This window comes from Pseudoliparis swirei, chromosome 10, assembly GCF_029220125.1.
Source record: "Pseudoliparis swirei isolate HS2019 ecotype Mariana Trench chromosome 10, NWPU_hadal_v1, whole genome shotgun sequence".
Lineage (NCBI taxonomy): Eukaryota > Metazoa > Chordata > Actinopteri > Perciformes > Liparidae > Pseudoliparis > Pseudoliparis swirei.
Genome location: NC_079397.1, coordinates 16675686 through 16816734, shown reverse-complemented (window position 1 = coordinate 16816734; position 141049 = coordinate 16675686). Strand labels below are relative to the sequence as shown.

Below are 141049 nucleotides of genomic sequence, written 5' to 3'. Positions count from 1 at the left end.
TGCTGTACCTGAGAGTGAGGAAGATGGAGTACCGGATGGCCGTTTCCGCTGTGGTGTGGGCCTTCACCTGCTGCTTCTGTCTCGCGACAGGTACGTGTCGGGTGTGGAGTCTCTGTCCTCACATCACGTTTGAGGATAACATTGATTTAGAAAAGAAATCCACTGATTAATTACAGATTAATTCCATCCAAAGTGGAATTTAATGTTTTAAATTGACATTTTAATGCCACTTCAATTTGTTCTTCGTTTAGACATATAAACATAAAATAACTACAAAAATGTCGGACAAACATAAAATTTGATATACACACATATACACACACACATACATATATATATATACAAACATATACATATATATATATACACACACATATACATATATATATACATATACATATATACATACACGCATACATTCACACACGCATACATACACATATATACACATACACATACCCCAAAAAAACAAAAAGAACAAAAGAACAACAAAAAGAAAAGCAACCCTGGCACCCCCTTAACTACATATATATATATATATATACATATATATACATATATATATATATACATATATTTATATATGTATGTATATATATATATATATATACATACATATATTTACATATATATATATACATATATACAGGACTGTCTCAGAAAATTAGAATATTGTGATAAAGTTCTTTATTTTCTGTAATGCAATAACAAAAAAAAATGTCATGCATTCTGGATTCATTACAAATCAACTGAAATATTGCAAGCCTTTTATTCTTTTAATATTGCTGATTATGGCTTACAGCTTAAGAAAACTCTAAAATCCTATCTCATAAAATTTTAATATTTCCTCAGACCAAGTAAAAAAAAGATTTATAACAGCTGAGTGTTTGTCAAGGCTCAGGAAACCCTTGCAGGTGTTTCGAGTTAATTAGACAATTCAAGTGATTTGTTTAATACCCTACTAGTATACTTTTTCATGATATTCTAATATTTAGAGATAGGATATTTGAGTTTTCTTAAGCTGTAAGCCATAATCAGCAATAAATCAGAATAAAAGGCTTGCAATATTTCAGTTGATTTGTAATGAATCCAGAATGCATGACATTTTTGTTTTTTTAATTGCATTACAGAAAATAAAGAACTTCATCACAATATTCTAATTTTCTGAGACAGTCCTGTACATATATTTATATAATACCCTTATTTTTATTTTTTTTACAGGTTTAGTGAAGGATTTTGTTGTTATTATGCAGGTTGTTTCCATCATCATCGTCTTCCTCTTCTGCCTCATGCTCGTCTGCCTCGGGGGAGTGATCTGGTCCCTGCAGAAGCAAAGTCCGGCCCTCCAGGTCCGCTCCGAGTCGCCCCTCAAGAGGCGGGCGCTGGACAACGTGCTGGTCGTGGTGGTGCTCGCCGTGGTGGCATACCTCCCTGTCACGGTGTTTGTTCCGATGGTCTTCTACTTTCAGAATACTACTTTTGATGAGGTCTTTTGTCTTATTTTCGAGTTATCGCTCCTGACCCCCGTGGCCGGCGTCTTCATCGGGCCCCTGTTCTATCTCTCGAAAGCAAGACAAATGTGCTGCCTGAGTAAGACGGCTAATTAATAGACAATTATTTACCCCGTTTACGTTTCCTTGTTTGCTTTCATGTTCTAACTTTGTTTGAAAGTTGCATGTAAAGCCATCGTTATATTTAGAGGGCGATAAACGCAAAAAGGATTTCAAAGACAAACCCAGAGTTTTATGGTTCAAGGTTATATTTTCCATATATTGTGTGTTGTAAACTTTATACCTTGAGCTGAAATATAATATACATACATTACACACATATATATACATAACATATATATTTACACTTAGATATACATGCATACATACATACACACATATATACATATATTTATATATGCATGTCTATATATATACACACACATATTTTTATATATGCATGTCTATATTTATGTGTGTATATATACACACACATACAGGACTGTCTCAGAAAATTAGAATATTGTGATAAAGTTCTTTATTTTCTGTAATGCAATTAAAAAAACAAAAATGTCATGCATTCTGGATTCATTACAAATCAACTGAAATATTGCAAGCCTTTTATTCTTTTAATATTGCTGATTATGGCTTACAGCTTAAGAAAACTCAAATATCCTATCTCTAAATATTAGAATATCATGAAAAAGTATACTAGTAGGGTATTAAACAAATCACTTGAATTGTCTAATTCACTCGAAACACCTGCAAGGGTTTCCTGAGCCTTGACAAACACTCAGTTGTTATAAATCTTTTTTTTTTTACTTGGTCTGAGGAAATATTCAAATTTTATGAGATAGGATTTTAGAGTTTTCTTAAGCTGTAAGTCATAATCAGCAATATTAAAAGAATAAAAGGCTTGCAATATTTCAGTTGATTTGTAATGAATCCAGAATGCATGACATTTTTGTTTTTTTAATTGCATTACAGAAAATAAAGAACTTTATCACAATATTCTAATTTTCTGAGACAGTCCTGTATATATATATATCCACACATATACACACATATGTATATGTGTGTGTATATATATGTGTATGTATATACACACACACATATATATATTTCTACACATACAGTACATATATGCAGGTGAAGTTATTTGATGTCTTTAGATGACTGAATAAATGGATTCCAAACCCGATAAAAAAAGTACAACATCGGCATAAAGTCAGATGTTAGTCTAAAAACCAAAACGACATTAAGATAATCTTGATTGCTAAGGCCAACCTTTCTATCATTTTTCGTGCACATTCATTTCCTTCAAAATCAGAATAATCAGATATGTAAATAAAGATACATTTTAACATGTGATACCAATATGAATGAACAGCCATGTTTCTTAAAAATAAGACAGTTGATGGTATTTAACTTTTCATATACAAGTCGTGACTGAGTCTTACTTTCTGCACGTTTGATTTGAATGCATTGTGTAACATCCGTTGAATACATTGTTCTTTAAATAAATGATTCGTGCTCCTCGTTTGTTCCGCTTCACCTGAGCATCGTTGACCCAGGAAATACTTTATATGCCGAGCAATGCAGGAGTTATGCACAGGACTCGCGTCCAAAGAAATTCAACCGTGTTCAATAGAACTTGGATTATTTATTTTTGAAAGACCTCCATACAGCAGATACATAGACGACAAGTTCCACATACAAATATGAGAGTTAGTCTTTTCATAGCAGGACGTGTTCAATGTGCTGAAGTGTCCGTGACAGACGGCTTTGATGGCGGCAAAAATAGTGTCCAACAGATTTGCTTTTTAGCCAAAGAGAGCGCACACAGCGTCAGAAACAACAACAACATCACGCCTTCAAGATTAGAGGAGCCAGTGATAGACCCAGAGTTTACGGTGCCGTGAAGAGGCCCGTCACCGGAGTTTAAAAGTAAAACGCCCCCGATGACTGGCGTTTACCGAACTGAAGGTATATATATATAAAATATAGTTAGATCATGTGATCATTCTCCATCGAGGCCACGACCATCAACACGCCGGTCGGCTGTCTTGCATTGGCCTTTTCTTTATTTTTTAAGGCTGGTGATGGGGTTCACACGTCTCTTTTCTGCCTCTCCGCTGACGAGTTCCTCATTTTCACCTTTGATTTTGACAACGGATGTAAAAAAAAAAAAAAAAAAAAAAAAAAAAAAAAAAAGTGAACTGATTTGATCCAGAACATCTGCTAGTAAATATATGTTCATGATAAGAAGCCGTTGCGGTAACGAGACATTCAGACGCAGATAGAATACTGTGTCTTCTGTGCCGTGTGAACACACTCTCTCTCTCTCACACTCAGAGCACAGAAGACACGACAACCGGAAAACAACAAACGCGTTGGTTATCCCTCGTCACCACGGGGAAACATTCACCCCTCCACAACCGGACCATCCACATATTCTGAGGAGTTCAGTGCACAATGGATGAAGTACAGTAAATATGTAATATGCGACGTTACTAGAGGTCACTGAAGTGAAAACAATATGAAATCAGACACTTTACCCCAGAAGGACGTGTTTTACCACTATAGTAATATTGTATTAATGGTTGAGTTTCACTGTGCAAGGCTGTTGTAGCCAATCAGTGCGTATTAAAAAAACACTTTTCAGTGAAGGTTCCAGCCGAGTGGTTCAACTTACACACGAAAGTTGTAATGTTCAGTTTCATCATTTTCAGAGGAACCTCCCAGGCTGAGTTGACCTTCGTTAAGCCCCTCCCCCCACACGTGCTACTGAATGTACACACATGCTGCTTTTGCTTTTTTTATTGATCGCACAGTGCAAAGTGAATCGAGACCTACCCGGCTTTACGGGAACAGTGTTGTTCCTTTATTTTATCTTTGACCCGTTCTCACTGCTTTGACTTCCCGGATCCGTCCTTCAAACGCACATTGAAACGGCGTGTTGTAATGCAGAGCTTATTTCCACGACAACTTATCCTGGGACCAAAAACTGTAAACAGGAGTCAATATTCAAGTATTAATTTCATTAAAAAAAACACATAAAAGATAAAGATGTTTCCTTAAAAACACATTTCCATAGGCAATTGTGATAGTGTTAGCACTTATTACAGCCGTTAGCAATTTTAAGCCAGCTGGTAAAATTGTGTGCCGACAAAAATCAGACATGCTTTTTTATGAATTTTCCCAAACGCAGACATTTGAATTATCGAGTTATTTAAAAAAGAAACGGTTAATGTTGTTTGTTTTGGTTGTGCGAGCTTTAATCTTCAGAGCGGAGGCTAACTGGACCCCTAGTCAATGCCTCACGAATATTTGCATATTTCATGAGTTTTTAATTCTCCAGACGGAAGAAAAAAGAAGGTAGACGGTGTTTTTTTGGCCTTTTTCAGGTCTTACTGGAAACAATAGAGAAAAGATAAACGTGTGTCCGAAAGGGGACCTTTAAAAAAAATATTAATAACATCAGCATAAAAAAAAAAAACTGGGTTTGGCAGATGTCAAAAGGTTTTGAGGAGTTTCTCTAGCAGCACTGCACATGGCAGGAGTCTGATCCTCCTCACAGGGGGGGGGGGGGAGCAATTGGCTATACATGGTGGAGAATCTGAAGTGTCACTGAGGAAGACACTGACTCACCACAGGCTCCATTCCTTGATGTAAGAGCCAGGGGGGGGGGGGGGGGCGAGGTAATCACAGTAACAATAATTCCTCTCGACTCTCGTCGGGTTCTCTCGACGCGCCTCGACCTTTGGTATACGAGTCCGGTGGATATCATTTGCGCAAAGCCCGGCTCAGTCGGCCACCGAAGGGAGAGGCGTCTCGCGGCCGAGAGAACGCCACAGGCGTGAGAGATCAAAGTCTGTGTGCCCCCCCCCCTAGAAAGGCCAGTGCAAGCCCTCAAAGTCCCCGGTTTGACCCATGTTCACATCCGTCTCCAGCAAGCTCATGATGACCGCCATGGCCGCCTCGTCGCTGCTGAAGCTGCTCAGGCCCGGCACCACCATGCTGTCCAAGTCCAGCTGGGTCTGCTTGCCTGGGGCAAAGGAAAGGAAACTTTAAGGGGGGGGAGGGGGGACTGCACGGCACGTTGTTGGATAACATTTTACATAAACCCCATTGTAGGATCGTAACAAATTATGAAGGATTAAAGTGTTTACATTTCATGGAACATCTTGGACCCCCCCCCCCCCCCCAGGAGTTTAATTGTCAATATAAAATGTCTAAAGATACTTTTGAAGCCTTCAAAGCAGCACATTTCTTCTTCTAGTCGGCATTGAAAAGTTTGGGGTCACTTTAAAATGTCCTAATATTTCAATGAAGATAACATTAAATGAGTCATAAATACCCTCTCTACATAGTTAATGTGTACATGACTATTCTTTTTTTAGTCTGCTACTGCTGTCGGGTGTTTTGCACATAAGAATTTCACGAACCGATTATACTTGTATAAAAGGGGATGTGACAATAAAAACTTGAAACTTGAAACTTGATTCTCTGGTGTTTAATGAAGTCTCTCCAGAGGTGTGTAGAGGCCCATCTCCAGTGTTCTAGTGGTACATTGTGGTATCGCCTTAGAAGACTAACGGAGGGGTAGAAAACACTTGAAAACCCTTTTTATGTGAGCGCAGCTGAAAACAGTTATGCTACTGAGAGAAGCTATAAAACTGAGTTGCATGTGAAGAGGAACTGGTACGGTTTGGATTCCTGATTATTTACGACAGTACCTGAACTTTCAGAAGTTGCACTGCCGGCGCCCGCTGCTCTCCTCGAGTCCGACTGGGAGGAGCTTCCCGCCGCCTCCTCCCTGCTGGACACCTGCAACAGACCGCGGGACGTCAACACACCGCACAGGGCCTCGTGTTGCACCTTTCTCCCCCGCAGTGGGTAATTAAATGCGGAATATCAAGACGTGGAAGTAACCGCTGCCTCTTATGCAAATCGGAGCATGTCAAACATTTGAAATGTCGACATTCATTTGCATGTAGCTCGGATTTGCATACAACTAACACGCAACATTAGCGCAAAGAGACGTGTCAAAAATATATATCCATACTAATTCCATTGGCGTGCATTTGAGTCAAACTGCCACTTAAATTGACATTAAAACAAGAACATGCTAGACATGCTTCTGAGGTGTAAAGAGGTCGAGGTTAAAAGTCTCAATATTTCAATGAAGGTTTATGTTGGAGCCAACATTTTGTTTTTATGCTTTCTTATATCTTGAATTGGGACATGCACTTCCCACATTTGACCACAGGGTGGCACAGTACCATTAAAGGTCAAATAATATTCTGTATTAAAGCCATTAGGGCTTTAATACAGAGTGGAACAACATTAGGGTATGGAGGACAGAACATTTCTGAAGTATAAATAAATGCATGAATAAATACAGGAATAATAAATAAAATAAATAAAGAAAGAAAGAAATGCTTAAATAAATAAATGAATAAATAAATAAAGCTTATTTGCATAAAAGGACACATAAATGTCATGCATAAATAAAAGAAGAAATACGTGTGGACACATAAATGGACATAAAATGAAATACAGATCTCCCAGATTAATGTTGTGGTAAAGGAGACACTCACACTGTTGCTGGTTTGCGGGGAAATCTGTGGGCATTTCTCCTGGGTCGGGCCAAAGGGACTGGAAGCTCCGCTGGATGAAGAGGAGTTCATCCTGTTAGGAGATTAGAGGGGGGGGGGGGGGGGGAGGAATCAAAATCACCTTATTTACACGACCGTTCAAAAGTTTGGGGTCACACAGACAAGTGTGTTTTCCATGAATACTCACTTTTTTTTATCAAATGAATATAAAATATATTCAAGACATTGACATGGTTATAAATTATGATTTATATTGTAAATATTAATGTAGTTCTTGTGGCTCAAAGGAAGGCCAGTTTTATAGCTTCTCTCACCAGCATAACTGTTTTCAGCTGCGCTCACATAAAAAGGGTTTTCTACCCACCCGTTCGTCTTCTAAGGCGATAACACAATGTACCACTAGAACACTGGAGATGGGCCTCGACACACTATGTTGAGACTTCATTAACCACCAGAGAATAGACATGTACCAGATTAACTATGTAGAGTATTTATGATTAATTTAATGTTATCTTCATTGAAAGAAACAGTGCTTTACTTTAAGATAAGGACAGATAAGATAAGTGACCCCAAAAAAATATAAACCGTTGTGTATATCCTATTCTTATTTGATGTCCCGCATCACCACTGCATTTACTCATGTCAATGTTGTTGTTGTTGTTGTTGCCCCCCCCCCCCTTCTCATACATATATTCCCACAATGCACCTGTAGGAATCGATGAGCTCATTCGCGATCTGGGTCCCTATGCTGCCCGCGTAGATCATCGTGCCCACACCTCTGGAAAGTCCGGGAATTATGGGTAACTGCTTTGTGTCCTCTGGGGAAATGAGACAGATGATCAACCGTTAAGTTAAAAAAAAAAAAAAGGAAAGAAAAGATCTCACCAATACAAGATAAAGGCTGATGTGAATACGCAGAATGCATTTCTTACCCTGGAGAGCTTCTGAGCCGTCTGCTTCCTCCTCTTTTGTGTGACCAGGCCCCCTGCTGGTGCAAAGGAGTGTTTATGCTGCATTCAAGACCATTAATAAACTGTATTTTAAAAGCTGTGCTCCAGGGACATGATGAGCAGTCAGCATATGATGTCATCGGCACAGAAACAAAGCTGAGGAACAGTTAGCGACACACGCTCTCTCCGATTGCGACGTTGCAGCCGGGAGACGGTCGGCATCTTCCCGGATGAGCCGGGACTTACGAGACAACCCTGTTGGAAGAGACGATAAACTCCACTTCTTTGGTCCATGGGTTGGTGAAGCTGCACCACTGACTTTGGAGGGAAACGTAGGAGCCGTGTTTCGTTTTGAACTTGTAGCACTGCGTCTCGATCTTCTCTTTGCTTCGAAGAACTGCGAAGAGATTTGACACGAGTGTTACAACAGAAAATAGTAGAGGGTCAATTTATTAAGCTACAATAAAACACACAAGTGGCGGATTTTTTTCTTCTCCAAATATCTGTTTTTTGGCGTACACACAACCGTTCAAAAGTTTGGGGTCACCCACTCAGTAAATGTTGTTTCCATTAAAACACACTTAGATATCAAAGGAATAGAAAATAGTCAAGACATTGACAAGGTTAGAAATTATGAATTATAAATATTAATGTTGTTCTTCAAACTTCTCACTCAAAGAAAGGCCAGTGTTATAGCTTCTCTCACCAGCCTAACTGTTTTCAGCTGCGCTCACATAAAAAGGGTTTTCAAGGGTTTTCTACCACTTCTTTTTTTAACTCTCATGAAAGTCTGATAATATAATGTAATAATCGAGGCTAAATCTTGTTTTTTGGCGGGGGCCAAACATTTCTGCGCTTTATACACTACACTTCAAAAGTTTGGGGTCAACCAGACAATTTTATGTTTTCCATGAAAACTCAAAATTAATATAAAATATAATCAAGACATTGACAATAAGAAATAATGATTTTTTTATTTTAAATATTAATTTAGTTCTTCAAACTTGTGGCTCAAAGGAAGGCCAGTTGGAAAGCTTCTCTCAGCAGCATAACTGTTTTCAGCTGCGCTCACATAAAAAGGGTTTAAAGGGTTTTCTACCCCTCCGTTAGTCTTCTAAGGCGATAACACAATGTACCATCAGAACACTGGAGATGGGCCTCTACACACATCTGTAGAGACTTCATTAAAAACAGAGAATAGTCATTTACCACATTAACTATGTATAGAGTATATTTGTGATTCATTTAATGTTATCTTCATTTTAAAAATAAGGACGTTTCTAAGTGACTTTTGAACGGTAGTGTACACTCGTCTCATTAAGTTCTCAATTGAAATCGGATCTGCTTTCATCACCTAGCCTGTGTTTCTCCGCGAGGTGCCGCAGGTCGTCCTGGTGGAAGTACTCGTAACACGACGTGCCGAGAACTTCCTGCGGCAAATAACCGATGACCGCCGTGGCTCTGGGGGAGAAAGGAGTTCAGTTACTCTGACGGAGCATAACAAACATAAAACATAACAATAACTGTTATGTTTTATGTTTGTTATGCTAGAGTACAGAATACATTTACACAACGCAAAGCTACAGTACATTAGAATTAAGTAGTTCATACTATTAAAAGTAATAAAAAACATTAAAAGTAATACACACTATTAAAATTAATTAAAACTATTAAAAGTCATAAAAACCATTAAAAAGTCATACATACTATTAAAAGTAATTAATAAACACCATTAAAAGTAATAACAAACATTAATAATTATTATTAAAAAACATTCAAATTAATAGGATGATCCCAGAAGAATAGATGTCATGTGACCAAAAGTAAACATTACAGACTTACATGAACACCTTCAATGAGCATGACGGAGCGCGTGAGTCGTTCCGACTCGAGCGACGGGGTGATAAATGGATACGTGTGCCGATGGGAGGCGGTCTCGAATCGGAGAGAAGACAAGAAACTCACTGTTGTTCTATGAAGGTGAACTTTCCGTCGATGGCAAAGCGGGTGACGAACTCGGGGGCCTTTACGTTGAGGTCTTTGGAAGGCAGGTGGGGCACGTGGACGAGGAGGCGGCACATCGTCACCAGGCAGGTCAGACTCGAGGTTTCCTTCTCCGCGTCCGCCTCTGCCTCCGCGTCCACCTCCGCCTCCGCGTCCAGCTGGCTGCTCGGCCAGCTCCGCATGTACCCGGTGCAGTGGAGGGTACAGTATCTGTAGGTGTCTGTGGGGCACAAACAACCCAGTTTGTGATACTTGTAGATATAAACACAAGATATTATTTTATTTTTAATTGCAATCAAGCAAAAAAAAAGAAGAAAAAAATCTCTTTTGTAAGTAAGTGTGTATCAGTTATCTTGGGGCCATTTAGGGTCCATTATAGTGTTATTCTAACAAAATAAGACTGCAGTTACTTTTTTCCCCCTCATGGTAAACAAATCCTGTCAATAATGCGTTAATACTTTTCATTTTCCCACCTCCATCAGCCCAAGCCCATTCATTCTAAACCAAAAGATGGACATCTTTAACAATGAGTCACACATATTTAATAATTTGTTCTTTTTTTAACACTATAGAATGTTTCTTGATAATTGGGCAATGTGGTTTCAAATAAACGACGGAGGAGTAAATAGTTGCATTTGTCGGGGACTATTTCCAGCTGCGGATTTATCCAGTGCAGTTGCTGATGTGAGCCACTGGGTGGCGCCGCACGTCCCGTTTCGGTCACCACGATTGGTGGAGTTTGGACCGTGTCCTTACTCTGTGTTGCAACACTGACCTACTTCCTGTGAAGGACGATGAGTTTGGTTTTCTATTTGGGGCAACAAAAAAAGTCTCATTCACATTCTTTAGGAAAAGTTACTGAATACGTGGTTATTTTAACAAGAAACTGTCAATAATGACTGAAGTAGGAAACAAATATCAGTATTTAATGATGACCTTAAATAAGCAGTTGCAGAGAAGAGAGCAGTTTGTTTATTCTTTCTATAGAAAGTCACAGACACACACACACTTTAACCCTTGTGTTGCCTTAGGGTCATTTTGACCCGAATCAATATTACACCCTCCCCCCGCTTTAGGATTAATTTGACCCCATTCAATGTTTAATATCGGTGTTCTTTCGGTAGTCAACAAACAAACATAAAGTGCCTCACACTTAAACTTGGAAAACAATATTAATTCTGATAATTTTCTGGAGGTATTAATTGCTGGCGTCAAATTGAACCCAAAGGGTAAAATATGTTAGTAAATATAAAGGTAACAGGAGGGTGAAACATTGAATCGGGTCAAAATGACCCTAAGGCAACACAAGGGTTAAGTGATGTCTTTTTACGCAGTTCTTTGGTTCCCCTAATATAATTTGTCTGTTGTTTTTTTATTTTATATTTGTATCTTACCGTCCTTGATTCTCTGTAGAGCACTTTGTAAACTCAGTTTTTAAAGAAGCTATATAAATATATATTAAATATAAATATTATTAAGTGTCTCCGATTTAATCCCGATGATGTCACGACGACGTCATGGAACCCACCTTTCTTTTTGAGGCTGCAGGGCAGCAGGTGTTTGTCCTCTTGCTTCCCCGCCAGCCGGCTGTGCTTCATCCGACAGAAGAAGGACCGGCGGGCCCCGGTGGACAGGTGGGGCGGCCTGCCGGGGGCCTCCACCTGGACCTGAACCCCAGCTGCACGCAGGAAGACAACGACCGGCCGTTAAAGTCGTCGGCTTTCTCGAGTCGACCTCCGACCCTTTCGCAGGCGGACTTACTGGCGGCGTCGATGAGGCGTTGGCGAGGGGACTCGGAAGACGACAGCTGCTCCTTCACCTTACTGATGTCTTTGGGGTGGAGGAAATCAAACAAGCTCTGCCCAGTCAGCTCAATCTGTGAACGCACAATGACACAACTACTTTATTTATCTTTCTCAATAGTCCAGGGGAGACAGCTACATATTTCTCATGGCCAGGGACATTTAAAAATAAATTGTGGGCACTTTTTGAAACTTTTGATTTGTGAACTAACATTTAACCTTTGTTCAAAAATAATAAATATACTTATTCAGGCTTACAGGATACGAGCAACGGTCATCACAATGGCAGTAATAAGACTATTAGGCAATAATAAGACTATTAGGCAGTAATAAGACTATTAGGCAATAATAAGACTATTAGGCAATAATAAGACTATTAGGCAGTAGTCTACTAATTCAATGCGTTTTAGATTTTTTTTTACAAAAATCATATTACATTTTATTCTTATTTATTTGTAGTTATTTCTTACCTTTTTTAAACAACTATTAACAATAACTTATTTCTTAGTTTTTTTTATAATTCAAAATTATACTTATTGATTTATGTTGCGTACCTAACTAGTTCAGGCAATACAGATAGGACACACACAACAAAGAACAAAAACAAATTGCTATTAAATTATCGTAATTACAGGGGCATTTGTAGCCCCTCTCCAAGTGATACCAGGGGCAACATTACATTCCTTGAGGGGCAGGTTTCCCCTTTGCCCTGGTGTGTTTCCGACGCTGCAATAGTCCAACAACCAGTTGCCTAATCTCATTGCATCTGCATTGAGCTTAGAGAGTTGCTGCAGCAAGTATCCAGTCGAGGTCGACTGGGAAGCCCAAAGACAACAACGAGCTGCCCCGCCGACACGGTGTCGGGTTACTCTGGACGCCTTTCTTTGCATTTTAACCTCCTGCTGGCCTGTAGGCAAAGCTGGAAAATGTGGTCAGGAATGTAGAGCAGGTGTGGTTGTCGTATCTGGCTACCCCACGCCGGGATGTACACTACCATTTCCATATTTTTCAAAGAAAAGCACAGTTATTAGTCAATGAAGATAACATTAAATGAAACATAAATACTCTCTCTACATAGTTAATGTGTACATGTCTATTCTCTGGTGTGTAATGAAGTCTCTACAGAGGTGTGTAGAGGCCCATCTCCAGTGTTCTAATGGTACATTGTGTTATCGCCTTAGAAGACTAGCAGAGAGGTAGAAAACCCTTGAAAGCCCTTTTTATGTGAGCGCAGCTGAAAACAGTTATGCTGCTGAGAGAAGCTATAACACTGCCCTTCCTTTGCGCGACAAGTTTGAAGAACTAAATTAATTAAAAAATCATTTTTTCTCAGCGTGTCAATGTCTTGATTATATTTTATATTAATTTTGAGTTTTCATGGAAAACACAAAATTGTCTGGTTGACCCCAAACTTTTGAAGTGTAGTGTATTAAGCGCAGAAATTGTTGGCCCCCACCAAAAAACAAGATTTGGCCTTGATTAGTACGTTATATTATCATATAGTGGTTATTATCCGGGGACCATTTGATTCGATTTTGGGGTCGATCGGGTCAAGGTCATGGAAAGGTCAAAATCTTCTTTTTACCATAGCGCGGTCAATTTCTATCCAATTGGCATGCAACTAATGCCAAAATGTTCATAATTCAGTGCCCAATCTTGTGATATGCGAAGGTATGCGCTCTACCGAGTGCCCATTCTAGTTAAAATATGTTTTGGTCTCCAACTCCCGAGGGAACTATGGGGCCCTTTAGCCGTCACATTAAAATTCCCACGGTGTTCACCGGCTTTAACGTTAAACGTCATGCCGTTTGCTTTGCCTCATTGTGCACATTTACATTCAAATACAAAAAAAGGTCCAATTTGGGAACACATCTCAGCCAGCTGAACCAGCAGGATGCCTTCTTTTTTTAATAAGTACAGGAACACCAGTGATGTAGAAGTGCAACAGACCCGGTTAAAGTTGAGGATCTTGGAGACCGACTCGGAGATGAACAGGACCTTAGCCCGGTCGCAGCTTACGATCAGCAGGAAACCATCCGCAGCCTGGGGGAAAGAAGTAGAAACGGACACGTCAACGCACCGACAGACGGACGTGACGAGCGCATGGAGCCGGACCGAGGGTCGTACACGACTAGCTGCCCTGAGCAGGAGGTGCCTGAGGTCATCGTGATGCAGGAATGAAGGTTTGTGGGCGGCGTTGGTGAAGGCGCTGCTCGTCCCGGCTGAGAACCAAAAGGGGGAGGAAAGAAAATTTTTTTAGATTGATCGAAATAGACGTTACGGAATTTTTGTTTTTATATTCGGGGTGAGTAGTTGTAGTGGCACTCCGTATAGTTCTGGGTCTTCTGTACCACAATTTTGAGATCAGTCTTAAAAGCTATTAATTGGCACGCGAGTGAGACGAGTAGTTCTTCCATACAAAATGATGTTTACTAAAAAACGTAGTTACATGTTCACACGGTCAAAAAACGATGTCGCTTCCAACATCTGAGCTCAAACACGACTGACGGTCCAACACGCAGGTTTTACTGACGTGACGTCATCGGATTGGAAGCTTACATTCTGACTAATTATTCAGCTTTTAAATACAATACTAAATTATATATGTTGACCTAAACATTCTTTCAAATCATAATGAAAAAGATTTATCTTCAGTTACCTTTTTAAATATTTTTAAACTAAATTATTATAACATAAGAAATCATGCATTTGGCTCTTACAGGAGTAGTATTTTGACACGTTTGTATGTGCACATGTATGCACGAATGTGTCATATATATATATTACATATAAATATATATACAGGACTGTCTCAGAAAATTAGAATATTGTGATAAAGTTCTTTATTTTCTGTAATGCAATTAAAAAAACAAAAATGTCATGCATTCTGGATTCATTACAAATCAACTGAAATATTGCAAGCCTTTTATTCTTTTAATATTGCTGATTATGGCTTACAGCTTAAGAAAACTCTAAAATCCTATCTCATAAAATTTTAATATTTCCTCAGACCAAGTTAAAAAAAAGATTTATAACAGCTGAGTGTTTGTCAAGGCTCAGGAAACCCTTGCAGGTGTTTCGAGTTAATTAGACAATTCAAGTGATTTGTTTAATACCCTACTAGTATACTTTTTCATGATATTCTAATATTTAGAGATAGGATATTTGAGTTTTCTTAAGCTGTAAGCCATAATCAGCAATATTAAAAGAATAAAAGGCTTGCAATATTTCAGTTGATTTGTAATGAATCCAGAATGCATGACATTTTTGTTTTTTTAATTGCATTACAGAAAATAAAGAACTTCATCACAATATTCTAATTTTCTGAGACAGTCCTGTATATACATTACATATAAATATATACATATAAATATATATATATTACATATATATATATTACTACTGGGGTGGGTTCAGAGTTACCTCTCATGGCTTTTAGGTGTTGCACGGCCTTCCGCAGGACAGTGAGTTTGTCGAGTTTGCGAGCCATGGGCAGACAGGCGGGGATCATGGCGGCCAGCTCGTCGATGAGGTTGTTCATCTTATCCCGCCGCCGCTTCTCGATATGTCGGTGAGGCTCCCTGCAGACGCAGACAGACAACTATACCCACTGTACCTACTCTGGGGGGGGGGGTACTGGGGTGACTGTGGCTCAGTGGTCAGGGGGTTGGCGGTTCAATCCCCGTCCTCGTCGATATGTCATTGAGCAAGGCAGTTAACCCTGAATGGCTCCCCGTAGCCGTGTCTACGGTGCATCAATTTAACATGTCAAATGTCTTTGAGTACTTTAAAAAGCGCTATATAAATGAAATCTATTATAAAAATGTAAATAATAATTTAAAATTGTTTTATTATTAGGAAAGTCATGATAGTTTTTTTTTTTTTTTAAACCTCATCACATGACAAAGTAAATGAGACCAATCAAACGCAGCAAGAGGCTTTTCAAGACAGACGGCACAATAAGTGGATGTAAAAAATATATATAATTACCTGAAGCATTTTATTTTGACATGCTGATCGTCTTCATCAGATCTACACGTGAATGGGATAAAAAGATATATATTATTTTCCAGTATTCTCTCATAAGACAACTGTGTGAACAAAAAGCAGGAAGTAAAGCGTGTACCCGCTGAAGTCGTCATCCAATTGGAGGTCGACGCTGTGCCTGGTAGATGGGACATCATATTTATTCATATTATTGAACGTATGCATGCGGTACGGTGTGTCGTTTTCATATATTACATCGCTCCTCTTACTGTACATGGGGGCCTGACCTCTCCTCCACGTCGCCCTTCCGTTTCCGTGGCAACTCGCCAGCCGGCAGCGAGGAGCCCGCTTGGTTGGGGCCCTCCTCCTCTGCTGCGAGATCTGATGCATGAAAACAAGCGACGCCGAGACGTGAGGGGACTGCGTGTCGGGGACGCCATTAATAAATCACCACGAATGAATACGACTCCCTCCACCACTGGGGTGCGTTGGGTTTGTTGCTCAGAGAAAATACGAATAATTAACCAAAACACAAGAGTGAGGCCGATTCCGTTTTTCTTATCGAACGCAAATGCCTTGAGCAACATTATTCAGAACATTAATTGTTACTTCTACTTTTGAAATAAAGAAAGAATGTGTATATTAATACAATTTACTGAGCCCACACCTGAAGAACAGATGACCAACATGGAAACCACACACACCTCGAAAACTGCTACTACACGGTAGCTTTTAATGTTTTTCCCTTTTTTCCAATGGCAATGATAAGACTATTAGGCAGTAGTCATAGACTATGACTCCCAACATGTACATTTGTAAGGAACATCCAGTCACCAAGCTAAACATTATGATCACAGCAGGTGGAAGCTCAAAATTATTATCATTAGAATTCACTGCAATAAAACATAAAATTACTACAAAAAGACACTACATAACTACAAGAGACACAAATAACAAATACATGGAAAATGACCACAAAGACGATGAACTGTACTCAAAATCACTTAAAACTACAAAAGACACTGAGGAACTACAAAAACATGCAAAACGATCCATAAAGATCCCAAAATTACAACAAAGATACTCAAAATAACTACAATGAGACACTAGACTACACATATTTTAAAAACAACCACATAGACAAACAAAATAACTGAAGATACTCAAAATAACTACAAAACTACTGCACTATGTAGAATATATTTCCAATTAAGGCCAGTGTGATCGTTTTGATTTGATTTTTGAAATGTCCCCACTGTGGGGAATAACGGAATATCATATCATCATATCATCTGCCTCAGATGTTTATATAGTTGCACTCTGCCAGCGCTCAGTCTTCAGTCTTCCAGACCCGGAAGTATTATTTTATTTGAAATGGATGCAGTAAAAGGCCAACAAGCCTTGAATCCTAAAGTTACAGTATGTTCTTGCCCATTTATGGTTGCCTGACCTATATTTCTCCATCTTTCAAACTTACAGAGCACATACAATGCAAAAGGCTTTTTGGGGCAGTTCATGTCTCGGTACATGACACCAATAGATATGCAGATTGTGACTGTCGGATTATATAAACACGGACTGGGACAGTTATAAACAAGATGAGCAGAGATTATGCACCCTGACGTACAGTTAGTACCATATGAAGGTAGATTTGTGTCTTTATTACACCAACAAACAAAAAAGGTTTTGAGAGCAAACTTCTCTTCTGGAAATAAATAAATTGATAATTTATTTTTTGCTGCAAATCAAAAATCTTTACTCTCATAATAAAAACGGTTTAAATGTAAGGGTAAAGATGTTTTATTTGCAGCATGAAATGCTAACTTCATCAGCAAAACTAACAACTAGTTTACTTACAATCGAGATATTTGCCATCAAAACATATTTTTATGCGTAATAAAGACACAAAAATATCTTCATAGTAACATGTATTTCTTTTAGGAATTGTATTAAATCCGTATTTATACATATGAAGAAGATATTGTGCCTCTCGGTGTGGAGCGACCGCCCCGCTGCTCCACTGATCTACTGACCTACTTCTGAGAACAGGGAGGAAAACACGGAACCTCTCGGAACCACGTGACTCGCCAAGCTCCCCAAGGACATTTTAGGGAAGGTGAGGCTAATACAACTAGTTTGGCCAGCAAAGAAGATAAAAAGGTGGCAAAAGCACATTGAGATGGATATGCTTGATGACAATAAATATAAATATATAACTTGATATCAGGGTGGAATCGTCGCCATGATTTTACCGCCCGAGAGGTTTCCCGTGCCGCGACGCGCGTCCAATCGGAGACGAGCACGTTGTCCGGAATAATGAATTGACAAAAGGCTTCGGCCGTTGCCGCACGGCCGTTCCCCCGGTTGCCAAGCGGTATTTTCGGCCCAGCGGGTTGCAAAAGGGCGGCTCCGTTCACCCCGGTGTCGCAGGCGAGACACCGTAACTTTGCGCTAAGCTGCGCGCTTCCTCCACGCGGCAACGCGGCGGCAGACGAACCGTGACGTTAACGTGCGGCTTCAGTGTCAAGAAATAAAGCGAAATTAAAAGTTAAAGGTTTTAAGAAAGTAACTCGCCATTAGTTGCATGAATGGCCGCGTGTAAACCCGAAGGTGCTTTTTGGACGTGCTCTCCGCCGCTTTAGTTCGCCCAGTCAAAAGACACAAAAACACGGATAATTCAAGCAACGCGAGCGCGCGCTGGAATGCACGCGATAATCCTTGTTGTTGTCCACCAGCGGCCCGCGGTCCCCTCGGTTCGTACCTGCCTGCCGGTCCGCCGTCCCGTCAGAGCCACCGGCCGACATGCCTACAGACTGGAGCCGGTGTCCCGGGTGTCGACTGCGGACAGCCGCCAGCTGGAGGAGAGGGAGCTGCGGAGAGCCGGCGGGGTTTTGTGTAATTGACTTAAATTTCTCCTCACCCTCCTCCTCCCGTATGTTTTTTGAGTTTATAAAGGGTGGGGATGCAGAAAACGTGAGGGACGGGTGAGAACGGACCACCCATGTCTAGGAAGCAAGGGAAACTCGTCTCCTCCTTCGTGGCCTTTCTGGTTCATTCATGCCCGAGTTTACTTCACGGGATTCACGAGGTGTCGCGAAGACAGCTGCTCTGATCTCAGCTGCTCTCACTCGTGAATCAGCAGCCATTTAATTAGAAAATAAAAGCGGAAATAAATGACGTAAACTGTGTCTCCCTCCCCCCCTCCTCTTCCTCATGAACCTGGTTGACCTCGATGCTGGATGATATTTGCACAATTATGCATGCCATTTTTTATGTATGGTTTCAGAATAATCTGCAGTATATTTGTATTCTTCGTGCATATTTTTTTAGCCTTTTATAAAACATAAACATACACATGTGACTGCTTTGTATTTTTGACGAAATGGTCTCCCATCACGAAAGATCGTAAATCCTAATGTGTCATTAAATTAATAATTTAATGACACATTTAAGAAGGGCTAGTCTAACTGGAATCACTGGAATGATACCGTGAGAGATTGATTCTGCCGCTGTGTTGCGCGCGCATCACCGATCCGACTTTGCTAGTTCTCCCCCACACCAAACACAGCTGCGAAAGGGAGGAGGTCTCACTCCGTCATTATTTCCTAGTATATGATCGTCACAATCACACACATTTTCTATGAGGAAATGTATTATAATAAATATATGAGATTATATAGAATAATATAATTAATCAATACATGCTCTTAAACATGAACATACTCTGGATAATATGGTCGTTCCACAGTACAAAACTATTCAAACCAGTCAAGATTGTTCCTTCATTCAGGATGTCAAGTCTACAATAGTACTTTTAAGTCTGATAATGGGGCCATTAAGGGTAGCCAGTAACAATCTTTCTGCGTTTTATACACATATATTTAACATAGTGTCATGCTATAATGTTGACATTACAATAATCCCAATATAGAACAAACATGTTAACTTTCAAACTTTATTATGTGCCCTGGCAATGTAAAAAATAGCCTACTTTGAACATTTTAGTCAAAAAGGTTTCCATCCTCATGCATTTATCAAACACAACATCAATCACAACGACTAAAGTAAAAAGTAGGCTACTCAATGTAGTTGAAGAGTATTTCAATGGCGTCCTCATTTCCCCCAGTAAAAACAAATCTAAGTGATACGTCTACTATTGACGATCTTTGTCTCTCACACGCATAGTGTAATTTGAGAACTTTGCACGAGACCGGTCGTAAAGCAGAAGCCCGTTGACCCAGATAACTTGACGGTCACCCGGCGACAGTTGGTTCGGTAACCCATTTAAAAACCCGGATGTAGCGAAAGCTCTGCGTTTCACCCAACCGGAAACGTCGTCAGTGCACCGGAAATACATCGGTAGTAACGCTCTGAGAAATGTACAAAATAATTTGGCATTAATGGGTTTTTATTTTATATTTTTACGTCATTAAATGTAACTATTGTTTCTCAAATAGACACGTTATTTATAACTTTAACATGCCACATATGTGCGTTCTGGTTTGTATGTTTTCTCCCCCTTCAAATTACATTTAGTTTTACTTGAGGCAAATTAAAAGAAACTTAGAAACGTTTTCCTGTGAGCGAGAGTGTGAAGGAGCGAATTCGAAATACATGAAATAACTACTGACATCTCTCTATTCTTAGGCTTAATATATATTATTATTGTATTTTTTTTCCATTGAATGGTATATTTGACACTAAAATAGTTCATCTGTATCTCAGTGATAGAATCCAAATGAGCATAAAATATCACTATGACCATGGAATAAATGCAAAATCAAACTCTTTCTGATTGAACCAATCTATGAACAATTGGAAACCCCCAAAACTGCCGAGACGCAGAGTAAAGGGTTTACCTTTCTACCACTAGATGGCAGTATAGCATACCTCGTTGATTGATTTCTCACACTTAAATCCTGCATTGAATGGCACAGAAGAGGTCAATGGGCCAAGAGGAGAAGATATAATGTTGGTCAAATAGTGTCATTCAGTGCAGTGATAACCTCTGAGTGGCATAGGTTGTTTTTTTAAAGATTTTTTTTTAAAGGAACCCAGCTGCGCGTGGAGGAGAGAGGAAACAAGGAAATATGTTTAAGAGAAATGAGACGTCCTTTCCTAGAAAGCGTCACATGAAGCAACATCGGTTTCTGATGACTGTGGCCGATAATTACTATCTTTAATAGTACAGTGATGATAATTGTATTAATACTAATAAAGACACAGCTATCATCACGGTATAAATACTAATAAAGACACAGTTATCATCACTGTATTAATACTAAGAAAGATAGTTATCATCACTATATTAATACTAATAAAGACACAGTTATCATCACTGTATTAATACTGAAAGAGACAATGTTACCATCACTGTACTAATACTAATAAAGATAGTTATCATCACTGTATAAATACTAATAAAGACACAGTTATCATCACTATATTAATACTAATAAAGACAATGTTACCATCACTGTACTAATACTAATAAAGATAGTTATCATCACTGTACTAATACTAATAAAGACACAGTTATCATCACTATATTAATACTAATAAAGACACAGTTATCATCACTGTAGTAATACTAATAAATACACAGTTATCATCACTGTATTAATACTGAAAGAGACCATGTTACCATCACTGTACTAATACTAATAAAGATAGTTATCATCACTGTATAAATACTAATAAAGACACAGTTATCATCACTATATTAATACTAATAAAGACAATGTTACCATCACTGTACTAATACTAATAAAGATAGTTATCATCACTGTACTAATACTAATAAAGACACAGTTATCATCACTATATTAATACTAATAAAGACACAGTTATCATCACTGTAGTAATACTAATAAATACACAGTTATCACCCCTATTCTTCGATGTGAAACGTAATTCCAGAATGTGTTATAGCCAGCCCTGGATGTTATCATCGCACTGATTTCCTTGTCCAAAAAACAATCTCCAGGATGGCTGACTGTGTGTGTTGGTGCGCGTTGGTTTTGTGTTGTTTTTGTTGGAAATTCAGTTTCCTGCTGTGATACCTGGAGCTCTTTCACCAGAGATGAGCTCATAAACATCAGGATAACGACTCCAGTGGATTTACTTGAAGTATAAAAGTAGTCTTGATGTTTATTGTTGCTGTGATGTTATTTTTTTATTCTATATAGTTATTGTTATGTATCTTTCACCTCGTCAAACTCTTTGTATGAGCAACGCATTCCGATTCACTACGATTTTTCTATTGTTTTATTGCATGAAATAATTTCTTGGAAACACACGTTTCAGATACCAACATGTTTGCTTCAGCAAGATAGTTTTATTAAGCGTCTTTATGGACCTAGAAAAGCGCTATAGAAGTCTAAATTATTATTATTATTGTTATTAATAAATGTTTTTATTATTATTATTGCAGTATGAATGTAATCAGACATTATTAAATAATAAATGATTGCGTATATATGTATTGAAGCATATTTATTCACTGTGACATACTGGTGGTATATTGGCATGAAGAAAGCAAACACCAAGGATGCTTTGCTAATCACGAGTTTCTGTACTTCTCTCTCCTAATCAGAAACAAAGGCACAGAACAATGCCTCAAACTGTTATTTTCTGGCTCACTGAATATGACATATTACAGTTTGCATTTTCTGAATTACTCTCTTTGTAGAGTTTTACAATTGTAGAAATTATATCTCCACTGGGTGGAAACATTCTCTATCAAGACCAATATGTCCAGCGAGAATCTAATGGCAAAAACCGTGCACAGTTTGATGACATTTATAGTTTAACCAAATTATGTTGAGAAAATCTTTGAAATTGTGTTTAAATGTTCCAAATCCGGGAAGAATATATTGCAGTAATAAGTCAACAACAGTATACTGATGTTGTCGCACACTGCTGCCCCCTAGTGGACAATACCTGGATCTAGGTGTTCGGTGAATTCCGACTCGAACCGTACATATACGAAAGAAGCCGAGCGGGAGCGGAGCTTACCGGAACATCCGGCTGTAGTTTCTCAACATAAACAGCAATGGCGGAGGCAGCAGCAGCGTCTACGGCGGCTTCACCAGTAACAGTAGGTTGGACCAAACACGTAACCTGCAGGTGAGACAAGAAAAAGGACTATTCCGATATCGAAGATAATCACAGCGTCTGTCGTTCGATCCGAAAATAGCTGTTAAGCGGCGACTGACAACGGCGTCATCCGAGGCTGCTGCTCGCTAGCCGCGGCGCGCCTGTGTGGTGCTCTCCGTCTTATGGTCCCCGGGCAGACCCGCGGCTGTGGGGCTCAACGGCCAGCGCGCGAGACACAACGGTTAACTCGGCGAGCGTTCAATGCCAGGCTATACTATTGGACATGTCAAAACAACTGTCCTACAAGAGAGTTATACACCACCTAATATTAATGTTGAGCAGTTATGTCAGTCTTTGACTTTTAAAACAAGTCGACGTAGCTGGTTGGTGAGTTTAAATGCACTTATACCTTCATATTAATAACACCTGCCACATATAAGCATAAGCGAACGTTATGAGTCCGATTGTTTGGTGGAGCTTGAATGCGTTGCCGATATGAAAGGGATGGACGACACGGTGGTCTCGTGTTTAAGTTTTATTTACTTGACTTACTGTTTTGTATTTCCAGGTATTTCATGCACGGTCTATGCAAAGAAGGAGATCACTGTCGATATTCCCACGATCTGACCAACAGCCAACCCGCAGCTATGACTTGCAAGTTCTTTCAGAAGGGAAACTGTGTGTTTGGAGATCGTTGCAGGTAAAGTCACAATCTAAAATTACATTATTCCTTTGTGGGTGCAATTTAATAAGGTTTGGCTCATGTGTGTACATGTCCAAAGTCAGCTGCCACAGCTTAAAACTAGAACGGGCACTCGGTAGAGCGCATACCTTCGCATATCACAAGATTGGGCATTGAATTATGAACATTTTGGCATTAGTTGCATGCCAATTGAATAGAAATTGACCGCGCTATGGTAAAAAGAAGATTTTGACCTTTTCATGACCTTGACCTTTGACCCGATCGATCCCCGGATAATACCCAATCATCCCACCAAATTTCATGCGATTCGGTTTAATACTTTTTGAGTTATGAGAGTAACACGCATACAAATAAATAAATAAATACACGGCGATCAAAGCATAACCTTCCGCATTTTCAATGCGAAGGTAACGAGTACTTCTGGTTGTCTGTTAATCTCCATCATAACTTCCTTTCTATAAGTGGCCTTTGCTTTGCTGTCAGTGTGTTGTAGGATGCTCCTCTAGTGGAGCAGACACCTGTGTCGGAGTCACTCGGCTGTGACATTTCAGAATTGCTCTGCAGGAAAGAAATGTCTTGTATATAAAAATTGTGTGGGAGAGTGTGGTGGTCGTGTATGTTGGACACTCCTGCTCCCGGTCTTTATTGAGATGAAAAGGACAACACAGGGCATTAGGGACTCAGCCGATTGTATTTGGGAAGATTATTTTGAAAATTATTCTGTTGTGTTTTCTCAAAATCCTGCGTGTACAGGTGTTTTAATCATTACTTGTTTTGTTTATAAAACTAATTCATAATAAACCACGCACAATTTTCAAGATCCTGATTTTAAAATATTTATAATTTCCTGATTAAGTCCAAAAACCCAATCGTGGTCAGTTTACTATGCGAGAGAACTTGGAGAACCAGCACATATTCCCATTTGAGCCGGTGACATTTTGGCGTTGACTTGTCCATCTTATAACCAATAACTGCTTTGTTACACATTTATCAAAATTAGTATTTATTAATTATTATTGATTGGCTAATTGATGAAAATGAGTTGTAAAGACTTGGACATAGTCTATCCCATTGGGATGAATACAAATCATTAAGCATGAGGTTGGCTACAGGATACTGTTTGAAAATTAGCCTCCTGATTTATCACAATCATTTCTGCATAAAAAAAAAAAAAAAAATTACTGTTTTAAATACACGCATTCAACTTTTTATCGAAGAGCATAACGGGTTTTTTTAAAGGGCGGTACGTTGAATCCATTAATCTTTTTACGGTTACGTGATCCAGAGTTTCATTTTGTTTCCAACGCATCTTAACTTTGAATAAACCCAGGCGGCAGCAGGCGGTGTCTGTTCCATGTCTGTCTGATAACCAGCAGCAGCGGGGGGGCATTAGTTATTCAGCTATTCACACACTTGATCATTTTCTTTTAATACTCTGCTTGTTGTCGGAAGCACCGAGCTGTTGTTGTGTTGATTAGGCACATTCCTCCACTCTTGTGATGGAGATGCAGTGAGGTGTCCTCTAAATGTCTGTGGCCCCGTTGGGGGGGGGGGGGCTCTCTAAGAGTCCAGAGAAAAGCTCTCACTGTGGGGGGTTTGTTATGGCTGAACTCCCAGGGCGCTGCTGTCTATTGTGATGGGCTCTGTCTAGCCCTCTCGCTCTCTTCTGTCTCCTCACTCTCTCTCTCTCTTCTGCAACACCCAGGGCCAGACAGACTGCATTGCAATTGCATAATGCCCCCCCCCCCCACCCACCCACCCATCCCCCGTGCTGTCGCTGGGGCTCTCGGGTCCATTCTGCTGCAGCACCCTCCTCTGTCAGTGACGTATGCGTAGCTCCAGCAGCCCCCCCACCCCAATTATCCAGCGCTCCCAGTGGCTGTCTGGGAACAGACTGGTTAACAATGTTATGATAGAGCTCACCATCATGGGTGAGCAGGTGTTCCTTCTGTATGGATGTGCATGTGCACCGGCTGTCCTGGCCCACGATGAGCTACGTTGCCGTTGGCGAGTCATTCAAATTATTAGGAGATTAATGATCTAAATTATATCTAAAATACTTGCTTTAATTTGGAAATATTGGTAGTTTTAATTGCGTATTATAAAATATATATTTTATACGATTTTGAAAACATCTGTACAAGTTTCTTGCCCGACACGAATGTTTTTTATACAGTTGATTTATAAATAATTCCGATGCATCTGGGGCGACAGATATCTGTCTGCGCAGGCACGTGTGTCAATGTGGCTGTAAAAAACTCTGACTGCCCTGTTGCTGGGCAGATTAACCCCTTGTAGACATGAGGATCGGCTGGAGAAGACTTTTTCCCAGAACCCCACTGGACCCCTAATGCCTCTCATCAGCCCTCCTGATCTTCCCGTTTATGCCGTTGCTCCACTCCAAACAGAATCACGTCCGCTGTGCACAAAGGCAGCTATTCATTTCAGGTGGTTGTTGTGGTTTATAATGGCTTATTAGTTCCCACTCTCACATTCACTGCTAGTGTCCACACACAGCTGGCTAAATCTGAGGCGGCAGCAAGTTAAACAAACCGGTCCAGAGGCAATCCCACGAACGCTGACTTGAGGCAATAGTCAAACGTGTCATTTTGGCCTGTTGCCAGGCAGCTTGATGTTCCCCTGTCGACGGCTCCAGATATGTTTCAGACGGTTAACCTCCCGGGACGCAAGAGGAACATTGATGACAAATTCAAGAGATGGACAATACGAATGGTAGCCAAAGGGATTAGAGGTGAACGCCAAGGTCAAGGTACATCAGTGTCAGATCTCACCAGCCGTCGCCGTTTGAGCCAAAGTGGACTTCATTAAAGACGAGCGAGGAGGAAACCGCTGTCCAAAGCCACATTGGAATTTGCCAAAATGCATATTGAGAAGCCACAAAGCTTCTGGGAGAGAGACGCAACTGGAGCTTTTTGGCCATCAGCTCTATGTTTACAGAGCAGAACTGGAGGAGGGGCCTTTGCTGCATCTGGCACAGGGGGCCTTGCATCTGTGCAGAATTTCATTCAGATTTTTATGATTGTTTTGAACTACAATTCAAAAACAAAGTCTGATTTCCATTAGTTAATTTTCAGTTCTATATATATATTTTAAAATTATATATATTTTTAACCCTTGTGTTGCCTGAGGGTCATTTTGACCCGACTCAATATTACACCCTCCCCCCGCCTTAGGATTAATTTGACCCCATTCAATGTTTAATGTCGGTGTTCTTTCGGTAGTCAACAAACAAACATAAAGTGCCTCACACTTAAACTTGGAAAACAATATTAATTCTAATAATTTTCTGGAGGTTTTAATTGCTGGCGTCAAATTGAACCCAAAGGGTAAAATATGTTAGTAAATATAAAGGTAACAGGAGGGTGAAACATTGAATCGGGTCAAAATGACCCAAAGGCGGGGGGAGGGTGTAATATTGATTCGGGTCAAAATGACCCTAAGGCAACACAAGGGTTAATTATATTTGTTTTATATATAGATAAACAAATATATATATTTTTAAAATGATATTTATTTTATATAGATACAAAAATATATATATTTGTTTAATATATATAGATAAATATATATTTATTTTATGTGTATGAATGTGTGTATATATACAGGACTGTCTCAGAAAATTAGAATATTGTGATAAAGTTCTTTATTTTCTGTAATGCAATTAAAAAAACAAAAATGTCATGCATTCTGGATTCATTACAAATCAACTGAAATATTGCAAGCCTTTTATTCTTTTAATATTGCTGATTATGGCTTACAGCTTAAGAAAACTCAAATATCCTATCTCTAAATATTAGAATATCATGAAAAAGTATACTAGTAGGGTATTAAACAAATCACTTGAATCGTCTAATTAACTCGAAACACCTGGAAACACATTTTCAAATGTTTGATTTTGTTTTGCTGTTATAAATCTTTTTTTTTACTTGGTCTGAGGAAATATTCAAATTTTATGAGATAGGATTTTAGAGTTTTCTTAAGCTGTAAGCCATAATCAGCCATATTAAAAGAATAAAAGGCTTGCAATATTTCAGTTGATTTGTAATGAATCCAGAATGCATGACATTTTTGTTTTTTTAATTGCATTACAGAAAATAAATAACTTTATCACAATATTCTAATTTTCTGAGACAGTCCTGTATATATAAATATTTTTTAAATATGTATATTTTTTATTATATATAATTTATATATATAAATGTATATGATTTTTTTTAAATTTCTTAATATATATATATTGTGTTTAATTCTATATATATACATATATCTATTTGTTATATATATATAGATGAAAATATATATATTTCTTGTATTATGATTTTGTTCTATATATTACATTTTAATTTAATATATATATCTAGATAACTATATATGCATTTCATTTTTTATTATTATTTATTAATTAATATATGCATGCTGTTGGGCAGTAAAATCCTTTGAACTGTGACTCTCTTGGTCCTTTGTACCTCCTCAGGTTTGAACACTGTAAACCAGAGAAGACTGAGGAGGAGTTGCCAACATCACAGGCGCTGCCGCTGCCCTCTGTCTCGAAGGCCGGCTCGTCAGACCCAGAACCCAGTGGGCCAACACCTGGTTCAGGGGCACAAGACTGGGTCAACGCTGCCGAGTTTGTTCCAGGACAACCGTACTGCGGGCGGGGTGAGTTGATGGCATTAAACCGTGTGATGGTTATCACACCTGAACACTAGATGGAAAGGTCTCCATCGTAATAAATGTGATAAATCAACACTGGCTCATGTGTGACATTGAGACTCAACCGCCCACATTCTTTATTAGCAGCCAATTGGGTTTCACGAGAGTTGTACACTTAATAAGTATCTATGATAATAGTTTCACTGGACCTTCTGGGCTCACTGGACATTTAAAAGCCTTTTGTCCTTCACATGTCTGATGCTCCTCAACCTGGGAGACACAGTTGGTCCTTTTGGGGTTAATGTACTCTTTTATTATTCGTTGCAATTCCAACACCCTCTGGGGCTCGTCTCCATTTGGCGTAGTTCATTCACGCTCGTCTGAACACCTTCATTCAGACTTTGATGTGGACCGGAACGAGACCACCTGAAAAGGATTTGATTTTAACTCCCAGCTGAACACCGGCTGTGAATGACCCTCATGGTGCTCTGAGGAATGTGGGTTCAGGGGTCATCTACTGCCACGTGTTCTCAAAATACAGAGAGAGTTCTGACTTTGTCAGGGTAAGTTAGATGAGACTGCTGGTGTTCCTGTTGGTGCTGTGACCCGACCACCACAGAAGTGCGTCTATACGTTTGCTGACGCATATTTAGATTTCACACGACTTTTTCCTCGAGATTTTGACACGATGACAAACTGACGATACAGATGTAAGAAACATTATATTTCTCCACAGGGCTCTTTGCGTGAAGCTGTCGGAAACGTATGATAACGATCGGAGCCGATCGATGGCAAACACGAGGCATTTTAGTGGATGTAGCGTTACATTTGTGCTCTGGCAGCTTGTTTCTCCATCAATAAAAGGTTATTTTATATAAAGGTTATTTTATTTATTTTATTTTAATTTTTTAAATTTAAAACACAAAACTACAATTGCCGACATTGAATGTCTTTTATTTTTTTGCCAAGGCAAGTTTTTTTGTCTTCAACCTGAACAATATATTAACTGCTTAAAGGTACAGTATATATATATATAATATGTGTCTTCAGACTACAGCTTAAAACGTTTTAACTTCAAACTATGACCAATAACAACAGTGTACAGTATACTTAAAGAAACGCACACAAACAAACACACACTCTCTGTCTACAGCTTCAAACTTCAGCAATTATTTTGCAGAAATATGAGCATATTTTTGTCTGGCAGAATACGAGCTCAAAAGGTACCCTTTAATTTGAAAGGTTGGTTAAATTGAGGGCTCATTTGCATAAAAAGGCATTGCCTGGTAAGCAGCCCGGGGAGTTTTTTTAATTTATTTATTTTTATGACACAAAGTAAATGTAAACTTGTATTCCTGCGTGCAGCCGAGACGCCCGAGGGCTTGGGCCCGCTCATCGAGGAGTCGGACGGCGAGGCGTCGCCGGACAAGAAGGAGCTGAGGAAGCAGCTCTGTCCCTACGCGGCCGTCGGCGAGTGCCGCTACGGAATCAACTGCGCCTATCTCCATGGCAACGTGTGCGACTTGTGCGGCCTCCAGGTGCTCCACCCCACCGACAACGCCCAGCACTCGGCCCACACCAAGGTACGGGCTACAGAAACAACCAGAGGGGGGTAATGATGCTCATTGACATTCACACGGTCCTGGAAAAGTCATGTGGTAATAAAATGTTTATTTCCAGGCCTGGAAAAGTCCTTGAAAAAAATTAATGGAAATGTGTTATAATCACGTTCATTTACGCTGAGTTTTAAATAATGAATATGTTTTTTTTTAAATGACGGCATACGCTCTCATACTCACTTTTTGTTTTTAACGCACCTCCAGAGTCTTATATTATTTTTCTTACATTTTAATCATCATTTGTTTCATTTAAGATTATAATGTATGCTTTGGAATTCTCATTGTTAGTTTTAAATACTACATTTTCTCACTTTTTCGTGTATACACCGAGATTTTACAAAATGTTCCTTATGGTAATTTGTTTAAACCCTTGTGTTGCCTGAGGGTCATTTTGACCCGAATCAATATTACACCCTCCCCCCGCCTTTGGGTCATTTTGACCCGATTCAATGTTTCACCCTCCTGTTACCTTTATATTTACTAACATATTTTACCCTTTGGGTTCAATTTGACGCCAGCAATTAAAACCTCCAGAAAATTATTAGAATTAATATTGTTTTCCAAGTTTAAGTGTGAGGCACTTTATGTTTGTTTGTTGACTACCGAAAGAACACCGACATTAAACATTGAATGGGGTCAAATTAATCCTAAGGCGGGGGGAGGGTGTAATATTGAGTCGGGTCAAAATGACCCTAAGGCAACACAAGGGTTAAAGTCCTGGACACCCATCGGTCACCATCAGTAGGACCCCTGTGATTGGGGACAGCTGACGTGCCAGTCTTGTGTCACTTTTGGTTAATTAGTCTATTTAACAGTCGGCACTGGCTTGAACTGAGAAGCTGTTCCCTAAATGTTCTGAGCACTTGATAATGAGTTGAGTGATGTCAGAGTGAAGGGACTGTGTGTATTTTGCTGAGTCAACCGTAGAATACAACAACAGGTCAGCATTTGATCCACTTTTATTCCTGGTACTGATCCCCGAGGCTAATCCCCCTCTCAAAGCCTCTCCGGTGTTTATGGAACAGATTCGCTTCCATGATATTGATTGTCAGTCCTCACTGACACTGACCCCCTGGAGGGGGGGTGTTTAACTCACACACACATCCTCCTGTGTGTTTTAAACGTAATATCCGTCTCTATTGTTTGATCAAGACCAGCCTTGGCTAATAAATGTAATGCAACAAAACGTGGACAACGAGATCCCCTGAAATAACTTCCAACCCGTTCCCAGGTTTTAAAAAATGCCCCATAATTTCCTCTAATAATTCTGATAATTTTATAGAATTGTTGTTCTTTGTTTTGTCGTTCTATGTTGCCTGTACTAGGTAGGTACACACGCAAAATCTACATATTATTTTGAATTATATTTTAAAAAACAAAGAAATAAGTTATAATTGTTAATAGTTGTTTAAAAAATGTATAACAATAAATAAGAATAACATTTAATATGATTTTCTGATTTTTCTTCACAAAATCTAAGAAAACACTTTGAATCTGTAGACTACTAATAGTCATATTATTGCCTAATAGTCTTATTACTGTCTCATAGTTTTATTACTGCCTAATAGTTTTATTACTGTCTAATAGTCTTATTACTGTCTAATAGTCTTATTACTGTCTAATAGTCTTATTACTGCCTAATAGTCTTATTACTGTCTAATAGTTTTATTACTGCCTAATAGTCTTATTATTGCCTAATAGTCTTATTACTGCCATTTGTATGACAGTTGCTCATATCCTGAAAGCCTTAATAAGTATATTTATTTTTTAACAAAGGTTAAATGTTATTTCACAAGTTTCAAAAAGTGCCCCAATTTATTTTTAAATGCTCCTGGAGTTCAGTCAGTTGGGGGGGGGGGGGGAGGCAGTTAGCCCCTAAAAAATATGTAAATGTCCTCCCCTGCTATACGGAGTGTCATACGTCCTTGTACGTTTTTTCCATGTGAAAAGCTGCTTGTGCTACTTTATAATTAGAAATGGTTCTTTAACGAAGGTAAATGACGTTGCCAGCCCAATCCTCCGATGTTAGTCCCGTCCTAAAACAAAAAGTGTAACTGTCCTCCCGCCCCTCTCCCTAGGTGTGCATCGAGGCCCACGAGAAGGACATGGAGATCTCCTTCGCCATCCAGCGCAGCAAGGACATGATGTGCGGCGTGTGCATGGAGGTCGTGTTCGAGAAGGCCAACCCGAGCGAGCGGCGCTTCGGCATCCTCTCCAACTGCAGCCACTGCTACTGTCTGAAGTGCATCCGCAAGTGGAGGTGTGCCAAGCAGTTCGAGAGCAAAATCATCAAGTGAGTCACGAGGAAAAGGAAACGCGGCGCCGTGAATGAATGTTAAATTATTACAGATCTGTATTTCCGTGAGATTTTTTTCTTCCGTGTCTGATAAATGTGACCACAAGGTATTTCTGAAATACAGGAGTGGAACATTCACACACCTGAAGCGACTTCACTCGCTTGACCTTTTGTGGCTTTTTCGCGTCACTCGTGCGAGGGGCGGGGCTTATCGCTGTGGCTTTACGCCGTTATATTTTGCTTCATCCACCATGGAAGAACGAACGCCCTCGTGTTTGGGTTCATAACATATATATATATAAATAAATGTATGTGTGTGTGTGTGTATATATATGTGTGTGTATATACAGGACTGTCTCAGAAAATTAGAATATTGTGATAAAGTTCTTTATTTTCTGTAATGCAATTAAAAAAACAAAAATGTCATGCATTCTGGATTCATTACAAATCAACTGAAATATTGCAAGCCTTTTATTCTTTTAATATTGCTGATTATGGCTTACAGCTTAAGAAAACTCTAAAATCCTATCTCATAAAATTTTAATATTTCCTCAGACCAAGTTAAAAAAAAAGATTTATAACAGCTGAGTGTTTGTCAAGGCTCAGGAAACCCTTGCAGGTGTTTCGAGTTAATTAGACAATTCAAGTGATTTGTTTAATACCCTACTAGTATACTTTTTCATGATATTCTAATATTTAGAGATAGGATATTTGAGTTTTCTTAAGCTGTAAGCCATAATCAGCAATAAATCAGAATAAAAGGCTTGCAATATTTCAGTTGATTTGTAATGAATCCAGAATGCATGACATTTTTGTTTTTTGAATTGCATTACAGAAAATAAAGAACTTCATCACAATATTCTAATTTTCTGAGACAGTCCTGTATATATATATATATACACATATATATGTATGTATGTGTGTATATATATATAAAATAAGCTTGGACATAGTTTAATACAAACATGAAATATCTTTTACATTTTGTTATGGAAAAATTGCAAAAAAAGATGTAAATTAAGAAATCGTGTACATTTGTTTTTAGATTGTTTTTGTGTTGCAGTCATTGTTTTAAATGGTTGTAAAATATTCAATTCAATTATTACACTAATGGACAAAGTTCATACCGAGGATATATAGCTAGAGGCGGCGTAGCTCTAGCGGACGCTATTCCAGACATCCTTCTCTAAGCTCAGAAAGAAAAGGTTCTGAGCAAGTTGCTCTACAACTCAGACCCTTTATCCTCTGAGCTCTTCTCTTGTTCTTAATAACAACACGGTGGCGTTGGTAGGTTGTGTTCTTCATGAAACTCCGATCCCAGTGACCACAAGGACCGTTTGACTCTTCTTGTTCGCAGGTCTTGCCCGGAGTGTCGGATCACATCCAACTTCGTCATCCCAAGCGAGTACTGGGTGGAGGAAAAGGAGGACAAGCAGAAACTCATCCAGAAATACAAGGACGGCATGGGGTACACGCTCACAACGGGCTGAGAAGCCTTCAAACGACTAACGCAGTGAAAGGAACAGACGCAGTCGCTTGTTCTGCCTCTTTAGCACTAATTCTAACGCGGAGGTATTTTTAAAGAGCGCATCAATGAGTTCATCTCTTCAGTCCGGTGTGGGTGGCGATGATGGAAAGCTCTGCGGTTGCAGAGTAGACTTTAACTCGTTTGAAAAGCTCCATCTTCCAGAAGTGCATGGGGGTTCCTCCTCTGGCGGGCTGTTGGTCTCTGAATCCTCCAGACAGACTTTGAGCATGTTTTGTATTGTTCCCCTCTCTTTCTCTCCTGCAGGACTAAAGCGTGTCGGTACTTTGACGAGGGTCGTGGAACGTGTCCGTTTGGCTCAAACTGCTTCTATAAGCACGTGTTTCCTGACGGGCGGCTGGAGGACACTCAACCCCAGAGAAGACAGACCGGATCCAACAGCAGGAACCGGGTAAAAGTTCTTATATTTATATATATATATATATGGAAATAAATATATTTATGTATATATGGAAATAAATATATTTATATATATATATATATAAATATATTTATGTATGTATATATATTTATAGATGTATGGAAATAAATATATTTATATATACAAATATCTTTTTATATATATATATATAAAGATATTTATATAAATATATCTATTTTTATGTATGTAAATATATTTATTTTATGTGTATATATATGTATGTTTTTATATATATATATATATGATTCTATCTTAAATGCTCTTGTCCTCAGCAGCAGCGTGGGTCCTAACAGATTATATTTATTTAATTCATTATCTTTTTTGAGAATGACGCTCTTTTGCCCTCGTCCTCCCAGAGCTCGAGGCGAACGCCGCTGTGGGACATCTTCGACGAGCGGGAAAGCACGGACTCCTTCGACAACGAGGACGAGGAGCTGGTGACCTTCGAGCTGAGCGAGATGCTCCTCATGCTGCTGGCGGCGGGAACCGACGACGAGGTCACGGACTCGGAGGACGAGTGGGACTTGTTTCACGAGGAGCTGGACGATTTCTACGAGATCTACCTATAGCCCCCCCCCCCCCCCCCCTCATGTATACTAGACACTAGAATGGACTGTCTCGTGCGAGTGATGGACAGTAGCTTTCCCCCCCCCCCCTCCCTGTATTGCGGCAGTGCTTTGAAGCAGGCCATTAATAAATGAACTTTTAACAGAAGAAAAAGAAAGAAAGAAAAAAGTCTAACAAAGTGCGCTCGTGCTAAACCTTTTCTAGACTTCTCTCCTCGTGCGTCCATCTTGTGCAATTTGTGTTTCAAAGGATAAAATGACAAATAACTCGATATAAGATTCTAACTTTCTCTCTCTTCAGATATTGCTAATAAACATTGTCCGGTTTGTTTTGCGGGTGTGGGTTTAACTGATCCTCTCCCCGGGTGTTCACGCGTGCTTCTGAGGATGCACTCTTCACTTACTCGCCACCATTTGCTGTAATCGTGATGGGCGTGTTGTAAGATTTTACATTATTTTGTTGTTCCTTTATTAAAGCTGCTGATATATTGTGCTGCTGTTTTAGATGCATACTCATGTTACTGTACTGAAAATGTACCGTGTCCCTCTTTTTCAGGGGCAGGAAGTCCGTCATGATTCATTAGACGCTCGTGAATCTGTCCTTCAAAGCAAGCGACCAATGAGAGCCCCCGATCCCAAAATGTTGTTTTTTTGTAACTGACATTTCAGTGTCTGAGCAGCTGATGATGTAAGTTATGGAAAGATGCTGCGTGGCTGGATGCTTCACGACGGATTACTACTGAACTACATGTTACTCTCCTTTAAGAGGCTGACTGAAGGGAGTCTGGTACCAGGATCAGGTCCAGGATCTGGTCCAGGATCTGGTCTAAGAGTAGACCTGCTGAGTCTCTCTCTCTCTCTCCACACACGGACAAGTCTACGAAATGTTCAGTCCTTAGAATGATGTTATGCAATTTAAGTGAAATTTATATATATCGGGTTTTCAAAAGTATAGTTTTGTGTTTCTTTGAGGCCTATTAAATTCAAATTGATCTTATTTTGTGTCTGGTATTATTAGAAAAAATAAAGCACTTTTATTTAAAAATGAGCTGAGCATCCAGGAACACCTGTGGTACCAAGACCTTCCTCCAACCAGACCATAATTCATCTCTAAGTGGTGCAGTCACGGAGCTGAGACGTTTCATTCCCCAGGTAGACCACATAGACCACGTAGACCACATAGACCACATAGACCAGGTTGACCACATAGACCAGGTAGACCACATAGACCACGTAGACCCTCGGCACTCGGACTCATCCAGACTCCTGATGGTCTCCACCTGTTAAAGATATTTGAATGCATATGTTTGTACGGAAATATGTGTTTTCTATGTTCCACAGCCATCCATCTTAACTTGAAATTAAAGTTTATTATAAATCTCTGAACTGGGTGGAGTCTAAATATGTGCGTCTATTGTCTTGTTTAAGTCGTGGTGGATGGACTATAGGTTCTGATTATGATAATCAGAGACGGCCATCGGTGTGGACGCCCGTTCTCATCACTGCGATGAACATATAAATATATCTGTCATTTTAATGAGACACTTTCTCTAAATGATGACAGTATCTCATCAGTTAGTTTGCAGGGTTCCACAGGGTCACCAACAATAAATAAAAGCAACATCATAACATTTTGTTTAGCCTAAAATCACAAATTACAAACTCACCTCAGAAAGCTAAACAATGTGTACACATACGACATCCCTGACCTTTGACCTCACATCTGATCAGGGAAAAAACTCCGAAGAAAACAGAACAAACCCTCTCAGGGGAAGCTCTAAATTCTGGAATGTCCGGTTTCCGGAATGTTAGATTCTGTTTCCAGAATGTCAGTTAGTCCGAAATAACCAGATTACATTCCGGAATTCCCTCAGAGGGCTTTACAATCTGAACACATATGACATCTCTGACCTTTGACCTCACATCGGATCAGGAACAACTCCCCCCCAAAAAAACAGAAAAAGAACTTTAAGGGGAAAAAAGATGTAAGACCTCTTCAGGAGAGCAACAGAGGAGGATCCCTCTCCAGACGAACACATGTCATGTGACCAGACGAACAGAGTTGTGCATATTCACTCACGTGCACTAACATGGACTCACGTGCACTCACATGCACTAAAAGAATGCATGTCGGTCCAGCTATAAGTCAAGGTGAAGCTCACACAGGAGAAACTCTTCATTCTCAGGTAGACAGACATTACTTCTCTATATCTTGAAATGAATAATATTGGCTGCAATACTAATATTCCACCTGTTAAATACAGCCTGTGTCATTATTATTATTTGTATAATTATTAGTATGATTAATACATGTATTTATTGACAACATAAAGTATTACAAACTAAATCATAAATAAATGAAAACGTGTGCAGTCCAGTCCAGCATACTCCGTGCCTGCCTTTGCGCATTTCTCTTTCTCGCCCCCTTTAAAAGTATCAGGAAGGGAGAAGAAGAAGTGAAAAAAAAAGGAGAGAAGGGGAGGGGGCCGCCCAAATACAATGATCACAAACACCGGGACCGACAATCTGAAGGCAGACCACCACCGAGCCACCGCGAGCTGTTCCCCAGACTCCCCCGTCCCCTCTCCTCTGGAAGCCGGCCAGCAGAGCAGGAGACCGGGCAGCCGTCAGTCCACGAGCCGCAGAGGAGAAGCGGAGGAGAGACGCGCAGCATCATCACCCCGGAGGAGAGCCGCAGCATCATCGCCCCGGAGGAGAGCCGCAGCATCATCACCCCGGAGGAGAGCCGCAGCATCATCACCCCGGAGGAGAGCCGCAGCATCATCACCCCGGAGGAGAGCCGCAGCATCATCACCCCGGAGGAGAGCCGCAGCATCATCACCCCGGAGGAGAGCCGCAGCATCATCATCACCCCGGAGGAGAGCCGCAGCATCATCACCCCGGAGGAGAGCCGCAGCATCATCATCACCCCGGAGGAGAGCCGCAGCATCATCGCCCCGGAGGAGAGCCGCAGCATCATCACCCCGGAGGAGAGCCGCAGCATCATCCGAGAGAGCCGCAGCATCATCGCCCCGGAGGAGAGCCGCAGCATCATCACCCCGGAGGAGAGCCGCAGCATCATCGCCCCGGAGGAGAGCCGCAGCATCCACCCCCTGTACCCTCCGCCGCAGCCGCCGCCTGCGTCATGACATCGGGGGAGTTCATGCAGAGCGCCCCGCTGCTGGCGCCCCGGTCCCCGCGCAGCCTCCTGTACAAGGCGCTGTGCTTCCTCCTGCTCGTCTTCCAGGGCGGCGTGCTGGACTTCTACCTCATCATCTTCACCGACCTGTACTGGTGCTCGTGGATCGCCACGGACCTGGTGGTGATCTCGGGCTGGGGGATTTTCTTCATGAAGAACGCGCGCAGCAAGCGGGAGCGGGCCTGCGGCTTCCACCAGAAGAGCTCCGTCTTCGGCTGCAACCTCGGGGAGTTCACGTACGCCTACCTGGCCTGGCTCATATACGTCATCGCGTGCACCCCGAAGGTGGTGCTGATCCTGGAGACGTCCATCCTGGACCTGATCGAGCTCAAGGTCCCGTGCGGGGTGACCGGCTTCAAGATCGTCGTGCTGCTGTCCGCGCCGCTCCTCTTCTGCCTCATCAGCGCCATCATCGAGGACCTGAACGGGGCCACGCGGCACCGCTCCCACGGCTGCTTCATGAGCACCTGCGTGGACCTGCTGGACAGCTTCACGCTGGTGGAGATGCTGCTGAGGAGCGAGATCCCCACCGCGTACCTGAAGTACACCGTGGTGTCGGTGTACTTCGTGGTGCTGGCCGCGCCGGTGATCTGGCTGTACGAGCTGACCGCGTCGGAGCTGCGCTGCCGGTGGCTGTGGGCCCGCTTCTGCGCGGGCCTGCTGGTCAACGCGCCGCTGCTCGTGGTCAGGTGTTTCCAGGTGTACGTGTACGGGATGCCGGTGTCGGTGTTCATGTTCAAGAACATCTTCTTCCTGGCGTGTCGGCTCCTGGAGCTGGTGGAGCAGTGCGCGGCGGTGCGCGGCGCGCGGCGGCGGCTGGCCGGCGACGGCAACCCGGCCGAGTTCTCCCACTGCGTGTCGGAGAACGACATGTGTCCACACGGGTACGTCAACACCCTGGCGGTCACCCAGTCCTAGAGCCCCGCCGGGGGGGGGGGGGGGGGGTGATGGCGGAAAGTGTTTCGTTCAAAGACTCGCTCAGAGAATGGGAAAATCCGAATTATAAGAACCCAAATCCTGCTTCCAGACAGTGGCTTTGGATAAGACTTCCACAAGACACCTTCATGAAGGGATATTTAGGAAATAATATATTATATTTGCGATTTTATTTAGAATTAAATTAATATGGGAAAGAAAAAAGCTAATTATCCAGATCCAGACTTAAAGTGTCAATTATACACAAATGGCAACAATTAGTAGAGGTGTAGAGAGCTGCTAGCTATGGGCCATGGGCCATTGGTCATATATTGGGTCATTGTGGCCATGGGGCCATTGGGGCCATTGGATCATTGGGGCCATTGGGTCATTGGGGTCATTGGTGCCATTGGGTCATTGGGGCCATTGGATCATTGGGGCCATTGGGTCATTGTGGCCATGGGGCCATTGGATCATTGGGGCCATTAGGTCATTGTGGCCATGGGGCCATTGGGGCCATTGGATCATTGGGGCCATTGGGTCATTGTGGCCATGGGGCCATTGGGGCCATTGGATCATTGGGGCCATTGGGTCATTGTGGCCATTGGGTCATTGTGGCCATGGGGCCACGCCCTGGATGGTAACCCAACCTTGTACAATGGTGCTGAATAGAAATAGCTTGTTTGACTGCTGGACGTCTGTCTTCCCACAAACAGTGTCCTCGTGACGTCGTCAATCCACGGCAGTTTTCATCGGAACGGCTTTATAACTAACATAAATAGTTCCGAACAGACTGTCTGATGTCCTTTTGATGTTTCACAGTAACAGGTGCATCATCTGTGGAAAGAGATGTTAACTTTTGAACTTTTAGAATCGTGTTAGCGCCCACTTCTGTTGTATGGGGGGTGAATCATTAAATCTCAGCGATAAATACAACAACAAAAAGTAAAGTATGAAAACAATTCCAATATCTGCAGGGTTTGATTCCTAAATCACGGGGTATTACAGTCTGGGATTGTGAGCATCCACAGAGCTTAAAGATACGGCCCATCTGTAGAAATAACTGACTGGATGAAGAGGAGCGACTATAAAACTTGAGGCCTTCCAGGCACCCGACACCTGCTGCAACACATGGAGCGCACACTGCAGTGCGTTGGACCTCGTGTTGCACTGTGTGTGTTCAGTCTGCACGTTCCACCGACGCACTAAAGGAAGTACAGAGGGACAGCCGGACGACAGCTGGGACTTAAAGTGCAATTTAAAGAATCTTATGATTCACCTCTGCTACACCCCCCATATATATATATAAATATATATATAAATATATATATATATAAATATTTATATATTTATGAATAAATATATTTATGAATAAATATATTTATGAATAAATATATAAATATGTATATATAAATATATATATATCAATATTTATATATATTTATATATATATACAAATATTCATATAAATATTTATATATTTTTATAAATATGTATATTCATCTATAAATATTCATATATATAATAATATATATTTATAAATATATATTTATATATATAAATATTCATATATATAAATATATATATATTTATAAATATATATTTATATATATAAATATTCATATATATAAATATATATATATAGGGTTTTCTTTTTACAAGTGTTGGTCTCTGATATCCATAATTTAAAGAGTTTCTAAGGGTCATAAGGGACAAGACCTCAATATAAAAAAAATGTATTGCTCGTTTTTTATGTCCCATACCTCCAAGATTACAGAAAGAAAACACTGTTGTCCTCATATACGTTGTAGGAGAATGTCTTCTACACACATGTTGACGATGAGCTCGCCTGAGAGAGACTTTATGAACAAAGTGAAGCGTTGGAGAGACAGATTATTTATATTATTTCTTCAGCAGTCGGTATAGAGACCAAAGACAGATTTAAAAAGAGAGTGATGTTGTAACTACGTCTTTGTCTGCTGGGTGGATAACAATCTATGATATAGTATTTAGAATGTCAAGTTGGAAAAACTAATATAGAACAGCTGTTTGTGGCTTCCTCGTCATTTCCCTGTAGATTTCCGCAATGGAGGGAAACTATAGAGCAGAAAGTTATATTTACAAAAGAAGTGTGTGTGGTTATGGATCGCTCTGCTCCGATTCAGTACTACACACCTAAAAAATACAAACACAGCGCTGTCCGTGGTCCTGTTACATGTGTACTCATGACATCGTTGTTTTTACTATTTATATATTATATTATATAACAACGAGAAGAGCTAATTCCTCCTCCATCCCCACACGAGGCCCACAGTCATCAGTCTGTAGGTTTAATGTAACTTTGGCAAATATTAGATTTTTAGAAACGGCTGGCAAAACAAATGTTTATTTTTCATCATGGAGGTGGCAGGTCAGAGGATCTGATGGCATTTCTGTAACGGTGACCTTTGGGGTCATTTAAAAGACAACAAGCGTAATTACTGTCATCATATTACATACGTGTCATTTGATCACTGCATCCTTATCAATGTAGGGCAGCGGGCTGCTGGTTCAGGTTCAGTGTCTTGCTCAAGGGCACTTCTCTACCCGTGAGCCACAGCCGTCCTCATACCTTCTGGAAGTCGGATGGGAACTTCCTCCCAGATATTTCTCCGGCCGTCCTCTGATTTCTGCTCGGTGACCTTTGACCTCCTCCTCGTGGACCCCGTGAGTTCTGTTGGTGTGGCGTTCACAGACGGCGTGTTCCCCACAGCTGACACGTGACAGAGGGATCTCCACGACATGCGCTCGTAGACCACGAGGTGTGGGTGAAAGTGACGTTGAAATTATTTGTGTCAAAATACCTTTTTTCAGTTTCCAGAACAAATTGTCACGGTATTAAAAAAAAAGCAATAGAATAAAGTTGAATGATTATATATTTTAGGTATATTCCTGCTGTTATGAAGTTGACCCTGATGACCTCTGCGTGTCATTGAGCTGCTGGTCGCTTGTCATATATTGCCAAAGTATTTCAAATGTTATATTTTAAACTCTTTTGTATTATTTCCTGGTGCTAGTGAACTCGGTTTACAGGGACAGAGCGTCGTGGTTGTTTCCAGAGCGGTGCTGTAGTCGTGGTGTCATATCGGTATAATCCAATGTGTGTACTGTAGATGTACAACACATATCGTATTACATATCCTATTATGAGGTTTAAACATGAAATAAATCGGAGGAAACTAAATGTACAGTTTGATTTGTATGTCATATTTTTGGTGAAAATGACTGACGGAGACACAGAGATGAGTTATAAAAGACATTAAAGAGCTTTATCATCAAAGAAAGTTTGAAACCATCACAAACAAACAGATCACAATTATATTTACAACGTATTCCTGGATTGATTTGACCTTTTGCCCACAAGATAGAATGACAATTGTTGAAAGTCACATCGATATCTCCTCCGATGCAGTTTAACTGTGCAATGGGTGTGAGGTTTAACACCGATGAGGACCGTGAGCCTCGGTTCCCTTCAGGACCCGTCAGGACCCGTCAGGACCCCTCAGGACCCGTCAGGACCCTTCAGGACCCATCAGGACCCATCAGGACCCCTCAGGACCCTCAGGACCCCTCAGGACCCGTCAGGACCCTTCAGGACCCATCAGGACCCATCAGGACCCCTCAGGACCCCTCAGGACCCCTCAGGACCCCTCAGGACCCCTCAGGACCCATCAGGACCCCTCAGGACCCCTCAGGACCCTTCAGGACCCGGGTCGGAGGACCCCGGGTTCTTCTGAAACAGCTCGTCTTGCAGCCTCCTCAGAGCCTCCAGCGGATCCTCCCGGCCGGGGGCTCCGTGCTGCGAGGACGTTCTGGAGCTGTAGCCCTGATCGGATCCACTTCCCGGACCCGTCCCCCGGGGCCCGGGGCCCTCGAGCTCCTCCCCCTCCGCACGGCGTTCCCGAGGCCTCGAGTTCCCGGACTCCCGCGGCGGGACCGAGCTCCTCTTCTCCGAACCAGCGGAGCGGGAACCCTCCCCTTCCTCCTCCTCTTCCTCTTCCTCATCCTCCGTGGGAATCGGACCGAGGCGGTTCCGTCTCGGCGGGTCCGGGTTGTTCACAACGGGCTCCAGTACGTAGACGGACTCCGGCCTGCGAGTCCGATCGTCCGGGTCGAGCTCCGGCGTCAGCACCAGGAGACGGTCGTCACGGCGATTGATTTCTACCTCGCGGGCGAGGACGGGAGGTCCGACTCGGACGAGAGGAACACGCTCCAGCACCGGGGCGACCCGCGGCCGGTCCAGGAGCCGGTGGCGCTCCGTCAGCACCTCCTCCTCGTCGGTCACGCACTCCTTCTCGAACCAGTCGGGGTTCTCCACCTGGTGGACCCGGAAGGCCTCGATGGCGTCCCTCAGGGCCCGGCCCGACGGACACCGGAAGTACTCGTCCGGCCCGACGCCCTCCACGTGGGTGACGTGGCCCGGCTGGTACTTCTCGATGTCCAAGATGCGGAGGTACAGCTCCTCGAAATGCTTCATCAGCTTGTATTTGACCCCGATGTCGAAGACCGACGGCACGTCGCACTCGCCGCCGACGTCGTCGAAGTACGCCACCAGGTACCGGCCCAGCGTGCCGGCCCGGTGCATGTCGGGGAGGAAGAGGTTGAGGAAGGGCGTGAGCATGTCGTCGGTGGGCGAGAGGACGTCCTCCCTCAGGGTCACGCGGCCCTGACCGCACAGGGCCCGCCACTTGGCCTGGACGCCGCGCGAGCACAGCACCAGGATTTTGTCCGAGGGGTTCTGGAGCCGCTGCCGCTGCCGCTCCAGCCAGCGGAGGCGCCCGACCACGCCGACCGACGCCGAGTCCAGCAGGTCCACCAGAACCTCGGTGCGGCACTTGGCCTGCAGGAAGGCGCAGAGCTTGAGCACCACGTCGCGGTAGAGCCGGTGGTCGTGGGAGTAGATGACCAGCAGTTTGGGAGGCGGTTGGAGCGGCCGCCGCCACGACGTCCCCGCCGCCGCCGCCGCCGCGGGCGCCGAGGCCACGCGGGTTTACCTGGAAGGGGACACGAGTCATTAAAACATTTTTTTAATACGCAAAACATGTGATCTGAAACGACCACAAAGTTCATACTCACGTTGACCGATAGATTTACACGACTTTAAACCAAATATTCATGACCAAGCGTTTTGTGAAATATACACAAGTGTTCACCTTAAATGAGAGCCAATAGTTTGATTAAAAAGAATATATAAATGTTTATTCTTTTAATCAAACTGTGTAAATGAACAGAACACATTTTCCAGGACTTTTCCAAAAACATTTGGGATTTTAAAAAATGTCAAGCTTTTTTTTCCAGGCCTGGAAATAACAATTTAAAGATTGCATGACTTTCCAGGTTTTCCAAGAACCCTTCAACCATTTGCTTTGTGATTATATCGTAGATCTAGCAGCAGTTCATATGATCTCCTTTCTTACCTTCACGCCCGTTACATGCGTAAAATAAATCTCTTCCCAGAACTCGTGATATTTTCTCACAAATCCACAACATAATAAACGCCTCTCATTGAAATCTGATTAACTCTGAAGTTAGAACGGCATAGATAGAAAACATTTTTTTAAATGCACTGCGACCCACCTCGTTTTCGGCAGAGGGCGCAGGCAACGCCGGCCGTCGCGGCGCACGCGGCCGCCACGCCCAGGACCACGAACGTGTACGCGGGGACGTCGGGGACGTCGGGGGCGCCGGTCGGCCTCGCTGTGGGAACCAGAGGTCAGTCGATACACGTCTTTACCAACTTATGGATTCACATCATCATCATCATCATCATCAGGTACAATATTTACATTTTAACACTTTTATTTATGTTCTGTGTCTCTGGTGTTTTTATTCAGTCCATTTTAAAATAATAATAATACATTTCATTTGGAGGCGCCTTTCAACTCACCCAAGGTGACAATAAAATAATACAGAATAAAAGATAAAAGCATGAAAGATAGAAGCAACATTAAAACAGAACATCAACATGAAAACAGATTAATCAATACGAAACTTAAAAAAGAAAAACGAAAACAGCAGAGGAAGCGCGGCGGCAACTTGCCAGAAAAAAAAAAAACAGAGGAGCGAAGGGCAACTTGCCAGTGGACTTTCCTCCTCAGGTAAAAAAATAAAAATAGTCCTCCCTTATTATATTAGCTGTGTTTATTTGAGAGTCTTCTTCCTGCATGTCTTGTTAGAACTTGATAATGTCTCAGATTATATTCACTATTCTCACTATTAACTGTTTGTGCATCCTTTGGAAAGCGTAAATCTGGTGTAAACATTGTATGTGTAATCTTGTGTTTTTAGGTTTGTTTTATGACGTCTGCCTCTCGGAACTACAGATGAAAAACATCCTCTTGGCTAATAACTCATTTACAGAAATGTTGTTATAAATGTTCACTGTCCCTTATCAAATAATCCAAAGAAAAAACTAAGAAAGAAGAAAAAAAAACTCTCGATAGAAGTGGAAAAATAATAATACTTTCCCATGAGCCTCAGCTGTGTGTTGATCCAATGGGGCTTCTTCACAGCAGTCACATGACATTGAAGGGTAAACGCAGGTGTGTTTAATTACCATGGATTCCAGAACGTCTGTCTGGGCCCACAATCACACCTGCTCTTCCCTGATTGGTTCCTCGTTCCTCTCACTTACGGCTCAGCGCACTCGCATTCAAGGTAACAAGGAAGTGATCGAGTAAACACGTACTTTTAGAAATGGAGACGCTGTACGAGCTTAATATATAAAAACACGGAGCTGTCACTCAAGGCTTTATTACCAACTTCACTTCCTCTTCGTTTCGGATCCATGTGGTTCAGGATGTGGAGGAAGTAGAAATGCGGAGAGCAGTTTGTGGTACGACCATTTTCAGTCAAAGCTGTACTCAAAGACTTGCATTAGCTTCACTCCACGTGGAATTACAACCCGATAATAAAATGGATTTATATTTCGATTGCATATAATTGACCTCCACAACAAAAAAATTGTCAGAATTGTTGATGTGAAATCAAACGAAAAATAAATAAATGTAACTATGTTTTCATCCCCTTTGCTATGAAGCACTTCAATAGGTTCTGGTGTCACTAATCACCTTCAGAAGTCACCCTGGTTCTATTAAGAAGTCACATGACCCGTCACATGAGCCTGCAGAGCACTAATAAAGACATCATTAGGAACGACCTCCCGGAGGGGATGAGGCTTGGAGAATCAGTAACTTCTTTTAAATCACTTCTTAAAACCCATAGAACAGCTTTTAAGTGATCTAGTCTTTTTATGCAGAACTTTGGTTCCCCTAATTTAGTTTGTCTGTTTTTGATTTATTTTTAATTAATTGTTTATTTTTTATTTGAATATATATTTTTTAATGTAATATTGGTTTTTAATTAATTGTTTATTTTTTATTTTAATTTGAATATTTATAAATGTAATATTGGTTTCTTGCTATTCCATTTGTTTTCCTTTGACTCTCTGTGGAGCACTTTGTAAACATTGTTTTTAAAGGTGCTATATAAATAAAGTTATTATTATTATTATTATTATCATCATTACAAAGTGGAAACGGCGCCTGCTAAGAGAGGACCAAGACAGAGAGGCAGCAAAGAGACCAGAGATCTCCACACGTCACAGAGCGTGGCTTCATGGGAGAGTGGCCGGTGCCTAAATATATAAATAAATATAAATATCGCTGCTCGGGGTCAACATACCGAGACAGAGATCCAGAGTTCGGTGTCGACGGGCACAGTCCTGGCCACAGGGTGGGAAGAAGGGTTTGATCTGCAGCAGAGGATAAAGTAATGTGAGTAAATGTGATCACAGAGAACACAAAGTTATTGTTGCCATCGCAAAAGAAAAATACACGATTACTCAGCATCGAAAATGCAGCAGGGCAGAACTGCCCCGAAGAAATATAATGTTGCCTCTGATGTCACGAGGAGAGGGGCAAACAATGTCCCCATAATGTCCTCTAATAATACTGATAATTTAATTGCATTTTGTTTTTGTTCTTTGTCCTATCTGTATTGCCTGTGCTGTACACAAAAACAATCAATAAATATGTTGAATTATAATTTTTTTATATTTTCTGTTTATTTTTTCTTCAAAAAATCCCCAAAACACACTTTGAATCTGTAGACTACTGCCCAATAAACTTATTATTGCCCAATAATCTTATTATTGCCATTTGTATGACATATACTGTAGGCCTAAATAAATATAATTTTTGAACAAAGGTTAAATGTTATTTCACAAGTTTCAAAAAGTGCCCTTAATTAATTTTTTAATCAGTGTGTGTGTGTGGAGGGGGGGAAATTGCCCCCTAAAAAATATGTAAATTAGCTACCCTGCTATCACTAATAATAAAAATAATATTGCATACAATTCATATATAATGCTTTTCAAAGTACTCAAAGACACTTTACATCACATAATTAAAACATTATAGAAATAACTAAAAGTATAATAAAAACAGATAAAGACAACAACAACAACGTAGAGCAGACAATCACACAGCACAGATGTTACCTGCACGTCAAACTGGCAGCAGAAGCGTGGCCATCGATCGAGGTCGAACGTGACATTCAGGGTCTTCTGATTGGCCTAGAGACGCACAGAACAACGTCAAGAGGGAGGAGCCACTCGGAGAACACAGCTGGTCATTCTGGAGCGTCGGAACAGGAACAGGTTTCTGCTCTGAAGGAGTTATGTGACTTTAGTTTGGCGAGGTTTTGGGCGGCATAAAGCATAATGCATCACGCAATATGCATAATGCATTATACATAATATGCACACCACATCTGGCCTTATAGGTATGAGAAGATCACGGAGCAGAGCGTTTTATTCCAAGAGAAAATACCCGCCAAATTCTCAACAAAAATCACCTTTTACCCCAAATGTATGGATTTAAAAATCTCCAAAAATATGCAAGTGTCTTCTCGTACATTTCAGATTTCTTTCCTTGTGAATTCTGGATTTTTGTTTTCATCGTATGCGTGTGATTTTGTTCTCGTAGATGTGTCACTTTGAATCTGAGTTTCTTCCTTTGACTTTGATGGCCGACGGTTGTGACCAATTATAAACTGTGTTGCTGGGCTTCAAACGAAGCTAAGCAACATGCTACATGTGATATTTATGTGTTATGGTATGATAGACCTGGACATATCATCTTCATTCAAATGTTTATTGATGTAGATGCAAATATAGGGATGTATTTTATTATTTTGAAACTTTATTTTAATTATTTTCCCTATAAAGTGTTTTATGTTCCATCTAATATTCCACAAGTACCCCATAATTATGACTTCTATTCTTGATTTAAATGTTCATTATATATATATAAAATGAACATTTAATATATATATATATATATATATATATATAAAATGAACATTTAATATATATATATATTATTTGTATTTATTTATTGTAAAACCTTTTGTGCTGAATTTATTGTATGAAAAGTGTGATTTAAATTAAGTTCATCATTTATGTCATAAAACTAAATAAGCATTGTCATTTCGGGAAATATGCATAAGAGTTTAAGATTATAAGATAACATAACATAATAACCCAAACCTCCGGTTGTATTAACTGTTTTTAATGTGTTGTACGGCGACCTTGAGTGCCTTGAAAGTCGCCTTATAAAATAAATGTATTATTATTATTATTATTAAACCTCTCAATACATCAATGCAATCTGCTCTGAATAAGTGTGGCAGGTTCCCCCAGTGGGTCCAGAACCTCATTCGGTCTTATATCATTTTGCATAAATAAAGAGCCGCCTCTCTGCTCACCACTTCCTGTCCGGACCACAAAGAACTGGGCTGGAAAACTAGGCCGAGGTACAACACACAGGACGTTGTGATGAGCACATGCGATAATGTTCGGAGTCAAATCACTGAAAAATGAAAAGGCATTGATCTATGTGAGAGTCATAACCAGGGGTCAGACACATGCTGACCAATGGAGTTCCAGGACGTTAAAACCAAATTTCCATGACCAAACATTTTGTGAAATCTCAAGTATTTACCTTAAATAACACAAATGAATGGGATAATAGTTTGATTAAAAGAATAAATATGTATATAAATGTTTATTCTTTTTCCATGACTTTTCCAAAACCTTTTGGAATTTAATTTTCTTCCCGTGACCTCACCTTGTATGTGCGCTCCACATGCTGGGTGGTGGAGCAGCTCACGATGACCATGTATTCCTCACACAGCGCGTTGGGGGTGAAGCTGACGGCCAGAGCCGATCTCCCTCCGACCGCGCTGGTCTGAGTCAGACTGATGTCGGGCCGCCACAGACTCCCTGCAGCACAGCGACACGGCGGCGTGTGAGACGTGGTCGCGTGACTCACTCGGTGGGCTTCGGGATGTCAGGCACACTCACCTCTCTCCACGCAAAACTCAGTCGTCTGCATGTTGGGATGGGGACAATCTGTGTAAACCAGAGGATTGCATCAGTCAAGTCAAGAGGCCTCACAGCTCTGCAAAGTGGCACCGGATGCACCGCGTTGGCTTTACTTCGCCTAGAACTGTGGTTTTGAGTTTAGGAAATTGTGAAAGAGTTGTACAAGTCATCTCGCACAGTATATCAGATCCGTATGCAGATCTGTGTGCACGCCTACGACTCCGATAGCTGCTATGGTGACCTTTTCAGCTACTTCATATCTCTGTGTGTGTGTTTATAATTATGTTTATATATATATATATAATATATTTTATATATATATAAAATATATATAACATATATATGGATATATATATAATACATATGTTATATATATATAATACATATATTATATATATAATACATATATATATATTTATGAACGGTGTGTGTGTATATATATATATATATGAAATATATATATATATACAGAAGATTATGTATAGTGCGTTTGTGTGTGTATATATATATATATAATCTTGTATATTCCAGTTAACAATTTTACTTTGACTCCAAATTGACAGACAGCTTTATAAGCTAGTTAAAAACAAACAGTTAAGAAAACTGGAGTGAGATAGATTGGACTAAACACAGGTGTGTAAATCCATTTAATAAAAATAAAGCACAAGAATAAAAAGACCAGAGATATATAAAAACTCTTTGTTTAATATACAAACAACCACTTGGTCTGGACTCCCACTCACCGGGAACGGTGACGTCGGTGCAGACGTCGTAGCTGCTGTGGTCCAGCTCCGGTTTGGGGATGTTGACGACACAGACATGGTACATCTGACCCGGGTCCAGCACCAGCATGTTGGCCGAGAACGACCACTGGAACAGCGGAGCAATATTATGTCACATCGATTTGACCAATGACAACAAGCGCAACATGAAGCTAAGAGGAAGTGTTTTTCCACCTTCTCCATTTGACATTAAAGCAAACTGCAAAATATTCTGGGCGCCCGGATATGGCTGCATGCTGAAGGCCAAAAGACTTCTAACTATTCTCTACCGGCTACCGATCACCCGGCGGCAACTTCTAGTCCCAACGAGTGAATACGAAAGTAAATATTGTACACATGAGTTCATGGTGTCCATCTCTCATTGAACGTCTTCTTCAATACAGCATGATGTTCATTTAGTAAATTGTGGTCCATATAGAGTGAAACAGACCATAAAGCGAGGTGTGCTTTAGGGGGCGGGGCTACAAGGTGAGAAATGGTTTTGTTCACCGGTTGTTGGCAAAGACCAAAATCCAAGATAGCCGAACTTGAGGCTTCAATAATTGAAGTTTGTTATCAATATTACTTTGTTATTGTTTAACGTGTTTGAACCTTCATGTTATCACATGTGTGTTGTCGCTGTGAGCAGACCCACCTTTTCCCCCGTCGGACTTCTCATTGAGAGTTTCTCTTTGAAGGAATATCGGACACACAGGTTCTGGTTGGGGGCCATCACCAGAACGTGAAGCTCGGTGGCTGTGAGGTAACGTATGCTGCCTGAGGAGAGGTCACAGGGGAGGTCACGGGGGAGGTCACAGGGAGGTCACAGGGAGGTCACAGGAGAGGTGACGGAGAGGTCACAGGGAGGTGACGGAGAGGTCACGGAGAGGTCACAGGAGAGGTCACAGGGAGGTGACGGAGAGGTCACAGGGAGGTGACGGGGAGGTCACAGGGAGGTGACGGAGAGGTCACGGGGAGGTCACAGGGAGGTGACGGAGAGGTCACAGGGAGGTGACGGAGAGGTCACAGGGAGGTCACAGGGAGGTCACATAGGAGGTCACATAGGAGGTCACAGAGGAGGTCACATTGGAGGTCACGGGGTAGGTCACAGGGGAGGTCACAGGAGAGGTCACATGAGAGGTCACAGTGGATGTCACGGGGTAGGTCACAGGGGAGGTCACAGGGGAGGTCACAGGAGAGGTCACATGGGAGGTCACAGGGGAGGTCACAGGAGAGGTCACATGGGAGGTCACAGGAGAGGTCACATGGGAGGTCACAGGAGAGGTCACATGGGAGGTCACAGGAGAGGTCACAGGGGAGGTCACAGGAGAGGTCACATGGGAGGTCACATGGGAGGTCACAGGAGAGGTCACATGGGAGGTCACAGGAGAGGTTATGGGAGGTCACATGGGAGGTCACATGGGAGGTCACAGGGGAGGTCACATGGGAGGTCACATGGGAGGTCACAGGAGAGGTCACAGGGGAGGTCACATGAGAGGTCACAGTGGAGGTCACGGGGTAGGTCACAGGGGAGGTCACAGGGGAGGTCACATGAGAGGTCACAGTGGAGGTCACGGGGTAGGTCACAGGGGAGGTCACATGGGAGGTCACATGGGAGGTCACAGGAGAGGTCACAGGAGAGGTCACAGGGGAGGTCACATGAGAGGTCACAGTGGAGGTCACGGGGTAGGTCACAGGGGAGGTCACATGGGAGGTCACAGGGGAGGTCACATGAGAGGTCACAGTGGAGGTCACGGGGTAGGTCACAGGGGAGGTCACATGGGAGGTCACGGGAGAGGTCACAGGAGAGGTCACAGGGGAGACACCAGCACATGAAGCTAAACTAATGTCCTTCCTTCTCTTCTCCATCCTTTGAAGCAGCAGCTCACCGTCGTCCTTGATGCTCCAGTTCGCAGACAGCACCGGCTGCAGGCGTCCCGCCTCGTCGCGCCTGGTGTCCACGCTCACCTGCAGCCCCTCTGGGCTGCTGGGAGTGTAGCGGTTCTTCTCCAGCCACCCACTGTCCATGCAGTAACCTGCACACACACACACACCACGCCGCACGTCAGGGAGCTGGGGAACCTGACGTCAGGTCCCTCACATCTGTCTCTCCTCATTTAACTTGAAGATAAAGCACGGTATGCTCAACACATGAGGGGAATGAGGGCATGACAATAGTAGGAATAAAGAAGAATTCACTCACTTGTAGTGACTTTACATCTCAAACCCTGTTGCAGGAACAAACCAGATACAAGAGATTATACATTTAAATTATAGTACTGCCAATCCTACAAATATAAACGTTACTTATTTGCCAAGTTCTCCCTAAAACACGAAAAAAACATTGAAAAAATAACATAATTAAACATAAAACAAAACAACTGGATGGTCGGTCTTTGGAATCTTCAATAAGAGAAGCTATTTATTTGATGTTCGTATTTATTCATTGCATTGTTTCATTATCCTTTTGTTTATTTAGGTTAGAATTGTTGATGTATTAATATACTTTTGATGGTCATTTGTTTCGTATAATAATTTGTTGTTGTTTGTGTGAGTATACTTTGTTTTTGTTTTGTGAATTCGCTGTGGGCAGCTGCAGTTATATACAGGTGTAGACAGGTAAAGGACCAGCATGCACCTGGGTAGACCCGTTTTTTGTTTCCTTAAACAAATCCTGAGAATATTTTGCCGCGTGAATCATAAACCCACGGTGCGTCAGCGGCCCTTTGATTTATGTTTGTTTTGGACTTATCGGATTAATTAATGTCCACGGCGGTGTGTGTCGTATACGAGTGTAACAAAAAAACAAAATGACTTTGACAAACAGGCATTTTGGGAGTCATGAAATGCAAAATTGTTTCAACAAGAAGCTTTCATATGCGGTGAGGACACAAAAAGATCAAAGTCTAGACAAATGCTTAATAATTAAATGAATGGAATACCATTGGTTCAAAAGGTTTTCTGTACAAGTTGATGAAAAAACACTTTGAGCTGCACTCGATGTGTGAAATACTATCAAGTATTTATCAGATACCATATATATTAAGAAATAATTAATAGCTACTTTATTATTAATACCATCGTTTCAGATATATGAAATATAAACATTAATATGTGTTGAGCAAAGAACATTTTTTATATCTGAATGGCAAAAATAAGTAAGTGAGAAAGAAATATTATGATCCATTTCCCATTTGTATCTAAATAGTTTACTCTCCTGTGTTTATGGATTTAGAACAAATGACAAAAAAATGCTTTACAAGGATAATCATTATAATTATAATGTTTTTCATCTGGTGGGGAAAAGCTTACTAGGTGAAACACCAGAACTGTGGTTGTGCCTTCGGACGTTTCTAACACGGTCTCCCGTTAAACCGTAACACCGGTTCGGACATAACGAAGTGAATATTGGCCCAATAAATTAACTTTACATCACATCACAGCGTTAACCTGAAAGGTCAAACAAGTTATTTGTTGTGTTGGAACGTTTCCCGTGACTGAAAAGTAGACATATTGACACCGAGGCCAATGCCGGTGTTACGGTTTAACAGGCGACCGTGTTAACTGGCGACTTCACGTAATTTATAGCTGTTCTCGCGAATTGCGCTTGGTTTAATTGTTTTAAACCCCTCTTATATACTTAATAATATATACTATACACATTGTACAGCTACGTGTTATCTTCCTATCTTCAAAAGGTTGTCTGTAACTACGACAAAAACGGACCGTTGGTTCAAAGTCGCCAGTTAACACGGTTGCATCTTTAACCGTAACACCGGGAGCACCAGCGCGAGCTTCCCGCTCTGCGGGGTGTCGCGCGGCGCGTGCGTTCACTTTACCTGTCGGGAGCAGTTCAGAGGAGGCCACGACAGAACCGTCACCGCGGACGCCAGCGACACACACACCGCCACCAGAACAGGGTGAAGAAGAATCATAGCGGAGGAAGAACCGTGTCAGCCATTGAAGAATATGCCAGGGAGAGTTTCAACCCGCGAGAGGAGAGCGCGCGACCGACGCTCGCGCTGGACCGAAAACTTCCTGCTTCCGCGTAAAGTACCTCTGTTTACAGTAAATTATCACATGCTGCCTTCACGTTACTTAGGAATATAGAGCACTGCTCTGTCGAGTTTGAGGGCCTCGGGTGATGATGGTTAGATAGAGAATATTTAAAATATATTATATAATTTAATTTAGCTAATTTAAAAACTATAGTCATATGAGAAATAATTACACAATATAAATGTATTGGAATTATATATTCGACATGTAATGTGATGATTCAATGAGTTATAGATTTCTTAGGTTGGTATATAATCTCTGAACCAGCCTATTATAAATTAATATATATATATTATTCGTTGAACTATGAAGCATTTCAAAATAATGAATCTGAAACAGAATTCCCTCGACCCTCCGTTTCAGGAATCACGAGTTTATGGCCAAATGAACGGCAAGGAAATCACAGACAGGCAGGCCTCAAAATCTGCAAATCAAAGCAGTTTTGATGTGAACAACATGATGTGATGTCAGGTTCTCCAGCATGTTCTGTGTTGGCTACTTTCATTTATTGTCATTTATTGTCTCTTTGTACAACACGGTTGCAAACAACAGAAAACCAGCGAGATAAAGTTGGTCATTTTAATATGTAATGTTTACTGAAATAATAGTGAGGAAACAAGAGAGTCTTTCTGTGTATTTCAGACACAGTGTCTGTCCACACCAGGTAAATCAGCACCGACTGGTACCTTATATTTAATGGATGCTCTTTTCCTCCATCAGGTTATTAAATAAGGGCAATATTTACAACCTTAAATGTGTGAATAAATAAAGAGAGACGTAGAGTCCTTTTCTCATAGACGTACAGGACAGAATCCTCAACCCAGTGCAACAAGAGGAGTCGTGCCCCGGTGGTCAGCGGAGAGAATGCAGCTTGAAGCCCGAGTGTGATCACAGATGGAAGACAAGCCGCGGTCTGCTCGGCAGAAACCATCTGCCCTTTATTAAACAATCCGTTTAACAGAAAAATTGTCAGTTCTATATTTTTTTGTGTGTCATACTTTCGGGCAACTGAGTTGAAACTTAGTGCAACACAATAATAAGTTCAAACAACGACGTAGAGCTGAGTGAAGAGCTGATGCGTTCTGACTTATTGTATTTACAAAACGAGATGACAGACAGCGGGGGGGCGTTACTGTCCGGGCCGGGGGGCTCGGAGGTTCAGGAGGATCAGCACGTCGCAGGTGGCCAGGCAGTAGACCCCCAGCTCGTTCAGCGCCGACTCCGGGGTCGGAGCCTCGGCGCCGGCCCAATCGGGCCCGTCCTCGTTGGACTCCCTGAGGAGATCCCTCAGCAGGATAGCAGAGCCCACGTTCAGACACAGGATGATGCACGCCTCCTTCACGCTGGGGGGGGGGGGGGGGACTGATTAGAATGCTGGTAGGACAAAAGTTCTTCCTTTCACAAGCATTGTGTCAACAAACATTTGAAGAAACACTCAAAATAAATACATTTTAATACTTTTTTTTCTTTTTCAAAAGGAAGTTCAGGAAGGGTACACACACTTACAACATATACACACACACACATACACACAGTCAGAAACACGTACACACAGACACACCCCCACGGACAGACGTACAAGAACTTACTGCTTCAAGAAGTTCTCCGGCCGTTGGCAGTAGTGACCGAACAGAGGAAACAGATTTCTGGTCATGTCAAACTGAAGCTGAGCCGCTCCTCCTTCACTGAAGTGATTGGACAGGATCACCTGACGGAGACACGAGGAAGAGTCACCCGACGGAGACACGAGGAAGAGTCACCCGACGGAGACACGAGGAAGAGTCACCCGACGGAGACGCGAGCAAGAGAAACGCCCTAAACCCAGACTAGGTGTTCTATAAATGACACCGTAGAAGTCGTGGCGGTCATCCCTGCAAACCCCACCCTCAAAGATCCTCCCCCCCCCCCGACCAGGGCCTCTTGGGCCCCGGGTTGTTCCCCTTCTCCTCTGTGGGGTTCGTGTTCTCCGGTGAGGTTGTGGTGCGTCTCTCACGTCCTGGTAGAGGAGGCTGTTGAGTCTCTCCGCCAGGCCCTGCCAGGCCAGCTGGAACAGGTCAAAGGTCAGGACCTGCTGGAGGGTCAGCAGTCTGTCTCTCACACACAGCATCATGGGACACGCCGAGCTGGACAGGGTCATGGTGGACTGGTCCTGCTGGGGCGGCAGAGACAACCACCTGAAGAGAACGGAGGCAGAAACAATCAGTCCCCAACTGAGGAAACCTTTGTGTACTAGTCCACTAGTGTACTAGTCCGCTAGTCTGCTAGTGTACAAGTATGCTAGTGTACAAGTCCACTAGTGTACACGTCTGCTAGACAAAACAGATTCCTATTTCCACATATGAGTCATCTATTGACAGTTTTAAATTCTTGGAACAAAAGGATGATTCACAAGAGAAGAAGGAAACTAGGAAGGACTCTAAGGAAGGAACTACCACAACTTTCAGAAACATCTGTTTACATCCTGGTGGTAAACATGACGAGAGCTGAGGAGGAAGCAGGAGAGGAGCAGAGACGTCAACACAGCCGCCGAGGAAACACAAACTAACGGAATACAAGTGTAGTAACATCATGTGTCCACCAGGCGGCAGCATCATGTCATAACATAATTTCTTTATTCTATTCACAACATTGTGCAAAATATGAAAGGACCAAGTATTCTTAAAAGTTGGCGTAGCAGTAGCAGGACTCGCGGGTGTCTTGGTGTTTCACGGCTGAATTATAAATACAACGGAGGTAGAGAAGAACTACTGCTTTGGGAAAGGTTTGAATATCAAAATGAATAAATGTACTGATAATATAATAGTATTAGGATTGAAAACAGATGACGGGATGTGGTTCTACAGCAGCGTTCGATTCTAAGAACCTAAAACTCGAAGTTTAAATCAATAGCATGGAAATATTTTCTAAACCTAATTACCTTCGCATTGAAAATGCGGAAGGTTATGTTTTGATCGCCGTGTATTTATTTATTTGTATGCGTGTTACTCGCATAACTCAAAAAGTATTAAACCGAATCGCATGACATTTGGTGGGATGATTGGTTGTTATCCGGGGAACATTTGATTAGATTTTGGGATCGATCGCGTCAAAGGTCAAGGTCATGAAAAGGTCAAAATCTTTTTACCATAGCGCGGTCAATTCGTATCCAATTGGCATGCAACTAATGCCAAAATGTTCATAATTCAATGCCCAATCTTGTGATATGCCCGTTCTAGTTTCTCCTGCAGCCCAAACGAGGGGGCGGAGTCCCTCGAGCGGCCATAACGACAAGGGATGTTAATAATGAAACGTGTTATTGTATGAAACAGTTTATGTCGAGCCGTACCGATGAGGGCGGGGCCTCACCTGTCCTGGCCGTAGGGTTTGACCGTTTCCGTGACGTCTCTCATGGTCCACTCCAGCAGCCGGCCCATCATGTCGCCCTTCAGCCGGTCCAGCAGCGCCAGCAGGCCCACGAACAGCGAGTCCTCCAGAGAGGCCAGGCGGCCCACCTCCGTCACCCCGAGGCCCCCCAGCACGGCCTCGTCGCCCAGGGACACCGCCGCCTGCTGCAGCTGCAGGAAGAACTGAGGACGGAGCGGCGAGGGGTGAGCGAACACGGCGAGGCGGCGGCGCGCTCATCTTTGTTTTTCCTCGAGCCGCCCGCCCGCCGCCTGGTTCTGGTTCTGTGACGCTCACCACATTTTCTCCCCAGTCTGCCAGGATGGTGGAAATGTAGTTTACGGAGTTGAGGATGGCGCAATAACGGTCCCCGAGCGGGCAGCGAGACTCCTCCTTCATCACCTGGACGAAAAGAAAAGAAAAACAACATCAACTTCTGTCATTTCTATCGCTTTCTATCCACTAGAGAGCTGCCTCACTAAGCTGGGCTACTTGTGGTCCATCGAGTCTTAAAAAGTAGGATGGAGCCAGAGCCTTCAGGTATCAAGCTCCTCCTCTTTTATGGAACCAGCTTCACCTTCAGTCCTGGAGGCAGACTCAGTCACCTCATGGAGACTGAAGACTTTCCTCTTTGACAGAGCTTAGAGCCTAGAGATGCTGCTATAGGCTGAGAGGCTGCTGGGGGACGTTTAGGATACACTGAGCACCTCTCTCCTCTTCTCTCTCTCCTTATAGATGACTTTTCATCTCTCCATCACACATTATTAACTCTACTTCCTCCCCGGATTCCTTGTGACTCCACGTCTCATAGGGTCCATCCGACCCGGCTGGGTTCTGATGCCTCCTGCCGTGAAACAGAAACAGGCTGGAAACAGATTTCCATCCCGCTGCCGATTTAAATAACACGCATCTCATCGCTCTGACGTTACTGCCCAGCAACAAGCGGCGTTCCCCTGTGAGGAACATTCACCGTGAGGTGGAACAGGAGTTTAAAGTAGTGAAAGGAAAGAGTCAAGGAGGAGAAGGAGAGTCTCTGGGCCGTCGTTACCTGGGTGAGTCGGATGCGGAAGTCGTCCACCAGTTCTCTCTGGAGCGCCAGGAACTTGAGCTGTGCAGAAGGACAGGGCAGGGCCCGGTACCGCTCTGCAGGGAGCGGGACGGCAACAAGTAGACAGACGTTACATCAGAACCATCCCGTGTGCTTTGAGAGCCGCTCGGTGCGGAGACCACAATGGACCCGTTCACTGGCCCTGCAGCTGGAAATACTGAGGCCGTATAATCCAGAGGTCTGCTCGGTGCTTTGTGGTCACATACAAGTACAATTAGTTGTTTTATTATTATGTATCATACATATTTTTATTTGAAAACAAAAATGTTGAAATGGTCATTTTTCATTTGCACACATGAAGCTTCATCTGCAGAGTGAAGTCATGACTTTTATACTCATAAAACAACAACAAATGTGGTTTTAGACATTTATTTACATGCATCTACCATTTTATTCATATATTTCATTGCTTCTGTGAACCCAAGACCTTTTGGTAAACCAATTTCAAACTCCAAAACAGTTCATCCACACGAGTAAAGGAATGTTTTCACAAGAGATATGAAGATTTTTATAAATCGAACTTCAATTTTCAGCTTTAGGGCCAAATTATCTCTTTACAATAACTGTAATAACAACGTAATATTTACACTATGTTGATCTGCACTTCACACATTTCATTTATTTACACTACACACTTTGCATTTTGCACACTGTCTTTAATATTTTTATATTTAATTAAATTTTACACTGCAGTCATTAGTATTGTATTGTGTATGCATATATGTTGTATATATACATATATATATTTTACTTTGTATACTTCTTGTATACATCTATATCTTTCATCCCTGTTTTTTATATTTTATATTTTATTTTTTATTCTCGTGTGTTTAGTTATTGGTGCTGCTACTGTGACGACAAATTTCCCCTTGGGGATTAATAAAGTATCTATCTATCTATCTATCTATCTATCTTACACTTGTGCCTTCGGACAATCGTGCTTCATTTTATATAGAGAGATGAGATTGTTCAGCTTTAAAAAAAATAAAAAAAGTCAAACACATGTGTATGTATCATATGCAAAAGAGTGAATTTAACAAATTGTGTAAAATCGAGGGACTGACCCCAGACGCCACGGGGTTCAAGCTCTGGAGCGGCTACAGAATGAAGACGTGTGCTTATCGCAGGATATGATGTGCAAACTGTCCGCTTATTCTACACTGAAAAGACGGGAGGATTCAAAACGAGCCCCTCACCGGTGATGACCTGGAGGAGAGTCATGAAGGTCTCGGCGCAGTCCGGAGCCTTCAGCTCGTCCATGTCGCTGATGTCTTTGTACTGAGAGCTCCACGCTCCCTCGGCCGACAGCATGGCGTCCATCTTCTCCACCGCCACTGTGACACACACACACACACACACGGTCATGATTACACACAGCATGTAGTAGAAGGTTTCTATGGGACTGTATATAGTATGATGTCATTAAAACACACCGCTATGCCTCTGCTGACCTGCTGATCTTTATTTATATCAGCTTGTCTTATGAGCCAACGGTCAGCCACTATGTATAACACTTACTCTTCTTTTCCATAGTGAGCCACTTCTGAAGGGTTGCGTCTTCGAGCAGGAGGTGGAGCAGACCGGGCAGCGCCGCCGGGTACGACTGCTTGCTCCGCAGCTCCTTCTCAAACTGCAGCACCTCCTCCACCAGGTGGCAGAAGAGCACGTCGTCGTAGAGCAGCCTGGAGGCGTCGCTGGCCACCTTCTCCTTGACCACAGACAGCAGGCCTCGACACAGCTCCACCTGCACGCACAAGCACATGAACACCTGTGTGGGCGACACTGACCCAGATGCATGAAAGGCCGTTTCACCTCTCTGACCCCTCAGGGCTTCCGTAGAGAAGAGCTCAGAGCAGTCACGCTGAGCCTGCCGCCAGCACAGCTTACCATGGCACCGATAGGGGCCCCGGCCCGGTCTAGGATCGGCTGGATCTTCTCCTCCATGAAGGTGGAGCTGTTGCCCATCCACATGAGGACCTGTGTGAGGTACCACTCGGGCTGAAAGATGCACAGACACATGAGGAGTGTGAGACTCCAGACAAGTCTCTACTTGTATTTTCTGTGGGGACAACAGGTCTCTCTGATCCAGCTGCCTCTCCTCAAATAAAAATGGGAAAAATACAAGAACCTTCTGGTAACAAAGGGAAGATGTATGACAGTGAGCTATAGCCTCAGGTGTCTGATTCATTTATTTACTAGACTAGGTTTAATACTTTATAGTATAAAATGTGTCATTTTCTTTTGCCAGTTTTGCTATGACTCATTTTATTGTTTCTTCATGCAACGCAAGAGAGACGATTTTTAAAAACCAAAATTTGTCGATATCAGGTGGTTATTTTCACCAAGACTGAAACGCTCGCCAAATTTTGTGAGTTTTGGAGATTGGCAATTACCCCAAATATGCACCCAATGTTCCCCTAAGAATAACAATAGGGTCCTCTCCGACTGACGACGCCCTAACTACAAGTCATGTGTAGATGTTATACAGTACGTTTATATGTGTGTGTGTGTGTGTGTCCCGTTTGGGACAGACCTTGCCGAGGGAGTTGGTCTGCCGGTTCCCGTAGAAGTGGTATCTGAACCTCTTGACGAGCGGCTGCAGCATGATCTGGATGGGCAGGCAGAGGGGCGTGGCTGAAGAAGCGGGCTGGGTGGGGGGGGCGACTTGACCGGAGGCCAGAGCCCTCTGGGAGACCAGGTCGTCGCTGCCGGGGGGGGGGGTTAAAGGAAACGGACACCGGACCTCTAGTCACATGATCAATGGACGACATCGGTATCTGCGCTTCACGATTTGGTGACGTCGGAGCCTTCTTGGTGCGAGTAACAGGATTTTAGCATCTGGCTGCTTTTTGCACATCCGTTTCTATACGATTATTTTGCATGGTCCGTTTCCATTTATTCCGGATTTGAAATGGCTTGTGATTTTATATTTCTTCTATGAAGTATTATCGACATTTACCACTATTTGAGCTCAATAAACGTTTTCCAAACTGAATATTTGCTTCTCATTCACCCACACATCTGTCTGTGTCTGTGTGTATAAAGTTTGACGGCATTCCAGCCAGTCTTCTTTCAGACTGGTGGCAAGAAATCATCCACAAAAAAAATACACAACTAGGTGTTTATTTTACTACTTTCTCCATTTGCATTTGTAGATTTCTCCTAAAATCCCCAAAGGTACCGTTAGAAAATGCCTCATTTGCATTTTCTTTTTAACATTGTACGTTTCATAGTCGTATTCATTTTTTTCCTCTTCGTCAGCTCTTACATCCACCAGACTTTACACTTTCATTCATAAATATATTATTATTCCACAGAGGGGTTAGTTCATCTATCATTCACAGCCTCATGTATACTACATTATATGAATAAAAACATGGAGAAATAAATATTTAATATGATACAAAGAGATAACCAACATTCACGAAGAATGTTGACCCTGGCTTTACCTAATGTTCAGATTATGTTCGAAATTTTTTTGAAAATTAGTGCATAAGACAACCTTAAAGTTTCAGAAAACATCTCAATGACAGTAATCTACCCTGTATTCACCGGCCGCGTGGTCCCAAAAGAGGGAGGACCAATCAACTGACGGCTCTGGAGCGCAAAGGCCGAGCGGAAGGATACGACGTCTGCAGGGCGAGAAGCTGCGTGACCAGCAGCTCCAGCTGGCTGCCCACCTCCTGCCCGTTGGCCGTGGGCGTCAGCGACTGCGTGGGAGGCGAGATGACCGGCCAGTGGAGTTGAGTCAACACCTTCTCAAAGTCGCTGAGGAGGAACGGGACGAACGCATCGTCAGAAGACGCCTAAGAAACACGGGGGGGGGGGGCAATACAGCGACATCTGTGCTCCTCCTACCCGGCCAGTCGGTCTTTGATGATCTTGTGCCAGAAGTGAAGCGTCTCTCGGAGGAAGTCCTGCAGGTGAGAACACCTGGACTGGCTCAGTCCGGCGTCCAGCGCGGCCATCTTGTCCACGGCCCTGATGGCCTCCCACACGCTGCTGGTCATCAGACACTGCTGGACCACAGCACTGCAGGCACAGGAAGTCCATCACAGCATGACGTCAACATTTAGTCCCTTGTAGAGTGTGTGTGTGTATATATATACACACACACACACATATATACAGGACTGTCTCAGAAAATTAGAATATTGTGATGAAGTTCTTTATTTTCTGTAATGCAATTAAAAAAACAAAAATGTCATGCATTCTGGATTCATTACAAATCAACTGAAATATTGCAAGCCTTTTATTCTTTTAATATTGCTGATTATGGCTTACAGCTTAAGAAAACTCAAATATCCTATCTCTAAATATTAGAATATCATGAAAAAGTATACTAGTAGGGTATTAAACAAATCACTTGAATTGTCTAATTAACTCGAAACACCTGCAAGGGTTTCCTGAGCCTTGACAAACACTCAGCTGTTATAAATCTTTTTTTTACTTGGTCTGAGGAAATATTAAAATTTTATGAGATAGGATTTTAGAGTTTTCTTAAGCTGTAAGCCATAATCAGCAATATTAAAAGAATAAAAGGCTTGCAATATTTCAGTTGATTTGTAATGAATCCAGAATGCATGACATTTGTTTTTTTAATTGCATTACAGAAAATAAAGAACTTCATCACAATATTCTAATTTTCTGAGACAGTCCTGTATATATATATCAAAGAAAATATATTAATATATTTTATTTATACGTGTACATATATATATATTATAAATAAGTTTTTTTTAAATATATATTTGTCTAAATATATCAAATACATTATTTTTTATTAGAATATATATATAAACCTTATTTATAATATATCAAAGAAAATATATTAATATATGTACATATATATATATATATATTATAAATTTAAAAAAATTAAATATATATTTGTATAAATATATCAAATAAATTTTTTAGTTTTAAATTACTTTTGTTTTACATTATGCGTGTGTAGGTATTGGCATGTTTACCCTTATTTATATCAATACATTTTATTTTTACTTTATTTTTATATAATTATATGCCTGTGCATCTATGTGTCATATGCACATCCTTTGTTTTTCATATGCATATCAAGAAAATTAAATAATTTGCAAAAGAATTATCTCACAAAAACACCATTGAGTCCCTGTACGTTTCACATTTGGATATTTAATGCCTCGGACCTCTAGTCCTCGACCATTCAGCCACGTTCTCCACTCGTCTTCATCGCTCTTCATCGACAGTACCTGAGCTCCTCGATGTGCTGGAGGCAGCACAGGTATTTCACGTGTTGCTCTATCGTGTCCACTTGGCTGAGCGTCTGGCCGAGGTTGTCCATCCACGGCCGGGCGTCCTCCAGGTGCTGCGAGGCGGAACAACGGAGGGGACGACGGCGTTACAGCCGGCTGTATAAAATAAACTGAATTGAATTAAAAGTTAAAATGAAACTACCTGCTCCAGCTTGTTGGAGACGAGCTGCTCCCTCTGCAGAAGGTCCTCCACGGAGCTCACGGCGGCCTCGGCAGCCGACAGAGCCGCAGACACTTTGGGAGGCAGAGAACTGGACACGGTCAGAACCTGAAGACGCAAAGAGCATCGGAGTCACGCGGGATGCAGGCCGAGGCTCGGGAGCCGCGGCGTGCTCGCGTCGACCCGGGTTCAGGTGACGATGAGGTCGTGTTGCCACGGTGACGCTGGAGGTCATGAATGAGACGTAAACATAAACACATCAGAAGTATTTTGTGCATCAAAAGCATCAGTGAGGACGAGCGGGGCGGTGAGGGAGGGGCGGTGACCAGAAGACAGACAGACAAGCAGACAGACAGGCAGCCTCTGTTCGCTCACCTGTTCCTCCAGGTAGCTGTTTTCCTCCTTCAGCTTTTCCAGCAGGTCGCCGACATTCTTCAGGGACTTGAGGTCGCTGCCGACCTCTTTCTTCAGGAAGTCCAGCACGTCGTCCCGCTGCGTCTCCGGATCCTCCGGAAACCCTCCGCCGCCTCGGCCGGGCGGCTCGGCGGGGTTTAACAAACCAACTGACGGGTTCTTCATCGCTCGCTCTTCTGCTGCGGCAGCAGGCGCCGCCATCTTTTATTTACTCGTGTCGTCAACAGAACAGACCGCGGATGACACGGGAGGGAGCGCTCGTTTAACAGTACGCGACCACGCCGTTGTGGGCGGGGGTTACGTACCGCCACGTAGGCTTGTTCCACCATCACGTGATATACGGACCTTACTGAGATTAAAAACAAGCTCACATCGCGACCGTTGACACCAGAGAGCCTGTTGACACGTCACAGACTACGCGACAACATATTGTTCATTTATTTTTTATTTAAACAATTTATTTGAAATCTAACTTCGGGACTTTTTGGTTGTACGGACTTTTGCGCAGAATTTCATTTAAAATAATGTGTGATTCCAAAATTGAACCATGACATATATTAATTAAGTAATAAAAACAATAATTATTATTATTAGTAGTAATAACAACAATTTATTATTGTAATTATTATTATGATTGATACAATAATAACCCAAACATATAGGAAAAAGTTATTGTGTATCATTGAGGATAGAATTACAGTAAAACAAATTGCTCTTGCAATGATGTATTTTGGTTTTAAGTGCATTAAATTAAGTTGTATTCATAGGGCCTGAGTACAACACTTTATTATATATATAATCCAATCCAATCCAATCCAATTTATTTATATAGCACATATTAAAAACAGAGGGTTTAACGAAGTGCTTCACAGTAAGCATAGCATAATAATAAAATATAATATTACAGTAGTAGATAAAAGGCATACAAACAAAATAGAGAGAAATCAATACAAAACATAGCTCAAACTAACTCAAAAGCGAGGGAAAAGAGGTGGGTCTTCAGGCGGGACTTAAAGGTTTGGAGGGTGGGCGACAATTTGACCTGGGGGGGCAGGTCGTTCCAGAGCCTGGGGGCTACTGCTGAGAAGGCCCGGTCTCCTCTGGTAATTTTCTTAGTTTTAGGGACTACTAGGAGGAGCTGGTCAGCCGATCTCAGACCCCTTGAGGGGGTGTACACCTGTATGAGGTCAGAGATGTACTGAGGGGCCAGCCCATTAAGCGCTTTAAAAACAAACAATAAAATCTTAAAATGAACTCTAAAGTGGACAGGAAGCCAATGGAGGGAAGACAGGACTGGGGTGATGTGATCGTATTTGCGGGTTCCTGTAAGCAACCGAGCCGCAGCGTTTTGCACACGCTGCAGGCGGCCAGCAAGTCTTGTTTAAGCCGGCATAAAGTGCATTACAGTAATCTAAGCGTAGAAACAAATGCATGAATTACACGCTCAAAATCAGAAGCGGATAAAACCGGTTTAATTTTGGACAGCAGCCTCAGGTGATAAAACTGGACTTATCCACAGAGTTTATCTGTTTATCTAATTTAAAAGCACTGTCGATTTTAACGCCCAGATTAGAGACCATGGGTTTTGCATACTGTTGCAGGAACCCAGGTCAATGGAGGGACATCGCCATTTGGTCCAAACACAATTACCTCCGTTTACTCTCATTTATGTTTAAAAGTTTCGCGCCATCCAGGCCTTTATGTCATTGAGACAGTCAACCAGGGCGTCAGAGAGCAGGTGCGTTTCTTTAGGGTATGTATATTTGGGAGTCGTCCGCATAAAGGTGGTAGGAGACGCCATGTTTTCTAAAAATGAGCCCAAGGGGGAGAAGGTATAAGGAAAATAAAATGGGCCCTAAAATGGAACCTTGGGGAACTCCACAGGATAGGGGGGCAGAAGACGATGTGAAGTCACCAAGCCTAACAGAGAAAGATCGCTGGGACAGGTAGGACCTGAACCACTCTAAGGCAGTGCCCCTGATACCCACACAGTGCTCTAGGCGAGAGATAAGGATGGAATGGTCAATCGTATCAAAAGCAGCTGTGAGGTCTAAGAGCATTAAGATAGCAGAGTCACCAGAGTCTGTAGTGACCAGGAGGTCATTGAACACTCTTAGAAGGGCAGACTCAGTACTGTGAAGCGCTTTAAAACCGGATTGAAACATATCGAAAATATTGTGTGCATGTATGAAAGACTGCAGCTGTAAGAGTACGACTTTCTCCAATATTATTGAAATAAAAGGAAGTTTCGAGATGGGTCTGTAGTTAGAGAAGACAGAAGTGTCCAGATTTGTTTTTTTTAACAGAGGTACCACAACCGCTTGTTTGAAATAAACTGGCACAGAACCGGACTCTAGGCTGCTATTTATAATAGTATGGACATTAGAACCAATAGTGTCCCATATCTCTTTGAAAAGTCGAGGAGGGACTGGGTCTGTGGGACAAGACGATGGCCTCAATTTAGCCACAATGTCACAGAGAGATGAGAGCGACACTGGTCCAAACTGTTGGAAGACAGCGGCGCATATGATATCAATGGAGGGGTCGAAAGAAGGTGGTGAGATACTGGCTCTAATAGTGGAGATCTTGTCAATGAAATAGCAGAGGAATTTTTCACATACCTCAGTTGAAGCTTCAATACAAGTGAGTAAAGGAGAGTTTAGCATCGCATCAATGGTTTTAAAAAGAACACGAGGTTTGTTTAAATTACTAGAGATAATCTTAGAAAAGTAACTCATCTTTTCCAACTTTACAATGCTCTGATACTTTCTCCAGCTTTCTTTCAAAATGTCACGAGTTACATGAAGCTTGTCTTTCTTCCACCTACGCTCAGCCTGCCGGCATTCACGCCTAGCAGCGAGTGACGTCATTAAGCCAGGGTTCGGATTTAGGTCTGGGGCACATGAGTTTCAGGGGAGCAACAATGTCAAGAGCTCCAGTGCAGGAAGAGAGAAAGGCTGAGGTTAATTGCTCAGTGTCCAAGGAGTCAGAGGACATAGTATCAGACTGGGCTAGGTTTAGAAATGCAGGAGAGAAACTAGCAGCAGTGGAAGGTTTCATCATACGGCCGTAACGGACAGGAGCGCACGGTTTAACCGTTTCACAAGCAAGACTCACATCAAATAATACAGGCATATGATCAGAGAAAAAGGCGCCACAAATCTCCAGGTTGAGAACAGGCAAACCATAAGATAAAACAAGATCAAGTGTATGTCCGTGTTCCTGCGTGGGGCCAGACACAGACTGCACAAGATTGAAAGAATCAACAAGGTCTAAAAAGTCCTTTGCCATAGGTTTGTCGGGGCAACACACATGAATATTAAAATCCCCAACAATAAGAACACGATCATATTTTGGCATAATTTCAGCCAAGAAATCGGAGAAATCGTTTAAAAATCCCTTATTGTATTTGGGAGGTCGATAGACCACAGTACACAGCACTGTATGAGCGCGACCAAGCTCGAACATGCTCAGTTCAAAGCTGCCAGGTGAGAATGTCAGTGAAATCTGCTGGCATTTATAGTCACTCTTAAAAACAGTTGCCATACCTCCACCTCGGCCTGACGTCCGCGGAGAGTTAAAATAATAATATTATCACATGTTTGTTCTACACCATTTAATCCTCCAATTCGAGGCTCCGGAATCTGAGATGGAGAATTACTATTCAAATAGCCTTTAATCAAATGAATTAGTGCTTCAGGGGTGTTTTAAAAAATAAATAAAAACGCAAATGTATTAATTTTTTTAAAGCCAAATTTCAATAACCAGTTGGGTTTTAAATATGCCAATTACAACCACGTCATCATCATGGAGAGATCCAAATGTTCTGGAAACAAAAAACTGCAAACCCCCCCCCCCCCAAATACATTCAATTTCAATCATAATCAAAAGTTGGCCCCGCAGATGTGGAAGCCTGTAAAACGCTGACCAGAGGAGATTTACAGAGACAGACGGAGCACACATCTGTCCTCAGAACATGAGAACAAGTAGAACCTCCTTTGAACCTGGAAATGAGGACGTGTTCCCTTTAAGTAGTGAGCAGAAGTGGAATATAATATTCACGACTGTTTCCATTGCTGTGTAATCAGCTGAATCTAAGACTCTTCGTTCGCCCTCCATTTGAAGTACGCAGCTTTCTGCAGCATTCCACGACAGAGGACGTCGTGATATCTCGTATGGTTTGAGTTCACTTATGTTTATTGAGTGGGTAGAAAGCTCAACATTTGCAGAGGCGGCGTGCGGTTTGTGCTGCAGACGGACCGGCGGCGGCCTCACGACGCGGCTGCTATGGCGACGACCTCTGGCCTCCCGCTGCTCTGGTCGACGCACGACACGTGAACCGAGCCGTCCCTGAAACACAAGAAACCATGACGTACGGGCAGAGAGGGGTCCGTGCCCACGACTCACTATTCATAGTCTGCCACATTCACTGAATGTGTTGCAACTCTGTTCAAATGGTCACATGACATCTATTGCTTCTGTCCATGGGATCCGATGTGAGGTCAAAGGTCAGGGATGTCATGCGTGTACAGACTGTAAAGCCCTCGGAGGATAATTTGTCATTTCTGATTTGAAAGGGCCCCAAGTGCTGACCCCTAGAAGAGAGGAGGAGGAGGAGGGGGTGGGGTGTACCTTTTCATGGTCACCACAGTGTCGATGTTGCGGTTCTCCTCTCTGGGCTGCAGGTCCCTCAGGACGATCTGTGCATCGGACACACGAAGGACATGAATATGGTTTCATCTCAATATTCTACTTCTACAGCACACGTCACCATGACAACGGAAGCAGTGCAACGTGTTCAAGGAGCCCCTTAAAACACGGCGGTCTCCCCTCCGGCTCTTAATTGGATTTCTAAACAACACGACAAAGTTGTCGTGGACCGGAAGGCGACGGGAGAACTCGCGCTCCGACTCCATCACGACGTGCAGCGTTTCCCCGGCAACAGGGTTCACGCTCGACTTCACACTTCATGTTTGACTCGCAAAAAAAGTACATGCACGTGGCAAAAAAAAGGTACGCAATAAGCGTTCACACAGCCAAAGATTGAAGTATTAAGAAGATGAACCGGTCCCTCGTGGCGGCGTGCGGGCGGAGATCGGGTCGTACCGTGGCGAGCTTCTCCGGCTGCTCCGTGGCGCCCCTCTGGTAGATCTCCAGGCAGAGGGAGGACAGCTTCCCCCCCCCGCTCAGGACGTGGTGCCTGCGGGCGGGGAGCGGCGTGCCCGACGGAAGCAGCACCGTGAACACCTCGGCTCCGGAGTCGTCCGCCTCCTGCAGGGAACAGTGCGGATCAGAACCGGCCGGCTCCGACGAGTCGCAGAACCTGCCGGAAGGGGCCGGCGTACCTTCACCAGTATGTCCGCGGCGGAGACGTCCACGGTGACGGACTCCTCCTCGGGGGCGAGGTTGTCCCTGCCCACCAGTAGGCCCGCCTCCAGGGCCGCTCCCATGGCGATGACCTCATCGGGAGGCGCCGAGCTCAGGAGCTCCACGTCCGGAACCGCCTCGCGGATCATCTGCTGGAGGCGAGGGATCCTGCCTGAGCCGCCGCAGAGAACCACCTGCAGAACACAGAGAGCCGAGGCTTTTATTCTCTCGAAACCAGTAACGATCAAAATAAAAGCTCGCTCTCGTCCACATCTATAATTAAACTATGGAGGCTGTTGGAGCCATCTGCTCATGCGTTTTGTGACTTCCCACCACTAGGTGGCGCAAGAGTGCTTTAGTGTGTTGTCCCTATTTAATGAGGCCAGGTGTTGCAAATTGGCGATAGCAAACAGTTTTTTGACCGTCTACAGGTGAGCCGCCAGGTTTTGATGTAGTTTTATCTGAACGAGATGCAGAAGAACGCAAATAAAACTGGACAAATAAGCGGGACTCTATTTTAACCGTCGGCTCTCAGCAGCCTGCAGCGCCTCTCGTAACGGCGGAGGGCGTTTAAATTAAAGCAGAAGCTCCCGTCACAAAGCAAACCTGGTTAATGTCTTTGGTGGAAAGTCCCGCCTCCTCCAGCAGGGGTCCGATTGGCTGGATGCTCTTGTTGAAGAGGGCGCAGCAGAGCAGCTCAAACCGAGCTCTGAGGGGACAAACCGACAGCGTGACGTCAACACTGGGAAACTTTATGCACATTTCATATCGTAGAGGTTTAACATCAGTTATGCCACTCTGGTATTTACAGATGTGTTTCTAAGATAATTTTACCGTAAACATTCAAGTTTGGAGCAGATTGCTATGTTTGTGATTCTCTCTCTCTCTAGTTCTCTCTCTCTCTAGCTCTCTCTAGTTCTCTCTCTAGCTCTAGTTCTCTCTCTAGTTCTCTCTCTCTAGCTCTCTCTAGTTATCTCTCTCTAGTTCTCTCTCTCTAGCTCTCTCTAGCTCTCTCTAGTTCTCTCTCTCTAGTTCTCTCTCTAGTTCTCTCTCTCTAGCTCTATCTAGTTATCTCTCCAGTTCTCTATCTCTAGCTCTCTCTCTAGCTCTCTCTCTCTAGCACTCTCTATCTCTAGCTCTATCTCTATCTAGTTATCTCTCCAGTTCTCTATCTCTAGCTCTCTCTCTAGCTCTCTCTAGCTCTCTCTCTCTCTTTCTCTAGCTCCCTCTCTCTGGAAGTCGTAGCAGTAGGATATCTTCCTTTCCGAAGCTGAGGCGTTATCAGGTGCCGAGACCCACCTGGACACTGTGCACTCAAAGTCGATGCCGTCGTGCAGCGAGTCCACGAAGCAGTTGGCCGACTCCAGCGTGGACAGAGTGTGTTTGGCCATGTCCGCTCCGGTCATCAGCTTCATCATCGCCCTGGCGTTGGTTCTCACGTCGTGCTTGAAGGTGCTGGACAGCAGAACGCAGACACGCAACATGGTTTCTGGGGTCTGCTCTCTTCAACGGGCACCAGACTCCATTGTTTTAACACGCACAGAGAAAATCTTCTAAATGTGGCATGCACTTAAAAATGAGTGAAATACATTTCGCTGCTGCTGTAAAAAACTAAACAAAACAAACCGGCTACCGTTTGAATTCGGTGGCGAGGTGCTGGGCCAAGGCCTCGGTGAAGCTCTCCCCTCCGACGCTGTTGTCGGTGTGCGTGCTGAGGACCCGGAACACGCCGCCGTTGACCTGCAGCGCCGTCACGCTGAGGGACGTCCCGCCCAGCTTGTACACGAGGACGTGGCTGTCGACGCGGGCGCAGAGCCGTGAGCGCGTGGAGACGTTCGGATATCACAATGAAGGCAGCGGGTGAACAATAGGGTACCTCTTTCCAGAAGAACAGTCCTGCCCGATGTTGTAGGCCAACATGGCCGCGGCGGGCTCGTGGATCAGCCTCAGCACGTGGAAGCCTGCAGCTTCGGCCGCCGCCCTGCACAAAGCAAATGCGCCGGATGGACTTTGTTAAAAAAAGAAAGATGGAACTCTCTGGCAGAAAAGGCGCCGCCGCGCTGCGACGTGGCCTACCTCAACGCGCGCTTCTGAGCGTTTGCAAACTCGAAGGGGACGGTGATGACGGCCTCCGTGACATCGGAGCCGAGAGCCGACTGAGCCGTTTCTGTGAGGGCAGCAAACGATCAGCGGGCTGTTTTTTCTGCAAAGTGTGTGTGTGTGTGTGTGTAGGGTTGGGTACCAAAAACCGGTGCCAATATGGCCCTGAAAACGTGGAGACCGATGACGACAAGAACAGCCGTAACTCAGAGTAGTACCGTGACGTTGAACGCAAGTCTTGCATTCATAAAAGTAGCCCAACAGATACAGGGTTCTTACACATGTTGACCAGTGGATTTCTATGACTTTAATCCACATTTCCATGACCAAACTGAAATCTCGGTATTAACATGAACAATGTAGAACATGTTGCGTATCGAGAGCGTACGCCGGCTTATATTTTGAGCGTCTTTCTTTAAAAAACATATTAATTATTTCAAACTCGGCGTAAGTGAACATGTGATCATAACACATTTCCATGACTTTTCCCAAACTTTTATGATTTAAGTTTTTTCCATGACTTTTCCAGGCCTGAAAATAACCATTTTAAAATTCCATGACTTTTCCAGGTTTTCCATGACCGTGCGAACCCTGAGATAATAAATTAGCCATTATAAACATCTTTAAGCGAGCTCATAGCTAGCGCGAGCTACGAGCGTGACAGTCTGATATCCGTTGTTTGTCAGTGCTCCATGAGAACGGCTTTTACAGGGAATATGGCCGAAGAGGTTTTTAATGTCGTCATTGTCAATCGTCGTTTTGTGCTTCTTTTTTTAAAGTATCGGTTTAGGCACCGGTATCAAAAAAAGAAAAACAAACGATACCCATCCCTATGTGCGTGTGTCACAAACTACCTTTCATTTTGTGGAAGATGAGTTTCGCGACATCCTCTGGAGAGACGTACGCTGGGTGTTCCCCCGCTGTGATCTCGTAGTACGGCTTCTCCCGTCGGTTGACCACCTGATCACAGAAACCAACGCGTTTACCAGCAAGCGGCTTCAGATCTACACAGAACCAACGAGCCACTTCTGACGGGAGAGGAAAAGCTCGGCGACGCGGACGGCGTCGGAGAAGCGAGCGCTCGGCGCGGGGAACGACATCCGTGGGATGAAAGCAAATCGGACTCACCTGACACTTGGTCTCTGTTTTGTGGGCTTGGGTCTCCGGATCGTCAAAGCTGCCCATCGAGAGGACGAGGAAGAAAGAAAAGAAAAAACTCCACGTCAGTGTGAACACCTCAGGATTCAACCAGCATGCAGGCGAGCAACTATAACCGTGATGTGGAAGAGCTCTCAGAAATGACCGGTTACATTCATGAGGCCACGGAGCGGAGACTGAACACGTCGAACTTGCTACTGTTAGGTTGTAATAGTTTATTTTGATTCTGTAGTCTTGAGCTTTAAATTAATACATATAGAAAGAGATTATAATAGGAAATATTAGGGAGAATATTGATATATTTATGAATGTGTTATGAAGCATAGGGGGACTGTTTACTCTATGCAAATGTAAATAGCAAGAAGTAATGCATGTGCATGAGAGTGAAGTTAGTTTGTATTTCAGATTGTCGAAGCCGGGAAGTGACTTTAATGCGGACAGTAACAGACGGGACTTTTATTGTGAAAATACTTGTCTAGCGACTTGACCAGAAGGGACATTTTGACCCGGGGGTCGTGACCTTTGACCTCTCCATTTTGATAGCGGGGCTTTTATCCAACAGGAAGGTGTTAGAGGCTGAACTACCTTTGAGAGGAGCTGATTGGCTGATTCTGGGACTAAGACTCTGGACTGGGGGAATATCGCTCTCTTTCGTCTTGACCCGGGTCCTTCAGGCTCGTACCTGTTGACCCCGGATCACCACGGAAACCACGATCCTGAGCCTTGGTTGTTTGTTTACACTTCTTGCCATTAAATATTGTTAAACTTAATTCACGCGCATCCGGAGCCTGATGTCCATCATCTGCCAAGAGCCCAGTTTCAGTTCCTCTTAAACTACAGAAAGGAACTCCAGAGAGAAGCTGCGTAAAGGAAAGCTCCAGCTCCAATAACGCGCACTGACAGAAACTTAAAACTGATAAAACCGTCTAAAAGACATCGACGGCGCTGAAGAAGAACCTCGTACAAAACACACGTCTAAACCTCGGAGCCTTTCCTTTCCGCCTATAACTTAGATTTGAGTACGGAGCTCGAGCCGCTCCCCGTGTCCCCCGTCGCTTAGAGATGTGCAAAACTAGACGGTATGAAGCAAGTCACCTCCTCCCCAGCACTTGTTTCACTTTGACGACCGTGTTGGCGGCGTTGCGGACCTGTCCCTGCTTTGCTGCGATGCCGACGACCTGCGGAGCAGCAGAAATAAAGTCAGAAGCGGACTGGTACAGAAACAGCGGTGCATTTGATTGCGGAGCTCTGTGCCTACGACTCATTATTTATACGTTGTCATATTCATTTAATGTGTTTATGCAACTCTGTAATGCTGTTCATCTGGTCACATGACATCTATTGCTTCTGTCCATCCTCTGTTGTTCTCCTGAAGGGCTCTTCACTTGTTTCTATTTCTTGGGGGGCGCTTTCCCTGATCCGATGCAAGGTCAAAGGTCAGGGATGTCGTACGTGAACAGATTATGAAGCCCTATGCGGGGAGTTTGAAATGTGTGATATTGGGCTATATAAAATAAACTGAATTGAATTAAATTAAGTAGTACTAGCCACTCAATGTGAGAGCTACAGCTGATAAGTGAGGGATGATGTCATCCACTGCGGCAGAACACAACAATAAAGACGAAGGAGGGATAAGATGACCGACACGGAGAGAAGGGATGCAGGTACCTGCTCGGTCGCTCTGTAGCTCACCACAACCGGAGTCACTCGGTCCCCGGCGTCGTTGGCCACCACATCAGCCCGCCCGTCCTAAAAAGACAAACAGTGAGGGGGCGGAGCCTCGGTGAGGAGGTAGAAAACACCAAGGTGGGAGGAGGCATTCAAAGGAAAGCTTTACTGTCGGGTCTAATTTTTTAGAACTATTTTAGAAAATGTTTGGCCCATTTCAGTTATAATATTAGCTCATATGTATGTATTTGCATATTAGCCTGCACATGCATTTAATACTTGAGGGTTACATTTCTACAATTATTTTATTATTTTAGTTTTTTGTATTTATTAGCCCTATATAATAATAGAATACAAAATTGGAACACAAACTCTTTTATATAGCATGATAATAATAACAACAAAAATAATAATCACGTATTATTTATGTTGTTGTGGTTAACTTGTCATCATTATTATAAAGAAGGAGAATAATGTTAAACATTGTACACATTTGTTGAAAATATCTATAAATCATAGCTTGTCATTTCAGCAGATGTTTTCCTTAATCACTGTTTAAAACCTAATTCTTATTATATTTTATACTGTCGGAAATCCAATGGTGGAATTTATTTTGGGACATTTGAGGAAAAAAAGAAAGACTCCAAACTACCAAACAAATTGTAAATGGCACCTGGGAGTGTTGCAATTGTAAATTTTTTCTCTTTATTTTCTTCTATTATTTCATAATTGAAGTTTAATTCGTAAAGAACGTCCCGACAGATATCTATAAACATGTATTTAGGCTGACTTTAAAGATGACTTCATTCATCGCCCTCGCCGCTAACGTCACAGTGTTAGCATCTTCACAACTAGCGCTATTTCCAGAGGGTTTATGAGCGCGAGGCCGAACACGTGACTACCACGCGGAGCAGAAGAAGAAGGACCGCGCGGGGAAGAAAGGTGGAATCCAACTGAGCCCAACTCACCTTAAATATAGCAGCACACGCGCAGGTATACCCGAAATGAACTCCTATGGCAGCCATGCTGGAAAGAACTCACAAGGCTGCGCAGCGCGCGCATGCGGCCCGTGTCCGGCTTTAAGGAACAACTTCCGGTAGAACTCCTTCAGAGTAAAAGCTTATAACTTTTATGAGCCGACGGAACTCTGAACATTTTATATGGGTGTCGTAAAACGGCCAATGTAATAAATATGTTTCGATTTCTTTGTATATTTATTTATATATTTGCATTTTAGCCTGCATATGTATTTAATACTTGAGGGTTTTATTTCTACATGTATTTCTTTATTATTTTACTACTTATTGAGTCGATAATGTATTTAGCCCTCCATAATAGAATTACATTTTTTAATACAAACGTTTATATAGCGTGGTAATAATAATAATAATAATAATAATAATAGTCAAGTATTATTATTGTTGTTGTTATTGTTGTATATCATTATTATTAAGAAGGAGGATAAGGTTAAACACAGTAAACATGTGTTACTTTCTAGAAAATATTTATATATCATAGCGTGTCAATTCAGCTTATGTTTTCCTGAATCAATACCTAAATCCTAATTTTTATCATAATATTTTTTACTGGCCGAAATCTACCAATGGAAAAAATATTTAGACTTTTAAGTACAAAAAAGAAAAAGAAGAAATACTCCAAACTATCAGACATATTGTAAATTAATCCTGTGAGTGTTGCAATTTAAATGTACTAATATCAGTGAGTGTTGAAGTTAGAGTTTAAAATCAGTCGGACCCATAACCACGTGGTGACGTCAGTCCCCGAGTGCTGCCCCGGACACCGTGGAGCTAAAAATAACCACCGACGCTGCCATGTTGGTGTTGTCCCTCACCCTGCTGCTGCTTTTCAGAGGGTTTACTCTTTCTGCTGCAGCCAACTGTGAAGGTCAGACCGCATGGCGTGAAGGTCAGACCGCATGGCGTGAAGGTCAGACCGCATGAAATTGGGGGTGTAACCCAACACATGGATTTTAGCTTCATACGTTTACAACAATCCAAGTCAGAATATTCATTCTGGTCACATGACATCTTTTGCCCATCCTGGAGAGGGATCCTCCTCTGTTGCTCTCCTGAAGGGTTCTTACCTTTTTTCCCTGTTAAAGTTTTTTTTCTATTTCTTGGGAGTTTTTCCTGGTCCGATGTGAGAGGTCAAAGGTCAGGGATGTCGTATGTGTACAGATTGTAAAGCACTCCGAGGCTAATTTGTGATATTGGGCTATATAAAATAAACTGAATTTAATTGAATATAGCCACACATATATTCATATATTGTGGAAATAATCTAAAAATTCCAGACAGACCATGTTGGAGGACAAAAGGTTCAGACATTGTCAAAACAAAATTAAATGTACATAAATGGATATGTTTAGTTCTTCATTTTTTTTTTTACTCGTATTTTATGTCCTGCACATATACTTCTCATTAAGGCCTATGTAAGCGCTATATTAAAAACAAGAAATGTAGTACTTATAATAAAATAGAGGTCAGGTTTCCAGTTTCCTATAACAGATATGTTATTTGTAAGATTGTATAACTCACAAGCAAAACAATATCTCCTCCATTAAAATATCGCCTGTCGAACACACTGTTAAATATATTTGTGTCCACAAAGAATCCGACCTGATGAGCAGCTTGCTTACTGACAGAGCGCCGGTCTGCAGTGTGTGTGGACTTTCTCCACAGACTGTATGGCGGTCTGACCTCCGCCCACACAGAACTCACTCCGTCCCTGGTGGAGGAGGAGCTGATCCAGGCCTGCACCGCCGCCCAGGGGAAGGAGGCGCGGCTGGTGAGAACACGCCGGAGATCATTCCTACCACGTAACCACGTTAGCAGAGGCATGCATGACGACAATATGGACACCGACTTGTCCATCGTAATTTCACTCTAGGGGATGAATGAAGTAAAATCGAATCTAATTATCGTCAATCTTTGACCACCCAAGAGAGCTGATCGAATATATATATATACATATATATATTTATATATGTATATACATGTATATATATATTTATATATATATACATGTATATATATATATAAATATACATCTATCTATATTTTTATAAATATATATTTATACATCTATAAATATATAATTGTATATATATATATATATATTTTTGCGTGGACCCCTGGGTGTACGTGAAGGCCCTCTAGGGGGTAGGTGAGATTAGTTTTTAAATATATGTAAATGAGCATCCATTAAAAAAATCCTTTAAAAGTAGTTATTTAATAAATACTCAATAATATATGTGTAAATTCATGAATTGAATTGTATATATTCCATATCAAATTACACACTTGATGACACAATGCTGTGTATTACATATTCTTTTCAACCCAAAATGCTTTGTACTGGTTAGGTAGTACTAAGTATTTCACAGTATATATACAGAGAAGTATATAAGAATTTCATAGAATATAAAATGACTTCAAGGTTACATGTATGTGCCGTCCTAGTGTTACTACCTGGGAGCCAGTAGTGATGCAGCCACCCGGGTCACGGCGTCAGTGTCTCGGCCTCTGGCCTCCCACGTCCCCGTCGAGAAGATCTGCCAACGCCTCAGTAGCAGAGACACTCAGATCTGTCAGCTCACACATGGTAACGTGGAGTCCATGACCAAGAGTCACCGTTCATGTACGGGGTCAGATCAGTCTCAATAAATGCAAATGCAGACAGAGAGATTCACAAATGTAAACGCAAGACTCACGAATGCAAATATTCACAAATCCAAACACAAGACTCACAAATGCAAATGCAAAGATTCACAAATGCAAACCTAAGATTCACAAATGCAAACGCAAAGATTCACAAATGCAAAGATTCACAAACACAAAGATTCACAAATGCAAATATTCACAAATGCAAACACAAATATTCACAAACGCAAACACAAGATTCACAAATGCAAAAACAAAGATTCATAAATGCAAACACAAGATTCACAAATGCAGACTCACAAATGCAAACGCAAAGATTCACAAATGCAAATGCAAAGATTCATAAATGCAAAAACAAGATTCACAAATGCAAACACAAAGATTCACAAACGCACGCAGAACGATTCACAAATAACCCTAAATCTTCGTGTTTGCATTTGTGAATCTTTGCGTTTGCATTTGTGAGTCTCTCTGTGTGCGTTTGCATTTATTGAGACTGATCTGACCCCACATTCATTTGTGCGTGGACACAATATAAAAAGTTTGTCGGTCGTCCGCAGAGCCGAAGCTGAAGGACCTGAGCAGCGACGGGCTGAGGAAGACGAGGGTCTCGGAGCTGAGGAACATTTTAGCCTCGTGGGGAGAAGAGTGTCGAGGCTGTGTGGAGAAACACGAGTTTGTGAGCCTCATCCAGGAGAAAGCGCCGCTCCACGAACTGTGAATGGTGACCGGTGCACGACTGTAGAGCACGTGGAATAACACAACGAAGAATACTTTCAGAATATGCCTTTTAAATACAAATAAATTGGATATTTCATGTTTTTGGTGCGTTTTTTTGTAACAAATGGACATCAACTGTCACCTTGTATATACAATAGGCTATGTAGAAATAAATGACACATCAAGCTAGTTGAAAAATGACTCCACTCTTAAGTTTTTAATTACAAATTACGTTCCATATATTATCGGCCCTATAAAATACAAATTACAAAAATACTCAAAAGTAATTGAAAGACGTATTTCAAATAGAAGTCATATAAATACTGCCCTCCTGTGACCTCTTCTTCTCATTTCATGTCATCTAAACACAAACAAACCAAAGCTAATGGCATGTCAATAAGAGAACAGTTTATAAATGAGATAAATTAGAACGAGTCGCACAACCGGAATATTTCATAGTGAAGTGGATTGAGAGTCGGATGTTGCGCAACATGGAGGCTACATCAGAGATAGATTTAGATTAATTTGTGCTTCAGATTCATAATCTCAGGTCATCGCATCTAGTTTTTTAAAATAGATGCCTGAAATAAGGCCTGTGGTTAACACCAGCTGAAGAGATTTCTACGATATGTAATAATTAATTAAATACCGCTCTCATAGTCGCTGACAAGCGGCTAAATGAGAGCATGAGGTCATCAAACCTTTATAGGCCCCGTTGTGTTCACCCGCCCTCAATCAGAGGATCGGGGTACGATTCCCGGGGCCAGTCCATGTCGATGTGTCCTTGGGCAAGTGGAACCCCCATCCGTAATCCCCCCCGCAGGCTGTGCCTACGGTTTGTGAATGATAGACCGTCCCGATGTGCAGGTGGTACATTCCATGCAGGCTCCTCCCATCAGTGTATGAATGAGTGTGAATGATGTCATGTAGTCTATTTACCAGTTTGTTTACGGCGTAAAGTTAGCTTGTCAAGGTGTCTAAGGTTACGTCATAAACGTGGTTATTGGGTGCTAACCGTCAAACCCGTGACCTCATTTTACGACAGGCCCCTGAGCCTTCTGAGCCCAAACCAACCGGCGGATATCTTCCACGGAGATGAACTCAAAAACATTTTTTAAAAAAATTTGTTTCGCAATTATGATCTTTTTTTCTTTTCTTTCAGGAAGAAAAAGCGATATTCTGCATCTTTCGATAAAAAAAGTTCTGTTTCTCTTTTATTCTGAAATATTGGTCTCCGCGTAGCTTTATGAAACAATATAATCCTGGACGCTCTCTACTGCAGGCTGATCTCAGAGAGGAGCTCCTGCGTGTGAATCAGCCCTCTGTCGTAAAGACTCAGTCTGGTCCTCAGTCTCTGCTTGGCTGCATTTTCCACCACCAGGGATTCAGCTGAAACACACACACACACACACACACACACACTGTATATTTAGCCTGTGATCGGTTGAACCAGGCGATTGCCCTGAACACCCGGAGCGCTCACCCTGAGGGTCGTCTGTGGCGTCGCTGGTGAAGCCGTTGGCCCGGCAGTCCTCGCAGGCCACGCCGCCGCCGGCCTCCGCCGGGCAGCTGCACTGCACGGGCCAGCTGCAGTACAGGTCCACCGCCCCCCCCACGTCACTCAGGTAGGTCACCTCCGATTGGCTGCATTCACGGGGGCCCCCGGCGGCCGTCGGGGGAGCGGTGGGCGGGCCGTGCTGCTCGTCGTGCTCCACGGGGACGGAGGACGGCGGGCGGCGGCTCGGCTCGGCGGCGGGAGGGTCTCTGTCGTCCAGGCTGCGGGGTTGGTCGGCGGGGGGGCAGCTGGGCGGAGGAAGCAGCCGGCTCAGTGCTGGAAGAACCTGAAGACAGTCGAGATTTGAAATATTAATCTCATCCTTAATTAGGGTCTTTGTGGGGTAGGAGGGTGACACCCTAACCATTGGGAGTTTTTCCTGATCCGATGTGAGGTCAAAGGTCAGGGGTGTCGTGTGGGTACAGATTGTAAAGCCCTCTGAGGCTAATTCGTAATTTGTGAGCATAGACTTCTTTCCAACCAGAGGAGGAGTCGCCCCCTGCTGGTCAGGAGAGAAAATGTCGCTTTAACACGTGAAGCATAGACGATACAACCAGAAGAATCGCCCCCCGGTGGTCAGTAGAGAGAATGCAGCTTTAATACATGAAGCATAGACTTCTAAACAACCAGAAGAATCGCCCCCTAGTGGTCAGTCGAGAGAATGGAGCTTTAACACATGAAGGATAGACTTCTATACAACCAGAGGAGTCGCCCCCTAAAGGTCAGTAGAAAGAAGCTATTGGGCGATATAAAATAAACTGAATTTAATTGAATTTGAGATTAGGAGAACAAAAGAGATGCATGTGGTAACATTGATGAGAAAAGAAAAGGAAGTGAGTGGAAGGCGTAAGTTTACTCGCTTCACTATTTGTGGTTGATTCGCGTCATTCGCTCCTTAGAGGGGGCGGGGCTTATCTCCATGGCTTTACTCCGTGGAAACAGTTATCATTTCCTCCATCTACCACGGAAGAAATAACCACTAGTTCTGCTTTATACTTGGTGAGGACGTCCCACAAACGTCTGAACGTCTAACGCCCTCGTGTTTGGATTCATAACATTAATATCATATATATATATATATATATTTATACATCACCCGGAGGCTCATACAGCTCGGTGACTTTCACCGACTACATCTGAATGACTGCGGCTACTAGAGTAGAGGAGCATCTCAACTCTGATTGGCTTTCGCAACTCAGCGTCGGGCTAATTTTTCGCCAAAGTTTAAATATTTGAACTTGAGGCGAATGATGCACATTTTTCGCTTCGCTCAATTTGCGTCGCCCGGCGAAACTTTGCGTCAATCGCAGCCATTCGTGTCTGTACATTGACTTAGCATGGGATCTACTTCCTTCTGGTGTGAACGCAGCGTTAAAGTAAATAGGAATGAAATGGTATCGCTCACATTCTCCATGCTCGGTCTGTTGCGGCGGCGGCGAGCAGCACAGTCCAAAGCCAGGCGCAGAAGGTCGAGGGCCACGGCCGGCGACCACCGGCCGGCCGACTCGTCCAAGAACTGCATGCAGGAGTCCACGCCGCCGCTGTCCTCCACCTCGGCCTCGAGCAGGTCTCTCTGACGGAGCAGACAGACGATGCCGTCACTTAGATGTGATCACGCGTGACCTCACAGTGGACGATGTAGCCTCGAGATAAAAGGCTTCATAAGAACCAGAACCTGTGGCGGTCCGGCTCCGGCTTCATTGCAGACTCACCAGGGCCGTTTGTTTCGGTACGTCCTCGGTGACCTTCCGTCCCGTTACCGTTTCCATTATAACCTGGGAGCAAGCAAACTGTCATCAATGGCAATCAATCATGTTTCCATTAGAAACTAGAACGGGCACTCGGTAGAGCGCATACCTTCGCATATCACAAGATGGGGCATTGAATTATGAACATGTTGGCATTAGTTGCATGCCAATTGGATAGAAATTGACCGCACTATGGTAAAAAGAAGATGTTGATCTTTTCATGACCTTGGCCTTGACCTTTGACCCGATCGGTCCCAAAATCTAATCAAATGGTCCCCGTATAATAACCAATCATCCCACCAAATTTCATGCGATTCGGTTAAATACTTTTTGAGTTATGCGAGTAACACGCATATAAATAAATAAATAAATACACAGCGATCAAAACATAACCTTCCGCATTTTCAATGCGAAGGTAATCACAGTCCTTCGCGACGGAAACATTTACTTTGCACTTCTCCTCATGAATAATATTGCTAATACGCAAATGTCTGTCGACTGGAGATAAGAAGACGTGATGTCACTCGTTGGTTTGTAGACTGCAGTTTTGAAGCCTTGAGTTCGGCCATCTTGTTTTTTGCAACCAGTGAGCGTAAGTGACCATATTTGGAATGCGGAGAAGTGAGGTAGAGACGCCATATACGTGTCTGATAGAGAGAGCTGTCAATCACCTTGTAGCCCCGCCCCTAATTGAAGAAGACATGAAACTAGAAATGGTGACATGAACTCGTGTTTACAATATTTACCGAGGGAGTAAATCAAAAGAGAAATACAGTAATTTACATAGACTTCTATACAACCAGAGGAGTCGCCCCCTGGTGGTCAGGAGAGAGAATGCAGTTTAACACATGAAGCATAGACTTCTATACAACCAGAGGAGTCAGTAGAGAGTCGTCAGTAGAGAGCATGTTGTAAAATGTTGAACGTCGAACTCGACTCGATGAACACACAGCATGAGGACCGTTCTTGTTACAATCACCATTCCGAAGCTGTAAACATCCAGGCTGAAGGACAGCTTGCCGTCTCGGATGTGCTCCTCAGAGAGGTATCCCAGGTTGCTGGGCAACCTCGTTTCCAGAGTGACAGTGCAGTTGTGATTGGCTGAATGAGGACGGAGACGAGCCAACCCAAAGTCGGACAGCTTGGGCTGCAGGCCTTCGTCCAGGAGTATGTTAGCACTGTGCAGAGACGGATGAAAGGCGGCTTTATATTTAATATACATAGCATCAATTTCTGAATAGGACACAGATTCATTTTATGAGAAGAACGGTAAAATATAATCTGTCATTTTAAGGACCAATTCGATCTTATTTTTCTTATTGAGGGGGCGACTCCTCTGGTTTTATAGAAGTCTATGCTTCATGTATTAAAGCTGCATTCTCACTTCTAACCACAAGGGGGCGACTCCTCTGGTAGTAAAAACCTTTTATTCCTACCGTATCACATTAGCATCGTTTATAATGTCATTCTTTGGAATGAGGTGAAATTTATTTTCCATTATTAACTAGTTAACATTTTGCATAATTTCAACCTATGATGAGATCACACCAGCCGCGATGGCAAAAAGGTGTGAAGCGCGTGTGTGTGTGTGTGTGTGTGTGTGGGGGGGGCAATGTCTCCTTCCCCCACTTCCTTCCGCCTTACATCCTGCGCCCTGACTAGGACCGCACCCATCTTCTAACTTGGGCTACATTTTACTACGTTTCTGATGTTTCGAGTCTCAATGATATTTCATATTTCTCTTGAAGCAGGTGTTGGTTCTGTAAAGTGAGACAACAGCCAGCGGGAGGGTATCGTTCTTCATCTGGTACCTGGAGATGTTGCCACAGACCACTGGGCAGGGCTGTGCTGTGTGCAGGTGGTGCAAGGCCTTCGCTGCTCCCTTGATGATGGAGAGGCGCTGTTGCCAGGAGAGAGGCGGCTCTCCGTCCTGTACGGTGACAACACATCATCTCAGATATGACACAAAAAAGACTTTTCCAGTAACCTCGCAGAGGTGTATGGTCAGGTATATATGTATATATGTAGAAATCTATATATATAAATACAGTATATATAAGTCTATGTATAAAACTACTGTATATTATATTCTTAATTTACCTAAAGAATCTTGCAAAGAAGACACATCTTATATATACATATAAACATAATTATATATATGGTCATCCCGTAACCACAGGACACTGAACCCCCATTTAAAGTATATATATATATATATATATATATACACACATATATATATATATATATATATACATTTATATATGTGTATATACATCTACTGTATATTATATTCTTAATTTACCTAAATAATCTTGCAAACAAGACACATATTATATATATGTATGTATATCTAGATATATACATCTATATAGATAGATATATATACAGTTTTCCTATATTTTATATCTTAGTAACTCAAATTGTGTTCCAGGACGTTAAAAGTACCCATTGCTACTTTTTTATTATGTCTATGTTGTTATTTATTTGAAAGTATTAATGAACTTGTTCAACTTGTATCCCAAAAGTTCATTTCCTGTTTTTTCCGAAATTGAAAGTGTAACCGAGCAACCACTTGGCCAGGTGAACACGTGACACCCACAGGATCAGAGCAACACGTCACTAAACCTACCCGGCGGCGGTGGAGTCGGTGGAAGAGCGACCCGTTGGGGAAGTACGGGTAGACCAGGCAGTAGCGTCCCTCGCCAGAGAAACAGCCCAGCGGCTCCAAGACGTTGGGATGTTGGTACCTGTAACGCATCGCCACGTTTCACATCGACCACACGGAAACATAGAAAGGGTATTCTTGAGGGCGATTGTTGACACGTACAAATGTTGGATTTCCATTTCTCTCCTGAAGACGTCCCAGAGCTTCTTCCACGCCTCCATATTTGTCTGGAGAGCGATGGATAAGGATAAGAGAAGAGAATCCTTTATTAGTCCCACGGTGGGGACATTTACAGGATTACAGCAGCAAAGGGGTAAAGTGCACACGAGACATAGTAAGATTAAAGGGATATAAACAATAGTCAATAAAACAGTAAATAAACTACCGTAATAATATATACTCCCACGCAGAATAAATATGGCTATCTACACAGTGTATTGATATAAATATTGCAGAGAAGTGAATGAAGTGTTTACCAGACATTAAAGGGATGCTTTGGATGTTTTAAAGTGGGGTAGTATGAGTTACTTATTCATAGTTTGCTAATCTAATTTTGGACACTGGAAAAAAGTAAATCTCAGAGTAAGTGTTTACCGAATATTTTTTTACCTGAAGACTCCTTCGATAAACACGTTAGCTCTCAGAACACGCCAAGCGTCTCCAAGCTGATTGTGGAGAATCACCTCATCCAGTCCCACATCCAAACCATCCCTTGAGTCAGAAGCTTTTATATTGATAGAAGCATCATGTCAGAGTGTCAGAATCAACAATCACCTGTTTGAAAAGCTTCACCGCCACCTCTTTACTTCCTGTCTGCGCTCTGTAGACATCAGAGAAGTGTCCCTCGGCAATTCTCATCTCATGATGAAAATCCCTGGTTCCATCGATGATGTCTTGAAAAGTGATTTCGGGAGGCTGATGTCCTCCGGCGGAGCTCACTGGAACACAGAGACGCTTCAGTGCTTAGCGACTGACTTTTTAAGCATACAAAGCTCTGATTGGCCGTTTGTTGACTCGGGTTGGGCACCGAAACCCGGTGCCAGTTCTCTGGTGTCTCCCCCCCGTCAGCAGGTTACGATAGCCTATGATTTAACTATGAAAGCGGAGGCATGCACCGTGTTTGTCTGGATGAGCCCGTGCCGAGCACGTCCGCGGTCAGGCTGGGCGCGAAGGGGAGACGGTCCCCCTGAACACGTGGAGACCGATGATGACAAGAACAGCGTTAACTCAGATTAGTACCGTAACGTTGATTGCAAGTCTTGAATTCATAAAAGTAGGCCAACAAATATTAAACTAGAACGGGCACTCGGTAGAGCGCATACCTTAGCCGCAGCCACTTTTTTGGTACTTGGCATGAGAGTGTGGGGAGCTTGATGTCATGTGAACATTTTGGCATTAGTTGCATGCCAATTGGATAATAATTGTGCGATGGTAAAAAGAAGATTTTGACCTTTTCATGACCTTGACCTTTGATCTGATCGATCCCAAAATCTAATCAAAGGGTCCCCGGATAATAACCAATCATCCCACCAAATTTCATGCGATTCGGTTTAATACTTTTTGAGTTATGCGAATAACACGCATACAAATAAATAAATAAATAAATACACAGCGATCAAAACATAACCTTCCGCATTCTCGAATGCGAAGGTAATTAGCCATTATAAACATGTTTAAGCTACCAGCGTGACAGTCTGATATCCGTTGTTTGTCAGTGCTCCATGAGAACGGCTTTTACACGGAATATGGCCGAAGAGGTTTGAAATGTCGTCATTGTCAATCGTCGTTTTGTGCTTCTTTTTTTTAAAGTATCGGTTCAGGCACCGTTTAGGCACCGGGTATCGTTCTAAAAGTACCGGTTTAGCACCGGAATCAAAAAAGAAAAAACCAATACACATCCCGATTGTTGATTCACGGTGTGCGTCAACATAGATTTTAGTAGCACTTCTACCAGCGACTGTTTAGTGGTGACATCACAACCTCACGTTTAAAAAAGCACAGCGTCTGAATACGGGTCGTGTGCAGTGAGCGTTTTGACACTTTCACAGCAACTAAAGGTGCTTTATAATCCAAAAGGACATGGACGTTACACTTTCTACACCGTGGAACCTTTAAATCAAACTCTTCTCGTGGTCACTTTACTTACCGGGGCATGACGCGTTACTTGAAGAAATCTCCTCTGGTTGGAAGGATCCCTAATCGGAGCAAACACAGGCAGGGTTCTTACACATGTTGACCAGTGGATTTCCAGGACTTTTCCAGGACTTTAAACCAAATTTCCATGACCAAACTAAAATCTCGGTACAAACATGAAAACTGTAGAAAATGTAGCGTATTGAGAGCTATCGCCAGCTTATATTTTGAGCGTCTTTCTTTAAAAAATATATTAATTATTTCAAACTCCGCGTCAATGAACATGTGATTATAACACATTTCCATGACTTTTCCAAAACTTTCATGATTTAAGTTTTTTCCATGACTTTTCCAGGCCTGGAAATGACCATTTTAAAATTTCATGACTTTTCCAGGTTTTCCATGACCGTACGAACCCTGACAGGACAGGAGGGTCATTTATTCTTGTTACTGCACACAGGTCATGCAGGACGGCCTCCTGCCAAGAGCACAAATATTTCTACCTTCTCTTCATCCGCTGACATCTTCCCTATGGACTCTGCGTGTGGACTGCTGGGGGGCACAGGCGACTCTGTAAATAAGACAGATTGCCCAAATATGAAATCAAAGTTCTATTCCTCTTGATAGCTGCATCGCCATGGTTGGTGACATCAGACATGAGCCACAAAGAGGAACCAAGGAAGGTGTTTGCGTTTCCCCTTTGTCATGTAACTTCCCTCCAACACTCATTCAGTCAATGTGCAAACTTGCTTGCATGAACAGTATTTCAAGCGTATTAAACCACAATATTTGCAGATATTCCGCTGTAGTTTCCTGAATTAATGGAGATAATGGTCATTGTCCCTGCTCAACATGAGGTAACATCAGACAGCCCAGAATCTTTGTATCATCCGGCCGTGATCATTGTCTTGTTACTGTCTGTTGCTCGTACTAAAAGTCTTCACAAGGTTCAGAACGCTGTGGCTAGTTTCACACCTGAAACTAGACTATACGGCCATATCATGAGAGAAGGAACAGTTGTCCTTCCACGGAGAGGGAACAGTTGTCCTTCCTTGGAGAGGGAACAGTTGTCCTTCCACGGAGAGGGAACAGTTGTCCTTCCACGGAGAGGGAACATTTGTCCTTCCTTGGAGAGGGAACAGTTGTCCTTCCTTGGAGAGGGAACATTTGTCCTTTCTGGAAGAGGGAACAGTTGTCCTTCCTTGGAGAGGGAACATTTGTCCTTCCTTGGAGAGGGAACAGTTGTCCTTCCTTGGAGAGGGAACATTTGTCCTTCCAGGGAGAGGGAACAGTTGTCCTTCCGAAGAGAGGGAACAGTTGTCCTTCCGAAGAGAGGCAACCGTTGTCCTTCCTTGGAGAGGGAACAGTTGTCCTTCCTTGGAGAGGGAACAGTTGCTCTCCCTGAAGAGTTGTTCCTTGTCCGAAAGAAATCAAAGCACTAAGGACAGAGGTGGTCGTATGCTGTACAGTTTGTACCTTGTCGACTTTAAACCTTACTGTTTAAATTAGTTTGTTTGAGGCCAGATTGTGTTTTGGTCCAGAAGACGTGGCTCCTGGACTGAATCTTATTCAGTTTGTGTAATGTTGTCAGTATCCGCTGTGAAAGTATGTATTATCACACCAAATAGACAGTTCTGATTCAATTCCACTCGACCTGGAGCTTTAAAGAGCGTACACAGCGTCTCTGAAGTTATGCAATCAATTCAGTTTCCTGGATAAGTAACTAACATTTGAAATGTTGTTTTCAGATACATGAGGAAAGGATTTTGGATTTGTTGGTAACTGACCTGACTGAGCCGGACCTTGGAGGAGCTGCAGGGCCCTGTGGTGGCCCATGTCCTGCAGCACCTTGAGCAGGTCCTGCACCCTTGGATTCTCCTGAGCCCAGGACCAGAGCAGCTCCCGAGTGGGACTCCGGCCGGCCGCCTCCACACGCTCCAACATCCGAACCTCTAACAGGCTGGGGGCGACTCGGACCGCTGGAGGCCGTGACGGAAGACGTACAGGTACAGTGTCAGTGCACGCACAACAACAAAGGACACAAGTTCATCCACGCCTTTCCTTTATCCAAATAACCCACATCAACCTCTTTATGTGGATGAATGGAAGATGATCAAGTGTTTTCACCAATGCATGAAGTAAGGATGGTATATTTCTTTTCTGGGAGTTTTTCCTGATCCGATGTGAGGTCAAAGGTCAGGGATGTTGCGTGTGTACAGATGTTAACGCCCTCTGAGGCAAATTTATAATTTGTGATTTTGGGCTGTACAGAATAAACTGAATTTACTTGTATTGAACATACAAAAGCCACCAAATGTGAACATTTCTGAAGCCTATGTGTTGATAATTCCTCTGAACAAGTCATATTCTAATGTTTAAAGATCTGTTATTGTTATGTTCTTCATTATTTTGTCAAAAGATGTAAACAGACTAACATACAGAGAGAAAGACAGACAGAGAGACAGACAATTTGACAGACAGATAGACAGACAGACAGACAGACAGACAGATAGACAGACAGACAGACAGACAGACAGACAGACAGATAGACAGATAGACAGACAGACAGACAGACAGGCAGGCAGACAGACAGATAGACAGACAGACAGACAGACAGATAGACAGACAGATAGACAGACAGACAGATAGACAGACAGATAGACAGATAGACAGACAGACAGACAGATAGACAGATAGACAGACAGACAGACAGACAGATAGACAGATAGACAGACAGACAGACAGATAGACAGACAGAGTATTGTGGTCGACTCTTATCTCCAATCCAACCCAGATCTCCAGAAGACTCCTGCTCACCGACTCCTCGCCAGCCGAGCCGGTCGTCTCCGCTGTCCAGGATTCTGCTCAGCGTCTCGACGACAGCCGGGGGCACGTCGTACAGGAAGGTGTTCGGGTCCATCGAGCCGCCGCGGAGCTCCACTGAGCCGCCCGCGAAGCGGGAGAAGTAGTCGAGTTTCTCAAACACGGAAATCCCCTCCGCCCCTGCGTGAGTCAAGAGACGGACTCTACATTCACCTCACGACTTTGTCCCGCAACGTGGAAACAAGCACGACTGCACGAGACTGCTCCATGAAAGAAACACACACGACTTATTCACCTGAAGTCGCAACAAAAGATCAAAGAGAACGCGTTTAGAGCCCAGTGGCGGACTGAAGCTGACGGAGGGCCCGGGCACAGCAAGACAAGGGCCCCAGCAGCGTACAGTGAAGCACCAGCAGCTACAGTGAAGCACCAGCAGCATACAGTAGACTGAGTAGAGTAATATATAATAGATATTACATACTCCTACATTTTGGCATTCTGCATTTGACGTAATACGTATTTAGAACGGTGACGGTATTTGAAAGATTTGGGAACTTCTTGTGTTGCTGCTCAAGAAATACTAATTTGTTTACATGATCTCTAGCTCCCTTTCTAGAGCAATCAAACGTTGTTTTAAATGTTTTCCAGAGCAGTATTAATTTGTATCATTGCAAAGATGACACATTGCTATGTAACGTTCATCACGGAGTTCCTCAAGGTCCTGTGCTTGGACCCATTTTATTTACCTTATTAATGCTTCCTGTGGCAATATTATCAGGAAACATTCCATACGCTTTCATTGTTATGCAGATACTCAATTATAAACTGAACTGAATAAATGATTCAGTAACATTACGTGTATGGTGAATATAAACTCTAAAAAGTATCGGACCGAGTGATACTTAAATAAACTCCACCTGTGGAGTACCACAGGCATCAGTGATCGGTCTCTTTTATCTCAAACTTCTCAGATGTTCTCAATAATTTGCTGTGATCAATAAAGTATGGCACTTCCTCTTTCCTTCTAACATGCTGATGATTTGTGAAATGCATTTTGTATGAACTCAATAAACTGGACAAAGAGGTGTTATGGACACATTTATTACCTGGCCACATTGTATACAACACATTTACAGAGTAATCCTTATTTCATAAGAACAAATGTGTACAAGGTCATTAAAGAGCACTGTGAATGACATTAAAAAGAAGGAGTAGAGTTAAAATGACTGTCCTTTATTCTTTACAGATCAAGCATAATACACAAATAAATTTGTCTAGATGGTGAAAAATCAAGACGTGCTTATTTTCTAAAATAATTATTTACTACTAATTCCACCATGTTTCCACATTACAGTTACATAAGATAACAGCACATGAACTGCTGGGCTTGACACAGTATGTAGAATCCTGATAATTTGCACTAAAATGTCTACGTTTGGACCTGAACCCATCAGCTATGATACACAACGAAGTGGTTTGGGGTGGTTTAGTTAATCTTTAATAAAGCTTTTTTGTCAATTGGTATTTCTGATAAAAAGTGCCTCGAGTGCCTTCAAAATAAAACCTCACGATCAGAGACAAATCTGTGCTACTCACACAATGAACCGAAACAAAGACATTATAAAACACAGCTGGAGCACGGCGGAGCACAGCGCTCACATGTCCGGTTCTGTGGAGAGAAATAGAAACGTGTTGAGAACCGGTTCTCTTTGGACCATGTAAACCTTTTTTACATATAAAAATAAAAGATACTAAAATGAGCTCAACATTTAAAAACCTCTTACCACAACAATTGAAATAATCGTTTGAGACAAGTGCTGGACAAGTGCTTAATTATGATTAATATTATGGGGGAATTGACGTACATGTTGTGTGTTATTGCTTAATCCTTTGAATTTGAAAATAAGTTTTAAAAAACATGGGACGACTGGGTGAGACCAAACAAGAAAAATATATTTATCTTTTTTATAATATTACTATTTTGGCCTATTATGAAAAACACATATGGAAATTATAAATTCATAACATATCATCTCTTATGGAGACTATATATATATTGATATAGTTGATATAAAAATCACGTTATAGTGGTATTAATATGTAAATCTCTGGCAGGGTTCATACACATGTTGACCAAATTTCCATGACCAACAATTTTGTGAAATCTTGAGTGTAAACATGAAAAAGTAAGAACATTTTGCATTTAAACTAACCGTGACAATTCCAAAGCATACAGTATAAACCGTGGAAATTAACATATGAATATAATAAATGTCCATGACTTTTCCAAAACTTTTAGGATTTAATTTTTTTCCCCAATTACTTCTCCAGGCCTGGAAATAACCATTTTAAAATGTCATGACTTTACCAGGGTTTCCTTTACCGTAAGAACCCTGCTCTGGTTGTCTTATTCTAAAACGAATATATTTATACTAATACACCTAAAACGGGCATAAATGGTGGCAGGCAGAGGCGGACACGTACCCCAGGTATATATCGAGGAGCGCCCCATGTGAGTCACGTTGCAGGCGTACGTGTCTTCTTTGTGCGGGGTGAAGGGCACGTGCTTGATGAGGTGGTAGTGCCAGTTCTCCTCGAAGGCCAGGTCTGTTTGTTGAGCTCCGGGCATCTCCCGCTTGTTCTGGGTCAGCTCGATGCGGATATCTGGCGGGTAGAAGCCGGTCACGTGACAGACCAAAGTGTTGTCCTTGACGTCTCCCGGTCGCCGACTGTACACCTGAACAGCTGGTGCAGCTACCGAGAAACAGAAAGAGAGAAAAAAAGTTCACGCGTGTACAGATAATTTTTTGTTACAAAATATGACAGCGCTGGCAAAGTAGATTTAATTAACTTGGAGCTCTTTGAGTAGGGCGTAAAAAAAGAAACTTCAATTCAGATGGTGCACAATGGGTTTAGGAATATCTCCTTTCTTTCACATTTATATAGTATAGAATATCTATCCAATTTTGCAAAAAAATTGCCACTTCGCAACGATCAAGATAAGCTTTTTTCTGTCAATATAGCACAAACTGGATCGTTTATTTCTTCGATGGACTTCCAGGTAAGGGAAACCAATATGAAAGTGTCTTTAAAGCTGCATTTTCTTTACTGACCACCAGGGGGCGACTCCTCTGGTTGTATAGAAGTATATGCTTCATGTGTTAAAGCTGCATTCTCTCTACTGATCACCAGGAGGCGACTCCTCTGGTTGTATAGAAGTCTTGCTTCATGTGTTAAAGCTGAATTATCTCTACTCACCACCAGGGGGTGACTCCTCTGGTTGTATAGAAGTATATGCTTCATGTGTTGAAGGTGCATTCTCTCTACTCACCACCAGGTGGCGACTCCTCTGATTGTATAGAAGTCTATATAAAATGACTCTACTTCTCTCTTGATGTATTCCCTGATTAAACATTGTAAACATGAGTTTATGGTCTCAACCTCTAGTTTTAAGTATTCTTCAATACAGCATAATGTTCATTTAATAAATTATGATAATTTAGAGTCAAACAGACCATAAAGCAGGGGATTAATCAGGGCGGGGCGGACTGGGATTGACAAAGTCGCTGCTGCCCTATAAAACATCACTAAGCCACTCCTCCACATTCCAGATATGATAACTTCTGTTCAAAGTAAACAATACACTTCTTGTGAAATACACTAACTAGGGTTCACTTTCATGTTCTTGGCTTTGTGTATAGTTAATATAGCATCTTCTTACAAATACATTGGAGAAAAAAATTTATCCGTAGTGCCACAACCAAAACAATACACAGCGGGTTCCAATGGCTGTCGTGGACCTTGCCCTCGTCACTGCATTGCCATTTTAAAATGTACGACGTCAGTGTAAGTAGAAATAGTCAATATAGGCCTACAATAAAAAAAATATACACTCAACTTTCCTGACAAAGTTTCGGCTAACTATTCTTTGGTATCCATATTTTTTTTCACATTTATAGGGCATATATAATGTGAATGCCGAGCCCTCCCGTCTTTCCTGCCTCGCGCTTAATATCACATAAACATATAAGTATGTACAGTACTTACATGACTTGGCTCTTGAAGCGGGGAGGCAGAGCAGGCAGACCAGAATTGCGCAGACACACGTCTTCATGGCTTCTTCTTCAGTTCGTCTCTGTGGATCTTAAGTTACTGTATGTTTGTACAAACTCACAAATCGAAAGTACGAATGTCTTCTTTTCCGGCTTTGTGAGCGTTGGAACGCTCCAGCGCCGTCTAAGCCCCGCCCACAAAAAGATTCTCGGCGTGTATTGGTTGAAAAACAAAAGTGCATCCGGGTGTCCACTTTACTCCACCAATAGAATAATTAGAAGGACGTGTCGCGAGGTATAATTTACAACAACAAGGCTCTCTCTGACGCAGTTTCATGAAATACGTGTTATTCGAGCCCAGTTTGTTTTCTTGTGGATTATTATTTACAAATTGTTGCACGTCGTCTTAAACTTAATATATATTTAGATAGAAAGAAAACATACAGTTATATGCTACTTTATACTTCTATTCTACTCCATTTTAGAAGAAAATAGTGTACTTGTTTACTCCAAGTCTCCGTGTTATATTGCAGATGTAGACCATATTTTGTTGCTAATTATGTAATTTTACTGTTGTAAGATCTTGAGCGCAAGGCCTTTTATTTTTGGTTGCTTCTTATACTTCAGTAATATACTTCTCGCACCACTATAGACGTATACACACATAAAGTATGTACAGTGCTAGTACTGGTTGTGTTTTAATACTTCATGTTTAGCCCAAATCTGTACTATGATAACTCACCTGGTGTAATTGTACAACCCACATTGAAGACGTCATATGAAAGGCCTGCAGTAGACTCGGAATAACACCAACTAAATGGAACTCAGCCATCACTCATTGCATTATTTACACCTGTGTGCTTTTCCCGTGTGACAAGTCGAAATGTGTGCTGTGAGAATGAGGCCTGTGGAGGAAGTCAATTCGCTCACGAAATAAATGTCAAAATATCTCAGTTATCGTTCGATGAGCTGATATCGGAGAGCTTATGTGTTTCTTAAATCTGATGACAAAAGTGAGAAGTTCAATGACTCGAAAGGGAATTTATCTGAAATAATGATGTCCCAAACAGCAACATTATGTCGGTCACTATTGGGATGTTACCCTGCTGATACCTAAAGCGGAATAGCAGTTTTTCACATTGACTTTCATGCAACCCGTGACTGATTTTAATGTTGAATTTGACTGATTAACCTATGATAAAAGTTTGTTTTAAAAGAAGACACCAGGGAGATTTACGGAGGAATTTATTTAGTATGGGGAAAATGACAAAAAACCTGAAATACAAAATCAAAATTGCGTATTTTTAATGTATTATTATAATTATCTTTATTTAAAAGGGACCATGTACAGTTAAAACATAAATGTCCCCATTTGATGCTCGGTACCAGATTGTAGATAACGTGATCAATTTGCATTTCATCGGCTCATCTAGGTAGAAAAAATTCATTCGAGTTATTAAATCACTTAGTGAACAGAAACCAAGAAACATTTCATTTTCATTCACCCACATTTCACTACCAAAAGATGGAAAATAAGTATTCTAAGACCAACTCATTGACAAAAAACAAAAAGCCTCTCACTCAGATAGTGTAGTAAAACAATTCACAAATATATATATATGTATATATAACATACTGTATATATTTATACATATTTATATATTTATAAACACAATACATATATATATATATACATATAAATATATATAATTATATCTGTATCTATATATATATGTTTTTATTGTTTACACAAAAAATATATAATTATATGTGTATGACTGGGAAACCAGTGCAAGAAGGAAAGAGTTGTGCCATGTAAAGTATGCGGTGAGCCTGTAATGTGTCAAGTATAACATATAATATATAATAACAATATATATATAAACAGAAATGAAACCGAAATATGAAATGGATTATTCGTGGATTAAAAGAGAAGCAGTGATTCTGTTGATTGGAGATGTAGAATAGAGGCTGCTGTGGTCGGAGAGAAGGACGGCACGGCGGCGGCACGGCGGCGGCACGGCGGCGGCACGGCGGCGGCACGGCGCTGACATGTGCTTTACATGTTTGGGTCTGTCGAAAAAGTGGAAAAAAGCAAACAGGCGATTGTTTTCATCGATGTTGCAAAAAACTGCTGAAGAAACATTTGTACTTCCTGAAGAGGCAAATCCTTCACATGCATTTGATTTGTGTATTTTTGGTTTACTGAGGGTAAAACACTCGTTACACGACGTCTATGATGCCTTCAACTGCTTTTAAATGTGTATCTTTGTATTTGTATCTGAATGTTCTTTCTCTATACAAATACATATACAAACACTTACATTCTCTATAACTTTTGAGCAATTTCTAGCCTTGTACTACGTTTATTACTGTAATTATATTAACACCTCTCAATATTGCCTGAATTTATTGTAATATAAAATATCATTATAATTACTTAATGTATAATCCAATGTTGCAGGCTGTATCACATGTTTTATTTCTCTGTAAGCACACACACACACATGTGCGTACACACACACATACTCGTACACACGAATATACACACATGCACACACGTACACACACACACACTGGTATACACACATGTACACACACACACATATACACACATGCACACACAGGTACACACACACACACATGCACACACACGTACACACATACACACACACGTACACATACACGCATACACAAACACACATGTACACACACACATACACACAGACACGTACACAAACACGTCCACACGCACACACTGAGTGAGCGCGGCTCACCCCAGGCGTAGTCCTTGGCCGCCGCCCCGTGTGTGACCTGGCAGCTGTACTTGTCCTCCCTCCTCGGCGTGAAGACCACGTTCTTGATGAGGTGGAAGCTCCAGTCCCGGTCGAAGGCCAGGTCGGTCTGCTGGGCTTCGGGGAGCTCCTCGCCGTCCTTCATCAGCTCGATGGAGATGTCGGGGGGGTGGAAGCCGCTCACGTGGCAGATCAGGGTGTTCTCTTTGCCGAACTCTCCCGCCTGGCGGCTGTACACCTGGACCTTGGGAGGAGCTGAAGGCGACGCGGAGGAGGAGGTCAGACCAAACTACCTTTTTACAAGCGACTTATTCGACTGCGTTGGAACTGAAAGGACTTCACGTTGAAGCAGTTGAGGTCCTGTTTTCAATATTTTAACTAGAGTTTTAGGGATCGAGGTACAACCGTGTCCGCGTCTCGCAATCTTTGCAATCCCAGCCAAAGCAATCCCGTACTGCACCAAAGACGTGGATATTATTGCTTTTACCACTCTTCTTCTGGCACGTCGTAGATTACTTCTTGTTTTGAAGTCTCCAAGTTCACCATCTCAGTCTGCCTGGCTTAAGGATGTGAAGTTTTATTATTCATTATTATTTGGAATTATTTTGTCATTTTGTTTTGCCTTTGTTATTATTTTTAATTTGATCTTTAATTTATTTCTTTACTTTTGTTTTTTATGTTTTACTTTCCTATTTTTTAAACTGACTAACACATACACAAAAAAGTAAAATACTTATTCTTTAATCCCTGTATATCATATTGTGCATTATAATCAATAAAGTATATATATATATATATATACATATAAAAAGAAACAGCTGAGGTTGCTGGTGGCACAACAACTACACTGACGTATTTTCTTATGATTTGCAGAAATTATTTCACTTTTTCCATTTAATTTTAGATATCCACAATATTTTTTTAGACAATCTGGGTATGTGCTATAGAATTCTTATGAAAAAAAAATCTTCACACTGGATCTACAATCCAACTGTTTGTGTCATCATTGTAATTTTTCAGGTGTCACACATGAAAATAAAATTCCAGATATCAATGGTGTAATTGTAATGTAAGAATGGCAAATGACCTTTCATATGAAAAAACTAAGCTCGTACAACCAGGGTGAGGCAACTGCGTCATCACAACACGCCTGTCTCAGGTAAATCGAAACTAAATTCGAACAACGAATTAAAAAACAATGGGGTTCATCTTCCTCTGCCTGCTTGTATTCTGTAAAAAAACATGCAGACCGATTCATATTTTGAGTCTTATTTTTGCTCGCGTCTTGTTTTTACTTGAGATACACTTCTTCTGGCATCCTTCCGTTCAAAAAGTTTAAACGTTTAAAAGTTTAAAATGACAGCAGCAGCTGATCAGGACTCACTGTAGTCGGTGTCTTGAGCGAAGCAGACAGCGAGCAGCGCCGCCAGACACAGCAGCAGCATCGTGTGTGTCCCGTGGTTCCTGGAGTCCATTGGGAGCGTGCGGTCACCGTCCTCAGAAGAGCTGAACTAAAGCGAAAGGCTCGAGCGCAGCGGAGGACTCTGGCACCGCCCACTGCATGGCGCCCGCCAATAGTTAATTCACATCACACTGTTGCTAGGTCAAATATGTCCAAACAGGTTTGGTTCATTGTGGGAAAAGAAATATTGGTGAAAAACTCCCTGAAAACCCTAATTAACCAACTTTATAGTCTTTTTGTGTAGTTTTGTCTCTCTTTGTGGTCGTTACAAGTCTCTGTGTTTTTATTTGTCTCTTTGTGGTCATTTTCTCTCTCTTTGTAGTTGTTTTGTGTCTTTTAGAGGTTATTACCAGTGTCTCTATGTTTTTATGTGTCTCTTTGTGGTCATTTTCTCTCTCTTTGTAGTTGTTTTATGTATTTTAGTGATTATTACTAGTGCCTCTAAGTTTTTATTTGGCTATTTGTGGTCATTCTATCTCTCTTTGTTGTTATTTTGTGTCTTTTAGTGGTTATTACCAGTCTCACTGTGTTTTTATTTGTCTCTCTGTGGTCATTCTATGTCTCTTTGTAGTTGTTTTATGTCTTTTAGAGGTTATTACCAGTGTCTTTAAGTTTTTATTTGTCTCTCTGTGGTCATTCTATGTCTCTTTGTAGTTGTTTTGTGTCTTTCAGTAGTTATTACCAGTCTCTCTATGTTTTTATTTGTCTCTTGTAGCCATTTTCTCATTGTATTTGATTTGTGTTACTTTGTGGTCATTCTAAGTCATCTTCTGGTTGGTCCGTTTCACTTTGAGTGTATCCCAAGTTTATTTGCATCGTCACTTCCCTAACTTGCATCTTTTCCTTTGTGAGTGTGGGAAATGTGGACGCAATTAAGTGACGTGGGATGCACCCGTTTTGTAGGACAATGCCAAAGGGTCCCCTGACACTTTGGGCCCCTGCGCCTGTGCCTGGCCGGCCCTTTTAATAATCCATCCATTTCGAGAAGAATCAATGGTGTTCACAATTCCAGTGCTCTTTTTGTTTCTTCTTCCTGCCTTCTGCTCTTTCTTCGCCTATTTCTTCTTTCATCTGACTTACTTTTTCCTTTTTTTCATCCTTAATTTTGCTTAATATCTTCACTTCCTGACTGTCTTGCCTCACCCTTTCTTCCTGTGATCTAATGGTTTAGTATATCGACTCTGCTTTTTTGTGGTCACAAGCAATAACTTGCCTCCAATGTTTCTGACGTGTTTATATATGTTGTAAAGTTCATTAGTAAGATAAGCATTTAACATTTTAGCGTATTTTCATGTTTATTTTGTACATGTAATATTGTTTGTATGTATTTTGTTTATATATTTGATTGTGTGTAACTTCTGTTCTTTATGTTTGTTTATTTTCTAAACATAAAACAACTTTTGATAAAAGCAATCAAAGAAATTCAAGACCTAATTCTCTGGTCTGCTTCCTGAATGCAGCAGGAGTGATCTGCCCTCAGCCCAACTCCCTGACTTGTGATGAAAGGGTGAAAGTCATGTGTCGGCTCATGCTCTGAACTTGTCAAACGTGTTCTTGCTGGCTTTCTCAATGTGTTTTTTATGAGTTGGGAATCCCCCTGCCAACAAGGAGTGAGTCAAAATCCTTCACTTGTCCTCAAGAGGCAAAGAGAAACTGAAATTCAACTTTACTCGGCGAGTGGTAGATCCTGCTTTTTAGCTTGTTTATTTTAGACAGAAGTTTTTTTCCTTCTTTTCTACATGTTCTCAGACACTTTTCATCCTGTAGAATCTACAGGATGAAAAGTGTGTAGATACTCAGGGGTAGTGTCATGGGATGTGTTCTCTGTGCGCTTTGCGAACTGGCACTACTTTTATTGTCATAATTAATGATCAAAACGAAAAAGTCAAAGTCAGCTTTATTGTCACTTCTTCCATTTGTGCAAAAATACAGAATATCTGAAAGTACGTTTCTCTCTTGGCCAACATAAAGTGTATTGTAGTAGTAATAATAATAATACTAATACTAATAGTAATTTAATAATATTCTGTTTATTTTGTATAGCCCAATATCACAAATTACGAATTTGACCCCACATCGGATCATGAAAAACTCCCAAGAAAATAGATAAATAAAGTAATAAAGTGCAAAACAGCTAACAACAACAACAACAAGAAAGAAACATGAAACAACATATACATTAAGAACTAAAACAAACTATAATAAAATATAAGTCTGTATTATAGCAGCATTTCGAGATATGAGTCTAAAAGAGGAGGAGTTCAGCTTCCTGACAGCATGGTTTACTCCGCATATTTATGATTATTGTGCATAATCGATATCTCTGGCCCACACTCCAACGTAACATGTGGCGCTAATGCACCTTAGTGCGGGTTGTCACTCTCCATAAAGCCGAGAAAAAAAGAAGTAGAAGAAGAAAACCATCCGGGTTGTTTGTTTACTCAGCTCGCCGACGTCACTTCCGGTGGTCGCAGCCAGTGTTTCCGTGTCCGGTATTGTCGTGAAGCCGCAGTAACCAAAGCGTTCCCTTCCTCCACCGAGCCGAGGACGCGTTGAAAGAACACGATGAGTACTGACAAATACCCCCGGTCGTCCATAGAAGACGACTTCAACTATGGCACGAATGTCGCCACAGCCAGTATCCAGATCCGGATGGGTGAGTGACGTAACGTCGTCGTGTTGACGGCACCTAGCCACGTCAGCTAACGGCGGTTAACGGCAGCTCATTACTGCTGTTCTAGCGAGCTATAGCTAACTACCATTCATCAACCGCAACGGGTCGCGCGCTCTCGGCTTGTGATGACGTCACCTGGGGTTAAACATAACTGAAGCTCTTTTCCCTGATGTCGTTCTGTGATATTCACTGAATGTGTTGAAGCTGTTCATCTGGTCACATGACATCTATTGTTCATCTGGTCACATGACATCTATTGTTCATCTGGTCACATGACATCTATTGTTCATCTGGTCACATGACATCTATTGTTCATCTGGTCACATGACATCTATTGTTCATCTGGTCACATGACATCTATTGTTCATCTGGTCACATGACATCTATTGTTCATCTGGTCACATGACATCTATTGTTCATCTGGTCACATGACATCTATTGTTCATCTGGTCACATGACATCTATTGTTCATCTGGTCACATGACATCTATTGTTCATCTGGTCACATGACATCTATTGTTCATCTGGTCACATGACATCTATTGTTCATCTGGTCACATGACATCTATTGTTCATCTGGTCACATGACATCTATTGTTCATCTGGTCACATGACATCTATTGTTCATCTGGTCACATGACATCTATTGTTCATCTGGTCACATGACATCTATTGTTCATCTGGTCACATGACATCTATTGTTCATCTGGTCACATGACATCTATTGTTCATCTGGTCACATGACATCTATTGTTCATCTGGTCACATGACATCTATTGTTCATCTGGTCACATGACATCTATTGTTCATCTGGTCACATGACATCTATTGTTCATCTGGTCACATGACATCTATTGTTCATCTGGTCACATGACATCTATTGTTCATCTGGTCACATGACATCTATTGTTCATCTGGTCACATGACATCTATTGTTCATCTGGTCACATGACATCTATTGTTCATCTGGTCACATGACATCTATTGTTCATCTGGTCACATGACATCTATTGTTCATCTGGTCACATGACATCTATTGTTCATCTGGTCACATGACATCTATTGTTCATCTGGTCACATGACATCTATTGTTCATCTGGTCACATGACATCTATTGTTCATCTGGTCACATGACATCTATTGTTCATCTGGTCACATGACATCTATTGTTCATCTGGTCACATGACATCTATTGTTCATCTGGTCACATGACATCTATTGTTCATCTGGTCACATGACATCTATTGTTCATCTGGTCACATGACATCTATTGTTCATCTGGTCACATGACATCTATTGTTCATCTGGTCACATGACATCTATTGTTCATCTGGTCACATGACATCTATTGTTCATCTGGTCACATGACATCTATTGTTCATCTGGTCACATGACATCTATTGTTCATCTGGTCACATGACATCTATTGTTCATCTGGTCACATGACATCTATTGTTCATCTGGTCACATGACATCTATTGTTCATCTGGTCACATGACATCTATTGTTCATCTGGTCACATGACATCTATTGTTCATCTGGTCACATGACATCTATTGTTCATCTGGTCACATGACATCTATTGTTCATCTGGTCACATGACATCTATTGTTCATCTGGTCACATGACATCTATTGTTCATCTGGTCACATGACATCTATTGTTCATCTGGTCACATGACATCTATTGTTCATCTGGTCACATGACATCTATTGTTCATCTGGTCACATGACATCTATTGTTCACCTGGTCACATGACATCTATTGTTCATCTGGTCTCAACATCTATTGTTCATCTGGTCACATGACATCTATTGTTCATCTGGTCACATGACATCTATTGTTCATCTGGTCTCATGACATCTATTGTTCACCTGGTCACATGACATCTATTGTTCACCTGGTCACATGACATCTATTGTTCATCTGGTCACATGACATCTATTGTTCTGTCCATCCTGGAGACGGGTCCTCCTCTGTTCTCTCCTGAAGGGTTCTTCACTTTTTTCCACGTGAAAGTTGTTGTTCCTTTTTTTTTGGGGAGTTTCTCCTGATCCGATGTGAGGTCAGAGATATAATATATAACACGATCCATGTAAAAACAGAAGGAGATATAGAGAAGGAGCATCATCAGGGGCGTGACAATGAGTTGTAGTTTAATTTAGGTTTAGGATTTATGAATGGGCTTGAGTCAAAGATGGCTGCTGCTCCACCTCCTGGGTCGGAGACTCGAGGAATGTGAGTCTTAATATGAATTGGTGTTGATTCATTAAGGCTGACATATTCTTTGATGACTTTGTTTTGCATGATTCGGCCTCTGGTTACTTTTGATTTCATGAATTTAAGGTGGGTAGTTCCTCTCACATAAAGACAGGGATTTGAGCCTCTGGTTAAAAACAATAACTGTACAATCCAGCTTCATTTCCGTCACTCCGTTGTTGTTGTCTCTGTGTGCAAGACTTCCTGAGGAAGGTGTACAGCCTGCTGAGCGCGCAGATCATCCTGACCACAGCCACCTCCGCCCTCTTCATGTTCTCTCAACCCATCAAGGAGTTCGTCCACGCCAGGTGAGGATGACCGTGGCAGTTTCCTTTTTCCTCTGTGAATCAGTGGGCATGATTTAAACACATCACCCAAAATGACCATTTGTTTATAGGCAGGGTTCGTACGGTCATGGAAAACCTGGAAAAGTCATGGAATTTTAAAATGGTCATTTCCAGGTCTGGAAAAGTCATGGAAAAAACTTAAATCATAAAAGTTTTGGAAAAGTCATGTTCATTTACACCGACTTTGAAATAATTAATATGTTTTTTAACCCTCCTGTTACCTTTGGGGTCAATTTGACCCCATTCAATGTTAAACGTCTCTAAATAAATGAATATCATCATTTTCTTTTGCTTCATATTTCATGACTTTTCCTAATTTATTGGGGACAACTGGGAAAACCTCAAATTCACACGATGTTATGTTTTCAATGTCCTGGACACAACTTGTGTTCTTTGGGGTCAATTTGACCCCAGGCTGTTTTTTACTGTGTAAAACATCTAAGAAATATCAACTTTTTTATTGATTTAAAGGGCTATTTAGGTAGTCAACAAACAAACATAACGTACCTGACACTTAAACTTGGGAAACAATATTAATTCTAATAATTTTCTGGAGTTTTTAATTGCTGGGGTCAAATTGACCCCGAGGGTAAAATATGAAGGTAACAGGAGGTTAAAGAAAGACGCTCAAAATATAAGCCGGCGTACGCTCTCAATACGCAACATTTTCTACATTTTTCATGTTTATACCGAGATTTCATTTTGTTCATGGAAATTTGGTTTAAAGTCTTGGAAAAGTTCTGGAAATCCATCGATCAAAATGTGTAAGAACCCTGTATAGGTTACTTTTTTGCAATCATCTTCCAATTACGAAAACCTTCGTAAACGGTGGTTTAGATGTAGCTTTGGACCTCCGTTGACTTCAGTTCATCGAGGAGTTACTTAGCTTTGGGGTTCTTTGTCCACGACTGAGAGGCTGAAGTCCTCTTCAAGACTTCCGAGGTAACAAGCTGAGTAACTGATACACAAAGGGTCATTTTGGGGGTGAAGTATTCCTTTAAAGTTAAATAAAAGTTGGGCTGGATGTATCACGGATGTCTCAACAGTTGGACCCTTTCTCTATGAATATATGTCCTCTTTTGACTGTTATTGATATCCTCCTGTATCTACAGTCGTCTGTTCTCACTGCCGTTAGAATGGATTTATCACCACACCGTTTGAGGAGAATGATTCTTGTTTGCATGACTGCTCCGGTTCCCTCCCCAGTCCCGCGGTGGTGTTGGCTTCGGCTCTGGGCTCTCTGGTGGTTCTGGTGGCCCTGGCCGTGTACAGACACCAGCATCCGGTCAACCTCTACCTGCTGCTCGTCTTTGTAAGTTTAACAAAGTGTGAGAGCGTGAACCATTCAGGTGAGCTGGTTGGAGCGCGTCGCTAATTGTTTCTTGTTTTTCAGACTCTGCTAGAAGCGATCTCTGTGGCCACAGCTGGTAAGTATTCTCATTCCAGATGGAGTCGGTGTCCGTCCTTTGAGCCCGTTTGCAGACTGAAAGAGTTCTTTCTCTCCGCAGTGACCTTCTACGAGTACTCCACGGTCCTGCAAGCCCTGTGCCTGACCTGTGCCGTGTTTGCTGGACTGACCATCTACACGTTCCAGTCCAAGAGAGACTTCAGTAAACTGGGAGCAGGGTGAGTGTGTCAGCGCTGCTGCTCCCGTTCCCTCTTCCAGGGGGAGCCACTGTCCCGCTCACTGCTCTGCTTCGTGCTTACAGGCTGTTCGCCTGCCTGTGGATCCTCCTCATTGCCGGCTTCATGAGGGTAAGTGACTTTCAAGTGTCTTCTGCATTGTGAGGAACAGACCTGTGAGCCTGATGGCTTATCAGGCACCACAAGAAAGGATAAAAAAAAATTCTGGAAGGTTATCACGAGGCCCTTTTTTATGTTCTTGGAAAAACTTTTTTTCTTCTTCTTTTCCTACGGCTCCACCGTTTTTATTGTTACTCCCAGGGGCAGCAACGAAAAGGGCCTCGTGGAAATAAATGAGAAAATTTAATGAAAAAAGTTTAATAAAAATGAACAAAATGAGCAAATAAAGAGAAAAGAGAGACAACCATTTATTTATTTATTTTTAATCTCCAGAGAGGATTATCCTCCTCATATACCCACCTGCCAGGTAGCAGGACAGAAGTGTTAGGATGCTTAGTCAGTACCATTAAATAGTGAAGCATAGAATATATAGTAATCCATTTAATATATATAGCGCTTTTTAAGGTACTCAGTCATTTTACACATTAATTACACCGTAGACACAGATACAGGGTTAAGTGTCTTGCTCAATGACGCATCGAGGGGCGGGGCTTGAACCGCCAGCCCCCTGATTGAAAGACGTACTTCCTAACCACTGACCCACAGTCGCCCCTCATATATAATTATAATAATAATACATAATAACTTTATTTATATAGCACTTTTAAAAACAATGTTTACAGAGTCAAAGCAAAACAAGTGGAATAGCAAGAAACCAATATTACATTTAAAAGTATATATTAAAATTAAAATTAAAAACAAATAAATTAAAAACCAAATAAATTAAATTAGGGGAACCAAAGTTCTGCATAAAAAGACTAGATCACTTAAAAGCTGTTCTATAAAAATGGGTTTTAAGAAGTGATTTAGAGGAAGTTACTGATTCTGCGAACAAAGCATACGGAGTCAACAGGACGTTGTTATTTGGGTATTTATTTACATTCACGTGGCTGATTAGACTCCCAGCATGCAGGTGGTGTAACGGTCGATTGCTCGTTGTACTTCCGAGGTGGGCAGCAGCCTGCATGAAGCAGTAGATCAATGGAACGTGACTAATATTAGGTCGGTGACTCATGATGTTGCTCTTTTTTGTTTATGTACTGCCGAGCCCAAATGTGGAAGCTGTGGAACACGACTGTCCAGTTCAGTGACAAAACTCTGATGTTTCATGTCTTAAAATAGCCTCTTCGTTGAGCTCTGCTGCCACCTCGCTCCCTACAGAGGAGCTTTTTTTTTAGGGTTCGTACGGTCATGGAAAACCTGGAAAAGTTGTGGAATTTGTAAATGGTTATTTTCAGTCCTGGAAAGAAAATAAATCCCAAAGTTTTGGAAAAGTCCTGGAAATGTGTCATATACATATGTGCATTGTACGCTGAGTTTTAAATGAAGAATATGCTTTTTAAAAGAATGACGTTTAAAATATAAGCCGGCTCGCAGCGCAAATTTCTCGCGCTGCAAGTGAACGCACCGTAAGACATTTATGTCTCTCATTCATTTGTGTCATTTAGGTTGTACTGTATGCTTTGGAATTCTCATTGTTAGTTTAAATACGACATTCTCTCACTTTTTCATGTGTACACCGAGATTTCACAACATGCTTGGTCATGGAAATTTGGTTTAAAGTCCTGGAGAAGTCCTGGAAATTCATTGGTTAATGTGTCTGAAGCCTGGCTTTAGTCGCGCCTCCTGTCTCGCTGACGCTTCTCCTCCCCGCAGTTCTTCTTCCACAGCGACAGCACCGAGCTCATCATGTCCGGCGCCGGCGCCCTGGTCTTCTGTGGCTTCATCATCTACGACACGCACCTGCTGATGAAGCAGCTGTCGCCCGAGGAGCACATCCTGGCCTCCATCAACCTGTACCTGGACGTCGTCAACCTCTTCCTGCACATCCTGCGTCTCCTGGAGTCCATGAAGAAGCACTGAGATCAATCCACCCGGAGCTGTTGGCGGCGTGGGGGTGTGGGCGGAGCCACGGGCCCCTTTTAGCTTCGTGGACACATTCTAGGCCCGTTTTCTAATCAAATGAGACGGATTTGATTTAAATCCCTCTCGTGGCTCAAATATGCCGTTTCACTGAGGAATAGTTACAGTACAGAAGATAAAGTCACTAAAACTTTAACAGAATCACTCACTACATCCTTCTATTTTAACAGAAACCCAACATTATAACAACAAAAGAGGGATTTATTGCAGCACTTTTTCACTCGCTGTCCTAAATAAATATAAATGAATAAATATATTTGACCTGTGAAGCATTAGCGAATGCATTTTTTTTTTTTTTTCAAGAATATCTTATATTTGGATTTCACACATCTATCATTCCACTAATTTATCCTCCAACTGAATTTATTGTTGAATGTCCTCAATGTTGTCGAACAGGAGTGTTTTTGTATTCCAGCCTCACTGTTCAGTTTAAAGAAGCGCATGCCTGGGCTTATTGATGTGCGTGATTGTACATATTTCGATGGCGTCAATGTATCCGTGTACAGTTTGGTACCGCAGTGTCGTACGATGAGGAGTAATGTCGAGCATCGGGACACGGTTAAATGTTATGAAGACACTCGCGTCATCGGTTCCTATTGAATGATTCCATAAACTGACCCTGAATGTGTTTCAGACGACAGTCTGCATGTCTTAATGAGTCACTGTGTCGTGTTGGGTATGGTTTCGGATTGATTGTCCATTTTAACTGCTGTAAAAATCTGTCGTTAAACATTCTTCATGTTAAAATAAATATTGCAATATTTTCTGAAAGGGAAAAAATTTCACCGAGAGCTTCTTTGGATGTGTGGGTTTATTTGTCTGTGGATTAATATGATCCTATTCTCAAAAAGAAGGAAGCGGATGAACTAACACACTTTAGAAATGATGAATATTGACTGAAAGGGTGGAATTCTTTCTGTTGATCCCTTATTGTCTGAATGGGGAAACGCTCAATGAGAACTGTGTACACAATTTGCTTTAAGGGTTGAACAAAGCGGTTAAGCTGAGAACATTACTTTATTAAGATGACAAATACAATTACAAGATTAGCTGCAACATGTATTGTCATAGAAGTAAATCAAAGAAATGTATCTGGGTGGCGCCCTGAGAGAAAAGTTAAAGAAACCGACTAAAATGTACGCCAGTTATACATCGAGTTGAATCAATACAGGAAATGTACAAACAAATACGATGGTAACATATCAACTAGTACAAATAGAAAGAACACACGTTATTAATACTAACACAAAATGTATGCATAAATAAAAAGTTAAGAGACAAAATATAGAAAAAATAGAGTGCAGAAAACTCCTGAAGCAGATCAATTGTAATGGCGCGTGTATTTATTTTTAATATGCTAAACAGTCTAATTTCACAAATCCAATAATGAATAACTCAATAGATGGTATACATTCAGAAAGGTTGGCTTTATGAATGTGAAATGTTAAGATTAGTAAATATAACAGCATATTTTATTTTCCAGTTCTTGTTTTCATATTACAAAATATCTATAGCTTTCAACAAATTGTGTGGTTTGCTAAACAATCCTTAAGTTTTCTCGAGAACACTAGTATAATACTTATAAAATAAATAATCTATTGTATCTTCTCGCTGGATATATTGTTTTATACAATTATGTAGAGTGTGTTTCTCTTATTTATATATATTTGTTATACATTTGCTCTACGTTTTACAATTGTTCAGTTTAACATATTGTATGCGTCCTGGGAAAGGTTGTATATCTGAGAAACTCTCATTTACCGACAGTTTGCTGTTGATTTTGAACGCAGCACAGTTAGTCTACTTCCGCTTCACTCACACGTCACTTCCGTTACACTACCATCTGCGAGAGTTTTGTCCAAGATGGCGTCAACGCAGTTATCGGATGAGGAGCTTTTCTCCGAATTAAAGCGATTTGGTTTCACTCCGGGCCCGGTAACCGAAAACACTCGGCCCGTATATTTAAAGAAATTGAAGAAGCTTCGCGAAGAGCAACAGCAGCGGAGCTCCAGGCCGGGAAAACCCCGGAGCGGCGGGGCCGTCAACAGCACCGCTGGCGGAGGCAACACGGCGGGATCCAGGCCGGACGGCCATGACGTCACGCACCTGAGCTCGAGCAGGAGACCGGGCAGGAAGTCCTCCGTCCTCGGCTTCAGCTCCGACGAATCCGACGCCGAAACTCCATTGAAAAGAAAAGGCCTCAATTATAGCGGCAAGGCGGACCGAAGCTCCGGTTTCCCACAGCAACCGAAGATAAGGCCCGCGACGACGCCGAGAGCGGCGAGCAAGAGTCCGCCGAACATTCACAATTCTTCCCCGGGTCCGAGAAGCGTCTCCTTGGGCTGGGGACTTCGTGCCAGATCCAGTCCCGAGGCGGAAGGGAGAGATTACGACGAATCGGGGGACGAGGATGACCGCGAGGGGGAAGCGGAGAAGAACTCTCGCTCTTTAAATGGCTGCGGAGCGTCTCATTTGAACACAAGCAAGCTGGCTGCGGATTACTCGGACTCGGACGAGGAGGAGGAGGAGGCGGCGGCGGGCCTCGGTGCCAGAGAGCCGAGACGGAGCCACCAGAAAGCCGGGGTTCCTCTCCACGGAGCGGGCCGAGGGGCAGCCCGACCGGGTAACCCGCCCGATAGTCTCAATATGCTGGGAAGCCGGAGGGAGGAGGGGGAGAAAGACGAGGCGAAGAGGAGGGACGAGGACCCGCCGGGAGGCTCTCGCAGCCACAACGTCCCCAGGAAATCCATCTACGTGTCCCTCGCGGAGAACCAACCAGGGGAGGCCGGCCACAACAACCACGTGGACGGGGAGGACGGAGCCGCGAGGAGCGGCGGCCGGTTCGCCATCGGGTTGAGACCGCGCTTCTCCAACTACAGCAGCCTGTCCCAGACCTACAGGAGCGACCACTCCAACCACTCGTACAGCCAGGCGCTGCTGAAGCAGAAGCTGTCGGTCCCGGAGGACGAGCTGCTGCAGCAGTTCAAGCGGGACGAGGTGGCCTCCGCCGGGAGCTTCAGCGCGCACTACCTGTCCATGTTCCTGCTCACGGCGGCCTGCCTCTTCTTCCTGCTGCTGGGCCTCATGTACCTCAGGATGAGGGGCTCCGGGTCCTCAGAGGTGGATGGAGTCAGTAAGTCTCGGGCCTTTCCCAGCGTCCAGCCCCTCATATGCCTGGCTGCTTGTGGAAACCCTCACCCAGGGCATGTAAACAGAGCTGCTTGCTCGACACACCTGAGATTCACAACAATAATCTGATTTATTTCTGGACACATGTCAAACTAGAATGGGCACTCGGTAGAGCGCATACCTTCGCATATCACAAGATTGGGCCTTGAATTATGAACATTTTGGCATTAGTTGCATGCCAATTGGATATAAATTGACCGTGCTATGGTAAAAAGAAGGTGTTGGCCTTTTCATGACCTTGACATTGACCTTTGACCCGGTCGATCCCAAAATCTAATCAAATGTTCCCTGGATAATAACCAATCATTCCACCAAATTTCATGCGATACGGTTTAATATATTTTGAGTTATGCGAGTAACACGCATACAAATAAATAAATAAATACACGGCGATCAAAACATAACCTTCCGCATTTTCAATGCGAAGGTAATGACATGGTTGATTATATCAAAAGACCTCTCGGGCAACTGGGCTCAGCGAACATGTCAATGATAATTTATCATCTTTTCATAGAACCATATTGTGATGCATACACACACATATCTTGATATTGTCAGGGCTGGATGTTTTATAATAACTTTTCACTTAAATGTATGCATTTTGCACTAAAGTCTAAGCTCTAGTTCTAATCATTAAAAGAGAAAATATTTCCCCAAAATGATGTGTAGCAACTATATTTTAGGGACGTTGAGCGACGTGATCTCTGACCTCCTTCAACCTCCTGGAACCAGTGTCTCGTCAATCCTGTAGCGCAGATCTCGTTTTCCATCCATCCCTCACGCGGATGCAATAGCTGGATTGGTTTGGTAGTGGCCAGAGCGCTGCCCGTAACGTCATCCATTTACCTTTTTTTTAAAGCTGTGGCATTTTTACATTCACGAGTTCACACAATGCCCATTTGAGCCTGCCAGGTGAAGCGCTCTGTCCGTCTTCGTACACCCGAGTTGTGGTGTCTGGTGTCTCCACCACCAGAAGAATGCCGACTGCTCTCAGGTGGAGCTCGGCCTGTTCTAGCTCTCTGAATGGAGACGCGGTCGGTCAATAAATGGCCGGATTGAACAGAAACAAAGAGGGAGGATTAAAGTCCAAGAAAAGAAAGCGATCGGCTGCGAAAGATTCCCGCCGGGGTCGAAGTGGCGAGCAAAAGTTCTGCACCCAAACGCAGTGCAGACGGTGTTGGTTCTGATCGGGCAAACTATTTCCCCTCAGCCGTTTCCAGGCGTCGGCTTTCTGCCGGTCCAAACCGTCACCTGTCCTCTGCGATGCACGGATGAATACAGGTATCCAGGAGCGTTGCGGGAACAAGATTACCCATAACACAAACTCACAGACAATGAGAAACGGAGGAATGATGATGTCCATCGACGGTAATAACGCTGACATCTTAAGCTCAAAGGATCTTTTTACGATTTATGAATCGCGTCAGAGATACCCCCCAAAAAACCGGTGAAAGAACCCGGTTATAATAATAAAAAAACACGGACGGAAACGAGGAACGCCGGTTTAAACTTTTTACAAAGATCTCGCCGTGTAAAATTCCCATTTTAATGTAAACGTAAACAGTCGGCATCATGAAAATATCTTTAAAAAAAAGGTTGACCTCTTCACTCGCTGCAGTGTTCAGGCGGCCGAGTTCTGCCTGCATCGAGATGGCAGCGCTCCGCGGGCCTCCCCCATGTGGGCGAGTCTCCCGCTCAGACGCTGACTCACCCGCTCAGCGACGTCTGAACTCCACTCGCATTCCAGTCTCAAAAAAAAAAAGAAGAAAAGTGCTGTATTATTGTAAACGACGGAGTTTTCCCTCCTGGTCTCGAGCCGGTGCCTCATCTGTGTGCGGTGCTTTTTTTGGGGGATTACGGTGTTTATCGTGAACATGCTGACGTCTCTCTCTCTCTCTCTCCCTCTGTCTGTCTGTGTCTCTCTGTCTCTCTCCTCTCACAGTTAAGAACCACCCTTTTGGCAGCGACTTTGACGATTACGTAAGTAGATATTTCCTGAACCCTCTTCTCTCTCTCCTTTTTTCTTTGCATGTCGATGTCGTGCTGCAAAGTTTCTGTGCCATAACTTGTTCCGCCGCCACTTTCACCAATTTAAAGTGACACGCACATCTTTGGCAGCTCGCTGTCGCTAATTACGGCTCAATTCGGACTAACTTTATTCCAGGCCACGGACATGTCCGCCGTCTGGTTTAAACGCTCTGCGCAGCTGGCGTCTCCACTCGGCCCGATACCATTTGTGATGGGAGAGCCGCCCCTTAAACCCGCCGTCCATTAACGCTGCTTCTCCATAGTTCAACCGCATTTCAGCCAATCCATGCATCGGCTGGATTACAATGAGGAGCCATCATGTTATGTTCTGCTTCCCGTCTGGTGGTCAGTGTGAGCCTTCACTGTGCAGCTCAGTGTGACCACTGAATGTGTTACCGTCTGCAGGACAAGGCGATGAAGGACCTGCTCCTCAAGCTGCTGCTGAATCTACACGACCACCTGGCCAACGTCGCCGGTAACTATAATCTCCGCACGACGCTCTGTGGCTGATCGGCTGACCGTAGAGCAGCGTGGAGGAACAAGATGTTATTATTCATGCAGCAACCACGAGTTGAGAATGTCTGGAAGCTGTTTGTCAGACAGTCACGCTAAATGATTTTTCACTTTTCTAGACGACAGATTAAAGAAAGAATGTGTCAAATGGGCCAGAAAAGGTCTCCTTGTCAGACAGATCTGTTAACGCTGTAATGAAAACAATATTTTGGTGATTATCTGATACCCAGGAGATGAATGATATCTAAATAAATTCTTCATCCAGAGTACTTTATCCAAATCGCATCCTCCAGAAATGATCCATTAGAGTTTATTTAAAGTCGTCCGTCACGCTGCCGGGTCCCTTTGTGCCCGACCTGCGATCGGGGGTCCTAACCGGGCTGTGAAGGCGTATCGTGTTGATACAGGGGGCTGTTGTTGGTGTTGTGATTACAGGCCAGCACGACTGTGGAGACCAGCACCATCCCAACCGGAGTCTGTCCATGAAGGAGGCCTCTGCGTATCTCCTGGTAAACCACACACGAACATCCCTCTGCTGGTCGCGTACAATAGTGAAGCGGATTTAAAGTCACGCTTTAATATCCGTTCATAGTGCTGTGGAAACAGTTATTCAAGTTGGCGTTTTACAAGATTGGATTGAAAGTTAAAGCAGGACTGTGCTAACGTTAACTAGCCGTCCTGCAGACTTCCACCCAGGTTAGTTGTTGACTATGTGTGAGACAGGTGCGCGACAGTGTGCAAACAAGTACGACACACCTGTGGTGTTGTAACACCGTCGTATGCAATTAGTGACACTAGTTGTACTTGTTTGCACACGTGCAGTAGCGATCAGGACGTTTGTTCAGGGCCGGCGGGACAAAGTGAGCTCTTCTTGTTCTTCACGTCGGGTCTCTGCCGCCACGCGGTGAGGGCTGATCTCACTTTACTCTCAGAGATGAGAGAAACTTGAGTTTCTTAGCCAGTTTGTTTTCTTTCTTTTTTCAAGCTGTTGCGCAACAGACAACAATGCAAACTCAGGATACAGACGACATCAGAGAGTAAACAAAGACGATGTCGGGATGCTCCCATCGCACGTGCGTCGGCCGGTTCCGTTTTTTCCCGCCGTCTGATTTGCCCGAGTCCCGATTTATTTCTGTCTGAGTTACATAAAAAACATTCCTAATCTTTCTTTCATGGTAACTTGTTTATTATAGTGTATGTTTATAATGAAACAGTCTGTTAACTTATTGTGTTTTTAAACTTGACTCCCAAAAACACAATAGCATGATCGGCTATATGATTGGCCTGCAATCTTTGCCAATCAGCTTGGCAACTCTGAAGCGGAGGCGATGTTCACGGTGGGATCTGATTGGTCCTCTTCCTCTCATCCGTACTACGTGTCTTTCTGTTCAGACTCAGAATCAGGAGTTTGAGGGCTTCATTGAAACGGCCCTGGAGTGGATCATCCGGACAGGCCAGGACGTCGGCATACGGTAACGCAGGATGTTCATATTCATGCTGATCACAAGCGTCGCATCCGATGGCCTTACTCAGTGTGTGTGTGTGTGTGTGTGTAGGCTGAGTGGGACGCTCGCTGACGAGCCGCTGACCGATGTGTCCGAGATCTCTCAGCTGGAGTCCAGCCATCCCAAGATGCCCTTCACGTGCCGCTTCCGACGAGCCTTCTTCACAGTCATCAGCAGAGTCTTCCTCATTGCAGTCGGTGAGAAACACTTTTTTTTTTTAAACGTATCCTCTCCTATCTCCTTCCATCCTCTCCGAGTATCGAGTGTCTGTCTCATTACGCGACATTTAACCAGGACGAGAGTCTGTGGTGAACGAAGGGTCACCTGGTGACCGAGCTCCACCTGTTGGTAGCAGACATCGACACTGATGATGACTGGAGGCAACTGACACCAATAGATGGTTTAAAGATGAGAGCCAATGTTGACCAATACAGCACGGTTTCTTTTTTTACATGATTATTTATTTATTTCTACTGTAAGAAAATAACGCCAAAGAACTGATGCAATCCAACCCCCCATGGCCCTTTTCCTCCGAAATATATCTTTTGGTTAAAAGTCCAAATGTTATCCTTTTTTACTTATTTATAGTGGTTATTTACATTAAAGTCTAATTATTTTGAAGGGTAAAGCTGTGTGATTGGTCCATCGCATACGGGGATCTGCAGTAATCCGCTACACCACTAAGTAGGAGGCGCTGTGCACAGTGTATTAATATAGCAACGATAAAATAAAGTGCACTATAATATCAGAATTTAAGTAACCAAGGAGTCGACCAGAGGGATGAAATCCATCCGTCCATTTTCTAAACGCTGTGTCCTGACCAGGAGGAGGAGTCGGTGAGACGATGACACCGAAGCCCAAATCTTAAGATCGTGCGCAAAGCACCGGGGCGGCGACAGGTGAGCCGTCCTCCTGTTCCTCCGTGTGACCCCCCGTGTCTCCTGTGTGCAGCGGCCGGCTGCGTGTGGAGCGTGGTCTGCTACATGAAGTATCGCTGGAGGAGAGAGGAGGAGGAGACCAGGCAGATGTACGACATGGTGGAGCGGATCATCGGTAAGGAGACGAAGACGTGGCCGCCGCTCCATCGGCACCAAGATCTCATAACGGCCGTGGAAACACGAGCGCCTCTCACCACAGAGCCCTTTAGGCTCGTTCACGTGGGTCAGAGCGTCTTCAGGGGTCAGCGGTATATATATATCTTTATTCCAGACTCATGGGTCCATAAAACAACAAATACAACTAGAATGGGCACTCGGTAGAGCGCATACCTTCGCATATTACAAGATTGGGCCTTGCATTATGAACATTTTGATATTAGTGGCATGCCAATTGGATATAAATTGACCGTGCTTTGGTAAAAAGGAGATTTTGCCCTTTTCATGACCTTGACATTGACTTTTGACCTGATCGATCCCAAAATCTAATCAAATGGTCCCCGGATAATAACCAATCATCCCACCTAATTTCATGCGATTTGGTTTAATACTTTTTGAGTTATGCATACAAATTAATAAATAAATACACGGCGATCAAAACATAACCTTCCGCATTTTCAATGCGAAGGTAACAACAATATATAAAATACAATACGAGGACACCGGTCCAGCCATTGCAGCCAAAAAGTCACTCGGATTCTGAAGGCATCATTGAAAGCTATAGATCGCATAGCAGTGGTTTTATTAAACAACTCTTTTTGGAGGGTGACCTGGAGAAGACGGGCAGCAACATAAGAAACACGTCAGTTACACACAGAACAAGACGAGTTAAAAGAAACAAAGTTAAGAGACGCATAACGGTTAATTTAAGAAGCTTTGACACGTTGGTAAACCTGCAGCTGCTCAGCTCTGGACATGTATTCTAGTCATTCATCAATAATAAACAATGTGATTTTGTTTCGGGAGCTATTTAAATGCTGAAAGGACATTATGATGGTAGTTTATTATGCTATAGTATTCTAATGCTCACACGATCTTTAATTGCTGAATTTAACTGCTTGAGATGTGATATAAATGTGCGGTTTTAAAAAATGTCTGGCATTATTTTAGAGGTCACAATAAGTAATTTAAAAATGGGACTATGAGGACTAACCTCACCAGCTTCACAGTCATTTCCAAATGATTACATCCCAGAACTGTTACGGGGTCCAAGTATCCCGAAATAACTCATAAACTAAACATTTATGCTTCATGCAAAAGGAACTCAGTGTCTGTAGAGGCGAGGCTCGTGGGTGCCATGGAACCGATTATCACTTGTGTATTTTTAGGTTAGAGGTCATGGGACTACTTCACACCGGTTTATCCCTCTCCAGAATGTCGTCTCACTCCGGGTGTTATTCCGACATCTCCTCGTGTCACATGACGCCGCTGCTCCTTAGTGTCGCGCTTAATACTGACATTACATCTCATGTATAGTATTTGAGGTAAACAGTCCTGCTCATGGGTTTTGTCAGATGGGGGCGTGGACTTTTACGGTTTCTGTCTGTATCATAGACTCTTAAATGGTTTCCTCCCAATGCTGCTGGTGTTCAGATGTGCTGAGGAGCCACAGTGAGGCCTGCCAGGAGAACCAGGACCTGCAACCCTACCTGCCCATCCCCCACGTCAGAGACTCCCTGGTTCAGCCTCAGGACCGGTCAGTACCAACACCGCCAGAACTTGATCGTCGGTATCCGAGTCCAGATGGTAACTGGCATACGGGTCAAAGAAGAACAAAATATGTATATCGGGGCCTGAAATGAAAACCGGCCAAACTGGAATAATGATATTTTACCAGACGGGTGTTCAGTTGTGATCCGTGTCTGACCGCGTCGGCTCTGTTGAGGAAGATGTGTCTGTGATGCTTTCACAGGAAAAAGATGAAGAAGGTTTGGGAGCGGGCCGAGAGATTCCTCTCGGCCAACGAGTCCCGGATTCGAAAGGAGAACCAGAGGCTGGGCGGAGCGGACTTCCTGGTGTGGCGGTGGATCCAGCCGTCGCTCAGTTGTGACAAGACCTCCTCGATGCCTTCCAAAGTGTGGCAGGGGAAAGGTAACGCACATCTCGAGCGGGACCAGAGAACTTTTCAGATTGTCGCAACGTTGTGTTTCTCAAAGTCGAGGCTGCTTCCGTTGTTGGACCGGTCCTTCAAAGTCATCCTATGGGGGCGTGGCTAGACTCCTTACGAGCGTCTGGGTGTGCGGAAGAAATACACGGTTTAGCCAAAACATCCCAAAAAAGATTAAGAGTGATTCTGGTTGACAGACAGACGTAGAAAACTGTCGTAGCACCATCGCCTGCGACAGGCGCAGCGCGTCACCGCTGCTAACCCTGTTATTCCGCGGCCACCCCGGATGATGTCAGAGTCGATCTCATGGGGAGAAATGCTGGGTATTCAATAAAAGGACCGAGGACTCGGAGTCCCTCTCTTCTCTCGAGCCCCCTCCAGCCACGGCTCGCGCCGCGAGGCTCTACCAGCTAGCGCGATTCTTCTCGTCAGTATCTGTCACACCTGGCCGTCCCCAGCTGCGGCCTTTGATGCTTTTCATCTGATTCTAGCCACCTCTCTCTCGCGGCGCCCCTTATTGCGGATTGGTTGTCAGCATGTCGTAGTAGTTCTAATGGGATCCCTTTGATCTGTTTATTTTACACATTCACGCATTTTTCTTTTCGGCCTGGTCTATTCATTACATTTCCTAGTATAGTAGCAATATTGATTTAGCATTCCACAGAACAAATTTTTTTAAATACATTGTTCAGAAACAGATTGTGGCGAATGCAAAAGATACAAAACTGTCCACCAATCAGCACAAGCTGCAGTGTGTGTTTTAAAGCTATGTGAAGGCGCTCTGGTGCTCAGAAACACTACCACTTTAGTCCACAGGGGGCGCCAGAATCAACACAATCACAGTTCCTTGTCGTAACTTTAGCTCCTGAGTTTAGCTTCTTTCTTTTCTTTCTCCAATGTTTAATAATTCCTTGAACCGTTAACAGTAATTGTTCATTTTTATTGTTGGTTAACGGTTCCGAATTTAAAAAAAAATGTATTTAAATTTGTTAACCAGGAAAAGCGTCCATTAAGATAATTTTTGTAAAAATTTTTTTTAACATCTTCTAGATAATTAACATCTCTAATCCTCCTGTGATTCGCTCTCACCTGTTAACACACACTCACTGCACCGTCTGTTCTCCGTCTCCTCCTCAGCCTTCCCTCTGGACCGGAGGAACTCTCCTCCCAACAGCCTGACTCCGTGTCTGAAGATCAGAAACATGTTTGACCCGGTCATGTGAGTAGCGCCCCCTGCTGCCCGCCGGATGCGCTGTCGGGTGACTTTTCCTTTTTTTCCGCCTCGTAAACCTCCTCCTTCTTTTGAAACGTCAGGGAGGTCGGGGAGAACTGGGACCTGGTCATCCACGAGGCCATCCTGGAGAAGTGCAACGACAACGACGGCATCGTCCACATCGCGGTGGACAAGAACTCGCGAGAGGTACCCCCCCCACACACACACACACACACACTTGTCCTATGAGCGACCTCACGTCTCCGCACTGATGTCACACTGCTTCTGCTCTCTCGCCACAGGGCTGCGTCTACGTCAAGTGTCTCTCTGCGGAGCATTCGGGGAGAGCCTTCAAGGCGCTTCACGGCTCCTGGTTCGATGGTAAGTCTCAATAACGGTTCATAACGTAAACCAATCGCCCATTTTTTTCTTCTCCTGCCTGAATTACGACTGACGAGCATTAGTTGTATATAAAAACAACATATTTTTATTATTATTAATATATTCACACAATATGACTATACAGGCTCGCAACTAACTTTTTACCACCATCTTCCCAGAGCCGCTACAATTTTTTTTTAAAGAAAAGAAAAATAGACCTTTAACGTTGATTAAAATTTGCTTTAGTTCACAAATTACTAATGTATTAAAAACAATGTTTTTAATTAAATAATATATTTGAATGGTTTATTTCAAATGTGGATGTTTCATTTTGACGTTAACAATGCAGCTAAAGTTAAAGTATTTATTTAGTAATAAAAAAACTAGATTTTACATCGGCCCCTCCAAAAGCTCGAACCAGATGGCCTTGTCATGAGAGGAGCAGCATGGCGTCGAGGACGATGAAGAGGGCTCCTCACGGAGGATGAGGAGGAGTAGACACCAAACCCTTTTTGTTACTCACTTAAGGTGGAACGACCTGGTTTTTTTTAAGGTGGTATTTTAAAATCCGGTATAATTAAGAGCGAAGACAACAAAGAGAAGCTGATGACGAGTGTGTGTGACGTTGGAATGAGTAAACGTGTGCGTGAGCCCTGTGTGTTGACGGCCTCCTCTTCCTCGGTCGTGGCAGGTAAGCTGGTGACGGTGAAGTATCTGCGCCTGGACCGGTACCACCAGCGCTTCCCTCAGGCTCAGGGCTGCAGCGCCGCCCTGAAGGCGTCCAGCCTCCACGGCGGCGCCCCGGAACCCGCGGGCGCCGCCGCCGCAGCCCGCTCGGCCAACTCTTCGGGCTTCTCGTGAGGCCCGCCGTCGGCTTCCTCCGATTTCTCCTCCCAGCACGACGGCACCGGTCCGCTGCTGCTCCCGCACAACGGGAAAGACTCCAGTCTGCGTCTCGGAGACGGCGAGGTTTCTTTTGTTTTTGTTTCTCGTTTTTTTCTTTTGTTGTCGCTTTTTTTTTTCTTCCCACACAGGACCGCAAGAGAAGCTGTTCAGCTGCGCGGTGTTTGTTTTCAATAATTTTCTTGTATTAAAATGTCATGGATTTAATGAAGGACGCAAAAAGTCCTTTCTGAAAAGGGATATTTAAGACGTGCGCAGAGACTCCGCCCCCCTCCCTCCCTGCTCCGCCTCTTCCTCAGTCGGACTCTCGGCGTGACGGTTGTCGCGCCGCGTGGAACGGGCTGCGCGTATCGATGCAACACACGGGTGTTGATTGCAATCTACTCCCTGTGGTTATTATTCTGATTATTATTATTATTTAGTCAAAGAGGAAGGTGTGAACGGTGGCACACGCTTTACGATGCATCGTCCGTAGTCAAAGCAAAACCATGAGATCACGTCTTTTAGTTTTTGTTTCTATTCCTTCTTGTTGCTCAGAGTTCACACGGAGTTCTGTGCCCCCCCCCCCCCTCCTTTAACTTTTTGATTCTTGTAATCCAGCAGCGCTCCAGCCACCTGAAGCTTTCTCCTCTAGTTATAATCCTATATACCCCCCCCTCCCCCACGGTATTATTATCTCCTATTACATTTTATCATGTGCCGCCCCTCATGAGTCGGGTCACCTTTAGTCGGCGCGGTGCTGGTCCAGAGGAGCGCGCCGGGCCTCGCGGTGCTCCGCGGTCCAGTTTACAAGCCGATGATGTCACCGCTGGTCTCGGATCAGATCGGCCTCTCGCGGCGACGCCGCCACTCTTCTTATTTTGCCATAAGGAAGAACCGCGAGGTTGTTGCTCGATCCCCGACGGTCCGACCCGTCTAGAGACCGCTTCGCATCTCGAGGGTTCCCGACCGCTCGTGCGCGCGTTTGCGTGTTCAGAGGATAAAAGACGCTCGGCAGACGACGCTACATTTATTTAACTTTTTTTCCGTATTTTTTTAATGCAGTGAAATGAATTGAGTTGGATTCAGTATTTGCAGTGTGTGTGTGTGTGAAGTCGTACAAGTGGTGCACATGTCAAAACGTTTCCAAACCCGCTGCAACGGTTTGCAGCAAAGCAACCCAACTGTGCCTTAAATGTGTGTGTGTGTGTGTGTGTGTGTTTTTAATAGACATGGCACTGCTGCATCACTGGAGAATGTGCTGGATTTAGGAAAGGTTAAACGGGCGAGGAAGGCGGCCATCGCTGTAGTTCTGCTAGAGTTTGACATCTTCAGATTTGGTATTTTGAAGCAGTTTTCCTTTGATATTAAACCAAATGCTTCTCTATTTATTATTATTATTTCTTTTTTTTTAAATCAGCTGTGGTGATGTATACACGACCCGTTTCATAACGTTTTTCTTTCTTTCCATCGAGGATGGACCTCTCGCGTCCGCTTCCAAACGATTGTCAGGATGTGTACGATGACAAAATAAAGTGAACACCTTGCGAAAATAAGCCAATTTGATAGTGCATCACCGCGATCTATTTTTGTACGCCTCCGGCAGGGTCTCGGCCCGCTTTCCGACGAGGCCAAATGCGTTGGCACTTCTCCAGTTCTGTGCTTCACCCTTTTTTAAATGCATTCTTCCCCTCTGTTGTATTTTAATGTAAACACTGTACATTTATATAACTGTAATATGTAATATTATATGCAGCTTTATTTCCCTTGCGCTGTGTGTTTTGACCAGTAGGGGGAGGTGGGGGGGTGAAATGAGGAGGTGTACAATACTACAGACATTTAAGAAGATACAGACGTTTTAATGTAATTTGTCAATTGTACAAACGGCTCAAATTAAAGGTTTATTAGGAGTTTTTAAATTGTGCTTGTGTATGAATGCTCATTTCTGCCGGGGAAAATACATTATTTTATCTGTGATTATACAGTTCTGCCACTGATTAAAAAAACATTATTAAACTGTTCTCAAAATAATGACTTATATATATATATTGTTTTATGTATAAAACCAAACAGACCATTTATATATGATATGATAAACCTTTATTCATCCCACAGTGGGGAAATTTCAAAAATCACAGCAGCGGTATATTATACACATGTATATGTATGCATACTATATATGTGTATTTTTTATATATATATATGTGTGTATTGATATGTGTATATTTATTTGTATATATATATTTATATTAGGGCTGTCAGCGTTAACGCGTTAATCTATGCGATTAATTTGGCCGCGTTAACGCACTAAAATATTTTAACGCAACTTTGTTTACTTCCGGTGTTCGTTGAAGTTTTTACACTCAAACAGAGTGTCAAACCGCGGCAGTACGGTTTAACACTGTTTCCGTTTTTAAAACAATTATTTTTCCGCGAAAATAAGGAGCAGAAATCAGTTTAAACTCGTGGATGAATCAGTCGGGTTTCCTCCTGCTCTCCTTCCTCCCGTTTCCCCCTCTGAGACACAGAGGAACGGAGGGGCGACGTGTCGGGTGACGCCGCGGAAAGAACTCGACACACGAAACCTTCAACGTGATTGGTCAATCCGTTTGTCTGTCAACATTTTGGGGAAAAAACAACCAATGAACACTCAGTAAATCACAAAGGACCTCCCACCTCACATGTTAGGCTCATTTAGCAGCCTGTCAGTCAGAGAACCAGAGAACACGGCACGAGGACAATGAGCCTCATTGAATAGAGCTGAGATTGTTCTGGAATGTTTGATGTAGAACACGGGGGTATGTGTCATATGCAAACGCCTTTAAAAGGTGATTTTTTTTTTTTTTTTTTAATGTATAAAATGCCCCCAGCCTCCAGAGGGTGAACAGGACATATGTGAATGTCAGTCAGTTACCAAGGCCACTGGTTCTGCTGTTGTTCAGTGTTAAAGATGACAGGACCAATGGGGTCTCAATATATATATATTTTTTACTAATCTGATGTTTCACTGAAGAAACAATTTATCATCCACAATATTAAATACCTCGCTGGCACTTTATAGGTAGGAGCCTCTTTGAAACACAGCTCTGTGTGAAGTTTGGTCTTTAAAAAGAATGAACTTTTAACTTTTAACTTTTAATTGCGATTAATTGCGATTAATCGCGATTAATTAATCGCAATTTCAAAATGTGCGATTAATTAGTTAATTTTTTTAAATCGATTGACAGCCCTAATTTATATATATATGTGTGTATATATATATTTGTTTATATATATGTGTGTATATATATATTTGTATAGATGTGTGTATATATATATATATATATATATATATATAAAAGGTAAAGTACTCTACCGGAACATCAGAAGTAGTTTTAATGGAGCTGCTGCTTCGCTTCATTGCTGCTGAAGCTTCCACTGTGACGTCACGAGGCCGGGTGCTGGCCATAATTGGAGATGTGCGGGAGCTCTGTTGTTCTGCACACGCGCACGCGCGCCTCAGCCTCGCCTGTATCCGAACCGTCTGCGTGCACCACACCGGCAGAACAACGCTGGAGGCGCGGAGATTCACTGCGAACGTCGCCGTCCTGCTGCTGTTTGTTTCGGGTAAGTTCGGCAATGTACGGAGTAACTCGCGGAGCTACGAAAGGACCGATAGTCACAGTGACACGGAGCATATGTTAGCTAGCTTAGAAACAATACTCTTCTTTTTCAGCACGGATTGCCAACCTGTCAGATAAGTACTGTGTTAAGTTGCTGTTACTTCTGGGCTCCAAATAACTCTTACCATGTAGCGCCCGACGACTTTGACCTGTCACGTAGGTAGCGTTAGTTACGTAGGTAGCGTTAGTTACGTAGCTAACGCCAGCGGAGTAGACGCGATCAAGGAGCAAGGTAACAAATTACCTCCTAACGGCTAAGCATAACCTCTGTGGTAAACGTCACGGGGCCAAGGAAAGATGGGAAGGAGAAGTCTTGAGGAGTTAGGAAAAGTGAACTCCACTTTCACTAAGCTACGTAGTTATGATGCGGAAGCAGGCGGATGTAACTGCCTCTTGCAACAGCGCCACTAGTCCTACGACACCTCGTTGTGGCCTGAAACGGTACTGCATCTTCTCCATAACTCACACTTTACTCGATATTCTCATATCAATTTGTGTGACTTTTAGCCCACATTTCTTTTTACAATTTGAATGTTAAATGCCTGCTATAGAACGGGTCTGTTGTAGCAGTCATGACGTCATCCCTTCTGTCCCACAGAGGGTCTAACCTTTACCTATGAGATGTTTGGCATCTGGCACCCACAGTGTTAAAACCGGTGTGTGTTGTAACTGTGGCTCTGTGGCCCCTCGGGGGGGCTTCAGTCGTCGTGCTGCTGCCAGCACCAGAATATGTGGTCATTGTTTGGTTTTGGAGTTGTGCGGCTGACCTCATTCCACGAGCAGATGAGTTGCACGGAGCCGAGAAACGGAGAGAGCACGGAAAGAAACGACACCTGAAAGTATAGGTGAGCTTCTTCCTCAGGGGACGATGGCCGTGTGGGGAGTTATATCCTAAAGCACGACCGCAGAGGATGCTGGGAAACGGAGAGTAAGAAGGTTTTAAATGATTCACGAGGGCTTTGCAAACGTTTCGTTCAGGAGGAAATGGATTCAACATTTGTAACTAATCATAAATACGCATTGAGAAAAGTCCATGGAATACCCTTTTCATATTTTGTTGAGAGTACGAACCGTAGGGATGAAGCTTAAAATGCTTATAGACTCTAAATCATGTGGGGAAAGAATAATGGGACTCAATTTAGTATAACGCCTGTCTGAAGCATGACAGGAGAACATATTGTCATAGTATCATAGATAAGTGGCGGTCCTCAGGGGGCGACTCCTCTGGTTGCATAGAAGTCTCTGCTTCATGTCTTAAAGCTGCATTCTCTCCTAACCACAAGGGGGCGACTGCTCTGGTTGTATAGAAGTCTATGCTTCATGTGTTAATGCTGCATTCTCTCTACTGACCACCAGGGCGCGACTCCTCTAGTTGTATTGAAGTATATATAAATGACTTGATTTATTCCCTCAAACATTATAAACAAGAGTTTATGTCTCAATCTCTAGTTTCAAGTCTTCTTCTATACAGCGTGATCAGTAATCGATAGACCACACATCGTGGTACGCTTTAGCTCAGAACCCTCACTCCGCGTTAACTTCTGTTCATTGATTGGGGAAAAACAAAACAAGAAGTCGACGGTGAAATTGCCGAAGTCGATGCTTGAAAACTTGAGTCCGCTTGTGAAATACTGCCTTGTCTAAACCCTGGTCTTGTTTAGGCTCCTCCCCTCACATCACCTGCACTGCGTGTCTGTGAGATCTCATTTCAACTGCATGGTTGAGCACCCGAGCGACTCCAGTCCTTTTTTGTTTTTGACCGTTCATGTTCCTCTTGGCTCTTTGTCTGGCTTTGGATATGCGTCTCTATCATGTGACCGCTGTCGTCCAACCTTCATCTGGTGATCAGGCTGAAGCCCTGAAAATGTACTTATACACTACTGTTCAAAAGTTTGGGGTCACTTAGAAATGTCCTTATTTTTCAAAGAAAAGCTCTGTTTTTTTCGATAAAGATACCATTAAATGAATCATAAATACTCTCTACATAGTTAATGTGTACATGACTATTCTCTGGTGTTAATGAAGTCTCTCCAGAGGTGTGTAGAGGCCCATCTCCAGTGTTCTAGTGGTACATTGTGTTATCGCCTTAGAAGACTAGCGGAGGGGTAGAAAACCCTTGAAAACCCTTAGTATGTGAGCGCAGCTGAAAACAGTTATGCTGCTGAGAGAAGCTATACAACTGGCCTTCCTTTGAGCCACAAGTTTAAAGAACAAAATTAATATTTCAAGTAATAATCATTATTTCTAACCTTGTGAATGTCGTGACTATATTTTCTATTCATATGATAAATAAAAGTGAGTTTTCATGGAAAACACAACATTGTCTGGGTGACTCCACACTTTTGAACGCTGGTGTATATTCATAAATCAATCATCCTTTTTAATTATTCATTGTGTCTATAATAGAAAAAAGCCACAATTGCGTCTATACAGAAAGCCAAAGGAACGGTCAATAAATCTATTTAATAATTCACCCTCTCTGCTTCTTCCCGTCCGTCTCTCTCCTCCTTCCCGTCCGTCTCTCTCCTTCCTGTCTGTCTCTCTCCTCCTTCCCGTCCGTCTCTCTCCTCCTTCCCGTCTGTCTCTATCCTCCTTCCCGTCTGTCTCTCGCCTCCTTCCCGTCCGTCTCTCTCCTCCTTCCCATCCGTCTCTCTCCTTCCTGTCTGTCTCTCTCCTCCTTCCCGTCCGTCTCTCTCCTCCTTCCCGTCCGTCTCTCTCCTCCTTCCCGTCCGTCTCTCTCCTTCCCGTCCGTCTCTCTCCTTCCCGTCTGTCTCTCTCCTCCTTCCCGTCTGTCTCTTTCCTCCTTCCCGTCTGTCTCTCTCCTCCTTCCCGTCTGTCTCTCTCCTCCTTCCCGTCCGTCTCTCTCCTTCCTGTCTGTCTCTCTCCTCCTTCCCGTCCGTCTCTCTCCTCCTTCCCGTCTGTCTCTCTCCTCCTTCCCGTCTGTCTCTCTCCTCCTTCCCGTCTGTCTCTCTCCTCCTTCCCGGCTGTCTCTCTCCTCCTTCCCGTCCGTCTCTCTCCTCCTTCCCGTCTGTCTCTCTCCTCCTTCCCGTCTGTCTCTTTCCTCCTTCCCGTCCGTCTCTCTCCTTCCCGTCTGTCTCTCTCCTCCTTCCCGTCTGTCTCTTTCCTCCTTCCCGTCTGTCTCTTTCCTCCTTCCCGTCTGTCTCTTTCCTCCTTCCCGTCTGTCTCTCTCCTCCTTCCCGTCTGTCTCTCTCCTCCTTCCCGTCCGTCTCTCTCCTTCCTGTCTGTCTCTCTCCTCCTTCCCGTCCGTCTCTCTCCTCCTTCCCGTCTGTCTCTCTCCTCCTTCCCGTCTGTCTCTCTCCTCCTTCCCGTCTGTCTCTCTCCTCCTTCCCGTCCGTCTCTCCTCCTTCCTGTCTGTCTCTCTCCTCCTTCCCCTCCGTCTCTCCTCCTTCCGTCCGTCTCTCTCCTCCTTCCTGTCTGTCTCTCTCCTCCTTCCCGTCCGTCTCTCTCCTCCTTCCCCTCCGTCTCTCTCCTTCCTGTCTGTCTCTCTGCTCCTTCCCGTCCATCTCTCTCCTTCCTGTCTCTCTCTCTCCTCCCGTCCGTCTCTCTCCTCCCCTCTGTCTCTCTCCAGTGTGTCTCATGGCCGTCCTCTTGAGACGTGGTCTCTCGGCCGCCCTGCATCGTGCCCTCGGCCGCCCCCCCCCACCGCCTGCTGCTCTCCTAGGTAGAGTAACCTGTGGCTGTGGCCTGGTGTGACTCTCTTTCGTCCTCTCTGTGTCTTTTTCTCTTCTTCATCCCCCCCTCTCTCTCTTTCTCGCTCTCTCTCTGCCGGCTAAAAACAACAACGCCCGTGGATTTCACCCCTGCGTGTCTCATCCGTTCTGAGTGGTAGTCTGCGGTGTGGAAGTCTGAATGTATATTACATGAGACCAAATGTTAAGTTTGCTTACGTTTACATTTCACCGCAAAACCTTGGAGTCAGCCTCTTGCAACGTCGGAAATCACGAGGGCAAAGGTCAAAACTGGCCCTCAGAAATGTAATTTGGCCCCTGATGTCACGAGGAGAGGGGCAACTAATGCCCCCATGATTTCCTCTAATAATTCTGATGATTTAATCGCGCTTTGCTTTTGTTCTTTGTTGTGTCTGTCGCTCTGTACTTCCTGATTTTGAATTATAAAAAAACAAAGCAATATTTTATAATTGTTAATAGTTGTTTAAAAAATTTAGTAACAATAAATAACCAGAAAGAAATAAGAATACAATTTAATATTTTTCTTTGATTCGTGTTTTCTGTTTGTTTTTTTTTCAAAAAAATCTAAGAAAACACTTTGAATGTGTAGACTACTGCCTAATAGTCTTATTATTGTCTAATTGTCTAATAGTCTTATTATTGCCTAATAGTCTTATTACTGCCTAATAGACTTATTATTGCCTAATAGTCTTATTACTGCCTAATAGTCTTATTACTGCCTAATAGTCTTATTATTGCCGAATAGTCTTATTATTGCCTAATAGTCTTATTACTGCCTAATAGTCTTATAATTGCCAAATAGTCTTATTACTGCCTAATAGTCTTATTACTGCCTAATAGTCTTATTATTGTCTAATAGTCTTATTGTTTAATAGTCTTATTACTGCCTAATAGTCTTATTGCCTAATAGTCTTATTATTGCCTAATAGTCTTAATTCAATTCAATTCAGTTTCAATTCAGTTTATTTGTATAGCCCAATTTCACAAATTACAAATTTGTCTCGGAGTGCTTTACAATCTGTACACATAGACATCCCTGCCCCAAAACCTCACATCGGACCAGGAAAAACTCCCAAATAACCATTCAGGGGGGAAAAAAAGGGAAGAAACCTGCAGGAGAGCAACAGAGGAGGATCCCTCTCCTAGGATGGACAGAACAATAGATGTAATGTGTACAGAAGGACAGATTTAGAGTTAAAATACATTCAATGAATATGACAGTGTATGAATAGTTCATAGTAGGCATATTCCACGATGGAGACCTCCACGATCCATCAGGCAGATGGCGGTGGGGAGGAGGAGTCTCAACAGGACAGTGGGCGTGTCATGAGCAGGAATTCCACGACCCAGACGATCCATCAGGCAGATGGATCTATGCCGTCTCATAGGGTCCGATGACCCCATGAGACGTAAAGTCAAAAGGACTTCCGGGAGAAAGCAGAGTTAGTAACGTGTGATTGAGAGATGAAAATTCATCATAAGGAGAGAAAAAGAGGAGATAGGTACTCAGTGCATCCTAACGTCCCCGGCAGCTATAAGCCTATAGCAGCATATCAAGGGGCTGGACCAGGTGAACCTGATTCAGCCTAACTATAAGCTCTGTCAAGAGGAAGGTCTTAAGTCTACTCTTAAGCGAGGTGACTGTGTCTGCCTCCCGGACTGAAATTGGAAGCTGGTTCCATAAAGAGGAGCTTGATAACTAAAGGCTCTGGCTCCATTCTACTTTTTAAGACTCTAGGAACTACAAGTAGTCCGCATTTAGTGAGTGTAGCTCTCTAGTGGGCAATATGGCGACAAGCTCCTTAAGATATGATGGAGCATCACCAATCAAGGCTTTATGCGTTAAGAGAAGAATTTTAAAAGTGATTCTTGATTTTACTGGGAGCCAGTGCAGAGCAGCTAGTGCAGGAGTGATGTGATCTCTTTTCTTAGTTTTAGTGAGAACACGAGCTGCAGCATTCTGGATCAACTGGAGGGACCTAAGAGATTTATTAGAGCAGCCTGATAATAAGGAGTTGCAGTAATCCAGTCTCAACGCGTGAACCAATTTTTCTGCATCTTTTTGAGACAAGATGTGCCTGATTTTTGAAATATTACGTAGATGAAAGAATGCAGTCCTTGAGATTTGCTTTACGTGGGAGTTAAAGGACAAGTCCCGATCAAAGATAACGCCAAGATTCTTGCCTGATACTGCCTGATAGTCTTATTACTGCCTAATAGTCTTATTATTGCCTAATAGTCTTATTATTGCTATTTTTATGACAATTGCTCATATCCTGTAAGCCTAAATGAGTATATTTATTAATTTTGAACAAAGGTTAAAGGTTATTTCACAAGTTTCCAAATTTCTTTTTAAATGCCCCTGGTTGAAGTCAGTGGGGGGGGGGAATTGCCCCCTAAAAACATGTACATTTCCTCCCCTGGTCTCTTACTCAACAAGGACAAAGGAAAAATGGCACAAAATAAATGGTCGTCCCAGTTCTGCTGGAAGGACAGAACCAGCTAAATGTCAAAATGTGGTCCGTCTCCGAGGTGAGCCCAGAGCGACGTTCTGATGAGGAGAAACCAGCCTTCAAATGTCAAACGTGCACATAGACGCAACAATAACCTGAGGTCTTGTGTACCTGTAGAGATGCAATGTGTCCACATGCTTATGGTCATGTTGTGTGTATCTTATATATTACTTATGTTGACGTGTCTTGTTTTGGATTGACTTTTGATTCACGCATATTTAGTGAAGGTGTGAAATGGCAAAATACACCGTCAGATTCCTCTAATAGTCCATCAGTAGGAACCGCTACGGAAGCCCGAGAGGGCCATGACGATGCATTTTGTAAGTCTGATCGAAATAGTTTTCAGGACCAGGAAAAAAGGTTAAACAAGGACTCTGTTTCTGTCTCGTTGAGCAGTATTTAATGAGTTACCTCAGATGTCTAACGCCATAATGGCTTTTCAGCTCCTATTTGCACAGTTTGATGGAAGCAAAGCACAATATGGACGGGGGATTAAAAAAAAAACAAGCGGAGTGTACATGTTTTCATGATGGTATGAGGGGTCGTCGAATGTTTCTGGTTCTATTCTCTACAACGACTTGGATTTTTTTTGTTTTTATGTTGTTGAAAAGTTGATTGAGCAATTAATTCCTTTTTTTATTTCACTGTGACTTGTTTGTCCACCTCCAGCTGAAAGCATAAACTACACTGTATACATTACTGTTCAAAAGTTTGGGTACACTTAGAAATGTCCTTGTTTTTCAAAGTAAAGCTCTGTTTTTTTCAATGAAGATAACATTAAATGAATCATAAATACCCTCTCTGCATAGTTAATGTGTACATGACTATTCTCTGGTGTTTAATGAAGTCTCTACAGAGGTGTGTAGAGGCCCATCTCCAGTGTTCTAGTGGTACATTGTGTTATCGCCTTAGAAGACTAGCGGAGGGGTAGAAAACCCTTGAAAACCCTTTTTATGTGAGCGCAGCTGAAAACGGTTATGCTGGTGAGAGAAGCTATAAAACTGGCCTTCCTTTGAGCCACAAGTTTGAAGAACAACATTAATATTTACAATAAAAATCCTTATCTCTAACCTTGTGAATGTCTTGACTATATTTTCTATTAATTTGATACATAAAAGTGAGTAAAAAAAAAAAGTGAGACCCCTAACTTTTGAACCACAGTGTGTATATAGACCGTAATGAAGGGATGAGTTTGCCGTCCAATCAGGATGAAGTATCAATATGTGTTTGTTCTAATGTCCTTCATGTCTGTTAACCAACAGCCTTCAAACTCTGCATTAACAGTGGGAACCTCAAACGGACTCATCTCGTCTTCGATGGCGTTCATGACCTTGACCCGTGTTCTCCCTCTGCTCCCCTTCCTCCAGCCTAGTCCTCGGCTGTCAGGTGTTTGGGTTCTCCTGGTGGTTTGGAGTACCGCTCTCTCTCTCTCTCTCTCTCTCTCTCTCCAGCAGCCATGTCGGGCTTCAACCTGCTGCATCTAATAACCAAGGGCCAGCCTGTAGCTCTGAGGTCCTGCAGTCTCCCCTCAGGTCCACTGACTCTGGGTGTTGTGTGCCTGCTGTGCTTTGCCTCCCTGAGGTGTAACACCTGGCTGGTGTGTCGGCATGTCTTTACCACGCGTGTTCACGATGACGTGAGCCCCCCTTTTCACTTCCTTTCCTCACTTTTGCAAATCTTTGCAGCAAACGGTGTGTGCGTGAGTAAAAGGTACGAGAGGTTCCGAAGTTGGTATTCCAAAAAAAATCAATCCAGTATTGAGGGAGACCGCTGCAATCTCCCTCAATAAACCCTCCGGAGAAACAAAGCCTTTTTTCTTTCCCTTCTGACTTCATCTCGTCGATCATGTTGTCCGACCAAGCAAGTCGAGGAGACGTTCATCCACGGTGTCTAAATCGGCTGAATATTCATCCTTGACATTGAGAAATCTTCGAGATAACACGATGCCGTTTCCGTCTTTTTGGCTTCTGGTAACAAAATCCCCTCTTGCAAGATTTTGGAACGAGACTTCTCCTTGAGAGAGACTCGGTTGGACTGTCAGAGAGAGATCGGTAACAGTGAAAAGTCTCCGTGGGGTTCTCTCCAGGTTATCAGACACTGAGCACAAAACAGGCGTTGCCCTCTAAGGCCTCAACATTCTCAAAGGCTTTGAAACGGCTCTGTTTCACACCAGTGGGGGCTCCTGAGGTGCTGGTCTAAGATCCAAACATTCGTGTCATGGGCGACCCGAGACATCTTCAGGGTACCTTTTTCTATCCAGCATCGGTTGAGCGTACTGCTCTCCTCGTGCTGCTTTCAGGGCCAACGGAATAACCACGTGACTCACGCTTTGCTTTCTTGCATGCACCGATTGTTGTGGTTCTGTTTTAACTTTAATGTTGATTTAAAAAAAAAACCTTCTTGCTTCCTTTTTGTGTTTGTTTGTTTTTTGGACAAAAACAAGATATGTTGATCACAGTTAGCTTCTGAAGATATGACATTTGTATTTTAACTCCAGTTTTGACTAAAGACATATTTATCATGTCAGAATAAAGGAACCTAAACAGCTCACATCATCCAGTTTATGCTGATTAGCTGGCAGTAACACACACACACACACACACACATGCAGGGACTTCTTCTTCTTCTCCTGTCCAATATCTTCAGACAAATACCTGCATTTTAATTATGCGGTAAGCTAATTTTGTTGGCCTCTACTTTGTTAAACCTTCCTCCGACTCAACATCACGTTTTGTTCGTAGATAAATAGCTGAAATGAAGTGGTAGTGTCAGGGTGATTTAGTGTAAGGGTGATTATTTTCCCCTGGTGCCGTCAGAAGATCTGCATAGTTCATACTTTGTTGTCCCTTCTTCCCACCAGGAGCATGTAGGACGAAGAAGACGTGGCCGGTGAGCTTCCCTCAGGAGGAGCTGAAGAGAATGAACTCACGGCACAGTACGCGTGACCCAGGAGAGGAACCGAGGGAGAGGAAGGGCGCCCCACGCCAAGCAGGACGCTTTGGTATTCGTTCAATGTTGCCGCGTAATGTTGGATGTTGTCGTGTTGCGTTCAATGTTGTTGTTTATAGTTAAATTTTGTCGTGTTTAGTTTAATGTTGCGTTCAATGTTGTCGTGTAACGTTCAATGTTGTCGTTTATAGTTACATTTGGTTGTGTTTAGTTCAATGTTGTCGTGTAACGTTGAATGTTGTTGCGTTCAATGTTGTCGTTTATAGTTACATTTGGTTGTGTTTAGTTCAATGTTGTCGTGTAGCGTTGAATGTTGTCGTGTTGCGTTCAATGTTGTCGTTTATAGTTACATTTTATTGTGTTTAGTTCAATGTTGTCCTGTTGCGTTCAATGTTGTCGTGTTGCGTTCAATGTTGTCGTGTTGCGTTCAATGTTGTTGTGTTCAATGTCTTCAGTTAACAATATTCATTATCTTTCTGTCCATATTGTTTGTTTTTATCTCAGTAATCTTTTATAATGAACTCTCCTCCGATGACGACCTTCAGCAGTTTTCTGTTTGACCTTTCATTCTTTCATGTTTATTTAATCGGGACAAAAACAATGTACGTTGATATTTTCAGAACGATTATTTCATGCAACGCATCGCAGCAAATAACTGGTGCTTAAATCTTTATGACCATATGAAGCTTCTACAGTCAAAACATAAATATATAATCTATGTTTTCCTCTGACAACAGCATGTTGCAAACATAACTATTCCTCTTCTGTCCATTTTCACTCACAACATTACATTTTATGGTTGTTTTCCACAGTGCCTCCAGTGGAGGCTTCACTCATCATAAAGATGAGGGCTCCTACACCTGTGTTGTGTGTGGGGCCGTGCTGTTCAGGTACGGTAACAATAATCCACTGCACTATAAAAGCAACAGGAGAAAGATATTTAAACAATGAAATGAACAAACGCTTTCATATTTTTGTCTTCCCTGTAGCTCGAACACTAAATTTGACTCTGGGTCGGGTAAGTGGAACCTCTCTGAAACACGCTTTCATCTTCACAATGTTTGTGAATGTATATGAATGATGATATTTGCTCATCATTCACCTCGTATTTATATATTTATTTTTATTTATTTATATATATAAATATATTTTTAGTTATATTTATTTCTTTATACATACATGATATTTACATATATATTTTATTTATTTATATATGTTTATTTATAAATATTTAATTATGTATTTAGTTATATATATTTATCTAGTTGTATTTATATATATGTTTTTCTTTTCTAGTTTTATCTTTATTTAGTTATATATGTGTTTATATATTTTTATATTTATTTATATAAATAGATTTATATTTATTCATACATATATACTTTTTATTTATGTATTTAATTTATTTATATTTATTTAATTATATCTATATATAAACAAACTGTTTCCCTTGTTTGGGCGTTGAACTCTCCTTCACTTTCACGAACTGATCTCCACTGACTCATCATCGTGTGCTGAATCCTTTCCCCTCATGGGCCTTCATGTCTCGGTCATGGAGGTCATGGAGCTTGTTGAGCATCAGTTTCTGCTCTGAACCTTCTGAGCTGTCCGTTGAGTGTCGTCCCGGACCAGCCAGCAGGGGGCGCTGCCCCCTCATCTGCACATCACCTACCAGACCTGTTCCAGGATCACTGCTTAGAGTTCTGGGTTGGAGCCTCTCTCTGGACACATGACAGGAACAATGGCTCAGAGCTGGTTTGGCAAACACAAATACTCAATATGGCACACAGTTAACGCTGGGAAATATTCATAACATTAGCTCCTCAGGACGCGGATGCGATGTCTTTAGTTGTGCCGGTGTTTATAAACCAAGCTATCGGACACGCTGATGTCATCCAGCATCCTAACGCCACGCCGTGTGTTCAGGTTGGCCGTCCTTCTCCGACCTCGTGAAGGAGGAGGCCGTCACCGGGTCGGATGACTTCTCCCACGGGATGCACCGAGTGGAGACCACCTGCAGCCAGGTACGCTGCAGACTCAGCCGCGTCCAAGCGGACGCTCGGAGAAGACAAAGAGCTTTGTAGAGTTTGTTTTGAGAGGCGTACAGGGCATCGTATTTCACAGTGAGTTGAATTGACTGATATTATCTGAGAGCCAATCGACTAACAGGATCTTTCCCGTTGGTGTTTTCAGTGCGGCGCTCACCTGGGTCACCTGTTCGACGACGGACCCAGACCCACGGGCAAACGCTACTGCATCAACTCGGCCTCCTTGGCTTTCCGGCCCAAAGACGGGGCCTCCCCCTCCCCCGCCCCCGTGGCCGAGGGCGGAGCCTCCGAGGGCGGAGCTGCGAGCGACGGGAAGGCGGAGCTCTGAAGGACACTCGTAGAACCGCAGCGAGAGTTTACACGCATGAAGTAGTTCTGTATTCTTTAAAGATCGAGCTGGTGAAGGAAGGAAGAAAGGAAGGGAAGGAAGGAAGGAAGGAGGAAAGCAAGCAAGGAAGGAAGGAGGAAAGCAAGGAAGAAAGAAAGGAGGGAAGGAAGGCAGGAAGGCGCTCAGGCCAGTGAGAATACCCTGAAGTATAATCTATCTCGAGGGGAACGTTCACGCTACCAAGACAGTCACAGTTGCCTTTAAGGAAACGACTTATTCCCTTCACTCCTTTTTAGTTTCCCTTTTTGGGCTGCTAATTTAAACACGGATGAAATGCTGTGTCGTAGTCGATGCACGTATATAAAACATAGAGCTTTTATATATTTTATTAGTCTATTTTCTAAGTGGTGTTTGATACTGAGACCGATACTGTGTCCTGTGGTCTTGAGGTCACTTCCTGTTTGTTCCTTTAGGTCTTTGCAGTCATAAATATAGAAACGTATTTTTCCGCTTGTGTTCACGGCTTCTAAACATACTGGAAGAATAAAATATGGAGAAAACATTCTGACTTTCTTGTCCCGTGTTCCTATCCCAACTATCACAAATTAGAAATTATGAAAGTTGAAAGTGAACGTTTTTTTCTTTTTCTATTTCTTGGGAGTTGTTCCAGATCCGATGTGAGAGGTCAAAGGTCAGGGATGCCGAGTGTGTACAGACTGTAAAGCCCTCTGAGGCAGATTTGTGATATTGGGATATATAAACTGAATTGAATCATTCATCCATTCAAACCCCGATGCGAGGTGTGTTTGGGGTGAAGTGTCTTGCCCAAGGACACGTCGACACGGACGAGCCGGGGAATCGAACCTCTGACTGAAGGACGACCCCGCTCTGCCACAGAGCCACTTGATGGGTGGTGTTGGGGCAGGTAGTAGATCGTTTGGGGGCTGGCCAACACCCCCCCCCCCCTCTCTGGAATCAGAACTAGGAGACACAAAGGAGGAGTTTGTCTTTCAGAGAAAATGGTATCACCGATGAGTGTGAGGGTCAGAGTGGGAACAGATTTCGGGAAGTGAGAGACGAGTTATTCTAAAAGGCGGTTTGGAATACGTGACATGGTCCTCTGGGTTAGTTCAGAGGCTTGGAGGGGCGGCGATCGGGTCATTGTGACCCTGGAGGCTCCGGGACCTCCTCTCTGTGCCCAGGGGCGGAATGACAAGGAAGCGGTCCAACGCTGAGCGCTGCTGTCGGGATGCTCTCCTCCAGACGGCCCCTGGAGATGAAGACGAGGCCCGTCGGGAGTTATTTATAGAAACGGAAGGATAACGGCGAGGCCTCGGCCCGATGGCTTCTGGACGGCGAGGACGTGTTCTGAGTCAAAGGGCGGCGCGAGAGTCCCCACTCTGAAATATAATATGGACCTGAAAAAGAAGACCGTGTTTGACGGACATCGTCCTTCACAGTAAGAGAGGACGGCACAGGCAGCGGGCCGCCTTCACTGAGGCACCATGAGACCACCATGAGGCCACCATGAGGCCACCATGAGGCACCATGAGGCCACCATGAGGCACCATGAGGCCACCATGAGGCACCATGAGGCACCATGAGGCACCATGAGGCCACCATGAGGGCACCATGAGGCCACCATGAGGCACCATGAGGCACCATGAGGCACCATGAGGCACCATGAGGCACCATGAGGCCACCATGAGGCACCATGAGGCACCATGAGGCCACCATGAGGCACCATGAGGCCACCATGAGGCCACCATGAGGGCACCATGAGGCCACCATGAGGCACCATGAGGCACCATGAGGCACCATGAGGCCACCATGAGGCACCATGAGGCACCATGAGGCCACCATGAGGCACCATGAGGCCACCATGAGGCACCATGAGGCCACCATGAGGGCACCATGAGGCACCATGAGACCACCATGAGGGCACCATGAGGCACCATGAGGCCACCATGAGGCACCATGAGGCCACCATGAGGCACCATGAGGCCACCATGAGGGCACCATGAGGCACCATGAGGCCACCATGAGGCACCATGAGGCACCATGAGGCACCATGAGGCCACCATGAGGCCACCATGAGGCCACCATGAGGCCACCATGAGGCCACCATGAGGCACCATGAGGCACCATGAGGGCACCATGAGGCACCATGAGGCCACCATGAGGCACCATGAGGCACCATGAGGCCACCATGAGACCACCATGAGGGCACCATGAGGCACCATGAGGCCACCATGAGGCACCATGAGGGCACCATGAGGCACCATGAGGGCACCATGAGGCACCATGAGGCCACCATGAGCCACCATGAGGCCACCATGAGACCACCATGAGGGCACCATGAGGCCACCATGAGGCACCATGAGGCACCATGAGGCACCATGAGGCACCATGAGGCACCATGAGGCCACCATGAGGCACCATGAGGCCACCATGAGGCACCATGAGGGCACCATGAGGCACCATGAGGCCACCATGAGGCCACCATGAGGCCACCATGAGGCACCATGAGACCACCATGAGGCACCATGAGGCACCATGAGGCACCATGAGGCACCATGAGACCACCATGAGGCACCATGAGGCCACCATGAGGCCACCATGAGGCACCATGAGGCACCATGAGGCACCATGAGGCCACCATGAGGCACCATGAGGCACCATGAGGCCACCATGAGGCACCATGAGGCCACCATGAGGCACCATGAGGCCACCATGAGGCACCATGAGGCACCATGAGGGCACCATGAGGCACCATGAGGCACCATGAGGCACCATGAGGCCACCATGAGGCACCATGAGGCCACCATGAGGCACCATGAGGCACCATGAGGCACCATGAGGCACCATGAGGCACCATGAGGCCACCATGAGGCCACCATGAGGCCACCATGAGGCCACCATGAGGCCACCATGAGGCACCATGAGGCACCATGAGGCCACCATCTTGTTCCTTCGTGTTGCTACAGCAGCCAAGAACGGAAAACCAGGAGTATCTCTCTCTCTCTCTCTCTCTCTAGAGATCTCACGGCGTCTCTTCTTCACTCCTCCGCATTCCAAACATGGTCACTTCTGTTCCTTGAGGCTTCATGGCATCAGCCCACAAACGAACCAATGGGTGACCTCCGGTTGACTACGTCCGCTTCTGATTTACAGTCTATGGATTGTTCCCTAAACTCAACCAGATGTTTTTTTTTAATGGTGACCTTGAACTCAACCTTCCAGCAGACCCTGTAGCACGATGAGGACGGTGTGTTAGAGACCGCTCCACCCAGCATGTCCACACGCTGTGGCCTGGAGGCAGTCTGCTCTTAGATTCCTCACATACCCCACAGCCATCCCCCTGTTTTCGTACCCAGGGGTCTGGTGAAGTGTATTTTTCTCTGTCAGGTTTGAGGGTTCTGGGGTCGTCGGTAACGCGTGATGCCTTCAGGCTCTCGTGGACCGAGGCGAACAGAGCCGGGCTTCTCCGCGGGGCTCAACCGAGCCTCTGACACGCAGAATGTGGCTTTATGATGGACTGTGAGGTGTGTGTGTGTGTGTGTGTGACACAAGAGAGAGAGAGAACACTTGTGTGAGGGGAACATCGCGGCCTTTTCTAGAAATATTTCCCCTCGGAAAAAGGAAGAAAAAAAAGCCCACACCTTCGAGGAAACACTCCCGAGCCTGTGGTTTACTGCACGCTGCCACGGGGGAACTTGGCAGAAATAACAGCGTTGATAAGTTGGACCTCGATTCATTCACTGGCTTTATGTGTTGGCACAGAGTTCCACAGGAAATAGACCAAATTGCTGTTGCTAAATGATCGGAGCAGCCCCTCACAACAACTGAGAGAAAACAAACCGGCTTCCTCTTGCCAATTGAGGTGTTTACATATGCCCAAAAAAACCAAACCTGTTGGAAATCCCCGTGCACCGCAACATCTGCACGGCAACTCGGCCGGTCATTATTTCTCATGAAGGCTCTTGAAGAAATACTGAATACTAAAAGTGCACTCAGATCTCTATCATGTTTGATTGAATGAATATAAACTACCACTGAAGATTATCCTATTATTATATTTCATTTAGCTGACTAAGATTCATACGCCGTAGACACGGCTACAGGGAGAAATCCAGGGTTAGGAACATACATATAAATATATATGTATAAATATGTATATAAATATAAATATATGTATATATAAATACATATATATATGTATATATAAATACATATATATATAAATATATATATATATATTTAAATACATATATATATTGTTCTACACTAGAAACATGTATATGTTCCACAATAGAAACATTGGACCAGTATTAGTTCATATAGATTGCTTTGGATAATGGTCAGCAGTTTAGTTTTTACACCATTTTGTACTAAATGAGTTGAAACATGTCCAAAGCATATAGTCTATTTCTGCTTTGGGCTCTGGAATGTTTTTGGTGTGATTCAAGACTGAATTGTGACTTTGGCCGTAACCAGACTCCCAGAAGTGTGGGCCAGACTTTTCCATGACCCACCACCCAGGAACACTGTTTGAGCCCTTCATCTTTCACCGAGAAGCAACATCTGGATGCATAAAGAAATAACCAGAAAATATATTATATCAGTGAAGCCGCAGCCAAATGGCTGTTTCAGTTTAGTCCATTTCCAGTCGGAACGTTTTCCGAGGGCCAATGGGGAAAGGGGAGACCCCCTGTACGAGTTCAAGGGCCCCTATGTACAGACAGGCTCTCGCCCTGCAAGCAGTTAGCCTGCCTGCGTGTTTTACATGCTCGAGTAATTGTTGCATACCAGACTTATGCAGAGGCACATATAGAATCTGTGGCTGGGGGAGCGCGGGGCCTCCGCCAAGCCCCGCCCACGTTACCATGGAGCTGCTGCATAATATTATGGAGATGTACAGTATGTTGGGACCGGAGAGGAGGTGTCTGGTCTGGTCCGGCAGCAGGCTTTCAACAAGCCACTGTGAGAGTCGCCACAGCATTTAAATGTAAAGTTAATTCAACAAATCCAAACTGGAAAACTAGCAAAAATGACTCAAAATAAGAATTTACGTTATTATTATTTCTTCACAGCTACATTAGACGTTTTATTTTATTTCATTGTGCAGCTGTGACGTCAGTGTTGCAACAAAGGAAGGGGACTTCCTCATGATCTTGCTTCCTCTGCACCGAGGAAAGCCCTCCGTGCCATACCCTGACCGACCACTAGATGTCAGTGCAGTGCTGGATGTACGGCTATGCGGATCCGAACTCAGCAGAGACCCAACGTCCTCGTTTTCTCTTCTCCTAATTCAAATCGTGGTGCCAACACTTTGCTCAACCCCTCAAGGCCATGTTTTGTCATCACATGTCAGAATACAGGGCGCCGCCAGGCTGCATCTCGAAGCACGAGACACGTCACTGTAAATCGAGCCGTTGAGGAATCCTAGAAACCTTGAAGGCCTTGTCATGCGATCACAAGTAGCTGGTGCCGGAGACATGGCAGCGATCCCTCCTGGTGACCTGGTGACCTTTTGTCACCAGACACATGAGGTGGAATTCTCCTTCATCCAGGTTATCACCGGAGGTTGTAGTTTTGTTGTTGTTGTTTTGTTGTTGTTAGCAAATCTTTCTCTGCCAACTTTGAACATCTTC

The 141049-nt window shown here is 43.1% G+C and overlaps 13 protein-coding genes across 18 annotated transcripts; 6 read left to right on the top strand and 7 right to left on the bottom strand.

Moving 5' to 3' along the window:
• Window positions 1-3133: 3133 nt before the first annotated feature.
• Window positions 3134-19166, bottom strand: LOC130200295 (basic helix-loop-helix ARNT-like protein 2). 3 transcript variants are annotated; one of them, XM_056424447.1, is made up of 17 exons: window positions 18616-19166; window positions 16124-16235; window positions 15994-16032; window positions 15858-15899; window positions 15291-15448; window positions 13995-14089; window positions 13818-13910; window positions 11827-11941; window positions 11594-11743; window positions 10027-10285; window positions 9416-9522; window positions 8308-8458; window positions 8044-8099; window positions 7818-7929; window positions 7094-7184; window positions 6230-6320; window positions 3134-5538 (listed from the first exon to the last, which is right to left on the bottom strand). In XM_056424447.1, the coding sequence occupies exons 1-17, from the start codon at window positions 18656-18658 to the stop codon at window positions 5381-5383; spliced, it is 1872 nt and encodes a 623-aa protein (XP_056280422.1). In that variant the 5' UTR covers window positions 18659-19166; the 3' UTR covers window positions 3134-5380. The 3 variants fall into 3 exon arrangements, with proteins under 3 accessions (XP_056280422.1, XP_056280424.1, XP_056280423.1); XM_056424449.1 differs by having other exon boundaries at window positions 16142-16235; XM_056424448.1 differs by having other exon boundaries at window positions 8044-8096; window positions 18616-19165.
• A 3718-nt stretch (window positions 19167-22884) lies between these two features.
• mkrn1 (makorin, ring finger protein, 1) lies at window positions 22885-35774 on the top strand. Of its 3 annotated transcripts, XR_008832977.1 has the most exons (9): window positions 22885-22982; window positions 23521-23652; window positions 28151-28335; window positions 29695-29912; window positions 32027-32241; window positions 33602-33712; window positions 34037-34181; window positions 34568-35465; window positions 35544-35774. XR_008832977.1 is itself a non-coding variant. In XM_056424450.1 (8 exons), the coding sequence occupies exons 1-8, from the start codon at window positions 22909-22911 to the stop codon at window positions 34778-34780; spliced, it is 1293 nt and encodes a 430-aa protein (XP_056280425.1). In that variant the 5' UTR covers window positions 22885-22908; the 3' UTR covers window positions 34781-35774. The 3 variants fall into 3 exon arrangements, 2 of the variants coding, with proteins under 2 accessions (XP_056280425.1, XP_056280426.1); XM_056424450.1 differs by having other exon boundaries at window positions 34568-35774; XM_056424451.1 differs by lacking the exon at window positions 33602-33712 and having other exon boundaries at window positions 32027-32208; window positions 34568-35774.
• Window positions 35775-36582: 808 nt separating this feature from the next.
• On the top strand, window positions 36583-38894 carry tmem121b (transmembrane protein 121B). The gene is made up of 3 exons (XM_056425485.1): window positions 36583-36605; window positions 37374-37852; window positions 37909-38894. Exons 1-3 carry the CDS (start codon window positions 36583-36585, stop codon window positions 38892-38894), a joined length of 1488 nt encoding a protein of 495 aa, XP_056281460.1.
• A 3644-nt stretch (window positions 38895-42538) lies between these two features.
• il17ra1a (interleukin 17 receptor A1a) lies at window positions 42539-54110 on the bottom strand. The gene is made up of 11 exons (XM_056425484.1): window positions 53918-54110; window positions 52282-52306; window positions 51968-52114; window positions 50734-50855; window positions 50061-50187; window positions 49297-49344; window positions 49061-49215; window positions 47431-47505; window positions 46614-46683; window positions 44508-44627; window positions 42539-43922 (listed from the first exon to the last, which is right to left on the bottom strand). The coding sequence occupies exons 1-11, from the start codon at window positions 54011-54013 to the stop codon at window positions 42622-42624; spliced, it is 2286 nt and encodes a 761-aa protein (XP_056281459.1). The 5' UTR covers window positions 54014-54110; the 3' UTR covers window positions 42539-42621.
• A 939-nt stretch (window positions 54111-55049) lies between these two features.
• rint1 (RAD50 interactor 1) lies at window positions 55050-64685 on the bottom strand. The gene is made up of 15 exons (XM_056424843.1): window positions 64456-64685; window positions 64063-64188; window positions 63858-63973; window positions 62485-62658; window positions 62254-62394; window positions 61160-61331; window positions 60514-60624; window positions 60145-60370; window positions 59823-59960; window positions 58567-58661; window positions 57816-57920; window positions 57483-57703; window positions 56131-56311; window positions 55727-55845; window positions 55050-55480 (listed from the first exon to the last, which is right to left on the bottom strand). The coding sequence occupies exons 1-15, from the start codon at window positions 64657-64659 to the stop codon at window positions 55267-55269; spliced, it is 2343 nt and encodes a 780-aa protein (XP_056280818.1). The 5' UTR covers window positions 64660-64685; the 3' UTR covers window positions 55050-55266.
• Window positions 64686-68668: 3983 nt separating this feature from the next.
• On the bottom strand, window positions 68669-75861 carry hspa14 (heat shock protein 14). The gene is made up of 14 exons (XM_056424820.1): window positions 75756-75861; window positions 74788-74868; window positions 74215-74297; window positions 73090-73138; window positions 72816-72921; window positions 71938-72028; window positions 71738-71842; window positions 71495-71656; window positions 71161-71316; window positions 70468-70570; window positions 69840-70055; window positions 69601-69765; window positions 69127-69194; window positions 68669-68844 (listed from the first exon to the last, which is right to left on the bottom strand). Exons 1-14 carry the CDS (start codon window positions 75810-75812, stop codon window positions 68766-68768), a joined length of 1521 nt encoding a protein of 506 aa, XP_056280795.1. The 5' UTR covers window positions 75813-75861; the 3' UTR covers window positions 68669-68765.
• Window positions 75862-76508: 647 nt separating this feature from the next.
• cdnf (cerebral dopamine neurotrophic factor) lies at window positions 76509-79291 on the top strand. 2 transcript variants are annotated; one of them, XM_056424824.1, is made up of 4 exons: window positions 76509-76692; window positions 77468-77595; window positions 78270-78411; window positions 79031-79291. In XM_056424824.1, the coding sequence occupies exons 1-4, from the start codon at window positions 76620-76622 to the stop codon at window positions 79189-79191; spliced, it is 504 nt and encodes a 167-aa protein (XP_056280799.1). In that variant the 5' UTR covers window positions 76509-76619; the 3' UTR covers window positions 79192-79291. The 2 variants fall into 2 exon arrangements, with proteins under 2 accessions (XP_056280799.1, XP_056280798.1); XM_056424823.1 differs by having other exon boundaries at window positions 76509-76713.
• An 89-nt stretch (window positions 79292-79380) lies between these two features.
• On the bottom strand, window positions 79381-90542 carry irak3 (interleukin-1 receptor-associated kinase 3). Its single transcript, XM_056424819.1, has 13 exons — window positions 90112-90542; window positions 89082-89273; window positions 87798-87865; window positions 87308-87356; window positions 85936-86099; window positions 85324-85388; window positions 85126-85243; window positions 84305-84423; window positions 83473-83671; window positions 82458-82520; window positions 82151-82318; window positions 80674-81031; window positions 79381-80579 (listed from the first exon to the last, which is right to left on the bottom strand). The coding sequence occupies exons 1-13, from the start codon at window positions 90212-90214 to the stop codon at window positions 80464-80466; spliced, it is 1782 nt and encodes a 593-aa protein (XP_056280794.1). The 5' UTR covers window positions 90215-90542; the 3' UTR covers window positions 79381-80463.
• A 660-nt stretch (window positions 90543-91202) lies between these two features.
• Window positions 91203-94339, bottom strand: LOC130200485 (beta-2-microglobulin-like). Its single transcript, XM_056424827.1, has 3 exons — window positions 94165-94339; window positions 92602-92871; window positions 91203-91786 (listed from the first exon to the last, which is right to left on the bottom strand). The coding sequence occupies exons 1-3, from the start codon at window positions 94229-94231 to the stop codon at window positions 91773-91775; spliced, it is 351 nt and encodes a 116-aa protein (XP_056280802.1). The 5' UTR covers window positions 94232-94339; the 3' UTR covers window positions 91203-91772.
• A 1058-nt stretch (window positions 94340-95397) lies between these two features.
• Window positions 95398-98468, bottom strand: LOC130200484 (beta-2-microglobulin-like). The gene is made up of 3 exons (XM_056424826.1): window positions 98349-98468; window positions 96947-97219; window positions 95398-96242 (listed from the first exon to the last, which is right to left on the bottom strand). Exons 1-3 carry the CDS (start codon window positions 98437-98439, stop codon window positions 96229-96231), a joined length of 378 nt encoding a protein of 125 aa, XP_056280801.1. The 5' UTR covers window positions 98440-98468; the 3' UTR covers window positions 95398-96228.
• A 2416-nt stretch (window positions 98469-100884) lies between these two features.
• On the top strand, window positions 100885-108217 carry tmbim4 (transmembrane BAX inhibitor motif containing 4). Its single transcript, XM_056424821.1, has 7 exons — window positions 100885-101082; window positions 103559-103667; window positions 104913-105018; window positions 105100-105133; window positions 105215-105332; window positions 105416-105461; window positions 107166-108217. The coding sequence occupies exons 1-7, from the start codon at window positions 100992-100994 to the stop codon at window positions 107370-107372; spliced, it is 711 nt and encodes a 236-aa protein (XP_056280796.1). The 5' UTR covers window positions 100885-100991; the 3' UTR covers window positions 107373-108217.
• A 208-nt stretch (window positions 108218-108425) lies between these two features.
• lemd3 (LEM domain containing 3) lies at window positions 108426-122098 on the top strand. Its single transcript, XM_056424818.1, has 13 exons — window positions 108426-110565; window positions 112564-112601; window positions 113055-113124; window positions 113598-113671; window positions 114555-114634; window positions 114719-114864; window positions 115619-115720; window positions 117196-117298; window positions 117515-117693; window positions 118847-118928; window positions 119024-119129; window positions 119225-119303; window positions 119995-122098. Exons 1-13 carry the CDS (start codon window positions 109296-109298, stop codon window positions 120162-120164), a joined length of 2499 nt encoding a protein of 832 aa, XP_056280793.1. The 5' UTR covers window positions 108426-109295; the 3' UTR covers window positions 120165-122098.
• A 1449-nt stretch (window positions 122099-123547) lies between these two features.
• msrb3 (methionine sulfoxide reductase B3) lies at window positions 123548-135963 on the top strand. Its single transcript, XM_056424830.1, has 7 exons — window positions 123548-123791; window positions 127437-127529; window positions 132931-133028; window positions 133830-133909; window positions 134009-134037; window positions 134946-135043; window positions 135213-135963. Exons 1-7 carry the CDS (start codon window positions 123563-123565, stop codon window positions 135393-135395), a joined length of 810 nt encoding a protein of 269 aa, XP_056280805.1. The 5' UTR covers window positions 123548-123562; the 3' UTR covers window positions 135396-135963.
• Window positions 135964-141049: the final 5086 nt, after the last annotated feature.

Coding starts and splice junctions, on each gene's coding strand:
- cdnf (XM_056424823.1), top strand. CDS start 76,620: ATGTTGGTGTTGTCCCTCACCCTGCTGCTGCTTTTCAGAGGGTTTACT. Junction 77,596..78,269: donor AGGGGAAGGAGGCGCGGCTG/GTGAGAACACGC, acceptor GTGCCGTCCTAG/TGTTACTACCTGGGAGCCAG. Junction 78,412..79,030: donor GATCTGTCAGCTCACACATG/GTAACGTGGAGT, acceptor GGTCGTCCGCAG/AGCCGAAGCTGAAGGACCTG.
- rint1 (XM_056424843.1), bottom strand. CDS start 64,659: ATGAAGAACCCGTCAGTTGGTTTGTTAAACCCCGCCGAGCCGCCCGGC. Junction 62,395..62,484: donor ATCAAAGACCGACTGGCCGG/GTAGGAGGAGCA, acceptor GTTCCTCCTCAG/CGACTTTGAGAAGGTGTTGA. Junction 61,332..62,253: donor CTTCTCGCCCTGCAGACGTC/GTATCCTTCCGC, acceptor CCCCCCCGGCAG/CGACGACCTGGTCTCCCAGA.
- tmbim4 (XM_056424821.1), top strand. CDS start 100,992: ATGAGTACTGACAAATACCCCCGGTCGTCCATAGAAGACGACTTCAAC. Junction 105,134..105,214: donor GATCTCTGTGGCCACAGCTG/GTAAGTATTCTC, acceptor TTCTCTCCGCAG/TGACCTTCTACGAGTACTCC. Junction 105,333..105,415: donor TTCAGTAAACTGGGAGCAGG/GTGAGTGTGTCA, acceptor TCGTGCTTACAG/GCTGTTCGCCTGCCTGTGGA.
- LOC130200295 (XM_056424447.1), bottom strand. CDS start 18,658: ATGTCGGCCGGTGGCTCTGACGGGACGGCGGACCGGCAGGCAG. Junction 16,236..18,615: donor GACGGCGGACCGGCAGGCAG/GTACGAACCGAG, acceptor TTCATGCATCAG/ATCTCGCAGCAGAGGAGGAG. Junction 15,449..15,857: donor GTCAAAATAAAATGCTTCAG/GTAATTATATAT, acceptor CTGCGTCTGCAG/GGAGCCTCACCGACATATCG.
- hspa14 (XM_056424820.1), bottom strand. CDS start 75,812: ATGGCTGCCATAGGAGTTCATTTCGGGTATACCTGCGCGTGTGCTGCT. Junction 71,657..71,737: donor GACTGTTCTTCTGGAAAGAG/GTACCCTATTGT, acceptor CCGCGTCGACAG/CCACGTCCTCGTGTACAAGC. Junction 71,317..71,494: donor CTCGCCACCGAATTCAAACG/GTAGCCGGTTTG, acceptor TCTGCTGTCCAG/CACCTTCAAGCACGACGTGA.
- il17ra1a (XM_056425484.1), bottom strand. CDS start 54,013: ATGATTCTTCTTCACCCTGTTCTGGTGGCGGTGTGTGTGTCGCTGGCG. Junction 52,307..53,917: donor CTCTGAACTGCTCCCGACAG/GTAAAGTGAACG, acceptor TTCCTGCAACAG/GGTTTGAGATGTAAAGTCAC. Junction 46,684..47,430: donor GCTGCCAGTTTGACGTGCAG/GTAACATCTGTG, acceptor CCTCTGCTGCAG/ATCAAACCCTTCTTCCCACC.
- mkrn1 (XM_056424450.1), top strand. CDS start 22,909: ATGGCGGAGGCAGCAGCAGCGTCTACGGCGGCTTCACCAGTAACAGTA. Junction 23,653..28,150: donor GTGTTTGGAGATCGTTGCAG/GTAAAGTCACAA, acceptor GTACCTCCTCAG/GTTTGAACACTGTAAACCAG. Junction 32,242..33,601: donor TTCGAGAGCAAAATCATCAA/GTGAGTCACGAG, acceptor TCTTGTTCGCAG/GTCTTGCCCGGAGTGTCGGA.
- msrb3 (XM_056424830.1), top strand. CDS start 123,563: ATGGAGCTGCTGCTTCGCTTCATTGCTGCTGAAGCTTCCACTGTGACG. Junction 127,530..132,930: donor ACCGCCTGCTGCTCTCCTAG/GTAGAGTAACCT, acceptor TCTTCCCACCAG/GAGCATGTAGGACGAAGAAG. Junction 135,044..135,212: donor TGGAGACCACCTGCAGCCAG/GTACGCTGCAGA, acceptor TGGTGTTTTCAG/TGCGGCGCTCACCTGGGTCA.
- LOC130200484 (XM_056424826.1), bottom strand. CDS start 98,439: ATGGACTCCAGGAACCACGGGACACACACGATGCTGCTGCTGTGTCTG. Junction 97,220..98,348: donor CGCTCAAGACACCGACTACA/GTGAGTCCTGAT, acceptor CGTCGCCTTCAG/CTCCTCCCAAGGTCCAGGTG.
- LOC130200485 (XM_056424827.1), bottom strand. CDS start 94,231: ATGAAGACGTGTGTCTGCGCAATTCTGGTCTGCCTGCTCTGCCTCCCC. Junction 92,872..94,164: donor CGCTTCAAGAGCCAAGTCAT/GTAAGTACTGTA, acceptor GTTTCTCGGTAG/CTGCACCAGCTGTTCAGGTG.
- tmem121b (XM_056425485.1), top strand. CDS start 36,583: ATGTTAGATTCTGTTTCCAGAAT. Junction 36,606..37,373: donor TTAGATTCTGTTTCCAGAAT/GTCAGTTAGTCC, acceptor CTCCTCTGGAAG/CCGGCCAGCAGAGCAGGAGA. Junction 37,853..37,908: donor CACCCCGGAGGAGAGCCGCA/GCATCATCGCCC, acceptor CCTCCGCCGCAG/CCGCCGCCTGCGTCATGACA.
- irak3 (XM_056424819.1), bottom strand. CDS start 90,214: ATGGACCCGAACACCTTCCTGTACGACGTGCCCCCGGCTGTCGTCGAG. Junction 82,521..83,472: donor ATGTTTACAGCTTCGGAATG/GTGATTGTAACA, acceptor GCTTGCTCCCAG/GTTATAATGGAAACGGTAAC. Junction 82,319..82,457: donor TACCGAAACAAACGGCCCTG/GTGAGTCTGCAA, acceptor CTGCTCCGTCAG/AGAGACCTGCTCGAGGCCGA.
- lemd3 (XM_056424818.1), top strand. CDS start 109,296: ATGGCGTCAACGCAGTTATCGGATGAGGAGCTTTTCTCCGAATTAAAG. Junction 112,602..113,054: donor GCAGCGACTTTGACGATTAC/GTAAGTAGATAT, acceptor TACCGTCTGCAG/GACAAGGCGATGAAGGACCT. Junction 114,635..114,718: donor GGCCAGGACGTCGGCATACG/GTAACGCAGGAT, acceptor GTGTGTGTGTAG/GCTGAGTGGGACGCTCGCTG.